The 144,179-nt window shown below is 35.0% G+C and overlaps 1 protein-coding gene across 4 annotated transcripts; it reads left to right on the forward strand.

Moving 5' to 3' along the window:
* Nucleotides 1–28,050: 28,050 nt before the first annotated feature.
* Triqk (triple QxxK/R motif containing) lies at nucleotides 28,051–95,044 on the forward strand. Of its 4 annotated transcripts, none has more exons than XM_042673009.1 (5): nucleotides 28,051–28,168; nucleotides 31,128–31,136; nucleotides 70,010–70,079; nucleotides 86,771–86,856; nucleotides 92,557–95,044. In XM_042673009.1, the coding sequence occupies exons 3-5, from the start codon at nucleotides 70,019–70,021 to the stop codon at nucleotides 92,668–92,670; spliced, it is 261 nt and encodes an 86-aa protein (XP_042528943.1). In that variant the 5' UTR covers nucleotides 28,051–28,168; nucleotides 31,128–31,136; nucleotides 70,010–70,018; the 3' UTR covers nucleotides 92,671–95,044. The 4 variants fall into 4 exon arrangements, with proteins under 4 accessions (XP_042528943.1, XP_042528940.1, XP_042528942.1 ...); XM_042673006.1 differs by lacking the exon at nucleotides 31,128–31,136 and adding an exon at nucleotides 35,281–35,399 and having other exon boundaries at nucleotides 69,998–70,079; XM_042673008.1 differs by lacking the exon at nucleotides 31,128–31,136 and having other exon boundaries at nucleotides 69,998–70,079.
* The last annotated feature ends 49,135 nt before the right edge of the window (nucleotides 95,045–144,179 follow it).

Raw genomic sequence — 144,179 nt, forward strand, 5'->3', positions numbered from 1 at the left:
TTCTCACTTTAACTACAAAATGTGTTTTGTTATTTCTTAGGAATTGACAAGGGTAACTGGAAACTCTAAAAGCTTACAAAACAACAATTAAAGCCCCTTTAGACTTAATTACCAAATTGGTCAATTAAATCAAGACCTCCTATAATCATTACCTGTAATGATTTTCTATTATTTAAAAGTATAAAGCTATGTAGCAAGGTCTAAAATAGGCCAGACGACCAATACATAATAAATGTCTGTCTCCCAAGCCTGGGTAGCATCTGATACTTTGCAAGCATCATGCAGAGTTGAAATATGCCTTCAACTTTTCAAAGCCTGTACTTAATTCCTCAGTGGTCTTTCAGGAAGGAAAAGGAAATGGAAAAAAAAGAACTATTACAGGGTGACTTATAAGATTTTGGGAAATCATGTGTGAATGTAGAGGTTGGTTTTAGTATTTCTGATTTTTTTTTCATTTTGATAAATGTTTTCTTAGTTTCTTAAATGTCTACTTTTGAAAGAAACAAGATGTCATGTTATTATCCAATGTCACTAAAGTTTCCAGCAAAGTAACTCTTATAAAATACCTTTGTATTATATGTATGTCATTGCTGGGAAAGAGGATACGATACCATCTGTTTCTCAAGTTATGGTTTTATTATTTTTTCTTGTAAATTTAATAGAATATGATCCCATTGGAAACAGAATTTAGAAAGCCATATAGTTAGCTGGAAAATGAAAGCTCATGTTTTCAAGTCAGGCCGAACTGCTCTGTGCTTCAAAAATGTTTAGTTTGAAGAGAAGAGAGAGAACATTCAGGCAAGAATTCAATGTGTATCACACAAAATCGAGAAAAGTGAGGGAAGGGGCAGTAAGGGAGGGACAGGTGAAAATGTTGAAAGGGGTGACATTAATGAATACCCATTATATTCATTAACTGAACATTTAATATTTGTTAAATGGCAACTACTTTGTACAACTATTTAGAGATAGATAAGGAAAAAATTTAAAGAAAGGGATAAGTTAGTTTTGGTTGTAAGGAAATCTCATTAAACTTATGTTTTATTTTCTGCAGTTTTTGTTACCCTAAAAGGTTAAGCACAACCCTAAAAGGTTAACACAACCACAGACAATAAAATGTAAAAATTTATTAAAAAGGAGCCAAGCATGTCTTCCCAAAGTAGACATGAAAATGTGCCATGATTTAATAACTGATCATACTATTTAATTAATAGTTTGCATATGCAATATTTGATATATTTATATATTTTATTATATATAATTAATATTATATATTTTATATATGCAATATATAAGAAACCTATATTATATATTTAATTAATATTTTATATCATCTTGAATATAGAGTCTAAGGTAGACATCTTTAAAAGGATATGAACCCTCTGAAAATATAACCACCTTCTCCAGGTGACTGTAAGCACCATTTTACAGAATGGTTAGCGACCAAATATCTTTTGAATATATTCTAGTCAAGAATATCACCCATCACCATCTAGGCTCTAGGTTCTGAAAATAACTTGTTAATTACGTATCCTCTACAGGATAATACATTCTTTTTTTTCTTTTTGTCAGTCCTGGGGCTTGAACTCAGGGCCTGCGTACTGTCCCTGAGCTACTTTTGCTCAAGGCAAGGAACCACAGAACCATTTCTGGCTTTTTCTGTGTATGTGGTAATGAGAAATCAAACTTAGGGCTTCATACATGCTAGGCAAGCACTTTGACACTAAGCCACATTTCCAGCCCAATAATACATTTTAATGGAAATTAGTTATACCTGTTTTGCCAAGAATTTTGTAGGTAGTTACTTGAGTCCTTTATGTTTAAATGAATAACTACCTCCATAAATGAGCAACTTTTCACATACTTACCAGAAGTGTTTAAGCTGAAAACTCTTTTTTTTGTACATTTTAATTGTAAAAATACTGTACAGAGGGGTTACAGTTACATGAGTAAGGTAATGAGTACATTTCCTATTGAGTGTTGTTACCTCCTCCTTTGTTTTTCCCCTACCATCCCTTCCTTTCTTTGAAAAGAAAGATAACAGTTAATAGTTTATCAGATTGATTAAAAGGCATAGAAAAAATTGTTGTCTGTCAAGTTAGAATTGATACTTTTTTAAAAAAGCAATTTTATTATTTGGGAAACATGCAGACCATGAAGGTACATGGCTTCGGTGTCCAGCTGTGGGGAGAGCATTGACTAACAGACCTGCTGCTGTTCCTCTCAACCCATAACTGTCTAGGTGTAATAAGAAACAAGATTCCTCTGAAGGGGAGTTTTGACTGTGAACTCTGCTGGCTTTATCAAACCTTTCTTAGCATTATACTGCAGACTACGGTTCTTGCTCATTCTCTTTCCTTTCTCCACCCTTTCAGACTCATCTGACTTGCACTGGAGTGTGTGAGCCTATCAGTCCCTGCTCCAACTTCTTCTCTTTTATTTTTGTTCTTAGTCAGATAATATCTTGGCTTCTGCTTCTTACAGGACCCAAACACAGAACGTTTCTTCCATTACCCTTGCAAGGTCTTTTAACACACCCGGTGGGAAATGGGCTCTTACTTTGTTAGAGAGAGCTTTCAAGGCCCTGGGCTATCAGCAAATTGTAATTGTTACTCTCTTTCCAAAGATGTAGAAACAACTATCTACCGTTTTGATCCCATTTTTATTGGCATGACATTTTCCCCCCACTCAAAGCAATTTGTAATTGTTAAAGACCAGCAATGACATCTATTAGACAGAATAAAAATACCATTTCCGTAGCACCATAAGCTTTGACTCAGTTTCTGGTTTCAAGGTACAGATGGAAGATGTGTACAAATATGTTGTAAAACCATGTACATACGCCCAGATAATGACCCAAGATTATGCCCTAGACTATCCTGTCTTGACAAATACTGTAAATAGAAGATACTTTACTACCACTAACCACTTGCTTTTTTACTGTGTTTTCTACTAATGCATTATGCCTTTTATTTGGCAACACCTTTCCCAATTATTCCTCCAGTTTGTGTAATCCAGCAATTTTCAAACTTTTTCACTTTCTAGGTATATATTTTCTTCCCAAAGCAAATACTTTCTAGAAAGCAAATAAAAGTGTTAGTATTTAAAGACCCACACAGTCAACCACTCTATCACACTTTCTCCCTAAAGAGGCCTAGAATTCTACCTTGAAGTTTGAAAACCACCATTTAGATTATTGCAATCTTTTGGATCACAAACTAAATTTATACCCCCACATGCTGGAAGAAGGTATTTACAGCCCTTGTTCCATATGGCTTCTTTATTCAATTGTGACAGAGCTTTTTATGAAGGACAGTAGAAATTACATGTCTGAAATGGGTGAAAAATTAATCTCAGCCAGCACCAAAGAGTTTTCTTGGGAGACAATTGTCTTTGTAAAGAAAAATACTTTTATACATTTTTTTAGACAGTGACATCTGAGACTCTTAAGTGATGGGATCTGAAGATAAATTTAAAAGTGAAAAGCAACCTGCTCTGCCAAAGATATGTAAGGGAATGTAAGTTGGAAAAGATGAATAATTAGGAGGACAGAAGAAGCAGACAAGAGTCAGGCAAGACAGTGAGGGACAGAAGCTTGAGTTACATTTGCAAAAGCCAAACTGTGACTCCCATTTTGTGATATCAACTACAAACTTTAATTTGTTTCCCTGCTAATGTCTTTCTAATGAACAAAATGATGCATGGTGTACCATTGATTCCTGCTTTTCTGATAAAATCAGACTGACACTCTCCATTTATGTACCCACACTGAGGAACAGTAACATATTTATGGACATTTTATTAATGAATACACACTGTACTCAGTGCTGGGAGTATAGGGAAGGCCCAGAAGTGAAGTTCACAATCTCAGGGACTTCAGTGTATCTGGTATATGCTGCTGGCGAAAGATTCAATTCTGAGTGCATTTTTATTTTTAATTTTTTATTTTTAAGACAATATGCTCTAATCAGTCAAACTCTATACACAAGGCCACTCTATGAGAAGTTAGACATCTTGGCTCTTCTACTTCTTCCCGTCTTATAATAGACTCCAAGTGGGTGTATAACCTAGGAGAACTGCACACCTTACCATGTGTTATTGATTACTTCAGGCACCTTTCATAGCTACTCGCAGGACTTGGAACAGTGCTTTGAATTTAAAATGTCTTCTTCTGTGCTTGATGTGCCTAATTATGTCAGCACCAGCTGGAAGGATATATTGACAAGACAGTACAACACGGCTATGTTCCCTACATAATTCAAATTCAGTGGCAGGCTTCCACCTCCGTCTCCCCCTTCCACCTCCGACAGCATGAAGTCGAGCGAGTGTAGAGCTCCATATTAAACACATAAAGGATAAAGGGCGCACAAAGACAGGTTTTGTTCTGCTTTCAATCCTCTATCAAAAGTCTCATATCAAAATTATCATCAGGAATTAAATTACTTCACAGCCACAGGAAGTACTATCAAGTTAGCTTTCAGAGGATGTATTGATGCTTTATTAATTTGTACTTCTGATGACCAATTTTGATCACTTTCTTCCCTCTTCCTAGGGGGTGAAACAGTGGAATATCCATTTGTTTTCATCATTTTGGTTACATAAGGACCTCCTAAGTGTAACAATGGCTTAAGAAGAAGTCATAGTCAGTGGAAGGATTCAGATACTGCTGCACACATGCAAAGTGAATGTGTCATTGACTTCCTTTAAAAAGATGCTTGTTCATGCTTCATTCATTCTTTTACTGGTGTGACATAACAAAAACATGTTGAATGCCTGCTATGTGCATGGTGCTGGGGATTCAAAATACCTCCAAGATAGTTTTCTCTCTCTAGATTTTCCAACCTAGTGAAGAACACTGACAAGCAGACAAGTGAATTACTCAAATAATTTGAGAAGAAATGAAAATATCTGGGGGAACACATAGATGAGCAACCTAGTCTTAGATCAAGTTTTTAGTTCTGTGCAAAATTTCATATGTAAAAATAAGGTTTACATGCACTCCACATAGCAAAACAGACATCAGCCATTGAAGTTAAATGATAGGTGGAGACAAAATTAAAGCATACACAGGAAAACAGCTGCACCAACTGCCTTATTCAATACAGTGGAGAAAGTAACCACCCCTCTCACCTATAAGTTAAAGCACAATGTTATTTTAGAAATTGTATATTCTTAAACTTCTATAATGGAGACAATGAAAATAAGAATGTAATTTTTAAATAGAGCTTTATGATAATTATACCATCACAAATATGAAATGAGGATGAAATGGTTAATGGATCATATCTATGAAAATGCTGAAAATGTGGATTATTTATAGAAATGTATTCAAGATTTCCCCCAGTAGATGAAGAAGTAGAGGAAGTAAAAAACACTGGAGAACATAACACACTGTGAAAATACTGTACAAATTTGCAAAGAATACAACAATTTTGATATTTCTCATGACAACACAAGTGCACAAATAACCTACATCAAAATGATCCCTCTATTAAGTCCAAAATTTAACCAGTGCTTGCACTATTTCTATTTTTATTTAGGTTGTTTTGTGTGCAAAGAAGAAGGATTCATTCACATCACCTAACACAGATACTATAGAAATATAAGAATCTTTGTCAAAATTCAAGGAACATCAGAAACGAAGCCTGCTTTAAGCAAGAATAAGAATCAATGGCTAGCCAGGCTTCATGTCCACTATAATCTTTGAAAGGTCAACTCAACTGGCAAGTTACCTCATTGTTTCCTCAGCTGCCCGAGGCCTATTTCTCCCCAGTTGCCATCTGATTTCCACCTGTCTGACTCCCTCTGACATGTTTCCACTTCGGATCCCACCACTACTTGCTGCCTCTCTACCTGCCTCTCTTCAGTCTCACTCAGATAGCAGTATCATTGGGAGATTAGACTCTCATATCATACCATCTAAAGAACCTCAGGCTGCTGACCGAACATTAAGTGCTAATGCCAATTAAATTTCTGTGGTCTCAAAATGGTTAAGGTCAGGTAGAGGAAAACATGAGAAGCCATGACTAAGTTGCTGCTTGGAAACATGAAAATTTCAGGAAATGCATTAAATCACTAACATTTCCTTCTAATGGTTCTTCTGGTTTATGACATGGCATCTTCATCATCTGCTAATTTATATATTTGTGCAAGAAATGGTGACTTGTTTTCAAATGCTTCAGTTCTCTTAGGAAACATGAGTAGCATGTATAAAAAATTGAGACTAAAATAAGCTCTTCTGAACTTATGTCAAATTAAAAAATATTACCTGGGCACTGGTAGCTCACATCTGTAATCCTAGCTACTCATGAGACTGAGATCTGAGGGTCACAGTTCAAAGCCAGCCCAGGCAGGAAAGTCTATGAGACTCTTATCTCCAATTAACCACAAGAAACCTGGAAGTGGAGCTGCAACTTAAAGTGGTAAAGTGAGCAAAAAAGCTTACAGACAGTGCCCAGGACCTAAGCTCAAGCCCAGTTATTTTGTTCATAAAATAAAATAATTTTTATTTTACTTTTATACTTGAAGTATAGAAAGTAGATTACAAAAACAAAAACAAGACTTGAGAGTCTAAAGATTTCATAGGTGAAAAAAAAGATTTCATAGATGACGCTTTATTAACACAGAATAAAATGATAATTATTTGCTTCAGAAGAGGTCAAGAACTAGGCACTCAAATCAATTACTTTATTGGTTATCCATGCTTTCATTGTTACCAACATGCTATTACATGTCTATTACTTAGAAGAGACATGCCATAAATATTCAGTCCTATAAATTATTATTAATAATTTAAAATGTCAATAATGCATTTGTTAACATTTGTTGACTGATCTCTATGTGTCATATACTCTGCTTAGTTATCTCGATACAGTAATGTATTTACATTTGCTTTAAGGTGCTGAAAAGTAAGCTTGGCATGCCAGGCAGATGCTCTACCACCAAACAACCCCACCAATTCCCATTGGATGTCCCAAACCAATAGGTTAGTGGCTATGAATTTGACCCTTTTGTAGACATAGTAAGGTAGACTATTTGCTGAAGGTCAGCTCACAGCTTGTGAGTGTCAAGGCCAAGATTTTGTCCCAGTTCTCTGGCACGGTGCCTACTCTCATCATCACTTTGCCATACTCGCTCCGAGAAAGGCATCTTTAAAGGTCCGTAATCACTCTTACTTTGGAGGAAATTTTTGCTTATCTGTTTGATACTGTTGAGAAAATATTTTTCCCTTTCAATTTTCCAATATTTACATGGATAAAAGTTCAAGAAGAAAGAAAAACTAATGAAAGAGAAAAAAACCCTTAGAGGAGGTAGATTTTTATCATGATTGGATTGTTCTGAGTCTTTTAATTCCTATTCCCTAGATAATATGCATACAGCTTACATTATCCAATGTATTTTCCTTCCATCTTCGTTACTGCCTATGTTTCCACTAAATTTGTTTGTAAAAACATTATCTTTTTTTTTCTTTATGCCAGTGCCTCTGATCCACTCTGGCCTTGATACTATGGAATTTTGTGTTCTACAGGTTACTCCCTGTAAAGCAGATTCTGGTTGAACTATTGGTAAGCCCATTTTAAGGTGTAGGGATGGGGTAAAACTGAAGAGAGCAGGCTGTGTGTGTGTGTGTGTGTGTGTGTGTGTGTGTGTGTGTGTGTGAGTGAGAGAGAGAGAGAGAGAGACAGAGACAGAGACAGAGACAGAGAGACAGAGACAGGGACAGAAACAGAGATAAAGAGACAGAGAGAGAGAGGAGAGAGGGAGAAAAAGAGGGAGAGGAGAGGGAAAGACTGTAGTGTTGTTACTCTCAGAAAACTGATTTCATGATTCCAGTGCCAATGAGGCTTGATTTAAGTGAATTTAAGAACTTTCTTGGAAGACAAAGAGAAGAAGAAAGCATCAAAGCTGTACATTCTATGCATTTTACTGTAAATCTTGCCTTTTTGTCTTTGGAGAAAGAACTCTTGACTATTGCATCTGCCAGTATTAGAATAACTCATATCCTAACTTATGGAATTGTAACCTTTTTGTACAACTACTTGATGATAATTTTAAAAATGTAAAAATGAAAAAGTCACCAGTAAAAATTAAATCACACACATATTGGACTCCCGGGTACTTTGATAGTATTTTTGTCCCCATACCTTTCTGAAATCAGATGCTCTGAGGGATGACATCTCTTCACTCATGGTTTCCATGACAAAGAGATTTTTTCCCACAAGCACATGCCAAGAGACAGAGTTGGAAGAAGATTGCAAAAATAGCACCAGAGTTGGTGCCAAAAGTTCTCCCTCAACAGATTTCTTTTCCTTTCTCCTCATTTCTTTCTCAAATGATCTTTAACCTAGGATATTGACCGTGGCCTTACACAACCAGCAATAGGTGTGGCTCCAATAAGTTTTTGTCAGCAGTTATTAAAATCTTCACATCCTTCATGAAATTGAACTGCCTTCAAAAATCTGTTCTGAGCCTACTTTTATTGATAAGATATGTACAGTCTTATTTTTGGTATGGAATATTTCAAACTTAGATTGTCATCAAAAATAATTGCAGCACAATGCCTATGTGCATCTGATTATATGAAATAATGTTTATTGAATTGAAATTCAGGAAAAAAAACAAGAGGTTGTTTTTTAAATTTTCTTTTTGCTGTTTTCATTTTCTTTTTGTTTTGCTTGTTCATTTATCTTATGTGTATTTGGGAAGGAAAGAAAAAGCACAGACATGGAAGGACAAAGGGTCAACTAATGCAGCAATAGTATTCACTGATACTATGTTGAAAATGAACTATACAACTTGTGGTTAGGGAAGGGAAGTAAAAACAGGGAGAGAGGGAGGAAAGGAGTGACATTGTCCAAAAGGAAATGTACTCTTTACCTGACTTATGTGACTGTAACCCCTTTGCACATCACCTTTGTAGTGAAAATTAAAATTTTAAAAACATAATTGAGAGTAAATTTTCAATGAATTTCTTTGCATCTTTGTATAGCACGATTATTTTTGAATAATAACATCTCTCATACACATATAAATATGTATGTATACACATTGTCTGAATTGAGATTTCAATAAATGCATACATTGCATAATGATTAAAACAACATAGTTAACATAGCCAGTCTCCTCACATACCTTACCTTTTTGTGAAAACATTAGAAATCTATCTTCAACAATTCTGAACTACAAATACACTATAGACATCATATCATGCAATGGGTCTCACAAACTTCTTATCCATCTAAACACGGCTTGTTGTCCAGCCTGGCAAGCATAGAACTCTGGTGCACCTCCGTGGGGAGTCTGCTGCCTCATTCCCCATGAACCCCACGTGCACCGTCTGGCTACATCCACACCGTGGATGCCACACTGTGGTTGCCACACACACTGTGGGTGCCACAGCATGGCCCTGCGCTTTGCCACACATGCCTCACACCAGCTGAGAGCTGTGACCAAGGACAGATGACCCTGGACCTACTCTGGAGCTCATGGTGTGCTGGCAGAAGCCCGCACGGCACAGACTGTGGGGACGATGGATGTACACGGGGGCTCAGCCCTAAGCCCCAGCCTTTACCCCTGCTCAAAACAGGGGTTGACTGACTTCCATTAATATAGCAATACTGGTTTGCTAGCCTCTGGCCTCTTTCCCCAAGGACAGTTGTTTCTATTGTGTTTAGCTCCTCCTGACCTTCAGATGGGTGTGGCTGTGGGAATCACAGCATTGCTTCCAGCACAGTTTCCGAGGGGAAAGCTCTGCCCCTGAGGACGCAGGTCCAGCTATGTCCAGGGCTGTATGTGACAGCGCACACAGCTATTTTCAATAGGAAGAAGCCGTTTGCTGCACTCGAGACACAGCCGTCAACTTGATCAGAATGATGGGGAGATTTTGACCTTTAGTCATTTTGTTTTCCAGTTACAATAAAGAGTCATAAATGGAGGCTTATCAAACACATGGACTCTGATTCCTATTCTCTTCACTCTAGAGCAATATCTTCCTGTTGTTCCTTTGCACGCTTGTCTGTACTTTTCACCATGTCTATGTTTAACCATTAAAAATCTGTAGGATTTTATGTGTTCTTTTAATTTTACATAAATGTTCTCCCCAATATATACTATTCTGTAGCCAAATGTTTTCCACTAAATATTATTAAATTTTGTCCCTATCAGTTGTGAATAGTCATTTTTTCTAAATGTTGTATACTATTACATCTTATGCATATGATACCAATGTTTTATTCTCTGTGTGGTGAAGCTTCTTTAGATAATCTTACAGCTTCATTGAATTTCATCTCCTGCCTGGATCTGGACCTTTGCACCTGCTACTTTTTCTGCCAGAGATATCTTTCACCACTATTCTCAACCTCCCACCCCATCACCAATGCCCACTGCCGGACTAACTACAGCATTTTGGATTCTGATCAGATTTTACTTCTTCTCAGAATCTCTTCTTGATCTTCATCATGCTTTGCCATTCCAAGATTGTTGTAATGATCCACATTTCAAAAATGAGACCTGAGTTTGAAATTTTTCATAAATCTTACAATTCTATAAAACTATTTGTGATATATACTTTATACACTCTTCCATTAGATCTTGTCACAGCTAAGAGTGTTTTTTTTCAGGGTTGGTAGATGTGTTTTTCTAAGACTAGATTAAAGAACCAGGAGATGATAAAGCCAAATGGATTCAGGTTGTTTCATGTTGTACTGGATGGTTTTTGATTAGACTAGACAGTGCCATTGATGTAATAACTCTTGCTGATCCCAATCGTGGAAGATTCCTGAATAGTTAGGAAATTTGTCTTTGAATTAGCAAGTAGACATTTTTTTTAATGGAGCACTGTTTTATACACGTGCTTTGTTCATGTATCATAATATCTGTATTCTAGCCTATTTATAATGAGACTTTATCTACTATATTATACAGTCTGAGTAATATGAAAGCTTATTGAATCCCTTGCTAGTAAATCTTTGCTCAGAAGTACTTAAGTTTATCAGTTTTTGGTGAGGATTTCCAGAAGAATTAGTAGTTTCTAAACATATATCCTATGTTCAAAACTATAGATCTCTCTGCATAGAACAGTTTTGCTTATTTTATTTTATTTTTTTATTGGGAAAAAGATTTTTTTTTTGTTTCTGATACAGAAGGTGTTTTGTGTGTAATGTTCATTAGGGTTAATGGGAGTAAGATGCAAAATCTCTCCTGCTTTGTGAAAAGTATAGTCTCATAATGTTTCCAGGAGGAATACTCTGAAACATTCATAAAACATTTATATCAGCTGGATAGAAAAAGAAAGGAAAATATAAACCTCCTTTAATAAAACATTTGCCCCTATTACAGTATGCTGCTTTCGGAGTTTATTTATTCAAGCATCATATGCAGTGATTTTGCATTATATGTATATTTTGCACAGAGTAAGAGCATGCAGGTTATACATGTTATAAAGAAACATCACTTGCTACACGATCAAGATGACAATTGGGTAGAAATTTGCTCGATTGTTTTCTGTCCTAGGTTTATGTATATGTAGCTCCTAATTTGGAATTACTATTGTTCTTAAATTGATCCAAAAAAGAAGCAGAAAAGGATTTTTTCTTATTTAATCTTCTGAGTAACAGGTTAATAAAACTGTAAAACTAAAAATGTATTATGGGAGAAAATTAAGTCAATTATAAAAATACTTGCAAAATAGCTACACACTAAAGTTATTGTATAGTATGGTATTTTGATTACATTAACCTGCGATTTAGTTGGACTTTTAAGGATATATTAATTTTTTTTACAAAAAATTGAAATAACATGTAGATCTTTTGAAAAATTTCTAAATCATAAAAGGAAAAGATATTACTGCACATATGCAATTTTGTACTTTCGAACAGAGTATTATATCTGGTCAGCTTTTAAAAAAGCTTGGTGATATTTTGAGTATCTTAAGGTAGAGCAGTATACAGTTAATGTTCAGACATCCTGAGTAAAATATAACAGTCTTCCTGAGGAAATGTTAAAATGTTGAACATCTATGTTCTCTACAAGTAAATAACACATTATATGGCTACATTATGACCAGATTATATCTATTAGTTACTGCTGTGCACCATGTAAATCTCTAGATTCCCCTGGGAAATGAGAAAATCATTTCAGACTTCAATAACTAACAATCAGTTATTGCTCTGGGCAATAATAAAGCTGAATGCAATTACCTAAAGTGAAGTTAGCAGTGTAACAAATGAAATACAGATTTCTTTCTCTCTGTTAAAATAAATGTAGCATCTCCTCATCCCCCACTACTGTGTACTATAATAGGGTCTTGCAAAGAGTGCATTGTCTGAATAGTCTATTTGAAATTTGAAATATATATGATTAAAACCCATAAAGTTGTTTTTTATGATATCATTTACTTAGTTGGTGCTCAAAAATATCAGCAATAACAAATATGACTACAAAACCCCAAAATATCCAACCATAAGACCTATAACACTGGAAACATATAAAACATTTACCTGAAAGACTGGCTACAGAGGCTTGTAGCTCTAAAAATACTAAATTTTCTTAACAAAATTGTTAAGGCTTTAAAAAAATTTGTATTCTTTGCTCATACAGCAAAATGGCCTGCATGAGAAATAATAAAATCATCCCCCTGAGTTAGCTGAAATGGGCTTACATATATATCATTGCTCTACATTGTTAAAGTGTTCATTGAAATGGCTAGTAAAGAAAAAGAAGTGGTTGATAATAAAGGGTAATTTACAAATTTTACTCTTAGAATTTCTTTTTTTTCCCTGTTATATTATTTATTTATCCAAAATTGATTTCTAATTCACTATTTGCATATATTTCCTATTTGTCACAACAGAATGCAATTATACCGAAACAGATTTCCCAGTAGAAAGTTAATCCTGCTGTTTCACATTTTGTTTAACCATTTTTTATGTATAATTGTAGTCTGTGTTTTGGCCTGGGCCTCTCCTGAAACAGTAGATTTTCTGGCAATTTGGCTGTTAGCATACATTTGATGGTGAATGTAGCCTTTCATTAGCTCTGTATTCAAATAGCACTGCCAAAGTATTTTTCGTGTTCTTTACTCATTCCTGTTTATAATAAATCCTTGGAAGCTTGAAGCTGACATCTGTTTTCTGAAGTAATCCTTTCTCTTTCCTCTGTATGGGTTGACTTATTATTGTAGAGTTGGTTTATTTTTTAGAATTGGACTGCTAGCAATTATTATTTTTTAAGAAAAACGGTTTGTTATGTAGGGATAGAAAACATAAGAAAAATGTATGAATAGTGTTACCAAAGGATATGTAAAATTCAGTACCTACACACATTGACAGCCTTTGTTTAACCACATATTTATCATATTCAGTAGTTTTGTTGTATGTCGAGTAACTTGAAGAATGCTTCTAATTCATAGACCACACTACTTGAAAATAAAATTCATATACCAGAGTAAAATCATTATTGAAATTTTCTAGCCAGGTGTCAGTGCTCACGCCTGTAATTCTAGCTACTCAAGAGACTGAGATTTGAGGATTGGGGTTTGAAGCCAGACCAGGCTGGAAAGTCTATGAGACTCATATTGCCAATAAACCAACAAAAAAGCCAGATGTAGAGCTCTGGTTCAAGTGGTAGGGAGCTAGCTTTGAGCAAAAGCAGCTCAGGGATTGTACCAAAGCCCTGAGTTCAAGGTCCAGGACAGATATAAACATGGAAAACAAAGCAGAAAGAAAACAATGGTTTAGAGCTGGAAGTGTGATTAAAGTGGTAGAAAGCTTGTCTAGCAAATACTAAACCAATTTAAACCCCAGTACAGCTAAGGGGAAATAAAGGCCCCATCATACTAAAAATCCCCTTAATTTAAGTTGCCTTCTCTAGCTTCTTTCCAACGTTCCTTTTTTCTTGCCCTCCCTCCTTTCCAATAATAATTCTTGACCATGTACTATGTCCTGAGTCGCTGTCATGATTCCTGTCAGAAGATAGACAGCAGAGAGACACATAAACAATAACAAGAGGTTTTTAAATTGGATAGGAGTCAAGACAAATAGTCAAAACATTACTTAATAGAGCCCTATTTAGTAAGCATATGTGTCCATTAATAAACAATTTTCTGAAGATGGAATTTCTAGAGGTGGATACTGTATATTCTCTTTCTCCATAAAAGAAAAAAAAAACCTGTGCAATGTTCACATCTTCAAAATCTTCTTTTAGTGTCCACCAGGGAATTCTGAGAAGATTTAGTAAAGCCAGTTTGGTTGATAGCTCTTGTGCAAAATGTCACATTTCTTTCTTAGACACTGCCTTTGAAACACACACACACACACACACACACACACACACACACACACACACACACACACACACACACACACACACACACACACACGGAGTACCACCCATGGCTTTCAAATTTAGTATGCATCAGAATCACTTCACTCAGCATGCTTTGGAAACACAGTCTGCTCAGTCCCAGTACACATTCTTTCTGATTCAATAGATCTAGGGTAGGTTCTGAAAATCTGCATTTCTAACAAATTCACCAGCAATGCTGCTGCTCCTGGACCGAGGCCTGTACTTTGAGAACTGCAGGAACTTTAGGAATGTGAACTCTCCTTTGGTTGTGCAAATTTAATAAAGAAATGGAGGACGGCTATTTCAGCTAAAGAAATGAGCAGGTGCATCACCTTTTCGAGACAGTAAATCATTGCTGCTTCACTGTCCTGATATAATAATGCAACTATTGGCAAGATATGAAAATGTATTTAAGATTTAGCTTAAAATCAAAGACTTAAAGAATAGAACAATGACAAGCAAGAAACTCTTTTGGAGGTAGTTTTCTAGTTCAGTTTGCTTTAATCATTTCTGAAGATGACCCATGAAGTCACAGGACTTATAGGATATTAACAGCCTTACTATTGAGTATAACTCCCACTGTATTCTTCTGCAACTGCAAGCACTATTTCCTCCAGCTTATATAGACTTAAGATTTTTGCACATGTACGACATTTTAGACATTGTATTTTACCTAATTAATTAACAAAGATGGTACCTGTGCCTACAGCTGGACTTAGGGTATTTTCTATTATAAAGAACGGGGCTGGGCAAGCGCGCCTGCGCGGCGGGAGGCCTTTTCTAGTCCCCTAGCCCAACTGCGGGTCTCTCCTTGCAGCCTCAGCCTGAGAACAGAGTCCGAGTAGCGACCGCGAAGAGTCATGGCAGTCAAGCATTTAGGAAGGTCATTCCTCTGTTTGACCGAGTGTTGGTCTAAAGGAGTGCAGCTGAAACTGTAACCAAAGGAGGCATTATGCTTCCAGAAAAGTCTCAAGGAAGAGTATTGCAAGCCACAGCAGTGGCTCTAAAGGAAAGGGTGGAGAGATTCAGCCAGTTAGTGTGAAAGTGGGTGATAGTGTTCTTCTGCCAGAATATGGGGGCACCAAAGTAGCTCTAGATGGCGAGGATTATTTCTTATTTAGGGATGGTGACATTCTTGGGAAGGAGTGAATCCATCACTAAAATGGCATCCTGTGAAGCTGCCCGTTCCATGGAAGTTCTGAGATCTTTCATCATGTAAATAATTTCCATATCTCCCTTTTATAATAAACTGATGGTAACTAAAAAAAGAATGGTAATTATAATAATTATTATATAATTAATAAGTATAGTAACTATAATGATAATAGTAGTTATTATTATTGCTATTGCCATTATTTGTATTGTTTTAGTAGTACTTAAACTCAGCCTCACACTTGCTAGGCAGGCACTATACTACTTGACCTATGCTGCTAGCACTTTTTGCTTTACTATTATTATTTCAGGTAAGATCACTTGATTTGGGGCAGGCCCTGGATCATTATCTTCCTATCTATGCCTTCCACATGGTTGGGATTATAGCTATGATAAACCATACTGACTTGTATTTGTGAAATGAAATCTTTGTACCATTTTTGCCAGGGCTGGCCTAGAACCTTGATTCTCCCAATTTCTCCCTCTTGAGTAGGGGATTACAGGCTTGAGCCACAGCAGTCAACCTTAAAATGGGGATTTTTTTTCTTTTGGGGGCTGGTCCTGGGGTTTGAACTCAGGGCCTAGGTCCCTGAGCTTCTTTGTTCAAGGCTAGCTAGTACTCTACCACTTTAGAAACAGCTAAAGTGGAGATAAGAGTCTCACAGACTTTCCTGTTCAGGCTGGCTTTGAACTGTCCTCAGACTCAGCTTCTTGAGTAGCTAGGATTACAGGCATGAGCCCTGGCTTCCAGCTTGTTAGTTATTTTTAGTTCAGAAAAAAAAATTCCAAACTGGAAAAGACTTTGCCTATTAAATAAAGTTTCTAGCTGAAAACCTACAGAGGTATGACTGATTCACCAACTTTGAGAGTTCAAAATTGAAATCACCATCTATTTAGATTCTCTTGGTTTTATATTTTCATTTTTTTTACTCTCTTATTTCTTGTCTTCATAGTCTAGTCCTAAATATCTCCTTTTCACACTCTCTAGATACCTTCCTATAGTTTAGGAATATTTTCCCCTTCTCCTTTTAGGTCTTTATCATCCATTTACTTTGCTTTTGAATATATATGCAGTAGAAGGCTAATGGGTAAGACAGTAGGCTTTAGACACAGACTAGGTGTGAATACCCTCCCTTCATGTGACTTGATCAGGTTTCCCAGTGTCTCTGATCCTCAGATGCCTCATCTGTAAAATAGGGTTAATTCTCATATCACAGTAGTGGTAATAATGTAAAGCCCAGTGTTTGGCTCACAGTAAATGCCTAAATGTCTGGTAAGTGTTTTTCTGGTTTTCTGGTGTACATTCATGCATAAAGCAAAGTTCAAAGAGCTAGAACTCCCTTCCTTGCTTAACATGAATTAGATTTCTTAAATTATGAAATCTCAGTTGGGTGCTGGTGGTTCCCACCTGTAATCCTAGCTACTGAGGAGGCTGGTATCTGAGGACTGCGGTTTGAAATCACCTCATACAGGAGAGTCTAATAGGGCCCTTCTAGAATACACTACTAAAAAAAAATGGATGTGGCACTGAGGCTCAAGTGGTAGAATGTTAGTCTTGAGCAAAAGAAGCTCAAGGACAGCTCCAGGCCCTCAGTACAAAAACCCCACCACCAAAAAATTAAGTAAGAATAAAAATAATGAAATCTTCTTTGTTTAAAATTAATGTGGATAAACTGCAGTTGTCTTTAACATGAAAATACATATGAACAAAGCTTATTTATATACACACATATACATTCAGAGACTTCTATGAAATTGGTGTAAAAATTTATACATATTGTTTATGCATTTAAAATCACTAGTCATAGTGATACAAAGAACTTTAACTTTTTTTTCCTCAGTTGTGAGGCTTGAACTCGGCCTGGGCATCATCCCTGAGCTTTTTCCCATAATGTTAGTGCTCTATCACACTGAGCCATAGCATCACTTCCGGTTTTCTGGCAGTTAATTGGAAATAAGAGTCTCATGGACTTTCCTGCCTGGGCTGGCTTCAAACCACAATCCTCAGGTCCTAGCCTCCTGAGTAGCTAGGATTGCAGGACTGGTGCCTGGCTGAATTTTAACATTTGTAAAGAAGTAAAACATTACAGAATACATCCCATGATAATAGTTGTATAATATAATAGCATTCAAATATTTCATTACCTAGAATCACTCTTATGTTGTGATATATTCATGAAGCAAAATCTACAATTACAACCTAGAAGACAATGAAAAAGACAGATTTTCACATGAAATGTTAAAACAGTGTTGAAATGCCTACCAAGAAGAAATATTATAAATTAAAATTCCTTCAATATTAGTAATAGAAAACAAATTAAGAAAAATAAAGGCAAAAATAAAACAAAATTCCTCTCAGTAACCTTAAGAAACAGTAGGAATACTGAATCAAAATATAGACTAAGTTTAAATTTTTCTAAATAGAAGATAAATTCTTTGGAAAGATCAGTACAATTCAAGTGCACCCAATCTGGGAAACATACATATAATTTGAAGACAAATGTGAAATAATCACAAATGACTTGTAAATAAAACAAATGTAATTTTGGTAAGAAATTTGAATAATTGGAGGAAGTAGATGCTTTCTTTCTTTTATGTGAATAAGGTCAATCTAAGTGGCAGAAAGCATGAATAGTTAAAATGGTCGTATGATGAATCTGAAGGTATACTAAATATTGAACACTTGAGATGGGACCCAAGGTCACATAAATTGAGATATACTGTCTAACTTCTGTGTACTTCAGTATTTTCATATGTAAGCATTTCATATTCAAATTGACATGACAGAGTTGCTCTGACAGTTGTCATGTTTACTTACATAAACTGTTTAAAACAGTTGGTGATATTAGTTAGACAATATATAAATAGTAACTACTCTTGTTCTTGAAGAAGATACAATCCTAATACTATCTAAATGGACAATACTACTAACATCTGATTAAGAGAATATAGAAAATCAGACAAATTAAGTGGAATGACAACATTCTAAATGTAGTATTAGCAATTAATTTCAGCGTATTGAAATAATCAGTAGTTTTCACAAAAATATAGTGTATCTAGAAAGGTAAGGATGGCCTCATATTGATAATGATAAGTAAACTCAATTAATTAAAGGACTGCATCCTTTAAGTATAGAAGTAAATGCTTAAAAAGTATTGGATGAAATCTAGATTCTATTCTTTATTTTTAAATCTGAAATAAATCAATAAAATACAAGTCAAATTGATTTCCAGGAACATCAATCATGATGAAGTGATATTTTTTAAAATTAGAAGGTTACTCCTATTTTCAGCTCACCTGCAACAATGTCCATGCCCGTTCATTTTATTTCTACTGTACTAATAAATAAGCACTTAACATCCTGTATATTTCATATTCTTTCTGGTGTGTTGTCCATTATATCCTCCAGAGTGTTCATCCTATGAGGATAAACGTAATTTTTTGTCATTGCTTTTCTCTTTACTATGTTGTTCCGTGCCTCTCAGAGGAATTAAGTAGGCAGAAGAATTTGATAAATTAAGTAATTTATTCCATATTACTTTTGAGATAGTAAGTAATGTAATAAGAAAATGGAGTTGAAGAGACGAAATTAATTATTGTTCTGATGAATTGTGTATCAAGAAAACTTAAGGAGTTGGTCTAAAAATAAATACAGCTACTATAAGTGAGGAATTTGGTAAGTGATTCTTTCTCCCTGGATTTTGGAATGAGAGGAAATTTTAACTTCTGCAGTGGCAGAGAGCTGAGTCTCTCTGTGAACAATCAGAAAAGGTTGTTTACAAGCCCCGCCCAGAAATCTTTGGAGCTCCTCTTCTTCATGTCTTTCCATTCTACTTCAGAAATGAATGTCTTTTATCTGGCCTCATTGCATCAAAGTAAGGCTTTCTCACTTGATATCAACAAATTCTACTTAGTATTATAAGTGAAGGTTCTTTTTGTATATTAACTTAAGCAGTAATAATAGAGATTCGTCTTGGGCAAGTAGAGAGAAAGCACAAAAATAAACCAGGAAATGAAAAAAAAAGAGCATGACTGAAAAATGACATCCATATTTATCATAATTGACTGGAATTCTTAGAGCAACAGATGTTACGGTTAATTTAATTTTCTTATAAATTGACAAAATGAAGCTCTCAACACTTGAGAAAAATCTTTATGGAATATATTTCTTCATTTCAGTGTTTCAATAGGCAGTGCAAAGAGCATATTATATTGGTTCTTCAATGACACCTGCTTTGTTTCAGTCTTACCACCTTCTGACCATTGCTGATGTTGTAGCACTGGTATATTTTGAATCTATGCTCTTATAAATAGCGTTTATGATCTTAGTTATTTGTGTCATGAAAGGTAGCATGAAGTTTAAGCAAACATGAATATATTTACATATATGAACACTAACACTCTTCTTCAACCTAAATATGAATTCACTTTATTTGAGATACAATAACTTTAGAAAATATGAGCACTTATAAAATAAAAGAAAATCACAACTAAGATACCCCCAAAGTAATTCTTATAATCACATACCATATTTACACCTGTATCTATATCTCTTGTATCTCTATCTAAGGCACTATTTAGAACAAAGTAAATACTACTTATTAACTTTCTGTTCTACTAGAGAAACCATCTTACTATTTTAAAATATTCTTCAAAATTAAGATTTTTAATACATACCTAGGATCCTAAACCCAAATGTATTGTGAAAGCTTAGTCTTTGCATTCACATTAGCATAATCCTTCTAATCATGGCTTTTAAAAATTATTCATTTTGATGATTCATTCATTCACCTGTTATATTTTGGGTTATTAATAACTACATTAAGCAATTGTTCCTGGTGATAACTCAACAATCCACTAAGCTGCTTCTTAAGACTGCTGGCATTCAAAGATAATAATAGTACTCATGCATTTTGTTTGTGGTAATTATGCAGGAAAGCTCAAATACTTATTATGTAAAACCAAATTACATAAGCACATACAAGTCTATGCATTGAATAGCTCTCTATAGAGCTTTCATTTTCCCTTTTAGCTAGTTTTCTCAGAAGCTGATTAAATTCTTTGGAGACTCTAGAAAGTTCCTAACATCTGTTTATAATGTTAGATGTATGGAGCCAGCCCTTCAAATTATTTGTCCTGGTGCTACAAGGAAGTGGAAGGAGTGGAGTTGTGGGAGAAAGTGACCAAAGTCCCAAGACAGTTGGTCATGCTTCCAAAGGCTTATGCAACTACATTACTTACTTGAATGTCTCATTTCTCTCATCATGCCTCTCAAAACACATAATGATATTGTTAGTGCTCTGGATGTAACTGGTTTAGGGAGGTAGATATATATGTGTGTGTGTGTGTGTGTGTGTGTGTGTGTGTGTGTGTGTGTGTGTGTGTTCATTAATTTCAATGACTACTTGGAGTATTTGTGAGAGTTATTTAAAAAATCAAAAGGAAAAGCATGAGCCAAGCACAGTGCCTCATTTCTATGGCCTAGCTATGAAGGAGATAGAGATAGGAAAAACAAGGTTCAAAGCTAATCTGCATTTTAAAATAATCTCAAGAAGACCCTATACTAAAGAACATGTTTGGCATGGTGGTTCACATCTGTAATCCCAGCTACAACAAAGGTAGAGGTAGAAAGATCATCTTGAAGTGGCCCAGGTATGGAATATGTCCCTAAAAGGTATCATGAAAGGAGGTCATGCAGATCCAGATTTCATGGTCACTAGCTAAATTTGTAATGAATAATTATATATAGACATTGTCTCATTTTCTTTGATTCTGTCTTCTTTCTCTCACCTTCCCCACCACATATACACCCACAAAATCCCAGTAAATTTCACATTTAAGTTGGAAATCCACATGTACAAGGAATAGTTTCAAAACACTGAAGACCACAGGAGGACAAAATAGTCATTCAGAAACAATCACAGACGCAACTTGACTTTTGAAAAGAAAATGAAAATAAAGCAAATGTATAGTGGCATTCCATTTGAATCTAAAAAAATAACAGTACAATGAATTTATTATCTTTCATGAACAAAGCAGTCAGGAAGAAATATGTCATAATAATTGGCAGAAGAATAAATGTAGTCTCAGCTAGAATTTAGCTCTGTTAAACTCAATAAGTGCTGCATTATACATAATGGTTGAATATTCTTTCTTGTAGCTTCTAGAGTATAGGGAATATTAAAATTTATAATCAGGGAAACATTTTTCATTTTAGTGCTATGGAACAAGGTTTTGAATACAAAATAAAAGATGACTTGTGCAAAGGTAGACAAACATAGGTAGTACAATGAAAAGCAAACTTTCCTCATTTCAATTCTTATCCTTTCTCTTTCATTTGTGATACTGGAATCTGAACTCAGAACCTTATACTTGAGCCATGTCCTGAATGCTTTTATGCTTCAATTAATTTTTCACGGTAGGCTCAAATTTTTCACCTGGGTCTGGCCTAGAATTAAAGATATGAGTCACCATGTCCAGCTTGTTTGTTGAGATAAGGTCTTGCTGACATTTTGAACAGGCTAACCTTGAACTTTGATCCTCAGATCTCTGTCTCCTAAGTAGCTATGTTGGTACATACCTAGCTTCTTTTCAGTCCTTAAAATAATTAGTTTCAGTAAGACACTGTACTTAAGTTTATTTTTATTCTTATATCTCAATAATGTTTATATCCAATAACTTTCAGACCCTTCTCGATCTTTTCCTCTAAATCTCCTTTCCTGTTTCTCATCATCTGAATCTTTGTCTTCTAAATCTTTAGTTCATATGCCCAGAATGAAGGTTGCCCACTGTGATGATTGATCTCTTAGTATAATAAAGAAATCAAATCGTAATGAAAACTGGGCTTTAGATATGTAGCACAGGTAAGATTAAAATTTCCACCTAACTCTTACTGAGCATTTCCTGTGCAGAGTTAATGAACTTACTGAAGAAAGACAGAGTGGCTGTGGAATACTGAGTCATTTTAAGCCATCTTTGTAATTACTAAAATGAATTAGTAGTGCTTTGTGCTTCCAATTTTATAAACATTTATGCAAGTTATGTCATTTGAAATATTCCATTTCTGTGATGTAGGTCCCAGGTTTTCAGGTAACTGAAGCTTGGACAGATTAACAGCCAACTGCATAAGGCAAGACATAAGAAAACCAGCATCAAAATCAGATCTATTGAACTGAACTGATGAGAAAAACATGCACTATTCTCGGGCTTCCTCTTTGGTAAAGCATAAATTGGCTGCTTGACAAAACTTTGGTAAGAAAATTAAATTTAAAAAAGAACTGCCTGGTGTAGTAAACTCATGCATATAATCCTAGCTACATAAGAGGCTGACATTCGAGGATCCAGGTTCAGAGTCAGCCCAGGTAGACAAACAACAACGAACACCTCTTCAATTAATTAACAGTAATTTGGAGGTGGAGGTGTAACTACAGTGGTAGAGCACCAAGTAGTTCAAGCCACCATAGTAGCACCATGAATACATACATATATACACATACAAACATACATAATATATGCATACCTTCCTACCTACATACATACATACCTAGAGTTCACTGGACCTCTAGCCTTTATTCAGGCATCTGATTAAACCTTATCTGTGTCAGAAATTGTGTTTTACAAACTCTTTATGTTCTTTCCACTTTGAACACAATTCAATTGCATGGCCAAGACTCCTCCTCTATAGCAGATGAGATAATGTATCTAAATTCCAGTTGAACTCAGTGTGAAATTTTGAAATGATAAACTCAGCTTTGTGCATGGTCCTTAAAAAACAAACTGTTTAAATAGGGTTACATGTGGACCCATTACAACGATGAGATGTACAAGAGGTTATGTCGAAAAACGAACTTTACAACTTTGGCGGGGTGGAGAGTGGGGGGGTGGGGTGATAGTGGTCGGGGTGTGTGGGGGGCTGGGGATAGAGGGGGAAGGGATAGGAAGGGGAAACAAAGGAGGAGGCAACAATGCTTGATAAGAAATGTACTCACTATCTTGCCCATGTAATTGTAATCCCCTCTGTATGGTATTTTCACAATAATAATAATAAAAAATACCAATGTGATCCTCTATTCTTCCTCTTGTTTATAACTCTTGTTTGTCAAGTGAAATCGAATGCTGTTTCTAAGTAGCAGTTTCATTTTGGAACAAATTTCATGAACATTTATAGGAAAACAAAAATATCTAACAAAATCCCAGTAAATTAAAATACAAAATGTCTGAAAGCCAATAGAAATTATGAAAAAATATTGGGTTAATCATAAAAGACACAGAGTTCTGAAGATGACACCTTCATTCATCTCTAAGTGTCTAAAACAAAACATCAGATATATGGATGCAGAGAGAAATAGGCAATGTGGAGAAGCAGGGAAGTAAAATTGTAATTATTGACACAAGCCAGGGGAATTCATGAAATATTGAATTAGATCTGTAAAAGAGATATTGACTCCAAATCCTAGGAGCTAGTCAACAGAATAGGCAATGCAGAGTCTCCTTTTAACCATTATGCTTTAAGCAAAAGAGAAAAAGAAGGCCTTGGCAAACTCCATAGGTTCACCACCTGCAAAAGTCTAGTTTAAGATTTGTCCTCAATGGACAAATGCTTTGAGAAAATGTGGTATATATACACAATGGAATTTCACTCATTCATCAGAAAGAATGATATTGTAGCATTAGTAAGGAAGTGGAAAGACTTGGAAAAAATTGAATTAAGTGAAGTAAGTCAGATCCAGAGAAACAAAGCTTGCATGGATTCCTCACTTTTGGTAGCTAGAATGTGCCTATAAACCTTAATTTTGTAGAAAATGTCATACTCAGTCCAACAAAATAAGCACCAGGAAATGGGTAGTTGCAAGATGGGTGGGTGGGAGAAGGAGAAATGAATGAAGAAGGGGAAGGGCAGAGAACGCAGTCAAGAACTCATGGTATGTACCACAAAATTAAGACAAGTAGGGAAAGGACCAAGGCAGGTGAGAATGGTGAAGGGGAGACACTGATCAAGAGGCATTATATTCATAAGCTGCTTTGTTAAATAGCACTTCTGTACAACTACTTAAAGATAATACAAAGTTGGGGCTGGGAAGGTGGCTCAGTGGTAGAGTGCTTGCCTTGCATGCATGAGGCCCTGGGTTCAATTCCTCAGCACCACATAAGCGGAAAAAAGCTGGAAGTAGGGCTGTGGGGCTCAAGTGGTAGAGTGCTAGCCTTGAGCTGAAGAGTTGAGGGACAGCATCCAGGCCCGGAGTTCAGGCTCCACGGCCAGAAAAAAAAAGAATGTTATGAACAACTTTGTCAATGAATCTGACAGCTTATCCATATATACATTCTTTTAAATATACAAACAACTAAAGATCACTCAAGAAGTAGGTAACCTGAATAACTCTAGTCCATTTTTGAAATTGGATTTATGTGAAGACTTTCCCATTAAAAACTTGGCTTTAATGACTTCATGAATTATTTCTATCCAAGAATTAAGAAAAATCTCTTGGTATATGGTTAGCATATCTCTGCCATTAAAATAAATCTTGGTCTTACCAGCTATCAGAAGCTGAGGAAGTGTCTAAGTGTAGCCCATCTTGAGGTCCAATCAGTTGGTCTTGGTTGTGGCTGTTTCTTTTTACAATGGGTACTAATTAGGGTGAATAAATGAATGGTGTGTGGACATCCTCCACAGAAATAAGAGCCAGGCCCGCCAGAAAAGCCAGAGCAACAGTCCAGAAGCTAGAACCCAAAAGCTATGGGCTGGACAATGTGCTAGCTCCAGCTTCATTTTCATGTGGCAAGTAGGGTCAGAGCTCTCAGTCTGAATCAGTTTCAGGAAGGATTAGGAGCCAGACAGCAACCATGATAATGAAAAGGGAAAGGAAAAATTGTCATGATTTATAGCGGACATAAATGTGGAGAAGATAAAATAGTATTTGAAGAAAAGCTTAGTAAGATTATTAAAAAAATGAAATAGAAACTCAAATGTCAATATGAACTTTTTCCATCATGCCCATTCACTGCTGGGGTCAGATTAGCTCTTCCACCTAAACTACTGGATAATGTACATAGGGAAAGATATTTTAGCTATCTGATAAGATTCTGCACACGACTGAACTGATTCCTGAGAAAAGAGAAATATTTGATATAAATCCCATGTTTATGGCAACTCTCTTTCTTGGACCAATTTTGTGATGGAGAGAAAGGAAGAGAGAAGGAGAGAAAGGGATCCAGTTAAGCACATCAACACTGCTAGATCTTGAAGACACAATAAGTGGGTTTTCACCAGTCTTTGTGCATTTTTTAATTTTATGAAAGATTTTGGAAGGCTTATTAATATAAATTATTAGAAGAGTTAAAAGATGACTAAAAAACATGAGTGCTTTCCCAGGGCTGAAAGATCAAATTCCAGACCAGAGAGAGCAAAGAAAACACAGAAACATATCTTACATTGAACTGAGGCATTGTAACCATCAGGATTTAGGTGCAAGGATTACATTCTAGAATAAGCTGACTCGGAATTAATATTAACAAACACTCAACCTGATCTTTGATCAGACAGAGAAACAGAGTTTGCAATTCCAGTGCAGTCTAGGTCTAAGTAGAGTCTTGGGAAATACCTTAGTATGGCCATAAATTTTTTTCTAACAGATCATAATATCAAAAAAATGCAAGGTCATGGGACATAACTGACTTGCTGCTAGAAACTGTTTCAGAAGAATGTAATTGAGTCCCCATAGCACATACTTCACAATGTCCAGTTGTGTAGTTTGGATATAGTTTGTCCCCCAAGGCCTGATTTGTTAGAGGCTTGGTTTTCACATTGGTAATATAGACTACTAGTTAGGACAAACTTATTTCAAAAGGGTATGTTCATAATAAGAAATTCAGTGGAAGACCCACATCATGTGCTGGTCTCACCTTTTTCCTTCACAGCAGATTCCTCCATATATAAAGTATTTTTGCCTAGAAGTGCAACCAGATACCAACGTGTAGAATTCTAGAAATACAAATATATGCCTAAAACATCTGGGGCTATGGAGGAACCTACAGCTATGTTTATTTCAGTAATTACCCATTTATATGAATACATTTACTTAAGCATATAATATTTTATATACATGTGAGAATATTTAAACAAATGCATTTGCTTCACTTCCTCAAATATGTATTTGAAAAAGGATTCAACTAAAGACATCACTTTCCTTTAAGTCTACAGTACTTATTTATATACTATAGGTATTAATGTACAATCATAACTTTCTTGTTAGGCTAAAACAAAATACTCTAAAAATGATTAAGGAAAGTGGGGATCGTGACTCATTCAAATGAAGAAAAAATTTTTTTTATGGAGCATAGTTAGCAAACTTTCAGAAGCTTTTTAAAATTCAGTAGGATAAGAAAACAAAACCATTTGCAATTGGAATGTTTCTTCAATTGCAACAATTTTACCAAAATATGGCAGGATTTAAATTGAATTCCAAAGCATGTGTACAGAGATCTTTTTGTTGTTTCTTAGTACTACTGAATCTAATAAGAGAAATTAATTCTTGATTTTGGCTGAATAAGTAAATAAAAGTTTCATTCTTTTACAGCCATGCCCATGAAAACCTGGTTGAGTATTAGTATAATGTTATTTAATTCTAACTTTATTTCTGAAAGACAAATTGCAGACCATAAAACGATTTAGGAAGACAGAAAATAAAACTATATTTTGGCTTCAATTTCTGACCATGATATCCTGAGGGATTCCAGGGAACTTTCTTTGTCTATTTATACTTGTCTTGGGGTTTTTTTTGTATATTGTTTTCTTTCTTATAAGCTTTTAAATAAGGATAAATAAGTGAAGCCAAAGAAAGGTGACTTATACTTCATGAAGAGGAAAATTAACTGAAAGTGAAATAATTTCAGAAAGAAATTTAAAACTCACTTTACCATAGTATACAATTAACAGCTGGAGACACTGATTTGTTGAACAATTTAAATAAATGTCACCTCTTCTAATCTGTTTCATTGTTAACAGGCTGTGGAAAATATTACTCAAGTTTTTTTTTCTTTTTTAAGGTTTAAGAAAGGATTGTGTAGAAAGCATTTAGCTAGCAGATTCATTCCAAATAATAGCTTCTTAATATTTCATTCTCATTGATTAGATGTGAAAACTAAGTACTAGAAATATACCCAAACAGTTTATTTTTCACCAATCACCTTTCTTTAATTGGTGAATCTCTTCTTAAAAGTTATATAAAGCTTTTTTCTGGTTTCCTTTACTTTTTACTCATATTTTGCTCCTTAAATCAAAGACACACATTTTATGTAGGGCTATTTATCTGAGCTGTGCTTTTATGTGTGTGTGTATACGGTGTGTGTGTTAGGTGGGACGATAACTTTTTGTTTATCTTTGGGAAACACATCGCCGTCCTTGCACACAATTTCTTCAGCTTCCTGATGAGTTTACCTCAGGCCTCCCAGACCACGAACCCGTTCAGAGGCGGGAGAGAGATCGGCCAATCACAGCGCGGACTGAGGCCTCCTCCACGCCCCCTATCCTAGCCACGCCCCCTTCCGTACGGGCCTTCGGGAGTCAGGGTGTCCGTGGCCGACTCGTCCCGCCCCTGCCTCTGAGTGACAGGACCGTGGACAGCAACATTTCCCGCGGGACACGAAGTTTGTCGGCCTCCGCCTTGGCTCAGCTGAGGTGTGTGTTTCCGGCGAGGGCGAGGAGGCTGGGGTTCTCTTTCCCAGAAAGCTCGGGGTCCGGGACTGAAAATGGGCGCACCTCCTTAAGCGAACCTCCCAAGCGTCCCGGAGCGGAGCGTTCCGCCCCTGAGAGCGGTGCTCGGGCGGGCTGGGGGCGAGGGTCACCCCTCAGAGGAAGCTGGCGCTTAGGGAAAGAACAGGGAAGATAATCAGTCGCTGAGGACCCTCTCTCCGGGCGACCCCGCTGCTTGGAGCGGGCGTGAAGGTTCGCCGAGGGTGGGCGTGGTACTCGTGGTTGCTAAGGAACGCGCAGGTCCCGCCCTGCCAGCGTGTCAGGGGTCCTGGACGCGTTAGCCCCGCCCACTTCCCCTAAGCCTTCCCGGGGGCCTGGGATTCGCTCCCTGCGCTGTCACTTAAGTTATGGCCCTTGGTCCTGTAGTTCCCTTGCAGGCCTCCCTTTAGAGTAATTTTTGTTGTTGTTGTTCTTCCTTCTTAATTTTTGTTCCTATATTAGTGATCTTGCAGAGAAGTGTGGTAGTGATGGTGGAGCTGGATACTTTTCTTTGTGATTTGGTACATCCTTGAACCCTCAAGATTTGGCTGTCCATGTAGATGACTAAGAAAAAGGATCTCAGAGAAATTCTCTTCTTGGAGTTCTTTATCTCACTGATGTCAGCCACAATGACCTCAATGAACTTTCTCAGAAAGTTGAGGGATTTCATTATACTGTAAAAGGCCCAATACATAGAGCAAAATGTTCTAAATGTGTAAACCATTGTTCCTCCTTTTCCCCTTTTCTTCATTGGATCCATATTTAATGGTCAGCTGTGAGGTGCCCACACAGATAACCATTTCAGATGCCTTCTCTCTTTGGACCCTGTAGGGCTCAACAGAACAAACATTCCAGATTAAAACGACAAAAGGACTGAACATCTGTTTTTACTTCCTGATGCCAGGTTCAGTGTAAATCATCAGGAAGGAAGCTTGTGCAGCTTGTTAATAGTGAGAATTGCCTTGGTCTACGAGTCGGGAAGCTGGCAGGGTTAGTTGTACTTGGGGAAGAGCCCTTCTGTTTTTTTTCTGTAATGTGGCAATACTCTGCCCTTCCTTCCTAAAAAGGAGGAAGAGGAAATTAATCGATTTGAAAATATAGTTACAATTGTGATCTGCACAGATGCAACATATTATTGATTATGCTTTTAACCTTAACTTTCTGTGTATAGGATCTGAATTTGTTTTTACATGTCATTCAACTGTTAAATTTTTCCATTTTTTTCTTATTTTATCTTTAGGTTGTTTAGAAATCAGGAAGAAGCTTTATCCACCTATTTATTACTCATCCAGAATTGATAATGCTTAGATAATGCCAAAAATGTCTTCCAGGGCACTACTTTTTGTCCCTTAATATTGTTACAGGTGGGCTAAGATCTGTTTCAAATTCTTGTCTGGAGTCCTGATCAAGGAACTGATGAGAGAGACAAGGAATGCATTTGCAAAATTTATTCAGAAGCAAGAACATGTTAAGTGACAGTAGCTCTAGTTGGGAACTTAAGATCACTCTGGTTTAGGCTAGTTCTTTTTTTCTCTAGGAATACTTTTAGGACATTCCCTATTGGCAGTGATTAAGCTAATTAGGGATTTTTTTAAAGTAGTTGTACAAAAAGGTTTTACTTCAACATGTCAGTTAGAGTACAGTGCATCTTGATCATTGTCTATCTGTCTTTTCCATCTCTCCCAACCTCACCTTCCAGTTGCCTCTTTCCATTTTCACATGTATACATTTACTATTATGACTGCATTTTCCCATCTTTCCTCTGTGTGTCTCCCCTCCCCCTCTCCCCCAACAACATATCTTCCAGTTTTCTGATATTCATTATGATAAACTGTTATTCAAAGGAGTTACATCATTGGAATTCTCCCCTGTGTAGACCATAGTTTAGTTATTATCTTTGTGTATATATACATATGACCCTGTATATGTTTTCACATATATATTTTTATAATTTAAATCTAGCTTCCACATATGAAGAAAAACATGTCTTCTTTGTCTGCCTGAGTCTTAGCACAATATTTTCCAGGCCCATCCATTACCCTACAGATGATATAATATTATTTTTTCTGATAAATAACTAAAATTTGCACACATATACACATACATACTTTGTCTCTATCTCTGTCTCTGTTTCTGTGTGTGTCTCTATTACACACACACATACACATATACACACACACTACATTTTCAATCCATTTGTCCATTATAGAACAGCTGGGCTGTTTCTTGGCTATGGTGAATAGTACAGCAATGAACATGATTATGGAAGTATCTTTACTGTACCCGGAGTTGTGATCTTTTGGATAAGTACCTAAGAGCAGCATTGCAGGATCAGAGGGTAGTTCTGTGTTTAGTTTTCTGAGAATTCTGAAAACTGCCTTCTGTAGTGGTTGCACTGGTTTCCATTCCCACCAACCCATGTATAGGGTTCCCTTATCCCCATGTTCCAAACAGCACTGGAGATAGAAATCCTGAAAATAAATGGTCAGACTGAGGGCCAAGAGATGAGTTAACAATGTAGAGAGCTTCACAAGCAGAATAATATTAATATGGAATGCAGGCAGAGTTTCTGGATTTGAAGACAGAGTAAATATAATAGAAGAAGTGAACATACAAAAAAAATCCAAGGCTTATGAAAAGAGTTTGAAAGAACTTTAGGACTCCAGTTAGGGTTTAATTCAAATCATGCTATGATTGCTCATTTCCAGGTTTTTAATAAGCTGCATGAGATATAAGTAATATTCATGATCTGTTAAATAAGAAAATGCCTAAAAGTGTGGTTAAGGTCATGGTTTAATACTCTACATGCTTTGGAAACCAGTTAGAAATGGTCATCTCCTTTTATCCTCTACAACTGCAGACAGTCATAAGAAATGGGCAGACAACCACAAAAGGGACATTGTAGGCATTTTTGGTCACTCCAGGGATAACTCACTTTATACCTGTCCTATGTTCCCAGCTTTTTTCTGTCTTGTATTCCCCAGTTCCTTATACCGATATCAACTAGTATTTTTCTCAAGTATGTGTGTGTGTGTATAGTCTGAAAGGATTGGAAACAGTAATTACAAATCCAGTGATGACTAAACTTTTTCATGTAATATACTGCTTTCAGAGGTATATGGCTATCCCTTAGAAAAAGGAAACATTTGGATTATAAATGATGCTGAATTAAGACTCCTTGTTTTCCTTTTATTTCTTTAAAAGTAAGAGTCTTTCCCTATGTTTTACTCTTCATGGGTAAAAAAATAGGTATTTTCTTTCTGTCTTGAGTTTGTAAACAGAGTTTGCATCATCAGCTTTGTTACTAACAAGTTGGATGTATTTTTAGATAGGAAGCCAAAATGAATACTAGTACTTAGTACTCTGTTCCCAAGTCCTTTTTCCAGAGCCTAGATTTTAATCCAGCAGAAATACTGCTTGGTCTCTGGACCAAGGAATTTCATCCACTTGTTTCTTCTTTTGGGAAGTTGGATATCAAGGTGGGATCTGAGGCCATGAATGTTATCTCAGTGCTCCAGCTTATGATTGAGTGGTAATTCTGAGTTACTTGGAATCTGTGAGAATGTTTTAAAATTAAAATAATGTCTTTATAAGAACTGTTCTTGGATTTGAGAACTCTGAAGCCCAAGGATTCTAAATAACGGGTGATAAAGGTGATGAAGATTTTTTTCTCTCACTTCAGGGCCACAAAGCTCCTATTGAGAAGCATTGCTGCAGTCGAGAAATTGCTTCATGAAGAAGCATGAAATTAAGCCAGATTTCCTTTAGTATTTGTTCACATTTTTTTGTATCAGTAGATTTTCTCTAACTGTGAAGGTCTTAAAATATAGAACATAGAGTGAGAAAATAATTCTCTTAAGCAGGCATCACCTAGCTACTTGGGTAAGATAATTAGAAAGACCATGTTTGAGCCAACATAGAAAAAAATTAGTGAGACCCTATTTAAATAATTAAATCAGGCTTAGTAGTATATATCAATAATCTCAACTATTCAGGAGGTATAGGTAGGAGGATTGAAGCCTGAGGCCAACTCCAGGTAAAACTGTGAGACCACATCCAAAGAACAATTAGAAAACAAAGAAAGGGATGTGTCTTTAGTGGTAGAACATTTACTTAGCAAGCTCAGGTACCTGAGTTCAAACCCAGTACCATCAACAAGAAAAAGGAAAGAATATAATTTAAAATATCCTTTCACCATGACTGAAATGACAGTGATAGATATTTTTAAATAATACTTGAGGCTTTCAAGAAAATATTTCTTTTTGGTTAGTCATGGAGCTTGAACTCATGGCCTGGGTGTTGTCCTAGCTGGCATTCTACCACTTTGAGCCACAGCCCCACATCCAGGTTTTCTGGTGGCTAATTTGAATTAAGAGTATCTTCAGCTTTCCTGCCTGTGCTGACTTTGAACCATGATCCTCAAGTCTCAGCCCCCTGAGTAGCTAGGATTACAGGCATAAGCCACCAGCACCTGGCTTTCAAGAAACTTTTTAGCCATAATGAAGCTCTGAGTTTAAACCTCAGTACCGTTCAGACTATACAATACACTATTTAAAGTTCTAAAGATGGGCCAGAATAGAACAGAAAATCTGAAAGAAAAGTAATAAGCAAATATATAATAGGAAATAAAATTCTTCTTAAGCTGAAAAGACTCATGAATGAAAAGAAAATCTTTTTATGTAACATATGATGTTTAAAGAAGCAAAAAAATCAGAAAATTTTAAATTATAATGATAAAGACACAATCATATTGAATGAAAAGAAAAGGGAGATAATATCAAGAAGTAAAAAATGGACTGGTTTCAGACTTTTCTTTATTACCAGATGCAGAAAGACAACAAAGCAATGTTTGGGAGTCTTAAAAATCATTACCATGGGTTTTTTTTGTTTCTAGTAGGGAGCAGCAGAAAACCACTCATGTATAAAAGGAAGTCTACCTCATGTCTACTCAACTCTAAGACTGTGTGATATGAATACAAAAGCCATGGTGTATGTGTGTGTGTGTGTGTGTGTGTGTGTGTGTGTGTGTGTGTGTGTGTGTGTGTGTGATAACTGATATTATACTATAGAATTCTAGAATATGAAATTGACTCTAAATAATTTATTAAAACTAATAAAAAATTAAATGCAAATGTACAAAAATCATTTGTATGAGAAGGCACTAGTTATGAACATTGATTCAATCATGACAACTGAGATTAAAATAAATTGACAAATTCTGGTTATTTAGGACAGGGATGAAACCTAATAATGGAAGAGTATAAATAAAGTATATCAAAGCCATTGACAATAGTTGACTTTGCTGTTTCTGATGCCATGAGTGCTTTGAGTGATTCTTACAGTATTAAATGGCTTAAAAATATCGAAAGGATAATTTTGTGAAATTATCAAGTCTATGAAATTTCACTTTTATTGTTTATAACTAATGTTTTTGTAGAACAGAGCCAAATTCTCTTGTTTTTGTATTGCTCATGGCTGCATTGCAAAGAAGTGGACATGTGAGCAGTGCTTTTCACTGCTCATCAGGGTATTACATGTCATAGTGACCATTACTATCTGACTTTGCTTCTGACCTCTGCTTCTTTGTTTTACTCACTTCTGCATCTCTGTCATCTCTTATGAATTGGAGTTAGCATAAAAATATTATTATTTACATCTAACATTCTAAAGGTTCTCTTTTCTTTCTTTTTTTTTTTTTGTTGATCGTGGGGCTTGAACTCCGGGCTCTTCAGCTCAAGGCTTGCACTCTACCACTTGAGCCACAGTGCCACTTCCGATTTTCTGATTGTTTATTGGCAATAAGTGTCTCACAGACTTTCCTGCTGGGGCTGGCTTTGAACTGTGCTCTTCAGATCACAGCCCTCCTGAGTAACCAGGATTACAGGCGTGAGCCACCAGCGCCAGGCCTCTCTTTTCTAGCCATACATATGAAACAAGATTGCTGCAAAGATTTTAGAACCAAACTAAGGACAAAAATCAGACAGTACTTCCATATTTTAACAATGAATATTTTACTATAAAAATGATTATTCTTCTAGGCATCTACAGTCTTCAGTAAGGAAGTGATATGTCAATCAGATACAGATTGTCTGACAACTGTAGGTAAATTGTACAAGTAAAGTATAAAGTAGATAATTGACACAGGGTCTTAAAGAATGCCTATGAAGTCAAGGTAGATTAGGCGGCAGTTATGATAACATTGAAGTAGGTGAACAAGCCTTGTAATGCTATTAAGTTGTCAATAGGATTATGCCATTAGAAAATAGAAAGAGTTCAGAGACTAGCACATAAAATAGGTAAAGATGGTCAGAGTTGAGGCACTATAAGGCCTACTGGCCAATGGACCTTTATTATACCTGTGATTTGAAAATATTTTCTCTTATTATGGTCTTTAAGAAATGGAAGATTTGTTCAGATGTTTATTTTTTCTTTTTCTAGCTTTTGTTTTGGCTGTTACATGTAAGACACTCCTAATTAAAATGAAATTTTGCTCTTAACTTTTTTTCTAAGTATTTTATTTTTGATTAAATGCATTCTTTTGGTAAATCAACCCTGTACAAATTGAAGTAATAAAAAACAAATTGAAATTAGCCTCTCTACATTCCATCTTGATCCAGAATGGGGAAATAACTCTACTCCTTAACAGGAACATGGGCAATACAGTACAGTTCCTGTAGAGAACTTCTCAGAGCCCTTATCTTGGAATAGGACCTTGTGAAAAGGAGACATAAAATGAATTACTTTTCAAATATACTTATATATTTCTTCCATGTATATTCGGATGTATTTTTGAATCAAAAAGATAATAGAGTTACCAAACTAATAGCCTTTGAACTGAGTCCATTTTGCAAACAGTTTTGGAACTGGAGTTCATTTAATATTTTCCTATATTCTTATTTCCCATTCCAGTAGGAAAAGTAATTAAAAAAAAAAATATATATATATAATTTTATCTTATTGTAAAGATGCTGTACAGTGGGGTTACAGTTACATGAGTAAGGTAATGAATACATTTCTTGTCGAGCAAGCAATTAAAATATATTATTTTTGATATTTAGAATTGTATTTGCCAGGAGTGAAGGCAGATCTGACTCATTAGAGAATTGGTTTGGACACATCTTATGTGTGGGTGGTCCTCCAGATTTCAGACTTGGCAGCATCAAGAACACAACACAAGGTGCGTTTACTTGATTTAACATTTGCTAAAAGGTGCTTTGATTTGTGGCTTTTTTCCTTTCAATTTGGTTTTCTTGTTTTGAGTCCTTTGCTTTGGGAAATGAACCAGGGTTATGAACATGATTCCTTCTTCTGCAAATGTTTTTGTATGTATTTATTTTGTGATATTAGACAAATGAAAGCAATTGAAGCAAGATTCATAGAGCTGTGAATATTTTTGTCTGATTTATTAAATCATTTTTATTATTGTCTTCTGATTGGCTGCTACGTTTACTTCTTAGTCTCTTGATATTTGGTCTATTATTATACTTTAATGATGTTTTCATAATTACATGTTGGTTTTAATCAGTGTTGCTGCATACTAATTAATAAACATACCATCATTTTAAACAATATTTTAAATATTTCTTAATTGGTACATCCATGCTCCACATTTTGGAGTAAATATGGCACAGAATGAAAATCATGGACCATCATAATTTTTCTCTCATCTACTGTCTCTCCCACTACTGATGTTACTCAATGCCCTTTTATGGCTCTCCATTTCACTTAAAATAAAAGCTATACTTGTATTTCTTTGCAGGACCTGACCTTTTGTTTTTACTCTCATTCTCCTTCACTTGTTGCAGGTGTACTAATTGCTTTATTTTTATTTGAACACTCCAGGAATTTCTCATCTTAAAGTTTTTGCATTTGTTTTACACTCTGGGATTATTTCTTTACTTTCCTATGCATCTGTCTCTTTAAAAGGGATCTTCCTCATTTAAATGGCCCTGTAACATTAGTAAATAGTTAATACTGCTTTTAGTGCTCATCACTATTCACCAAGTGATATACAGTAGTTCTCTTTGCTTATTGTCACTATTTGTCATATCAATATAAGCACATGAAGGTAAGGTGTTTTGGCTGATCTTGATTAATGTGATAATAAAATCTCAATTATTTTATAATAGGGAGATGAATCTAAACTAGTTAAGTATTATCTATTATGTTCATAGCATCTTATTGAGTTTTCTTAAAGATCAATTTTAGGTTCATAGCAAAATGGATAGGTAAGTGTAAAACTCTTCCATATACTTACCTCTTACTTAACACATGATTTCTACGAAGTGAGATACAATTCTTATTTTGTTATGGTAGGAGTCTTACAGCTATAGTGCTTTGACTTCTTCCAAAACTATTTCTTTATCTTTTAACATTTTATAGTTTGAAAATAATAGCCTAGGTATATTTTTTAATTTATGAATTTATCGTCTGGGCTTTCTTGATCTTGGTTTGCTGTTTAATATTGACTTAGGTGATTCTCATTCATTATTTTTTCTTTCTTTTGCACTATGCATAACCTACACTTTTTATAATTGTTCTCCAATCTTCATTTTTTGTTGTGATTTCTTTCACTCTTTGCTCTCTTTTTCAGTTATATAAGTTCCTATTTTCTGTGTGCAAGTGGACAGATTCTTTAGCTCACTAGTGGCATTCTTCATCTCTATTACGGTGTTTTTGATATATAGCATTTCTTTTAGCTTTTCTCTTAGGGTTTCCATCTCTTGTTTAACTTGTCCATCTGTTTTTTCAAATTGTCTACTTTATCTATTAGAGGCCTTACTACATTAATATATTATTCATTGTTTTAAGTCCTTACATTGATAATTCCAACATTCCTGCTGAATCTGGTTTTGATGCTTTCTTAATTGTGCCTTTTTATTTTCTTAAATTTTGATGTACCTTGAATTTGTTTTTCTTGAAAATTAGACATGATATACTGAATGAAAAGAAAAGCTGAACATAGTCCTTTAGTACTATAGTTTCTCTGCCCCAAAACTTACCTACATGAGACACATTATAAACCCTAGTTGATGTTTGAAACGATAGTATTGTTGTGGAGACCACCAGGAGAGACCACATGGACATATAGAGTACAGCCAACAGAAAGTCTTTATTACCTGCTAGGACTATACTGAGCAGTCAGGTGCCCAAAAGTGTAGTCTCAAGCCTAGTTTCATCGCCCCTTCTAAAGCAGAAAACCCACCTCCTTGTTTGCTCAGGGATGGAAAGTCCATAACAGTTCTTATCTGTAGGTGCAAGTCAAGCAAAAAGTTACAGAAGTGTTATAAGACAATGCTGTAAGCAGGCATTGAGGAGGGCAGCATGACCAGCTTCTATAATTATCTCTGTGTCATTTCCTAGGAACACAAACAGAACAGTGGCTACATACATCTTTAAATGCCAAACATTAAGGAACTAGCACAGTCCTATCTTTAAGATGGAGTCAAAAAGCAAAATGGAGCTGCAGAAGCTAGGAGTAAACTCTAAGACAGTAAGGGTTGACCAGCCCTATCACAGTATTGAATATTATTTCCATTTTTCCTCTACATATGTATCTCCAATAAACCTAAATGTTTAAATTAAGCACAGTAAGAGATTAATAACAATAACCAACAATAAGATGGAAGTTCAATAAAAGTTACATAAATATGGTATCTCTCCTTCTGTTTTTAAAATATTCTGTTGTATTTCCACCTTGTTATTTAGAGGAAGCACTTTGTGGGATATCTTCCATATTTGAACTGTCAGCATAACTGCTTTTGTCCTTTGAGGCCATTATTAACTATAATGAAGATTATATGTATACAATTGCTGTGATCCTGTGATAAATGATATGCTAAAGAAGGTAGCTACTAAGGGTTGAGCTTATACAATGGGGATACATTGGACAAAGTGTAATCACACTGCATGGAACAGTGAGCAATTTGAAATTTATGAATTGCTGCTGGAGGTATTGCTCAAGTGGTAGAGCTCTTGCCAGGCAAGTTCAAGGCTTCAGGTTCACACATATAAATTCATAAATACATGCATGCATGCATACAGTTTAAAATTGCTTACTTTTAAAATTTTTCACTCAATATTTTTAGAAAATAGTTAGTTTTGAATTATTGAAACTTGTTAGGCGAAATGAACCCCAAGATAAGGACTCAAATGGTTTTTCTCTCTTGCCATTGTTTCTAACATATTTATAAGATGATTTCTTTGTTGCTTTTTATGTCTCTCCCCCACGATATAACCCCTGTTTTCACTGTATTTGATGTTGTTACATTTTGTGGAGCAGAAGGGAACAAACAAATTGTTTAAATAGGGATACAGGTGGACACATTGCAACAATGAGATGTACAAGACGTTATGTTGAAAAATGAACTTTACAACTTTGGGAGGAGGCTCATTACCTTGCTTATGTAATTGTAACCCCTCTATACGGTATTTTCAAAATAAAAAACACTTATTAATAAAAAAACAGAAAGTACAGTGATATGGCAAGATGTAGGGTGAGTCTGGTGATTAGGTCTTTTCATCTTTTTAACTGTAAACTTTACAAGTGTTTCTCAGTTTTTCCTTCTTCCTGGACAAGATGGCTATAGAGGGCTAAAACAGGTATTTCCCTGCCTCTAGGTTGTTAGGCATGGTAAATTAGTTTCTCCTAATTTAATTTTTTTTTCCTGGCTTCTGGCAGTTTTATTGAGATTTCATTATATAGACATGATCACTGATAGAACAGGGAAATTCTAAAAGACCTGTATATTACGATTATTCTTTTCTTTATTTTTTTATAAACGTATTTTCTTATTGTGAAAATACTGTACAGAGGGGTTACAATTACATGGGCAAGATAATGAGTACATTTCTTATCAAGCATTGTAGCCTCCTCCTTTGTTTACCCTTCCCATCCCTTCACCTCCGCCCCCTGTCCCCCCCACCAAAGTTGTAAAGTTCTTTTTTTGACATAACGACTTATACATCTCATTGTTGCAATGGGACCTCCTGTATCTCTGTTTTAAGGATTTGTTTTTCCCCTCCACATATACCAACATCATATAGTGAAAGCAGGGGTTATACCATGGGGGAGGGACATAGAAAGCAACAAAGACATAATCTTATAAATACGTTAGAAACAATCACATGAAAGATATCTCTCTCTCTCTTTTTTTTGTTTTGTCAGTCGTGGGGCTTGAGCTCTAGGCCTGGGAGCTGTCCCTGAGCAATTCAGCTCAAGGCTCATGCTCTACCACTTGAGCCATAGCGCCACTTCTAGTTTTCTGATTTTTTTTAATTGTGATTAAGTGATTACATAATTTTCCAAATTTCACAGTATTGTGGGAAAGTATGCTCATTTAAAGTCACAAACTCATTCTGACTTTCCTGGAGCAAATTGTCTATCACGGTCTATAACATATAACGGTGTACACATATACACCATACATGTGATCAGCAGCATGGGGTTATTTAGTAGTGGTTCAACCAGATGAGTGGAAGTTCTTTGTTTCTTAAGTCCGGTTAATTTTGTCGTATCACCTAACATTTTGGATTTAACATCCACTTATCAGGAAGACCATGTTGTACAATTTGTCTCTTTGTTCTTGGCTTACCTTGCTCAACATGATTTCTTCTAGCTCCATCCATTTCCCTGCAAATGCCATTATTTTGTCATTTCTAATGGCTGCATAATATTCCATAATATATAATTGTGGTATAATAATATACCACAATTTTTGAATCCATTCATCTGTGGTGGGGCATCTGGGTTGTTTCCATATCCTAGCTATTGTGAACAGTGCTGCAATAAAAATGGAGGTGCATGTGTTCTTGTATACCTGTTCCTGTTGTTCAGGATAGATGCCTAGAAGTGGTATGACTGGGTCATAAGGAAGGTCAATATTTAGCTTTCTGAGGACCCTCCAGACTGCTTTCCAAAGTGGTTGTATAAGTGTACATTCCCACCAGCAGTGTAATAGAGTTCCTCTTTCTCCGCATCCCCTCCAGCATTTATCATTGGCTGACTTGAGGATGTGGGCTATTCTGACTGGGGTAAGGTGGTATCTCAGGGTTGTCTTTATTTGCATTTCCTTCACAACCAGGGATGGTGAACATTTCTTCATGTGTTTCTTTGCCATTTTTATTTCTTTATCTGAGAAGTCTCTCTTTAGTTCCCTTGCCCATTTAGTAATTGGTTTGTTAGGTTTGGGAGGGATTAGTTTCCTGAGTTCCCTGTGTGTACTGGATATTAACCCCTTGTCTGATATATTGCTGGTAAATATTTTTTCCAAATTAGTTGGTTGTCTTTCTAGCTTGGTTGCGATAGCTTTAGCTGTGCAGAAGCTTTTTATTTTAAGATAGTCCCATTTGTCGAGTCTCTTTCCAATTTGTTGTGACCCTGGGACTCTGTTCAGGAAGTTCCTTCCTGTTCCTATAAGTTCAAATGTCTCTCCTATTCTGTCTTGCAGTAGGTTCAGAGATTCAGGTTTAATTTAAGGTCTTTAATCCATTTTGAGTTGATGTTGGTGCATGGTGATAGGCTGGGGTCTACTTTTAGTTTTCTGCATGTGGCCGCCCAGTTTTCCCAGCACCAGTGGTTGAAGAGGCTGTGTTTCTTCCATTGTATGTCTTTGGCTCCTTTGTCAAATATCAGCTGACTGTAGGCCTGTGGATTTATTTCTGGATCTTCTATTCTATTCCATTGGTCTTCAGGTCTGTTTTTGTGCCAGTACCATGATGTCTTTGTTATTATAGCTCTGTAGTAGAGTTTGAAGTTCGCATGGATATCCCTCCCATGTTGTCTTTATTCCCTAGAATTGTTTTGGCTGTTCTAGGTCTTTTGTTGTTCCATATGAATTTTTGGACTGTTTTCTGTATTTCAGAGATGTACGTCATTGGGATTTTTAATAGGAATTGCATTGAATTTGTATATTAATTTTGACAGTATTGCCATTTTCACTATATTAAGGCTGCCTATCCAAGAGCATGGGAGGTCTTTCCATTTCCTAGTGTCTTCTGCAATTTCTTTATTTAACTTTTTATAGTTTTCACTAAATAGTTCTTTTACATCTTTTGTTAGGTTAATTCCTAAATATTTTATTTTTGGGGAGGTTATTGTGAATGGGATTGCTCCCTTTATTTCCCTTTCTGCTTGTACATTGTCAGTGTACAGAAAAGCAATTGATTTTTGCGGGTTGATTTTGTATCCTGCTACTTTGCCGAAGTGATTTATGATTTCTAAGAGTTTGGGGATGGAGGTTTTGGGATCATGAAGGTATAGTATCATGTCATCTGCAAAAAGGTATAGTTTAGCTTCTCCTTTCCCTACGCGGATCTCTTTAATGTCTTTTCCTTGCCTTATTGCCCTGGATAAGGGTTCCAGGGCTATATTGAAGAGGAGTGGAGACAATGGGCATCCTTGCCTTGTTCCTGATTTTAAGAGAATTGGTTGTAGCTTTTCCCCATTAAGTATAATATTGGCTATTGGTCTGTTGTAGATTGCTTTTATTGTTTTAAGAAATGTTCCTTCTATTCCTGTTTTCTCCAGAGCTTTTAGCATGAATGAATGTTGAATTTTATCAAAGGCCTTTTCTGCATCTGTGGAGATAATCATGTGATTCTTGACCTTGGCTCTGTTTATGTGTTGGATTACATTTATTGACTTACGTATGTTAAACCATCCCTGCAACTCTGGGATGAAGCCTATCTGGTCATAGTGTATGTTTTTTTTTTTTTAATGTGTTAGCTAGAATCTTGTTAAGGATTTTTGCATCGGTGTTCATCAAGGAAATTGGCCTGTAATTCTCTTTTTTGGTTGGGTCTTTGCCTGGTTTGGGGATGAGTGTGATATTGGCTTTGTAGAATGAGTTTGGGATAGCTCCCTCCTTCTCTGTTTCACTGAAGAGCTTGAGGAGTATGAGCATTAGTTCTTCTTTAAAGGTCTTATAGAATTCTGCCTTGAATCCATCTGGTCTTGGGCTTTTTTTTGTTGGAAGACTTCTGACTGCTTCCTGTATCTTGTTGTAGGATATTGGCTTATTTAATTGATTTACTCCTTCTTTGCTCAGTTTGGGCAACTTTTATTTCTCTAAAAATGCATCCATTTCTGTCAGGTTTTCTTCCTTTAGAGAGTATAACTTTAGAAAGTAGTCCATTAAGATTGTTTGGATATCTTGGGTACATGTTGTGATTTTTCCCGTGGCATCCCTAATCCTGTTAATATGGGTTTCCTTTCTTCTTTTTAAAATTAATCTTGCCAATGGTCCATCAATTTTATTTATTTTTTCAAAGAACCAGCTTTTTGTTTGGTTAATTTTGGCTATGGTTCTCCGATTCTCTAATTCATTAATTTCTGCTCTTAGTTTGGTTATCTGGCTCCATCTAGTAACTTTAGGTTCCATTTTTTCATGTTTTACTAGCTGTTTTAATTGCAACATGAGCTTATTTACTTGGTCTGTCTCTATTTTCTTGATGTGGGCACTGAGGGCAATAAATTTGCCCCTCAGGACTGCTTTTGCTGTGTCCCACAAGTTTCTTTGTGAGGTGTTTTCATTTTCATTGAGTTGTAGGAAATTTTTTATCTCTCCTTTGATCTCTTCCATTACTCAGGCATTGCTAAGAAGTGTGCTGTTCAATTTCCATGTATTAGAGTAATTTCTGTGCTATGCTTTGTTATTGAGAACTAGCTTGATTCCATTGTGGTCAGATAGGATACAGGGGATTATGTCGATCCCGTTGTATTTGCTTAAGTTCCTTGCATGACCTATGATATGGTCTATTTTGGAGAAAGTTCCATAAGCTGCTGAGAAGAATGTGTACTGTGTTGTTTTAGGGTAAAATACTTGGTAGATGTCAGTTAATTCTGCTTGAAGTATGTCCTCACTTAATTCAGTAACTTCTTTGCCAATCCTCTGGTTGGTAGACTTGTACTTTGGTGAGAATGGGGTGTTAAAATCTCTTAGTATTATCGTATTGGGATCTATTTTATTCTGTAAGTTTGAGAGTATTTGCTTAACATATCTGGGTGCACCAATGTTTAGGGAATATAAGTTGATGAGGGTAATATCCTCTTCTTGGATGATCCCTGTATTAATATGTAGTGTCTGTCCTTGTCTTTTTTTATTGATTTTAATGAAAAGTTTATTTTGTCAGATATCAGGATTGCTACACCTGCTTTCTTACTGGGGGCATTTTGATTGGTAGATCCTTTCCCAACCCTTCACTCTGAGTTCATTTGTATGTTTGGCTGAGAGGTGGGGCTCTTGAAGGCAGCAGATGGATGGGTCATGTTTTCTGATCCAATCTGCAGTTCTTTTTCTTTTGATTGGAGAATTAAGCCCGTTAATATTAAGAGATAATATAGAGAGATGCATTGTGGTCCCGGTTATTCCCTGTTTTCCTCAGTTTTTCTTCTTTCCTTTCTTCCTGTGCTTGCTCAGTTAAACTTTTATTAATGCCTGTCTGGGTGCAGGTCCCAGTTCCTGGTTGCTTTCTTCAGGTTGTGTTCCCCCTGTTAGTATGTATTCATTTAGTTTTTCTTTGCTATTAAAAATTTTCAACTCTCCATCGAATGTGAATGCTAGCTTTGCCGGGTATATCAGTCTGGGTTGGCAGTTATTGGCTCTCAGGGCTCGTATGGTACTTTCCCTGGCCTTTCTTGCATTCAGTGTTTGTGTGGAGAGATCTGCAGTGATTCTAATTTTTTTCCTATTGTAGTATAGCTCCTTCATTTTTGCTGTATGCAAGATTGTTTCCTTATTATTCAGATCTATCATTTTTGCTATAATGTGTCTAGAAGTGTTTCTCCTGGGATCTTGCTTGTTAGGTGTTCTATATGCTTCTATTATGTAGGTAAGATGTTCTTTTTTGAGATGGGGAAGATTTTTCACTGATTATCTTGTTGAATAGGTGTTGCATTCCCTTGCTTTGATATTCCTCGTCCACTCCAATTATATGAAGATTAAATTTCTTGGCATTATCTGCTTGCTCTTGAATTTCCCTTTGGCGTAATTTAAGTGATTTTTCCATATCTGTCATTTTTTGGTCCAGTTGGTGTATTCTGTCTTCTGTATCTGATACCCTACATTCCATTTCGTTCACTCTGTTAACTGTGGCTTCCATTGTGGTTTGCATGGAGGAAATGGACTCATTTATGGATTCAATGTTGGTTCTCAAAGTACTGATCTCACCTCTTAATGAGGTATGTGCTGCCTCTATTTTGACATTTATCTCACTTCTTAGTGAGTGTACTGTCTCTATTTTTGCTTGTACCTCCTGTTTGAGATCTTGCATCTCTTTCGATAGTTCGTCCCTGTGTTCTTTCCATTTCTGGTCTATTTCTCACTTTATTTCTTGAGTCATTGCCTCCAGCATCCCTTGGATGTGGCTTTTGTCTTTCATCCCTGCTTTGCTCCCACTGGGGCTCTCCCCTGGGTCGCTGCTGGCTATTGGGGATAGCTTGCTATCCTGGGGGTCGATAAATCTTGTAATTTTTCTCTGTGATTTTCACATGGGGGTTCAGGGATTATTGGAGACTAATCTGAAATTTGGTTTTGGTCAATAGGTGTCTGTCTTTGCTTGTTGCTCTTTCTGTATTGGTAGAGTCTGTACCTGATCTCGGTTCTGTTGGGGGCCGACCTACAGCTGCTGGTCTGACCCACATAGGGTTCTCGGCTCTCTGCTGTAGATCACTGGCAGCTCCCACCTTTGGAAGGGTTGAGCACCCTAGACTGCTCTTGTTTGCTCTTCCAGGTGCTTTTGGCAAGATCAGAGGTGCTGGATGCACTCTCCCAGATACTAGAGTCTGTTATGGGCTCCTGATGGGTTTTTTTTGGCTGGTTGTGGGCTTGAACTCTGGGCTTGGGTACTGTTCCTCAGCTCTTCAGCTCAAGGCTGGCACCCTACCATTTGAGCCACAGCACCACTTCTGGCCCTTTCTGCTTATGTGGTGCTGAGGAATCAGATCCAGGGCCTCATGTGTGATGTAGGTCATTGGTTGCCATTGCAATCAGAGTTCAGTTGAGGTGGTTGCAGGCTGGGCTGGGTGGTGGTGGCTCTGTGTGATTCTCTTTTGTTTCTGCCTTGGTCGATGCTGTAGGGTCCACGAGGGGAGATGGGGACACTGTCTGGTTGCTGCGGGATGGGCCTCCGGCCACTGCCTGAGGGGTGGGGGCGGGGCCTCCATACAGGTTCTGAGCGCTGGGGTTTGTCTCTGTTTGCGCTCTCCGGATCAGTACCAGTTCCTTGCAGGTCTTCTGCTCTGGTGTTCTGTGGGCATCCTGTGCAGCTCTGGGGCTCCCATCATGGGGCTGAGTTCCGGCCTTGGAGGTTTCTCCATGCATCGTGATCAGCGGGTCTGTGCGGGTGATCTGCAGACAGTCCTCTGTGTCTCTGGAACTCTAGCAACCTCCCTGCAGGTTCTGAGCGCTGGGATTTGTCTCTCTTTGCACTCTCTGGATCTGCGCCAGTTCCTTGCAGGTCTTCTACTCTTGTGTTCTGTGGGCATCCCATGTAGCTCTGGGGTTCCCGCGGTGGGGTCGAGTGGCTTTGCCGGGATGGAGCCTCTCTGCTCGGATGGAGAGTGAGGGAAGGGGGTGGGATCGTTGTGCAGACTCCCAGCTCGGAGGTTTCTCCGTTCATCTCGATCAGCGGGTCTGCAGACCGGTACCTCAGGCGGCTTCTGCACGGGTGATCTGCAGGCAGCCCCCGTGTCTCTGGGACTCCGGCAGCCTGGCCCGGCCCAGTCTTTTTTTGTTGTCGGTCTCTTGGGGAGATTAAGCGTTGGAACTCGAACTCTCTTTTTGGTTGGGGAGAGCTGTGGCGTTTCCCTACTGCCTTACTGTCGCCATCTTGGTCCCCCTTTCCCGTCGCCATCTTGGTCCCCCTTTCCCTAACTGAATTTTTAAACAACAGAATAGTATATTTTTATTTTTATTTAATTTTTGTCCGTCGTGGGCTTGAACTCTGGGCCTGGGCGCTGTCTCTCAACTCTTCAGCTCAAGTCTAGCACTTTACCACTTGAGCCACAGTACCACTTCTGGTTTTCTGGCAGGTTATTGGAGATAAGAGTCTTATTGACTTTCCTGCCTGGGCTGGCTTTGAACCGCCATCCTTAGATCTCAGCCTCCTGAGTAGCTAGGACTACAGGCATGAGACTCTGGCACCCAGCAATGTTATATTTTTAAAGTGCCTGCTTTTCATGCACCCCCACCCCCCAGCCCCGTAGCGTGGAAGCACACAGAGATGTTCCTTTAATATTTACTGAAAGAGCCTGTTTTGATCTTCCTGAAATAAAACCCACAGAAATTCGGAGTCTTCACCTTCCTGTCAGCCCTGAAGAGTTTTTGACTTTCAGGCTTATGTGCACTACCCTCCAGTCACCATTCCACTGCAGTTCAAGTTTTCATGTGTCAGCACTGATTCCTGTAGCTGTTTCCACTCTTGAGTGCCTGCCCTGGTGAACTGTGATTGCTCTTGTTAATGCTTTAAGGAGTTAAATAATGGATATGATAGATATGTTTTATGGATTTCATTATTAAAATAGTAACGTTGTGGTGCAGTGGAAAATCAAAATGTTTGGTCACAAAGTCATTCATAAGCAATGAAAAACAAGCGCAAAAAAGGAAAGAAGGAGCCGGGCGCTGGTGGCTCACGCCTGTAATCCTAGCTACTCAGGAGGCTGAGATCTGAGGATCATGGTTCAAAGCCAGCCCGGGCAGGAGAGACCGTGAGACTCCTATCTCCAATAAACCACCAGAAAACTGGAAGTGGCGCTGTAGCTCAAGTGGTAGAGCGCTCGCCTTGAGCTGAAGAGCTGAAGGACAGCGCCCAGGCCCAGAGTTCAAGCCCCACGACCAACAAAAAAAAAAAAAAAAAAAAAAAAAAAAAAGGAAAGAAGGTTTTAACACAACATCAAACTGATCTCAAGTATAGAACAGACAGTGTTCAGAGAAGCATAGGTACCTTTTTGCAAAGTACAGAAACTGCATTAAAAGGAAAGTACAATTTCATTGGTAACTAGATTGTTGGTAATATACGAAATAACATGACAGTATTTGGAATGGACTTCAAGGAATTTTGGGAAAAGTAGAGGTAACAACAGTAACAAGTGGAAATAGAAAAGTTAGAAGATGAAATATAAAGGAAGTAGATGGTTTAGCAGAGATAATGATTATGGCCAATTATGCAAAAAAGTTGGAAAACAAAATTTTCTTACTAATTCCTTAGGTTAGTTTTTTTTCATGCAATAAGAGTTGTTTACTATCACAGAATCCTCTCTCTTTTTTAAAACCTGAGCTAACAAGTGTAAAGGCTAGGACTCATAATAATTCAAATTCTTCTTACTATTTTCATTTTTAAATGTCTTATTTGAAAGGGATGTCCTGGTTTATGATTTTCATGTTTTTTTTCTTTTAGAAAGAGGCAGATGGTATGAAAACTGGACTCCCTTATTTAAAGGGAGTGTTGATATTTATAACCAAGCTTATCTCCAGCAAGATTTGTTTTTTTTTTTTTTGCAGCTGTTCCAGGTTGTAAAAAATTATATTAAAGCCCTGGCTTGCTTTTCTTTCCATATTTAGGGGGGAAATATTCAAAATGTGAAAAAGTGATGTTTGATTTTAAATATGAATGCAATGTAAACTGTGATTTTTTTCTGCCTATATGTGAAATTTGTGTTTGTATGCTGTGATGATATTACATTTTTTGTTTCACTGATCTATTTCCTCGATATATAACACTTGAGAAATAATTTACTCATCTTTTTCTATATATCATCATAGTAATCTAGGAAATGTTTCCTCTTACGAGTTAGCTTAGGTTGTTAAACAAAGCACTTTGTAATTTTCTGTTTTGATATCTTAGGCATTTTTCTTTCTCTCAGAGTATTTTCTTCTGGGTAAATAACATTTTGTTTGTCCTTATATTACTTTAAGACACATTTCTGTTTCTTTCCTCAGTCTTTGCTCCTATTTGTAATGTAAATAAATACTGCTGTTTGTTTCAGAAGGTATTTTTGATCTCTTCTTTTATAATTTAAGAATTAGCTTCATTTTAAAACATAAACAACACAACCTTATCTACTTGGGTACACTGAAGAATGAATATCCATGCTTACATATGAATTAATCTTTGTAATATATTTTTCTCTTGGTATATGCCTTCATGCATATAGAATATTCCATAAAGAAGAGTATTTTGCTATTAATATATTATGAATAAAATGCATTTATTATGTGGATAATCTCTTTTGTAGATATTATCCTCTTGAATATGGTATATTATGCAAATTGTTATGTCAACATTTATGTACTTTTTCCAAATTGTGAAGGTTAAACAAAAATATGTATCTTTAAGTCATTGTACAAAAGTGTTTCAGTATGTCAGTTTATGAGTACAGTACATCTTGATCATGTCATTCATCCCTTCCATCTTTCTCACCCTCTATCTCAATTCCACCATCTTTTCACATTACCTGGTTCCATTTTCACACATGTACGTTGAATATTATGACCATATTCACCTACCATTACTTTCTCCATTTTATACTAAATGTTCTATTGACTCTGTCAGCACTCACAGTTTCACCAATTACTATGGCATCCTGAATCACATTGCTTATACCTATAAAACAAATGATTACTAATAGCAAATAATTTATCTCCAAAGAATTTTTTACAGTTCTGAGTACATCTTTTAAACATCTCTCTTCAATTCACAAAATAATCATTATTTATCCCCTTAGTTTCAGAGTGATGAGATTTTTAATAAAATTTATCACTTCAGTATACTCCTCATCTTTGTCTTTAGTCACAGTTAGAGAAGCAGAGTGAAGAATATGGTTCTTCTTTGGTATATCACCTCTCATCTCTTTATATTAGCGATGCCTGCACTCTAGCATAATACTTCATTGCACAAATGTCATTTTTTTCTTTGAATGAGTTATACTTACAAGGTTTTAAAAATTTAAATGGAATTTGCAAGAGAAGCAAGCAACTGAAAAGAAACAGTTAAATATTTCTCAAATTCTTTGAAAATAAAAATGATGAAAGGACTTTCTTTTAGTCAGTATATAGTATCTAAATGCCAACTAAATTCAGATAGGAAGAGCTAGGGGAGAAAATCATTTTATTATATGGTATAACTAAAACAAGGAGATGTTCTATTTTAGTCATATACATATAAAAGAACCAGGGTCAAAAGGAAGTGTAACAAAATATGTTTGTAAATTATATCAATACAATTAGATTCGTTTAGAAAGCACTGAGTTTCTTGTGCCTGAAAATTTTTATTATGACCATTACTGACTTTTTAAATGAATTTATTGAGCCAAATAGCACCCTGTTGGTAAACTTTCTCTTTTGGAGGTATCTTTGTATAGGGCTCTATTCAGAGGTAAAATACCAGTTCCCTGAGGAAGATTTGATTGACAGTGACCTCATCTAGCTCTGGAGAATTTCTCATTGACCAAATCCTTTAACATAGAAATTTTTTGACTTTTTTGACTTTGACCTCTACGTCAAGATTTCATGTGTTAATACGTTGTATCAATCCCACTTAAACATATCCCACATTTTTATATTTTCCTTTGACACTCCACTCTCTACATCTCTGTTATAACTACCACAACTTCCTCTTTATCTGGATTTAGAACAGGATAGACTTTGGGATCCCCCATATTGACTTTTCTATTCTTACTAAGTTGCTAAAGATTTCTTAGGGAGTTATTCTTTGGGCACATTGAACATTCACAACTGTTTTGAGAAAGGATAGAGTATCTCAGTTACCTGCAATAAGCTGGAATATGAGTAGGGTTAGTTTGGTTAGTAGCTTACTAATCTGGCCATAACTTCATGAAAAATCTGATTCTTGCTTTTGCATATGGAACATCTCCAGCAGGATGTCAAGAACCAATTGGTTAAACCAAGGGAAAGAAAATAATTTACCTACCTACCTTGGTATATCTCATTTGTCAAACTTAAAATTACGGTTCCTCCTCTTTACCTGACTCAGTCCTCTGACCCTAGTGGGCAGTTTTTTTCTTTTTTAATCAGATCACATACTGTGTGCTATGGTGTTTCATAGTAATCCTGAAGTGGGGAAGCAATGTCAGCCACTGGTATTTCAAACAAATTGAACTAAGTACCTAGCAGGTGGAGGATCTGAGGAATTACATAATGAGGCTGCAACATAGGATGATAGTAATGATTGTATCTTGTCAAATTATCCCATGTAATATATAAGACAAATACTAGCTTTTGCTAGCATTTGGGCCACAATGAGCATCATCTGTTTTTACAGTTTAGGAAATATAATTTCCTTAATCCTAAGAATTACAACATTTGGATAGTTTTATGCTGGGAAAATGACTCAAGTACAATTAATTTCAGAATCATAATAGATCTCATAATAGCATATTGTCAGCGTAATAGACATTGCTGCTTTGAATATCTTTTGTTGTGTCCCAGAATTACATTGAAAGACACAGGTTTTGACTGGCCATGTTGGTATGTTTAAGGCCAGACTGGGCAAAAAGTTAATGAGACCCTATGTCAACCATCAAGCCAAGAGTTACCTTAGCTAGGCAGGAGATAAATGGTAGAAGGATTGTGAACTGAGCCCCCTATTCTGCCCCAGCAAAAACACAAGATCCTATTTAAAAAATAATAAAAGTAAAATAGGTCCAGGGGAAATGCTTCAAGTGATAGGATGCTTGCTTAGCTTTTGATTTTTCTCTAGTAAGGATAATGTTTGTATGTTTACCTACCTTTCGATAGAGTAAAAAAAAGTTATTTTTTCCTTCTCTTCATTCCATTTTGCTTGCTTCTCTCCCTTCCTCCTTCCTTCCTTCCTTCTCTATATAATTCCAATGGGTATCCATTGAAGTCTTCATTTTTCTCCTGTTAGTTAATATGGAGAATGACATCTATCTATCTGTCTATCTATCTATCTATCTATCTATCTATCTATCTATCTATCTATCTATCTATCTATCTATCTATCTATCATATCATATATATGTGCATGCTTTTTGTGTGTATGCCAGTCCTGGAATCTTAATTCAGGGCCTATGTGCTATCCCTGAGCTTTTTGTTATTGTTGTTCTTCAAGGATAGTACCATTTGAACTACAGCTCCACTTGTGTATCTTTTGTGGTTTATTGGAGATAAAGGTCTCACAAACTTTCTTGCCTGGGTTGGCTTTGAGCTGTGATACTAAGATCTTAGGCTGGTGTAGGCCACCAATGCCCAGCTGAGAATGGTGTTATTTAATGTAAAATTATCCTTGTATTTTTGTAATCAGATCAACTTATCAGACCAAATGATTATATATACTGGATTTGGTCTTCTAATATTTATCATCAATATAAGTCTTCCTGTTAAATGTTAATCACTTCCTAATATTCATGTTTTTTTACTCCTAATACTGTTTGTAATTTTTTTCTGTTCTATCCTGATCAGCTTTTCTATGCTATCTCTTTGGAATCTGTTTTATATTTTATTATTTACTCTTTTTAGTTTACTGTATCACTTTTTGTCATGTGAGAGACAATTTTTTATAGTGTTTACAAAATTTACTACTTTTTAAATCTTTTGTCTTCTATAATTTGTCTTCTATAATTTGTTTTGTCTTTTATAATTTGCTTTTCACATTGCCTTGATATATAATACAGATATCAACATTAATGGAACACCACAATATGGAACACAGAATTTGATGAAACTAAACAATATTAACCAAACACTTACATAACCGAGGTTCTGTGTATTTTATTTTAGCCATAATATATAAACGTTTTACATTTTAATATTTTAAGCTCTGTAGTTGATTCCATTGAGGAAAGTTGGACTGTTACTACTTTTGAACAATCATGTGGAATCTGCATTTTCCAAACTTTTGATTGTAAGGTTTTTTTTATTTAGTTTCATTTTTTTTGTGGAACTAAATGCTTTTAGTTAAGTTAACCATCATGATCAAGCAGCACTTTGATATCTTCTTAAGTGAGTATCTATATAAGGCATTGCACATTTATAGAATAGTAAATTGAGAATCAGAGATCAGAGGCCAAAATTCTAGTACAAAGTAGAATATCTATTTTTTTCCCATTCTTATTATGGCTCATCTCTGAAAAATTGTATGCTTATCAATCCCTTCTAATAGAAGTATTTAATTATGCTTTTTAATATTACATTATCTGTTTTCCTCTATTTTCTGTAGTAGAATTGTATTAGTTTTACCCAGTGCTACTCTTCATTAACCTTTTCCACATTCTTTTCTCAATTTTATAAACCCAATACTCTTTATTGCATTTTTCTCATAATATAATTAGGTAGTTTTATAAGTATGTAATTTTCATCATAGTTTGTAAATACAAGTTTTAATATTCAAACTGTTTAAAAACTACCAGTTTGAGAAATTCTTATATTAGTGAGTGGTAATGATATAATCACTTGGGACTAAAATATAATGAATGTTTTTAATGTAAGTTCTCTATACAATTTTATTTTATACTTTTGGCATGTACTTACTAATAAAGCCATTTTAAAATATGCATTGCAGAATTATGAATCTACTCAAAATAAAATAACCGTAAAGGGTATTTTGATGGCTTCTTTGAGTTATTTGTTTTTCTCTGTATATTTAAGCTTACTTCAGTGAACATGTCTTTCATTGGTTTAAAAGATGTATGCTTAAAAATATGTAGTGTTTTGTATAAAGGTTATTTTAATATTCAAAGATGTATTTCTAGCCATGAAAATAGTTAATCTTAGTTTAGTACATATGTTCATGTATACTTTTTTACTTTATTTTAATCCTTATTTTTGTGTAGGTACTGGGTCTTGAGCTGAGGGTCACAAGGCTGGTGTTCTACCACGTAAACCATACCTCTATTTCTAGCTTTTTCTCAGGTTAGTTGGAGTCTTTATCTGTCTAGGATTGCTCCCCACTGCTATTCTCAAGTCTTAGCCTTCTGAGTAGCTAGGATTATAGATGTGAGAATTTAGATAATTTCTGAGATGACAAGCTCCATGATTTTTTTGGTTACCCAGTAATTTATTGCAATTATGTTGCTAAATTATATTTTCATATATTCTGGTTTACTATGTTTCACGTTATTCTTTATTTTGCCAAGGGGAAAATATTTCATGTGTTTTAAAAGCTATTTGTGTTCTCTTTTGGTACATTCCTAGTGTAGTCAAACTAATGAAACCAAGATACATATATACTCTTCTTTTTTGCTTTCTCTGTGTGAACTAAGTGACTTTTACTTGGACCTTTAAAAATTAACTTATGAAACCTGTTTACTTGAAACATATGATACACAATGAAATGCCTAAACGTGAGCATAAATCATGCCAACTACTAATGCACATCCAAGAAATTCAGTAATTATTCTGTGTATTTTACAGTCAAAAGCATGAAAATCATTGTTTTAAATCTCGGATTAAAAACATACGTATAAGTTCATGATAACATCTTTAGCAATTTGGTACATGCTGTTTATTTTTTAATGAATGAATATATAGTATTTGCTTACATATTGAAAATACTTCTAGTTTCATGTCTAGGTACTTACCATCTACTTTCTAAGAATCTCAAGCTAGCTAGCTATATGCTTAGGGAAGTAGAACCCATGACTAGCATCAGGAGATACTGACTTAAGAGCTGTCTCATTTTCCTGGCTACAAAGTAGAAGGTATATAAGTAAGGTATATGATAAATGTAATGTGTAAATGCATATATTAATAATGTGATAGATCTGTGTGGGGTGCTGTTTTATCTGAAACAGGTTTGTTATATAGGTAGATTTAGTTCAAATGGATTTTATTCATTGTTTAAAATTTTCAAATGCAAAAGTTTTAAATATTTTACAAAAAATTAACTATGTAAAGTTTACATAAATGACAGTGTCTGAAAATTTTCTCAATGTCAGAGAAGAAAAGTACAGATCAAATGCAGAAAAATTAGAACTGAATGAACTCTGGATATTGAATTGGAAGTACCAAATTCCCACTTGTGTACTTCCTAGTTGTGGTCACAATGAGCAATTACTACACTGAAAAGGAGCCTATCTTGACTTTATCTTAATTTGTAAATAGCATTTTGAAGTATAAGCGAACTTTGCCTCCTAGGAAAATGTAATATTTCAGGTCAGGAGTAGGGTAGGCATAGGATGCAATGAATATTTTTAAGTGCCAAAAAAAACCCCCATAAAAGTACTGAACAAATGAAGAATGCAAACTACCTGGAAGGACTCTTTGCACTAGCCAAGTTTAGGACAATTTGGTCCTCAAAATAAAGTAACTATACAAATGAATTGTAACTCGTGGAATAAAACAGGAATCTTTGAACAAGTACTGCTATACATATATAAATAATTAATGAATGCCGTATTTTAGAATACTAATATATGTCATAGGCATGATGAAATTAGAAAATCATCATTAGGCCACAGTCAGAGTTTAATTAGTCTAACCAAGAAATCTTACTAGATCCTAAACCAGTAGTTGCAAATTTGATGTAGAATAAGATATAAAATGTATGTAGTTTTAAAGCTCCCTGTAAATATTTACCAGTTATAAAAGGGATAAGACTAAATACACAGTGCAGAACTTAGGCAGATCTGGCCTTAGTTAGATGATCCTGTTGAGGACCGCATGCCAGGGAGTCCAACACTTTCAGTATGATGAGTGTAAAAAATAAGGGAGAAAACAGAATAAACAAAGTAGTCAAAGGAGAAATGAGAGATTTAGGCTGCTCATGTTTGGTAAAATGATTGCTGGATACATGATAGAAGAAATTAGGGATAGAAGAGGATATTGGTATACATTTGAAAGAATGAGCCACTCAATGAGGTAGAGTGGATCAATGAAAGGAATTACCAAACACCAGAATTTTACAGAGGAAGAGTGCTTATGAAGGAGGTTAAGAAAAAAAAATTGAGACATAGGAATAGAAAAAGTGTTCCCATGGCAACTAGTAGCCTAAAGTTTTAGGACAGAGTACTAAGAGATTGTATGAATTAGTATTATGTATCTCATGTCTTCTTTTGTGTTCTCATACCTGATGTGGATATTATCCAAACTATGCCATTTCCTGAAACCTAAGTATCCCTTACAATGACTTTCTAAGTCTTTCCTTATCTTGCAATGCTAATGAACAATCAGATTAGGTGAATTATGATGTATTGTGTATTGTCCTTGTCTAGCTCATAGTTGAGGCAAGGGGATCTTTTAGTTGTCCTGAGATGATCCTACATTTTGCACTTGTCTTGGTGTAATGCGGGCCCGTTTCAAAGTGTTTCAATTCGGAAGCTAAATAGTAACCTTATTATATGTCTCTGTTAACAGGAGTGTCACCTAGCCAGTTCTTGATCCTGACTGTTCATTAACCAAATCCTTATTATATTTTCTTCTAATATTTCTGAACCAGTTCTCCCATATCCTATACCTGTATTTCCTAAATTTGACATGATGAGAGGCTTCATGGAATAATTGTTCAGAATTTAAAATGTTGGACAGGTCACATTGGGAAATGTGGTCTATTCAGCCCAGTTTTGGATACTGACAAGGACTGAGAGAAGCTTCTCAATAGACTTTATAAAGTTAATAATATATTTTCTTAAAACTTCCACTATTTGGAATTCATGTGTGTTTCAATGTAAATGAATGTATACTGTGAAAAATAAACACTTTAACTTAGAATTAGCCAAAATTGGGTATATACTTTCAATATGTGACAGAATTCTTCATTTATAATGAACACTTATTAATTACAAATTTATAGTTAAATGAATTTAATATCTTGTAAAAAAGAAAAAAAGTGTAGCCAGACATTGGTAGCTTATGTCTGTAAGCCTAGCTACAAAAGAGCTCAAGGAAAGTGCCCAGGCTCTGAGTTCAAGACCCATGATTGACCGCCCCCCCCCAAATATATATATATATATATATATATATATATATATATATATATTTTTTTTTTTTTTTCTGTCTTCATTTCAGAGGAATTTGAGAACTTTTTGATAATTGAACAATCTTTGGCTTCATGTATCTCTTAAAGTAACTAACTTAAAGTCTATTGAAAGGGATTATGCATAGTAGTCCTGTTCCCTCTCCCCCTGGCACTCTTCCTTCCTTCCTTCTTTCCTTCCTTCCTTCCCCTTCCTTCCTTCCTTCCTTCCTTCCTTCCTTCCTTCCTTCCTTCCTTCCTTCCTTCCTTCCTTCCTTCCTTCCTTCCTTCCTTCCTTCTTTCCTTCTTTCCTCCCTGGTGCATGCTGGTCCAGCCCTCTTCCAATGAGCTATATCACAGCTCTATAACCCAGTTTTTACTTACTGTCTCATAAAGAAAAAAAAATACAGTCTAAAAATGTTACATAGTAGCTGGGCACCGGTGGCTCATGCCTGTAATCCTAGCTACTCAGGATGCTGAGATCTGAGGATCACGGTTCAAAGCCAGCCAGGGCAAGAAAAGCGATGCAACTTTCATCTCCAATAAACCACCAGAAAACTGGAAGTGGTGCTGTGTCTCAAGTGGTAGAGCACTAGCCTTGAGCTGAATTGCTGAGGGACAGTGCCCAGGCCCAGAGTTCAAGCCCCTCAACTGACCAAAAAAAGTTACATAGTTGTCAAAGTCTGTAAGGATGGGACCTTTCTTAATCTGAGAAAGCCAAGCATACTTTCTTCTCCCCATTCTTCTTCACTCATTAAGGGCTTGTATGTTGCCCACCTTACTGATTTTATGCCAGAATTATAGAAATCTGTTTTGTCTATTTTTAGATACCCATCTCTTCTTCGTATTAGTAAAACCAGGGTCTGTAGTTTAATTTGTTTGTTATCATATTATTATAGTCTTTAATAACTTTTTTGAAAGAAGAATTTATATGAGAAAATAACCTTTACTGAAATTTGTGTGAGTAATAGCTTTTTAAAATTAATGACTACAAGTTCATAGTAGTTATCATAGACCAATCCTAGCCTAACCAATCTATCTCCTTTTGCAAATAGAATATAGGAAATTAACTCAAGTGCATTTCCTGTTTACTGAAGTGAAACCTAACTGAATTGTGATGATTATCTTCCTATTTGGAAAAATGGACACTTATTAGTCATTATCCCTTACCCGCTCAGATTTGAAGTGTCTATTGCTTTTATATTTGTGCAGAGTTCAGAATTTATAAAGTAATTTCATGGGACCCAGCAAATGCAGCACCCTCCTTCCCCTGTGCCGAGTGTTGTTGATTGGTACATACAAGGCAGCTTTTTGTCTATTCTGGGCAGTATAAATTTAATGTGTTGTTTTCAAGTATGTCATGTGTCCAGATGCCACAACAATCTGTGCATTAAAAAGGCATGGGAATGAAAGTAAATAAAATATTTGTGGGTATTTTTTTGGTGGGGCTGTAAGATTTGCAATACAATTATGTTTGTATCAACTAATTCTATTAGGATTAAGGAAAAACAAGAGTGTTGTTTCTTATGGCACTTAGAAACATTTTATTATGTAGATTTTTAACACTCCACCCTCTCCACCTACTCCATACCTCCTTCTTCTTTCTGTGCTACCTATTTCTGTTATGACAGTGCTATCTGTCTAGCCCAATATTTGGCTAAGTATGGCCTGTGACTACTTGAGTTTGAAAACTCACTCAGGGAGTTGCTGCCTGTTGAAAATGCTACCATCTTGACCCCTTTCCAGTTTTACCACTGACAATTTCTAAAGGGTGATGCCATAGACTTCATATTTCACTGTCATTCAAGTAAAAAGCACTGATACATTGATTTTCTGCTGGTCTTGTTTTTCCATCTAAGCTATCTCAAAATTTAGTTAAATACTAAATATTTTTTTTTATGTTGCTCCTTTAGGGACTTTCTTTTGGAACGTAACTAAGTTTTTTTTCTTATTCTTTATTTTCCTTGTCTATTAATTATTTCAACCTTCCCATACTTTCCAATTTTATCTAAAAAGATCTAATTTAGTTATCATATTGCATTGAAAAACAAACAACAACAACAAGAAAATATGTTTGATGGCTTACTGTTGTATTCTAGAATAGCCTACCAGCATTTAAATAAAAAGTCAGCAGATCATTAAAATCTCCCACAGTGTACTCCTGTTGCCTAAACCAAGCTTTGCTATCCACCACAGGGGAAGAAAGATCTCTTGGACCCTCCTGAAGCTTCATGACTACTTCCAACAGTGTTTCTCAAAAGCTAGTTTTCAGAAGGATTACAGGTGAACATGTTAAAAAGAAAATCAGCAGTTCTCAAATTTGAGGGTCATAACATTCATCTGGGAAGTCTACAAACAAAACAAGACTGGAGATCTGTCACTTAAATCCCTGAGACATGATTTGTTAGGGCATTAATAGGGCTCAGCCATTTTCATTTTAATGAGCATTCCAGTCTGATGATGTAACATATGGCCACCTTTTCACAAATGCTAGACTAGACCTTCTACTTGCCCCTTGTGAATAGGTATACTTAACTACACTCTTGAGATAGGAGGCTTTCTTCTGAGGTGTTGAGTTCCAGCCAGCTGACCTTTCACAAAGTGACCGGATACTTCTCTATTTATCCAAGCCACAGCTATCTCCTAAGAGGACCTAGCATTCAATGGAATTTTGAGATAAAGCTTGATACCATACATTTCTGTTTCTTTACTCACTTTCTAATATAACTTATTTGGACACATGTCCCCCTGTTAACACTTAATGCCCCGTATTGTGCTGTGATGTGCATTTTTCATGAAATAATCTGCTGATATTCCTTCTCTTCAGTATGTTTTTATACAGTCTATCTATCGACAGTTATTTCACTTTTACCATTTAAGTTTAACCTGATTCTTGTAATAGACTCCAGTTCCCTGAAGTTTTCTTAAATGGTGACTATTCTTTCTTTAGCCTTATGTATACTTATTGTTATATAGGAACTGGATCAGTGAGATACAGAGAAGCTACATTTTGAGATGTAGAATTGGGATTCTTATGGAAAGCTGGTGAGTGCAGGTGGACTAGAGTTCCAAAGAACCTGCAGCCAGCCCCTAGTGCAATTATTACAAGTCTTATAAAGGCAAAAGCCACATCAAGGCAGATGTCACATAGTGTGGGCATGAGCAAAGCTTGTTCTACTGAAGCAGGCTTCTATGTGGAACAAGCAAGGACAACCAAGGGCAAATATTCTCTGGAACAAAACTTTCCTGGAGCTAACCAACTCATTGCACACCTGCAGTTCAAAGAATACCACCTCTACAGTGCTTAACAACCCAGGACACAGCTGCAGATCAAATAAAGTCCTTTATCACCTCTAGAATTCTTGGAACTGGGTGAAAATTCACTGTCATCTATTAAGATGTCAAAATGGTGATGAGTCCAAGATGGCATTGCTTAGATCTAGTATCTATATTTCACTATGAATCAAGAGACTGGTTATTTTCATATGCGACTTCTAGTTCATTTAGTTTTCCATATGTTGCTTCTAGAACACTTACTTTTCTTGTATTTACAAGTGAAAGCCTCTGCCAGGGACTCATAGCTGTTATCCTAGGTACATAGAGTCTGAGAATGTGAGGATTGTGATTATAGGCCAACTTTGGTGGAAAAAAATTATGAGACCACATCTCAACCCAGTGGTGGGCCAGTAGTGCTTACTAGCCATCCAGAATTACATAGGAGGCTGAGAACAGGAGAATCACATTTCCAGATCAGACAGGCAGAAAAAAAGTCTACATGATTCCATTTCAACAAAGTGAAGATGGACATTGGCGTGCCCCTATTATCCAAATAATGATTGGAAGTTTAAAATAGACAGATTGGGGTCCACATGCACGCCTGGACAGAAAATGAGAACCTATCACCAAAACAGCTATAGAAAAATGGGTTAGAAAAATATCAGTGGTACCAAGTGTGAAATCCTGAGTTCAGACTTGAGTACTGTAAAACAAACAAAAAACCCAAACAAAGTATGATATTCCTTTGAACTATAGTTTACTCTCTTACTGTTTCCTGTGTACATTTGTCCTCAATATTCCTAATTTAGCCTTTCTTTCTGCCCAAGCCTAAATCATGCCTCTGTGTGTGTTGTATATGCGTGTTTTGTGTGTGTATATGTGTATTAAAACCACTGCTGCTTCCTTATTCTATGATATGATTTTTTTTCTATAACTGTGCTCCTTATTCTATCCCTTCTTATTTACTTAGGAGTTCTGATAAATTTATTTTTTGAACCTTTTTTCTATTATTGTCCTCTTCCTTTAAACAAAATCAGTTCCTTTTAGCTATTATTTGGATTGAATCAAATTTTTGCCTTTATTCAGAAATAAGCCAAGCGTCAAGTCTAAAAATGGTGTGACAAACAAAAAACACCTCAGAGTTTGCAGTTCCTTTCTATTTCTTAACATCATGCTTCTTTTTTTTACTTACTTTGTAATATACATTTCCTAATTCTGTGCTCTCACCTTTTTTCCTCATTCTTTAGCTTGTAGGAAGTAGGTTTTCCAGGTAATGCCAGGGAAAGAGCAGATATCACCTTTGTCAAATGGTGATGACATGAGGGCAGATGAAATTGATGAGTACCTATTTAATTTGGGTCCAAAGAAACCATCCTTTCTTTCACTCAGAATGTTTTTGATATTTATCTTTGCTTTTATACATTCTGGGGTAGTGCCCCGTTAGGGAAAAGCAATGCACTGTGGATAAACCACAGTCTTACCAGTTCTTCTGTTGATCAACTTTGAGGCTGTTTTCAAGCTTTGCTACTGTGAATAAAGCAACTGTGATCATTCTTGTATAATACCTTTTTTGGGGGACCATACGCATTGATACCTCTAGATCAGCAGTGGAATTACCAATATTTGGCTTGGTGAGGAACAGTCAAACAGTTTTCTTAAGTGGCTGTGTGATTTTACACTCCAACACTTTTAGCTCCTCACACCATCTGTAATACCTTGTGCATGAAATCTTTGTTATCTGAAACATTCTAGTTGGTATGTAGTGCTATCTCTGTTCTATTCTAATTTGAATGTTGCTGAAAATTCTTACCAGTGGTGGTAAGAATTCTTTGAATGTACATATTCTCTTTGTGTATTATCTTTGCTTTTCTATTCAAACCTGTTCTACCCTTTTTGGAAAAAAAATGTGTATTATTGAGTAGTTCTTTATATATTTTAGGTGCAATTTTTGTCACATACATTATAAATAGTTCCTGACTACAATACATATTTTCCTATATTTGATGAATAAAAATTAATTTGGATTTAGCATAAGTCATCCTTTTTTATGTTTCATGTTATTTATATTCTAATCAGTATTTTTGTCTGCTAAGCTATACCTTCCCTGGTAGTTTTATTGTTTTAGCTCTTATGTTGAGATCTGATTGTTTCACGACTTAGCTGTCTAGTTCATCCTAATTCCTCATGAGCAAGGTCTGAGTAAACTCATTGGAGGTCACCCTAAGATGTATTATTAAAAGACAAGTTCCACAGTGAATGGATTGAAAGGACATTTAAAGCAAATTGAAGTGCGTGAGTGAATTCATGAAAATTTGATGGTACTTGTTGGTATCATTGAACTAACTGCTGAATTTGATAGTACATTAGAATGCGAGTAGGCAACAAATGAAAATCTGAGATCATTAGTAAGTTTTTTCCCCATTTCATCTAGAAAATGTGTTATATCTGAATGATTGAAGTTCATTAGTTACATAACAATTTTGAAATTGATAGTCTGAAGAGTGAAGGTGTCAACAAGATCAAGAACAAATATTTCTTTGTTCAACATTCTATCCTGAGTATCTATCATGAGGTTATTATGTTCATGATTGGTTCTCATTTTGATTCAGCTATCCCAATCATCTGCCTAATAATAACTTCATACTGAACTAAGGACTTTCTTAGGTGAGGGTCTTTCTTTAGCCTTAAAAACTGTGATAATTATTTTTATTTTCCTATGGTCATGGGTTGAATCTTTTAATAACCTCTGTTTTGATATGTATTGAAATGTCACAATCTGGGTTTAATGCTTTTTCTGGAAGCAGAGACATATGTGAAGGCTTTGGTTTGAGTTTCTTATTTCTTTACTTGTTCTTTCTGGATTTCATAAAAAAAAGGTATAAATGAGCAATAAAATAACTTGCTTGGAATGTGACTGAGTATAAGACTACCTTTATTTTTAAAGATCATGTATGATGCTTAAAAAATGCATTTGGTTGAAAACATGATATTGGGAAAGATAGCTATGGAAATATTACTGTTGCAATTCAGGCTAGAAAGCATACTAAAAGCAAATGATGTTTTTCCAAAGTTCTAGAGTGTAAATTTTTAATTAAAAATTTAGCTATGAATTATTTCAATATGCAATTTAAATATTAAATGAAATTAGCATCTTTTCTTCTTTAAATATGTGTTATTAAGTTTCAAGATTGTTAAAAACTTCTCTGATGATTTAATCTAAAATCATTCCTACAGCAAAGTTCATAAATAATAAATACTATCTCATTAATCCATATTTTAGGTTAGCTGTGTCTCAGATCAAGTTAGTTCCTCAGAGAATGCAGTGTTTTTTATGAAAGAAGGTGATGAGATATAATCTCTAAGGAATTAAATTGTGAAAACAATCTAGGTATTGTACATGCTAATATAAATCTGTTATTCCCTTTCCGCATCTATCACAGCACATTTTAAATTGCGGCTGATCTTGTATGCAAATAGCTGTCTTATTAGAAATCGTGGCTGTATGTGCTAATGTCTCCCTGGATTTCTTGGGAGTTTGCTATCTAACCATCAAAGCAATAGAAATGAAAGATGATTACTGTAAGGCTTTGATGAACAAAGAAAAGTCAGAACATTTTAGAAGCTCTAGATGACTGCAGCACTGACAGTTTACACCTCTGTAGATAAGCTACAATAGTATCAATGTGTTTATTAGTAAAGTAAAATATTTTTTTACCTTCTTGAATTTGCTTACAGAAGTAATTTTCATGGTATGTTTTCCTTAGGCTCATTTTTGTTTCATTTAGTTAAATGCTTTTTTGAGGGTTATTTTGCTTAAATAATAGAATGTAGTTACTTGAAACACAAGATTACAGTCATATTTTAAAATTTGAATTAAGTATTAGCAGGTACTAAAATGATTAAGAACAAAATTTGAAGACCATTTCCTCTTTCATCTGTCCCCTTTTTTGAGAAATTCTATAATTATCATTTATAAAGAAACATAAAATTCATGTTCTTCCGCATCTTAAAGTTTTTTATGTAAAGCACATTTTCAGGTAAGTAGCATTCAATGTCTTTCCCCTACAGTTTTATTTACTACAGGTAAATAAAATATTAAATATTGTTTAAATATTTAACTTGAAAGATTTAATATTTAAATAAATTATTCACCCCCAAAGTGCTATCAGTATTGATATGTTAGTTTAAGGAACCAGGAAGGAATTTTATTTTTTTTCTTACAAATTTAAGCATATCTCATAAAGGCAAAGAATAAAACTAAATTAAAGAGTGAATATTGTTTTGTACTTTTATTCATTTGAACTAACTTCTCTCCTAAAATGGAAGCATATCTTTTCCAGTCTTATACAATTAAGATTAATGATTCCGCTTCATAATTAATAAGTGCAAACACTGCAAATCACTTGCTTAAGAATGAAATATATCTATTGACATTATTCATGATACTTACCTTGACAGAATTGTGTCTGAATTTTTTGGAATTTTTTAACAGGTAAGAGTATAGGATTAATTTTTATTTTAGTTGATTTATTAAATTTTGAGAGTGAGTTATCTTTTTTAAATATTTTTTTAATTTTTATTTTTTTATTGTGAAAATACTGTACAGAGGGGTTATAATTACATGGGCAAGATAATGAGTACATTTCTTATCAAGCATTGTAGCCTCCTCCTTTGTTTACCCTTCCTATCCCTTCCCATCCTTCCCCCCCCCACCCCCCCCAAAATCCTCCCCACCCCCCCCCTCACCAAAATTGTAAAGTTCTTTTTCGACATAACGACTTGTACTTCTCATTGTTGCAATGGGTCCACCTGTATCCCTATTTAAACGACTTGTTTTTCCCCTTCCCCTCCACAAATTATACCGACATCAAATACACTGAAAGCAGGGGTTATACTGTGGGGGAGGGACATACAAAGCAACAAAGAAATAATCTTATAAATGCGTTGGAAACAATCGCATGAAAGAAAAAAAAACATTTGAATACATATCTTAGGGTTCATTTCCCTAACATCACCTTATCTGACCTTTTCTGCTTGACTCAGACATATACTAGATATTGCAAATAAGGGAAACCATGGGACCTATGTTTCTTTGGGTTTGGCTTACTTCACTTAATATAATTTTTTCCAAGCGAGAATGAGTTATCTTAGATGTAGTAACAACGTAGTTTAAGAGATGAAGACTTTGACTTTGTGTCATTTGTAGATATTTTACATTCCTATATGTTCACAGCACTGTAAATCTGAAGGTTATTATGAAAAGAAAATAACTTTTAATTAAACTTATAATATTCTTACACATGAGTAGAAATGATTAATTTGAGGATACCTTTCACTTGTTAGATATGATCCTTTCCAGTTATTTCTATGTGAATATATAGAAGTAAACAATATATTTTGACCTGAATAATTGCAAATGCATTTGGCACTTATTATCACTAAGGAAACTGTGACGTAACTACATCAGTTTATATGTATGGAAAATACACACTGGCTCAAGTATTAGAAAATTATTTCTTTTCTCAAAATACAGTAGTATGAAAGAGAGTTAGTTGGAAAGCCTCCTCTTGGATCCAGGTCATATTAGTGTCCATCATCTTCATCACAAGGTAACCCAGAGGTCATGCTACTGCAGCCAGATGAAGGAGTTTACATGGAAATTTGCTGTAAATTCAGTTCTAAATAGCAAACAATAACTTATTCATATTGGTTGAAAATCAATAGATAGCAATGAAAGAGGGCGATATATGTTCAAGACAAAAAGAGAAAACAGATATTCTAATTAGCAACCTGTAGTACTTATTATTGACTCTTCTTGGTTCTGAATATCTATGTAAACCCTTTTTATTTTCAGCCTTACTGGTAATGAGAACCTTATAGAGTTCCCCATTTAACATATTCAGTTTAAATGGGAGGAAACACAGCTATGTCTTTCAAGATGGGTTTTGTTGGTTATTAATGTTCATAGATTATGGAATTCACTCACCTTTCCCATGCCATAACCAATAAATGTTTCTTTCCTTCTTTCCTTCCTTCCTTTCTTCCTTCCTTCCTTCCTTCCTTCCTTCCTTCCTTCCTTCTTTCCTTCCTTCCTTCCTTCCTTCCTTCCTTCCTTCCTTCCTTCCTTCCTTCCTTCCTTCCTTCCTTCCTTCCTTCCTTCCTTCTCTCTTTCTCTCTTTCTTTCTTTTTTGTTAGGTCTGGGGCTTGAACTCAGGGCCTGGGCTTCTTTTGCTCAAGGCTAGCACTCTACCACTTGAGCCACAGAGCCACTTCTGACTTTTTCTGTTTATGTGCTACTGAGGCATCAAACCCAGGACTTCAATGCATGCTAAAGCACTCTACCACTAAGCCACATTCCCAGTCCCGATAGGCATTTCTTGCAAGAACTCTATCGATAACGTTTTAGAGGAATATTTCTGTTTATTCTCCATGGTTCTGCCCTCTGGATGATACTTTCTTTCTATTCATATAAAAAGGTAGGTATCAAACTGTACTTTTTGCCTTCCTTGGGAGTTGTTATCTATGTGGTTTAAATGTAAAGGCCCTAGACTTGATTTTCATTCATAGGTCATTTTATTTTTTGACTAGTCCTGGGGCTTGAACTCAGGGCCTCAGCTCTGATACATGAAGAGGGACTGGCTTTCAACTTCTCTTTATTATGTCAGTCACTTGTTTCCTCCACCAATTGAGATGAGTGTCATTTTTTTTTTGGCCCTGATTCTGTTTATGTGTTGTATTATTCTTATTGTTTTGCATATGTTGAACTATTTTAGCATCCAAGAAATGAAACCCATAGTTTTTGGTCTTTTAGCTTGTTTGGCTAAAGATTTGATAATTCAGCCCAGTGCTGGTAGCTCATGCCTGTAATCTGAGCTACTTAAGAGACTAAGATCTGAGGATTGTGGTTCAAAGGCAGCTGAGCAGGAGTCCCCATGAGACTCTTATCTCCAATTAACCATTCAAAACCCTGAACTGGTGCTGGGGCTCATGTGGTAAAGTACCTTTAATACAAACAGGCTCAGAGACAGCAGCCAGGCCCTGAGTTTGATAATTGTGTTTTATCTTTCCAACTAAATAATTCTTTGTTTAGCCACCACTCTTTGTCATGATTTTTATCATTACATTATATTTTCAATGCTGTATTGACTTGATCTTTTTTTTTTAACTAGGTTGCTTACTTAAGTTTCTGTAATTTTTTTTATAATATATGCACTCATAGCTATTAACTTTCCTCTTAGAACTTACTGCCTTTATTATATCTAAAGTTCAGGAGTTCAGGTGAGCTATGTATACATTTAATTCGAACATAGAACATTTTAAATTTACCTTCTGATTTCTTCAATGAGGCAATGGTCAATTAGAAATGACTTTTTAAATTTGATTATTACTGATATTTTCTGATACCTATAATTTTGTTTAGTTTCTTGCTTGATTTTAGTGCTCTTTGCTTTTTTCTTTCTCCTTGGTTTATCTTAGGAATTGAATTAGTTGATGGTTTTCTAAATCTCAGGTACTCATATAATTCTCATATAATTTATTCTGTCTTTTGTTTGTAACTATTTTCTTTTCCTCTATGTGGTATTGTTTAAGAATCTTCTGTGGTATTGATGTAGGGGTCATGAATTTCTTTGTTTTTGAAGGTCTTTATTTTCCCATTGATTTTAAAGGCTAACTTTGCTGGATATAGTAATTATATTGTAAAGTATTTACACTTAGGGTTTGACAAAACATTTCATGCTGTTCTGGCTATGGTGAATTTTTCTGAGTGGTTTGGTGTAATTCTGATGATCTTGCCTTTGTAAGCAAATATGTTTTGCTTGTAGCCCTCCATATTCTTTCTGTGCTCTGTAGTCTTGGACTTTTAACTCTAATGTAACATGGAGTATATTAATTATTTGGGGTTCTGAACATGTCCTGTATTTCAATATTCATATCTTCACACCAAATTCATAAATTTTCTGCCATAATTTCATTGAGTAGATTTTCTATGCCTTTACTAGAGAGGTTGCTAGGGCCTTAGACTTATTTTTGTTGTGTCCCACAGTCCACGAAAGTGATTAATCTTGCCATTTTTCCTTATTGCTTAATGTAATATTTTCTTTAACTTGCTTTTAATAGTGGTATGTTTTCTTCTGATGGACCCAGTCTATTTTTGATGCTTTCTACTGTTTTTTAAACTGTTTTTTTGTCTTTTCTCTCCTTTCTTCCTTCCTTCCTCTTTCCTTCCTTCTTTCCTTCATTGGAAGTGCTCTGGCACTTAACTACATCCCAGCCCTTTATTTGATTTATTAATAGTCTTCTTAATTGAGGTTTTGATTTCTACATTGATTCTAAGGTCACTGCTCACTTACAGTAGAGGGAAACCTTTGGATTTGAAGATATAAGTATGCAGGGTCTTATGCTGACTCTGAATGATATGCTTGATTGTAAGACCTCTCCTAAGATGAGTTCCATACATGATCCTAGTAAGCATGCTAGGAAATGCAATAGATTCTTTCAATGGGACTACTATATGTATGAGATGCAAATCTCCTATCTTAAATTGTAGTTTTGCAGAGTGCTAGCTTCTGTAGAGCCTTTGGGGCTTCCCAAGACTTTTCTTTTCCATTTTGTTTTCAGTCCTGCTTTTGTGTGTGTGTGTGTGTGTGTGTGAATTTGTTTATAGTTGCCTTCCTTGGCTTTTCCCACATTCACTTTCCTGATGTTTTGATTCATGCAGGCACAAGAAACTGATACCTTGTCTTTAATATACTGTTGTCTCAGGACCAGTTCATTTTCTCTATCTTCTCACATACACACTCTTTACATCTAGTTCCTTATAAGTTACTCTGATTAAATTTCTCTATAGCAACTATTCCAAGGATATCACTTGTGTTTCCAAAATGCAAAATCTGGTGGACATCCTGTAGTTTTCATTAAAACTGAATTCTCACCAGGTACCAGTAGCTCACACTCTCAGGAGGCTGAATGCTGAGGATTGTGGCTCAAAGCCAGCCCACACAGGAAAGTTTGTAAGACTCTTATCTCAAGTTAACCACCAAAAAAAAAGGCCAGAAATAGAGCTATGCTTCAAGTGGCAGAGCTCTAACCTTGAGGAAAACAGCATAGCAATAGCACCCGGGACCTGAGTTCAAGCCCTAGGCCCAACACAGCAAACAAAAAATAAACACTTGTGCAGCCCTTCACATAACTCATTACTTATCTGAACTGTGCCTTTTATGACATTGCTCTTCCTGCTTTGCTACTCTGGCCATTACGTTCACACAACTATATGGGTGACTTCTTAATATTTCATTCCTTGTGACATTATTTTCTAGACCCCGTGTCCATATTTTCCAGAGTTCTAGCCATGTGATAGAACTCATCCATGTAGATGTGAACATCAAATAATGGACTTGAAAACACCTGCAAAATTTCTCACTTCATTAATGGCTGGCACTACCAATACTTCTGGATTTCACCTGATCTCTAACTGTCCATGCTTTGCCATTATCCTCCTTTGCCTTTCCCATGACACCCACCTCTTCTGGCAGCCATATACTCCTGTGTTATTTTAGTTTATGGAGACATAGGAAATTGCTAGGTATCTGTAGCTTGCCATTTTCCCAGTAGGCCTTTGCTTGGGAACTTTTATGCTTAGGTTTGAAAATGATTCATCTCACTTCCATTCAGATCCCTTTGACAGGAACTCAATTATATATATGAACTAGAGTTATGAAATATAGTCTGTGTAAGAAAATGAGAATGTAGATTTCATGAACAGATTATAGCCTGTGCTGAAATATTTAAGTTCAAACTAATTGAATTTGAAGTTTTTCTGAATATTCAAGAGATCAGTTAATATGATAATATTAATAAACAGTATATTTTATGGTTTATATTAAGAGGGAGAGAACTAAAACCCAAATATACTCACTTGCCTACACCTATAATGTTTATAAAAACAAAACTGGGCTTACTGGTATAGAGTGCTTGCCTCACATGCATGAAGCCCTAGGTTCGGTTCCTCAGTACCACATAAATAAACAAATAAATGGGAAGTGGTGGTGTGGCTCAAGTGGTTGAGTGCTAGCCTTGAGTGAAAAGAAGTTCAAGGACAGTGCCTAGGCCCAGAATTCAAGCCCCAGGACTTGGGAAACAAACAAAACAAAAACCTCAAATTACCTGATAATCAAACTTCCTTTTTTGTGCAATATAGTAGTAATTGGAAAGAAACATGGCAGAATATGTCTAAACCCCAACTGTCTGAATAAATTGTATGTGCTTTTCACTTCTACAGATGTTTTCTCTAATAGTATGGTTTAATTGAACATTGATAAATTAAGTTCTTCAATCATTTGTTCTTGATAACATTACCAAGAACATTGATAGTAATTAATTGCCATTAACTGTAACCTTGATAATGTATTTGAAAAGTTTCTGTTTTCTTTATGGATATCTATTCAGAGTAAGTCAAGGCATTTTTACCCATTGTTTTAAAAAAGAATTTTAAAGAATAAGTGATTCCTGAAGTTTGCAGATAGTCTTTTTTTTTTTTTAACCAGGCTTCATTATAATTTTCTTTCTTTTCAGCAGACATTTCAGAGATCAAAGATGGGTCGGAAAGATGCTTCCACGATGAAACTTCCTGTTGATCAGTACAGAAAGCAAATTGGTAAGCAATGAATTCCCTTTGATAGACTCCTGTGAATGAAGATAAAGGCAAAAGCAATTATGTATGACAATAAAATAATTTTTTCTAATTCACATGAAATACAGAAATGAAGGACTATAGTTTCCTTACCAATAAATGTCTACCAGTTCATGCACTTCATGTACATATAAGCTTTCAATTTTTTAAATTTTATTGTGAAAATACCGTACAGAGGGGTTACAATTACATGGGCAAGATAATGAGTACATTTCTTATCAAGCATTGTTGCCTCCTCCTTTATTTCCCCTTCCTATCCCTTCCCATCTTCCTCCTCCCCCACAAAGTTGTAAAGTTCGTTTTTTGACATAACGACTTTTACATCTCATTGTTGCAATAATCTTTCAATTTTTATAATTTTATTAATCCAGGAAAACCAAAGTAAAATTTGTAATTCTTTTTTTTTTTTTTTTCTTTTTTGGTCCAGTCGTGGGGCCTGAACTCTGGGCCTGGGCGCTGTCCCTCAGCTTTTCAGCTCAAGGCTAGCGCTCTACCACTTGAGCCACAGTGCCACTTCCAGCTTTTTTTCTTTTTGCTTATGTGGTGCTGAGGATCAAACCCAGGGCCTCAGGCATGCAAGGCACGCGCTCTACCATTGAGCAACCTTCCCAGCCCAAAAATTTGTAATTCTTGAGGCTAGGTTCTCTAGACAACATTGTAAAATGTCATGTATTAAAGCATTGCTTTTATCCATGTTAATAACTTTTGATTTTGTTACTAGTTTAATGACAGTAGTGTCATTACATCACATTTCCCAATAAAATATGACAAATAAAGCAAATGTCATTTTCTCTGTAGAACTGAGCTTAGAAAGGACTTGCGTTTGTAAGTGACTGCTTAGGAAAGACCAGACAAAAAAAATCCGAGAATGGGATTGGTATTCTCATGTATTCTTGCAGAAGGATTCATAGGAAAACACTGTATCTGTCAGCACAGAAAACTATCAGGAAGTTTATCTGTTTTACACTGAACTCTAGGTGCTATTTTCCTTTTTTAAGATACACTGAATATTTGTAAGAGGTTAATAGTAGATTACAAAGATCTTCATGTTTTAGAGCACCAGTTTCCACCAAATATATTCTTTGATGAAAATAAAGCCAATTAGCAAGTTAGTAAGAAGCAAAAAGGCAAATTTCCTTCTACAACTAATCCCTTTCTCTGTTTGTGCTCCTTTTCATCCCTACCTACTTTCATTTTAAGTACTCTGAAAATATCTTTCTCATTGTTTACATCTACTGTAATTTCTTTCATGATTATTTTATAGCTATTCGTGTACAAGTTCTTTCCCTGTTAGATTAAATTTAGCTCTACTTTATTCTGTTTGATGATGTTGTAAATGGGATTTTTTTTAGTTTATTTTTGAGAAAATTTATTGTCAATGTAAACTAATGCAATTGGGAATTTTTTTGTGAGTTGATGTGTATCCCTGCCACTTTAAATTTAATAGTTCTTTTAATGAAGTTTTCAGGAGTATCTACATAATATTTCAGGTTATTTGTACAAATTTTTTGCCTCCTGATTTAAATAGCTTTTATTATTCTTGTCTACTTGCTATATGTATATCCACTTCATGGAAGTGGTGAGAGTGGTCATGCTTGCCTTGTTCATGATGACACAGGAAAACCTTTCAGTGTTTTCAACATTGAGTACAGTATTAACTGTTGGTTTGTCATGTTTATGCTTTTTTGGACTGAGATATGTTCCCTCTGAAACTCTTTTGTTCAGTGCTTCTAATCATATAAGTGTCTTGAATTTTGTCAAATATTTCTACATCTCTTGAGATGAGTATGTGCCTTTTATTTCTTACTCTATTTATTCTATCATATCAACTGTGTGTATATGTTGAAGTATTCTTAGTTCCAGGGGTGAATACTATTGGTTCCCTATGATTTACCTTTTCAATGTGACTTTTCATTGTTTGCTATTTTGGTGAGGATCTTGGTAATAATTTTCATCAGAAATATTGGCCAGTTGATTTCTTTTATTCTGGTACCTTTACCTGGTTTTGGAATCATGAAATGAAATTGACAGTGCTTCATCTTTAATTTGGTTTTTCAAAGGTTTGAAAGTATTAGTACTATTTGTACTTTCAAAAATGTTGGTAAAATTCATCTGTAAAGGCATCTGGTATGGGGAAAATTTTGGTAGGGAGTTTTATGATTATTGATCCAGTTTCCTTATTTGGTGCTTCTCTAGGTATTCTACTTATTCTTATTCTAGGTAGGCTATATTTTTCTAGAAATATACCAATTCCTCTAGGTCACCAGCTAGTTGTTGTATAATGGTTAATAATAATCTATTATGATCCTTTTAATTTCTGCATCATCAGTTGTTATCCCCTTTTTCATTTACTTAGTCTAGAAGTGGTTTGGCAATTTTATTTATTTCTCAAAGGACTCAGTTTTGTTATTTTTTCCTATTTTCTATTTCTTCTATTTCTTACCCTAATCTATATTATATTCACCCATCTATAACTTTGACCTTAGTTCTTTTTCTGCTTCTCTGTGTTTTAAAGTTAAGCTTTGATCACAATGAATGCTTATTTAATGTAGATATTATTACTATTAATTTGTTTCATAATAGTATTGAATCAGTCTATTTTTGTATTATTGTAAGAAAAATACTCAAGACATCTTACTATGTAAAGAGAAGGTTTGTTTATTTTGTTTTTGTAACTCAAGTCTCTGGAATCTGAGGGCATAACACTGGCGTCTTAGAGAATGTCAGAGGAAATCACATGGAAAGACAGAAAAAAACATGTAGCAGTTCAAACTATATTTCTTCTGTTTTTGGCAGTACTAGAAAATGAACTGAAGGAAGGCCTTTTTATTGTGAAGCAAGCATTGTATCACTTGAGACATGCCACAGTCCTTTTGCTTTTAATTTGTTTTTCAGATAGTCTTTCACCTTAGTCATGATTAGCCCCAGACTGCTATCTTCCTACCTTTGCTTTGAGTAGCTGAGATTACAGTGGGTACTACCACACCTAATCTCTATATGTATTAGCTGGTCAAGCAACCAGTTCCATCTTGGGCTCTATGCTGATGATGTTATGTAATCCCCATTTTCTCTCTAGGTTACAACTTCCAGTGTCAGCTTATGAATTCAGGGATTAGTTTGATAAGAATAATGGGGAGGGGGACAAAATCGTTATTTATATTTAGTTTAATTCTTTTGAAGTAACAAAGATATTATGAGTGATTACATTCATTAAATTTGTAAAAAAAAAAACAAACTTATATTTTGTTACCTAGCATATTATCCATTCTGAAGAGTGTTAGTGTGCATTGGAAAACAATGCCTACTTGTTGCTGCAGAGTGAAACATTCTGCCTAATTCTTTTAAATCATATTGGGGACAATACAATATGTATTATAATTTTGAGTGCCTATTAGGCTTTCTGTTATCCATAGATTCATCCCAGGACAAATTGATGAAAATACTTGAAATGAATTGTGTTCGAAATGAGCATGACTAGACTGCTTGCATATTTTGTAAACAACATAGTATGAACAGGAGTTTCATAATGTTTACATTGTATAGGTACTATTAGTAATCTAGAGATGATTTAAAGTACGAAATAGGCTATGTATAGATTATATATAAAAATTATAGCATTTTACAGGAAAGACTTGACCATCTGTGGATTTTAGCATCTAAGAAGTCATTCTTCTCCCTTTTTTATTACCATTTGTATGGAATATCATTTTCCATGCCTTCTCTTTCCACCTGTGTGTGTCATTAAATCTAACATGAGTCTCTTATTGAAAGCATATAGATGAATCTTTTCCAAAGTCATTCAGCCATGCTATCTTTTGGGTGAATTTTATCCACTTAAAGTTAACATAATTATCAATAGGAAAGGAATTGCTATTGACATTTTAATTGTTTTCTGTTTTGTAGTTATTTTATTCCTTTTCAGTGTGATGGTTTTTGTAGTGATATACTTATATTCCCTATCTTTTTGTATATACTATTGGTCTTTTCTTTGGGTTGCATAAAGCATAATAATCTAACTTAAGCTGATAACAATTTAGTTTCAGTTCAAACAAAACTATTCATTTGGTTTTTTCCCCACAAGTTGATTTTTATATTAGTTTTTATTCAGGGAATATTTTCTATGTATCAGTTTCTAATACTAAACACTCTTTTATGGCTTAGTTTGTAGTTGATTTTGATAACATTTCTTCTGTGCTTGACAAGAATAGATTCTTAAAAAGCATTCAAATACAATACAACTTATATTAATTATAGTTCTCTAGTCCATTTTGTATCTGATATATTTTAGCTATCCTTTGGCATGAAAAGAATGAAAATGTCATGATTCCAAATTTTGTAATTCTGTTGTGCAATTTTTGTTTCTAGCCTTTATAAATTAATATTTATAAATGATATTTCTACCTTTTTGTCTCTAATATCCTGTTTGTAAAGCCCTTATGAAGCATTTTCTCAGTGTCCATTTTGAATACTGATAACTTACTTTTGTTTAATATTCTGATTGGTTTTTCTATCCTTTTATTCTTATCTATATTTTAATGTATTTTCATTTTTTGATGTAGCCTAAAAATCGTTATTTTTAAGTAAGCACATTTAATCCTGTAATATTTATTATGAATGATTTCAATTTCCTAATTTCATATTTTATTTTTTATTTACAAAGTATTCACTCTAAATCATTTCTCTAATTATTTTGACCATTCCTTTTAATTTTCTAATTTTTGAATTGTCCATTTAAGTTTTAGATTAATTTTTAGAAGACATTTTTATTCCATCAAAATTTTTCTGCCATATTTGGCTTAATAAAATGTAAGAAGTAACAAAATTTTGACTCATACTAATTATTTTTCTCCTGTTTTTCATATGTAAATTTTTATATCTGTGAAATTTAAATATTCCCATAAGCATAAGCTTTTAGTTTTTATATACTTTTGTATCTCTGGTGAAGAATATTTAATAAATACTTGCTTAAATATTCCTAAAATAACTTGGATTCTCAGGTAACTAAAATTCTGTGTACCATTTTTAACTTGTGTGTCAATATTAATCTTAATTGCCTGCTATTTCTATTGTATGAAAAGTGTCTTAATCTTTAAATTTATCAAAATATGTTTCTATGCAAATTTCCTGAATTTGCATGTCTGAAGAAAATTTTTGTTGTTTATCTTTGATTTTATTTCCTTACTTTCAAAGTACCACAAAGGTACTTTGCTTGATGGAGCTTCTTAAATATTTAGTAGTGATTTTTCTTTTTTTTGCTGGTGTTGGTGTTGTCTTCTTTCGTTTTATATGTTAGTTTATACAAACTAAAGTTTGTAATACTTTATAATATCTGCTATTTACATCTTGTATAACTTGTTGCATATGACTTTTTTGGAAATTAATTAATAACATAAGAGCAACCTGTGGTTTAGTTTCTTAATAACAGAAAGCTTAGCACTTGGATATTCAATAATAATAGATCTTTTGTAGTGTATGCTTTATGAGAACTTGTTCAGCCTTAGTGTTGAAAAATTATCATTTGTTTGAATTTCCTTTATAACATCATTAAAACAAAATACTTGGATAAGATTTTCATTTTTATGATTAGTTTACCAGCTTCTCTCTACAGGACATGATTTTAATAAAATTTCCTTCTTTTGCTAATTTTCCTTTTATAGAAAATCCCTTTTTTTGTTGAGGGAACATATGCTCTCATTTTGTATGATTTGCTAAATATAAAGGTGTTCTATATTTGTAATCCATTGGATCTATTTTTATTGTGTTTCTGTTTTTGTAAAGATTGTTGCTTTATCAAATTGATGAATATTTTAATAATTTTCTTATATACATTTAAAATTTGGCTCAATGAAACAAACAGCTTATGTCTCCTGTACTTTTTTATAGGATGCTCCAACTAAGATTTTGGTTTTGTAATGAATGTCCTATAATTACATGTTCAGCAGTTGGTAATATAATACCTAAAAATTGTGTTCCTAAGGCAGTTAGGAAATTGTTTCATATAAAAAAATTTCATGGTTCTTTATATGAAATTCTGATAACATGAGAAAAGTAAGATTCCATTGAATGCTTTGCCTTTTGAGTAAGGGAGGAGGGATTTGAAGCAGATATTGAGAAATTATTCCAAAAACATTGAAGGTAATATAAAAGTCTTCACTGTTGATTGGCAAATATTATTTGTCAGTATTTTTGGCATGCTGTAAATAACTCATCTTCCAATAATTCTTTGAGTAATTAAATTTAGATTGCAAATTTTTCTATTCAAATATTTTGACTCTTATCTCTTTGCTTTTCTATTGTATCTTAATTGATGTGGTATGTATAAATGGACATTAAATTATATATCTTTGTTATAGAGATCAGACGGTGAATAGAACTTGGTATTCATCCCAGACAGAATTATGATTGAATGTATTTGCAAGATTAAAGCACCAAATTTACTTTTTTCTAATTAAAGGCAATTAAAGATTTCCAGACACAAATAAAAGACAATGAATTGAGGAATAAGTGTAGGAGCAAGTCCATTTGCAGGTGAAAAGATGTGCCTTTGAAGCAGAACCAGCTGTATTTTCATTGAAAGAATAACAGTTTAGGAAGCTTTTCTGCATGTGCTTGCTTGATAGCATAATGTACTCATAAGCAGCTTATGCAGTATTCAGAAAATAACAGTGCATTAATTTTTAAAGCAGCGAAGGCAGAGGAAGAGCAGTACTGCCACATGATGATAATGATTGTGGCTAGTGTAAAGTCAACTGTGGAGAAAAACAGTGAGCCTCTGAAAAATGAACATTTATAAAACAATAAGCAGATATTCACATGATAATGAGCTTGGGAAGCAGTCTCAACAAAGGCTAAAGATGCTGTCTTGTTTCTGGCCAAAGGTAAAGAACTGAAAAGGAAAGATCCAAAGGCAGTTAAATAATCTTTCTTAAAATTTAGAAAACCTTCCCTGTCCCAAGCATGTAGTAATTACAATTGACTACGGCATGAAATGTGAAATAAGAAATACAAATTTCATAGTGAATATTATTTAGTATATAAACTACAGTATTCTTTCTTAAAATAATACAATGTGACATAAGAGATAATGATCATAAAATTTTTGATAGCTATTAAATGTTTTCATATCTATAAACACTAATGTGTTTTATTAGTATTTACTTAAATATATGGTTTTCAACTTTTTTTGTGTATTTTGTCCATCCTGGAGCTTGAACTCAGGACATTGATGCTATTTGTGAATTGTTTTGCTCAGAATTAGCACTCTATCACTTGAGCTACAGATCTACTTCCAGTCTTTCAATGTTTAATTGGAGATAAAAAGTCTCATGGACTTTCCTGCCTGGGCTGGCTTTGAACTACTATCTTCTGATTTCAGTCTCCTGTGTAGCTAGGATTACAAGTATGAACTACCAATGCCCAGCTTTAAACATGTTTTAAAATAAATATGTATGTTCTAATCACACTGGATATATAAGAAAATGAACTTTTAACATTAATGCCTTCTGATTAAAAATTGTAACAAGATGGCTTTTAAATTCCTTTATTTAGTAAAACAGATATTACAGATATTTTTTGCAAAATAGATACAAATAAACTATGAAAATATATAGACACAGATTTTTTTTATAAATATGTTGTGTGTGTTTGTGTGTGTGTGTGTGTGTGTATGCTGATCCTGGTGCTTGAACTCAGGTTCTGGGCACTGTCACTAAGCTTTTTTGTTCAAGGCTAGTGCTCTATCACTTGAACCACATCCTCTTCTGAATTTTTGGTGGTGAGAAGAGTCTCATGGACTTTCTTTCCACAGGCTGGCTTTGAACTGTGATCCTCAGACCCCAGCCTCCTAGTAGCTACAATTAACAGGTGTAAATCATGGGTCCCCAGCAAATATATACTTTTAATTATGATTGATTTTAGTTGATATTCAGCTGTTTTTCAGTTGAGATATCAACTTTTCAGATATGAGACAGGAAGTCTATCAACTGAATACCATGGATTATTTATATTTATAATATATATTTGATAGGCAAAATCAGAGACAGATTGCTAAATGTGCTTTTATTGAGAGCTATATACATATTAAGTGGATATTAGTTTTCTGACACTGGAACAAAACTGATAGGTAATCTCTTAGCAAATGATAAAAATGATTTTAATAATCCCACAGAAAAATTTCCTTGTCTGTTCTACTTTGGTCATTAATTATGATTCTAGAGGAAAAGCAAGATAAAACTGGTGTCAGAAAGAGAAAGTAATTTTGTTCATATCAAATCTTCTTCCAAAAGAATTATCTACTGTAATTAGCCAATCTCAACCTTTTTTCTGCTTTTGTCTCTTATTTCTGTCTGTTCGTATGTCTCTGTCCCATAGATACATATCCTAGTCAAACCTGAGCTGCTGTGCTCTAGGTCCAAAATCTTGAGATATTTGTATATGTATGTTTAAATGATCCAGTTTAAAGTAAGAGAAAAGAATACTTTTAAATCATGAGATTTATAGGGCAATTGAATGTATAGGAAGAATAGGCAAAATTATATTCTTGGAGCAAGAAAAGAAATAGAGGTTCAAGTTCCCATTCTCAATTTAAAATAGTTGTAATTCCAATAATCATTTTAGATTTTCTTGTCTCTAACCATTGTTTGAGTTTGTTGAGGGTTTTGTCCTTTAGAAGGCATATAAATCTTCATTCGAATACTCTATGGTCTTAGTGAATCTCCTAATTATCTTTAAACTTCATGAGTAGTCTTAGTAATTACTGCAAGTATTCCCTCATAGCTTCCCCTGTCTCTTCTGACATCACTGTGTTTTGAAAAAGCTTCAGTTTTGATTACTGTCCTAACTTACCCTAATCAATGCTATGAGTTTTCCTGTTAGCATCTAAGAATTAAAAAGTCTAATCTTGGCTTTCAGTTGAAGAGAATGAGTAATATTGTGCCTTTCCTAGGTTAATGCCTCCCTTTCTGGCAAACTTGAACAACATGAATCACTCTAACTTTGACCCAGTAGAACATTTTTTTCCCCTTTCTTTTAGAGTCAGCTCTAAGGATAGCTAGAATATAGCAGCTGAGGCCAAGATATTTTAAAGAGCTATCCATAAGCATTTTAAATGTTTAAATGGCACAGTTTTGTAATTGTTGAACTAGATAAACCCCAAGTCATGACCATCTTAGCCCTAAGAGTCCCTTAGTCTCATGACCAGTTGGTCAGTCTCGGTAGCCATTCAGGCATTGTTTCTTAATAGCTCTTACTTGTTGAAAAATATACACTATTCCAAAACCCTGGAGACTGCCACTTCTTTTTTATTGGTACCTGCCAAAGGCTTGATTATTTATTTATTTATTTACTTACTTATTTATTTATTTTATTTTATTTTTTGTGAGAATACCGTACAGAGGAGTTACAATTACATGGGCAAGATAATGAGTACATTTCTTATCAAGCATTGTAGCCTCCCCTTTGTTTCCCCTTCCCATCCCTTCCCATACTCCTGCCACCTACCCTCACTATATCCTCCCCGCCCCAATCAAACTTGTGAAGTTCGTTTTTCGAAATAACGACTTGTACATCTCATTGTTTCAGTGGGTCTACCTATATCCCTAGTTAAACGATTTGTTTTTGCCCTTCCCCTCCACAAATTATACCAACATCAAATACAGTAAAAGCAGGGGTTATACCTTGGGAGAGGGACATACAAAGCAACATAGAAATCATCTTATAAATATGTTAGAAATAATTGCATGAAAGAAAAAAAACCACTTGAATCCTTATCTTGGGGTTCATTTCCCCTAACATCAACTTATCTGACCTTTTCTGCTTGACTCAGACATATACTAGTTATTGCAAATAAGGGAAACCATGGGACCAATGTTTCTTTGGACCTGGCTTACTTCACTTAATATAAGCTTTTCCAAGTCTTTCCATTTCCTAACGAATAGGTAAAAGACTTGATTATTTCTATTTCACAGGCAGCCTGAAACACTTCCACTCTGCTATGTCATTAGTGCAAGAGGTAGCGTTGGTTATGTAGCAGTCTGTTACATAATCTTTTATTGGTGTTGAGCCCTACTCAGCACCAGTAACTTCGTAGGCAACTATACATCATCTAGGTAGAAAAAAATGAAATGAATAAGCCAGTTTTCTGGCAGATCAACTCTGGAAGATCCCATCAACTCAGAATATAGAAATCAGCTCAAGGCCACCTTAGGGGAGAAGTTAGTGAGACATCATCTCAATAAAAGACGCTAGGTGTGATGATGATCATTTTTAGTGTAAATGATGGCTATACAATTGTTTTGATGGTATTTAGTATCATATTTGCCTTTCAACCAGTCCCTTCGTGCTTGACTCTTCCATTCAAATAATCTACCTTTTATAATCACTTCATATCATTATCATTATTATTATTTAGGCCTAGATTCTACATTTGAATAACAACATACTACATATGTCTGTCAAGATTTCTGGTTCTATTTGTCTTTCATGTCTGACTAATACTCCATTGTATATATGTACCACTTTTTCTTTATCCCTTTATCAGTTAATAGGGACCTAGGTTGATCATTGGATACATACTTGAAAGTAGTATAGGAAAATCACTTTTAGTGTTTTGATGAACCTCTATACTGATTGTCTTAGTGGTGTGACTAATTTACATGCCCTTACTACCAACAGTATATCAGTGTTCCACCCCTACATCTCATAAGTCATTTTTAAAAAATGATACTCAATATTGGACTTAGAGCTTCTACTTGTTATGTAAGCACTTTACTGCTGATCCATGCCTTCTACTCCAAGAGTTGAAAATATGGTATTGAGAATTTTTATATCTATACTTATCAAAGAAGTTTAGCTCTATTTTCTTTCCTTTCTTTCTTTTTTTTTGTTATCTCATTATCTGGCCCCATATAATGAGTTCAGTAGTTTTCCTTCCTTTTCTTTCCTGCTCTCCCCCACCCCCTTTCTTTTGGTGCTGGTCCTAGGGCTTGAACTCAAGGCCTGCACTATTCCTGAGCTTCGTTTGCTCAAGGCTAGCAGCTCCACTTTCAGCTTTTTTTGTGATTAACTAGAGATGAGAGTCTCATGGGCTTTTCTGACTGGGCTGGTTTCAAACCATGATCATCAGATCTCAGATTCTTGAGTAGCTAGAATTACAAGCATGAGCCCCTGGCATCCAATTTACGTCCCTTTCTATTACATGGAATAAACTTATGATCATGAGTATTATCATTATTATTCATTAAAAGTCTATTAGAATTAACCATTTATCCATCTTGTAGGCTGTGCTTGATTAGGAGACTCTAGCATAATCAATAAAAAGTTAATATTTTCTCGAGTTAGTTTAGGTGGAATATATGCCCCTGGAAGTTTGCCTATTTTTCTATATTTTCTTGTTTAGCTAAATATAAGTTTCTGAAGTAGTTCCCAATTGCTCTCTGAATTTCATTAGTGTTCATTGTGAGACCACTTTTTCATCTCAAATTTTATTAATTTGGATTTTCTGTCTGTTTCTTATGGTTAGTTTTGCTAAGATTTGTCAATGTTATTTACTTTTTCAAAGTAAATAACTGATTATTTCACTGATTCTTTCTATTTTTTTAATCTCTACCTAATATTTATTATTTCTTGCCATTTATTTTTGGTTTTGCTAGTTTTCTGTTTGTTTATTTTGCTTTTTTTTTTCAGTCATGTGGCTTGAACTCAGGGCCTGGGAGCTGTTCCTGAGCTCCTTTACTCTACATTAGTGCCCTACCATGTTGAGCCACAGCCCACTTCCAGTTTTCTGGTATTTAATTGAAGATTAGAATCTCACACCTTTTCCTGCCTGGGCTGGCTTTGAACTTTGATCATCATATCTTAGCCACCTGAATAGCTTGAATTGCAGGCATGAGCCACAGACGCCTTTCACTCTAAAATGACTTGAATTTCCTTTTTCTTCTTTTTTTTCTAGTCCTGGAGCTTGAACTCTGGGCCTTGGTGCTAGGATTACAGGCATGAGCTACTGGTGCCTGATGAGTTGCATTTCTTGCAGACAGAAGATGATCTGGTCTTGTTTTTGATCCAATTTTGTACTTTGTGTCTTTTGTGTAGAGGATCAATACTGTTAACATTCAGAATTATTATTCAAAGGTATGCAACAATTTGTTATTTTTTGCTTTAAAAATATTTGATCTTTTCTGATTTACATTTTCATATCTACCAGTGTAGTGAGATTGATTCTTTGATACTTTCCCATGTATTCATGGTTGTGTTGATCATCTTTTGTACTTTTACGTTCTTGTATTATCTTTAGGGTTGACTTTAGTGTACCTAAGTTTTTTTAGTTTTTGTGTTTAACTTTCAAGGTTATTTTTCTTCTTCAATTAAAAAGATAAAGTTACTGGAAACAGGTATCAAGGTTAGTAATTTCCTTTCAGGGCTTGAAATGTATAATTCCATCCCCTCCTTGCTTTTAGAGGGAGGTTTTGTTGAAAAAAACATACTGTTTTTCTGATGAGTTAACCTATGTAGATGACTTGACACTTCTCTCTTTCAACTTTCAATATTCCTTCCTTGTTTTGTATACTGTATTTAATGTTTATAATAAAACTTGGAATTATTCTATTCTGGTCCCGTCTATACCTTAGTCTATACCGAATTTTCTCAAGATTTATATTTTTTCTGGTATTATTTCATTGAATATTGTCCATATTCCTTTAATTTATATGTTTTCTACATTCAGAATTCCTATTTAGTCTTTTAATGGTGTAATGGGTTTTGCAAGTTTCTTTTGTACTTTTACATTTTTCTTTCTCTTTATCTCATTATTCTAATATTTTTAACCCTATCTTCAAGTTCTGATATTCTATCTTCCATTGGTTTATTCAGGCTTGGTTTTCAACTGCAATTTTATTTGAACTATTGAATTTGTTTCTTCAAGAAATCTTAATTGATTGTTTCCAGGAGTTTTTATATTTTTGAAACCCTATTTCATATCTTTCAATGTCTTTGTTATTTTATTCAGCTGCTTATTTGTAAAATTCAAGTCCTCAAATACTTTGCAGAATGAAAAATAAGGAAAGATCTACTAACAAAACAGTATCCAAAAGAACCAGTGTGACTATATGAATATAAACTATCAAATAAACTATGATAAGTTAATTGAGATGCAAGACATGTTATAATGATAGATCAATTCTTCTGAAAGCCAAAACAAGAGTATCCATTAGGATGGTCTATGTATTTATCTGTAAAGCAAGCCTTAATAAATTTAGGAGAATTGAAAACATAGTTTTTATTCTTTAAAATGATAGACTGAAATTAGAAAGTGCTAACTAAACAAATTTATATACAAACCAAATTTAAAATATGTTCATTAATTAATGTTGTTGTAAATAACTGAGATTAAAATATAAGGTACCTACTTGTATCAAGTGAAAATAATTGATACTATGTCATAGAAGATACAGTGAGAAGATAGTCATATAACCCAGAAATTCATACCTGGTAAAGACAGTATTAAAAAGAATAAAAATTTTAAGTCAGTAATGTAACTTTCTGCGAAGATCTGCTAGAAAATGGAGCTCAAACTTAAAGACAAGCTAAACAGAAAGAAGGAAATAATTTCAGAGCAGAAAGAAATAGAAAAATAAATCTACAACCAGGAGCTTTTTATAAGAAAGATCAAAACTGTTGTAAAACCTTTAATTAACTTAATAAGATGAGAAACTCAGAATTACACTAGGAATGACCTTACAGAAATGAAATGGACTAAAAGATATTATAATGAATAACAAATATCCCAAGACATTTAAATAATTTAGATAAAACAGTATCAAGCGGCAGTAGTGTTAATATTGCCAATGAGAATGAAAAATGGTGAAAATATACATTGGAAATAATGTTTGCAAGCAGTTTTTTAAAGAATTGAACATATATTTATTTACCTGACTCACTAGTTCCACCCCTAGATAAAGTAAAACTTACACTCACACAAAAATTTGTACAGAAAATAACCAAAATACACTTAGGAAAATGAATCAATAGAAAAACTGATTCAGTTTTATAATTCAATATTACTCAGCACTAAAGAAGAATAAATTATTGAAACATACAACTTCAGTAAATTGAAAATACTTGATGGTAAAACAAAGAAGATACTATCACTTCAGTGCCTCATTGTTGAAAAGTCAAACCTATATAAATGGACAGTTAATTGGTTGTTGCTGGAGTTATTAACGCAGGAAGTGGTGACTATCTGGTTATTTTGAAAGGTAATGACATTTTTCTATATCTTATATATATATAATATGGTGGCAGTTACATAAATTGATGAATGCATTGAATTTCATAGAACTGTATAGAAGAAGAACAAAGTAAATTCCTGTACATGAGAAAAATTTAAAGAATATTACAGAACTCTTCTGGAGGAAGAAAGCATAAATCAGTTGACCAGGAATATGTACATGAAGAGGAAAGGATTTGTTACCTAAACTACATAGGGATTTCTATAGTTGAAAGTTTTACAATCATATAAGCATAGGTATCTGTCTTGAGGTAATAAAAATTCAAATGTTGAAAACTTCTCTGGGCACAATGAAAGGTCTAGTTTCAGTTGTACTGAATTTAATAGATGCCCCTGTAAATGTTTTCACTTAGTAGACTTAAAAGCAGAGCTTGTAATATGTACTGTTGGATATCATAGTCAGCAAGGAGAACATTAAATTAATTACAGATTCACTGTTTTGGGAAAGTACTAAGTATATAATAATTTTAATTTTAATACCAATTTTTCATTTTAATGTAAATCTATAAATATTATTCTTTAAGAGGATAAAGGAGCTGAACTGAAATAGAATATATTATTTAATTAACCAAGGGTTATATGGTTCTTATGTAGAATGATAAGCTTTCAACTTACCATGAAAATATAGTCACTGAAATATATTGCAGTATGCTTTGTGGAAAAATGTTGAATAATTGTATGAAGGACATCATGTTTAAAATAATTCTTTATTTGTTTACTTTTTCTCCTTTGTACCCAGATATTATAATCATATAAACATATGCAGCAAACAAGGACTTTTTTTGCAGTTCCTATTATAAACTTTAAATTTCTTTTTAGATTTTCATTGGAAAATTGCTTTGTAACCCTGAGTAAAAGCATTTGATATGTCATCAATTTTCACTATTCTGAACTGTTTATAAATCAGTGGGAATAGTGACATGAATAATTTTGACTGTTGAGATAGGAAATTGGAATGAATGCTTGTCAAGGCTTTTTCTGAAAAATTAAATGTTGCTAATTTAAAATGAATCTGAGTCATATTTTATATATATTACTTATTCTATAATTTAAATTTAGGTTATTTGATATGCATTTATAAAAGGTTCATTTCAGGGTCATTCAACCCCACCAAAAGTAATATTTATTGAACTGTCCTTAGATTCAGATAGACTGCTATATAAAAACACTTCTGAACAGATATTTCTTCCTGTAAAAATTAATAATTTTAACTTTCTAGCCAGTTTTATGTGTTTAATGAATACAACTATATCATTCCTACATTAATCCAGTACATTTGATTTACTTTTCTGCCATTTCTAATTTTGAAAATTTAGGTAAAAGTTTAATGATACTTTTGAGTCTTTAGCAGATGCTAAAGAACTAAATTTAGCCAGGCACTGGTGGCTCATACCTATAATGCTAGTTACTCAGGAGGTTGAGATCTGAGGATCACAGTTCTAAGCCAGCACAGGCAAGGAAGACTGTGAGACTCTAGTCTTCAATTAACACAAGAAAACCAGAAGTGGGGCTGTGGCTTAAAGTGGTAGGGCACTAGCCTTGAGCAAAAGAGCTCAGAGACAATGCTCAGGGCCTGAGTTCAAGTCCCACAATTGAATAAAAAAGAAATAAATTTAATTTCACATTAAATTTTTATGTTCAGTTCACATAAACGGTTTTGTTATGTATTTCAGTGTGGGGAAGATGTGGAAATTAAATTTATGAACCATATTATTTAGAGAAGGGCAATGTAAAGGTAAGTTAAATTTTGGAGAGGAACTGATCTTTGAAAGGAAGGGGAGTAAAGTGGAAGCAAGAAGACTAACAATCTGAAATCTTCAGAAATTATCTTGTCATCTTTTATTTAGTAAGTTTTTTAGATCCTCTGTTAAGTAGAAATAGAAGTTTAATTTGTATTTTTCTAATGAATTTCTTCACAAGTGTCTTAGGGAGTGTTTCTCAAATTTGAATATACACTGTATTTACAATAAAATAAATTCACAATTATTGATATATTACCATTTAATGGTTATGGTACAATTAGCATTACCTATTAATGAATTTGCACATGTATTCATTTATTTATGCTTTTATTTCTAATTGCTTCCAAAAGATTTAACTCTCCTTAAATTTCCTAGTCTTTAAAAAAGTTATTATCTTGTTTTGACATTCATTGCACATCAAATCAAAGACGTTTGTCAAGTCTTCTTGCTGAAACAGTAAGTGAGGAGTCAACTTTTAGATGACAGGTTTATGGTAATCACAACTGGGAACTACTTTGCAACTTTCTGTCCCTGTTTTACTCTGTTTAAACATTCTTTGACATTTCATAGATGACTGTTCAACTTGAATTATATTTAAGCATTACTCATTGTTTGAAACTATTTCTTTCTAGGTAAACAGGATTATAAAAAAACCAAACCTATTTTACGAGCAACCAAATTAAAAGCAGAAGCAAAGAAAACAGCAATAGGCATAAAGGTAGATTTCGATTTAATAACTTTGTAATACGATAATGTATATGCTATTTCATTATATTAAACGGGGTTGCATGAATGTTCTAAATGCTTTATAATGTTTCAGAATTCAAAATTGTTTAAAATAATTTACTCAATGGAAAAGTTCCTTCTAACAGATTTTTCAAGGTCTAAAAATAACACAGTGTTACCTAAGAAAACCAGTTGTTCTTAAAGTTTTAATTCTTTTCCAGCTAATGAATATATCCAAGCATTTCAATGATGTATGTGATGTGGCCTTAGTAAAAAAAAATTCTTTAATGTTCAATAAACGTTGTTTTCATAGTTGCTTAAATTATACTTGTAGAAATGTATACTTATTCATGCTTGTAATTTTACTCCTTGTCTCATTATCACTAGTATTCTCTGTGATGAAATTCTTGTGACATTCCCAAACTTGTCCATTTAGAAATCTGGTGTTGAGCTGCTTAAAGGATAAATGCAACTGAGAATGCTCTTAGCAGACAGTAATTCAGTGTGCTAGCACAATAAAGTTTAGTAAAATGACATTTACATTATTACTCAGGTTATTTCTTTTGCCAAGTTTTTAGAACTGAAATGAACTAAGTAGAAAAATTAGTTTGACAGCCCTGTTGTCAAATATATAACATAAAATGACTACTACATATATTTTATTTAAATTTTAAACTGTTAATAGGAGATTTTGGGTTTTATTTGGCAGACGAAAAATCAATTTTTCTAAGTTACAGCTTACAGCAAATGCCAAGGTATTACTACCAAGCTGTAACAGCTGTTGAACTGCCAGATGATATATTTGGTTTTCTTCCAGAATTTGCTATTATGATCACAAAACATTGCCTTCTTTTAGCTGCTGATTGCCCATTTTGATCAAGCATTGCTGTGTGATGTGATGTGTTTCCACAACACAACCTCTTCAGATAGTATTCTGTGTCAGTTTTTAATGAGAAAAGTAATCTTTTTGTTTCAGGCCAGATTAATCTTTATTTTTTTCTATTTTCATACCAAATTTAATTCAGCTTTAAAAGATATATCAATGACCTAAATTTTATAAAAGCAATGCTTACTTTTTATAGTGCATTTAGTGGCTTGAGAATGGCCTCTTGATTTGAACATTTTGATTCTTGCCCTCTTAACACAATGTATAACTTAATTTCATCTATTATAATGTGGTGGATTTTGTGGTTTGGTTTTTAGAGGAATGTTGGTATAAATTTCTCTTTGGCGTACTTAAATGAGCAGTTCCATATTAAGATTTGAGGAACAGAGCCAGACCCCGGTGGCTCACTCCTGTAATCCTAGTTACTCAGGAGGCTGAGATCTGAGGATTATAATTTAATTACAGCCTGGACAGGATGAAAAGTCCCTGATACTACTATCTCCAATTAACCATCAAAAGAAACTAGAAAGCCGGGTGCCGGTGGCTCACACCTGTAATTCTAGCTACTCAGGAGGCTGAGATCTGAGGATCGTGGTTCAAAGCCAGCCCAGGCAGGAAAGACCATAAGACTCTTATCTCCAATAAACCACTCGCAAACCGGAAGTGGCGCTGTAGCTCAAGCGGTATAGTGCTCGCCTTGAGCTGAAGAGCTGAGGGACAGCGCCCAAGCCCGGAGTTCAAGCCCCACTACCGGCCAAAAAAAAAAGTTAGAAGTGGAGCTGTGGCTCAAGTGGTACAAAATAAGCTTTGGGCAGAAAATGCTCAGTGGCAGTGCCCACGCCCTGAGTCCAAAGCCCAAAAAATTTAAAAATAAAGATTTCAAAAACAATGGAGCCATTGATATACATTTATACCATTTTTATATGTACATCCCTTATTTCATAACTGTGTCCTCTTGAAATACAATTAGCTAACGTGTTTTAATGAAATTTTTATGAGAAATTTTGTCTGAGAGTCTATTAAGTATGTACAGAAGTGTTTTTAACTTGTGATGGGAACGTTGCTCTCTCTTAGTGTATTTGGATATCGTTTGACTTAGCAAGCCTGTGGAAAACAAAGGCCTTTTCACATTTTTCATTAGTATGACTTAGTTGTGCTGGGGGTTTCTTTTGTCATGTCTGTATATGCATACAATGAACCTTGATCAGATCCACTCCGTGCCACTGTCCCTCATGGCTCCCTCACTCTTCCCAAAGCAATCTGAACGAGACTTTAAGTAATGTTTACTTAGCCTGAAAATTCATGTGACGAGCACATTAAGATGATAGGAAACTTTTTAGAGCCAGAACCATGAAGGTATTTTACATTTTAAATCTGGCATACTAATTAGTTTGCCCTGTCAAACTTTGATTGCCTTGTCATTTTGGCATAGTATTTTAAATAACGAAGTTTCTTTCAGCAATTGCCATTTAATGCTTTTTAATTTCCCTAGTGAGTGATTTTATCCATACTGATAATGTCACAGAAGCAACTAAGGTGTAATGAACATCAAACATGTTTGAGTCTTATCTAGTTGATACAGAATGACCATAATAGTGTGTTATTTTACCATTTTATTACTTATTCCTTTAAATGAGTTGTAGTACTGCTCTTCAAGTAGTTTAAATCTATGGAAAATCTGGAAAGATGTATGAAAGGGCAAATTGACACCAATGGCAACAATGTGAGCATGTGACAAAAGCCCTAGGACCACCTCCCTTTTGACCCTCACTGTGACCATGCTTAGTTATGTCTAATCTGCCACCTTTCTAGAATGGACATAAGATAGACAATGCAGTAAAAATATTAAACAGTGAATTTAACACATTGAAGTCACTTATCAATTGTTATAATCAAGAAAGTATGTGTAGGCATTCAATAGTTCTAGTTCATGGAAGTTTTCCCTTGAATGTTTGTCAGTGGCCTTCCTATACTTCAAGTTCTTCTGTTTTGTGCAGCTGTATTATATATTATAGAATGTTCTCACATTTTCTGTGATCATGATGAATGTTAATATTGAAAATCTTTGCCTCGTTTTAGCATAATTTCTATAAAGACCATAAGATATTACTTGAGCCGTTACTCATTTAGGAATCACTGCATTACAATATTATGGAACCTATGGGAAGAAAGATGAGTAAGATGTGATTGTCCTGGAAAAATGTACAAGAGATCACTTCCAGAATTAATTTCCTTATTCAATCAACATTATGCGGACTGAGAAGAGAAACTGTAGGCTAGAAATGTGAAGAACTATACAATAGAGCCTTTGCCCCTAAAGTCTTCTAGTGCTTTTTTTGTAAATCTATGTTCAGAAATGGAACACGGTTTGAGAGAACAGTTCATGATTTGGGCATAAGATCTAAATAATGTTAAAATCTAGAATTGATTTATAAGTAAGAAGCTACTTTTATTTTTTGTCTTGCAAAAATAAAATGTCACAATTTGTCACACAGTGATGCAATGAGTACCACCTAAAATATATTTCCACATCAAGTTTGCTGGCTATTTAATTGACATTCAATTAGAAGAATTACAGTATCACTAATTTTTTTACAATGCAATACCTGTGTTGGTATCATTTAGAAGGAAATGAATCTACATTTATTATTTTCTTTTTTAAAACTGTACCCTAAAGGTATAACTTTAACAAGAGAAAAAAAGATTTTAAAAATATTCAGTTTTAGTATGTAAACAAAATGCCAACCAGATCCTGCCCACGATCTCTTCAGATGATGAGCTTGAAATGTTATATTTGTTCTGTGCTGTTATTTTAGGTTTAAAACTGAAAATAGACACGGGATAGAGAAAATGTTTATGTTTGTGACTCTGTTTTTTCAAGTTGTACCCTTGCTTGAAACTTTCAAACATTCTGCCTTTGTAATGTTCATTTCCTCAATGAATGGAGATAAGTTGAAGAAAATTATGTGATGTTATACCTTTCCAGTAAATGTCATCCTTGTTTCATATATTAATCAGACATCATTTAATTAAATCATTAATAAGTTGAATTTTGTAAATACTCTCCATTTCCTACCTTTAGAGTTCTATTTCATATCTTTGGATATTATGAAAGTATACACATTGTCTTAAGGACAATAAAAACAAGTAAACCAGTGAATTAAGTTGATATGAAACAAGGCTTTAAATCCAGAATAACAACTTTATTTTTACAGTAAGCTAGGTGAATAGCAAGGAGTTGATCAGTTTTGTTGTCCACTCTACAGAACAGATGGAGTTTACAGTTGTGTGTCACTTGTTTATTACATCCTCTTAAAATTAGTAGCTGTGTAACCAGATGGGTCTGGGAGCACAGCTGTGGATCTAAGAAAATAAATGAAACCTGTCTGGTAGTGCCATGCCCTTTTGAGACGCCAAAGTGTTCCAACTGTAACGAAGAAAAATTCACTTTTACTTGACATTATGTTGATATATTACATTTTAAATATCAAGTCATTCAAAAATTGTTGATACTGAGTTTTTCAGCTGCACATATTTAATATTTATTTTCATAGTTTTGATATCTGGGTATATTTAATTTTGAAGCTAAACATCTGAATACAATATTTGTAGTAGTAGCATTCAGGTAAAATTGCATATTGATTATGAATCAAGTTTATTTTTAATGTTTTTCAAGTTTAGCAGGTAGCAAATGTTGTTTTTATTGTATGTTGGTATAAAATTTATTTTACATATTTGTGAATGTAAATGATTTACTACCCCCATAAACCAATACCAGGTAAGGGGTGTGATACACAGTGAACATCAGAAGAGAATACAAGGCCCTATAGGATGCCAGACTGGCACTCTCCATTCTTCATTTCTCTCTGGCCAAATGGAATGTTAGTATCTAGACTATTTATGGTCCTCACACACTTTTTTATGTTTTTTTAATTGTAAAAATAGTGTACAGAGAGGTTACAGTTACATGAGTAAGGTAATGAGTCTATTTCCTTCCGAGCATTGTTACCTCCTCCTTTCCTTTTCCCCTACTATCCCTACCCTTCCACCTCCTCACCTCCCCCGCCTCCTGTAAGTTGTAAAGTTCGCTTTCTACATAGCATCTTGTACATCTCATTGTTACAATAGGTCAAGGGCAAGGGAAATAACAATATGCTCACACGCTTTTCGCTTTTTGAAGATAATATGATTTTTGAAGATAATATGATGTGTGATGCTTCATGAAACCAGTCCTTAGTTTTGTTCGTCAGTATATAAAATACAGAACTTAGGCTTTAAAATTTAGAGTTAGAACAAAATAATATTTAATAAGTGTGTAAACAGAGACATAATCTGTGAAGCCAGTGATTATAGTCATTTGTTACTAATCGAAATGGAATTATAGCTGTTAAAGAAAATCTATATGCAAATTCCATTGCTAATTACAAATGTATTTTTGAAGCAGCAAATAAAGTTAGACATAACTCAAGTAGAGAACACATACACTTTGTAAGTACAATCTATGTTGCTTATATCTAACCTTTTGATATCCAAATCATGAAAATAATATTAAATCAATAAATTTGAATTTTAGTTCTGGGAAAATTTAACTTAAAAGTAATAATAAGAAGGACTATGTACTTGTCATTACAATGGGTTTTATCATGTGCAAAATAAGTTACTTATTGGCAAAAATGTATAAATAAGATGAATATGACTATTTGTTTCAAATTATTCATTGTACATTGGGCAGTAACATGGTCATTTTATCTGGTGAAACAGATAAAAAAAGTCTTTTCTCAAGTCTACTTTTTTTCCCTCCTCTAGGAAGTTGGACTTGTACTTGCAGCTATCCTGGCCCTCCTACTGGCTTTCTATGCTTTCTTTTATCTCAGACTGTCCACAGATGTTGACCCAGAAGTGCACAGAGATGAAGATTAGCTGGGCATCAATACATTAAAGGAAAATAATTTTATGAAAGAATCTTTTGGACCAGTATCTCTGAAGAATTGGCTCTTGACTATAATGACTGCTTTCTTCTGAGACTTTCGGTTTGCAGAAATATCTTTTTAAACAGTCATGTAAGACATTAAGAAATGAACTTACCTATCAACACAATATACTGCTGGATACTTTTAGAAATATTTCTACTTGGACAGACATATTATACATGGCACATTTAGATGAAATTGATAATAGATCCTAAACTTTTCAAACATGCTACCCAGCTTACATTTATAACTCCACCAGTCAGAAATGAGTAAATTTACTCTTCTATGATTCTTGCAGGTAAACAGTATTCGAATCACATTCCAAGGCTAAGAAGGAGTAAGTCCTGAAAATGTTTATTTTACCAAGAAGCCCCAGTTTCTTTCCAGACATATTTTATATCATTAGAGAGACTATCTGTACATACAACTTCAGTAATTTTTATCCTTCCTTGCCAACTGTTCTGTGCACATGTGCTCTGTCAGAAATGGCAAAGAGTAGTGTAGTAGAGTTCCGTGCCTCTTGGGCTATCCAAACTGATGTAAATAGAAAGTTCAGTTGATCTTGGTTTTAATTAACTTATTACTCTATTAATATAAGCTTGGAATTCTATTTTAATTATGTTGTTCTGGCTGTCTGCAATATCAGTTTGCCCCTCTTGTTAAGGAGAGATGTAGCAATCTGTCATTTAATTGTGCAGTCTTTTTCACACCCTACAATTAGCAGAAGTCTTACCTCCTCAGAATCATTTTCTTGGCTGTCTTCTGAATGTGAACAATGTGAAGTTGTTTCGTGTGATTATATTTTGTCTCTTGAGAGTTAATTAGAACACTTTAGTGAAAAATAAACAGTAGAAGAAAGTATAAAACTCATATAACTCTCACATGTACTTTTCTGTTTATATATTTTGATATATTTTGCATTTGTTGGAGCATAATGACTAGTCTATGCAATATTTTATTGGCAACCAACATTTTAATACATTTTCAAAAACATGAACACATAAAGCTCAGAAAATTGGAAAAGATCTACCTACAACAGAGTTACTAGCTACTACATCATATAAGGATGCATAGAAAAATAGATTCTTTGAAATCTATGCACAAAATGTTTAATATTGTGAATATATGGTACAAAATAATAAATTCAGTATTAGAATTGTTTCTGTACTTTCCAAGATTCAAAAGCTTTGATAAATACCCAAGAAGCATATCATAGCTTTGTAAGTGCAGCTTCTAAAAGGCAAGATATTCTTTGGTACTTATGCAAAGAAGTTGAATGTGTCACAGTGTAGTGTACATTCTGTAGAATTTTTTTAAAGCAGCATCATTTATTTCCTCAGTGCAGAAACAGCCAAGGATTCCAATATCCTCACAGATTATTTACGCCAAACATCTGCGGGCAAAATTTAGCCAGTGTTATTTGCTAGATTCTTCCTCATGAACTCACAAACTGGAGACACAGAACAAGACTTCGTACACACTCGCCACAGTGGACCAATCCAAGTGGCATTTTTAGGAAAGGTTGCAGCATTTTATGCCATGTGGTATGTCTGTTCGTGAAGTGGGAGGCAAGGGAATATCCAAGCTGGCATTTTGGATATGATGGGCCTTTTACTTTCCTGAGTGACATGCCACATGTCAAGAAATACTGCTTTCCTCTACTCTTATCACATGTACGTGAACAACTTTCATTTACTTATTTCCATCCCATATGGTGTTAAAGAGTCACATTAAATAAAGGTTATTTCTGGTTTTCAGTAATAATTTAAATGAAAGGATGTAATAGTTACTTATTAGTTACATATCCAAATTAGCAGAATTCATGGTATTTAAAATAGATCATTATACTCTTATAAATGTTTGAAAATTCATCATTGTGAGAAAAACTAAACGATTCTGCCATACTCATGGGGTGTTCTTTTGGGGAAAATATTGCTTCCTATAGCAATAAATATTAGTCTAAATGTAACATAATTATAGGCAAGTTTCATTGCCTAATTTATTGGCATCTAGATTCCATTCATATAGCTGATTGATTTATGATTACCCAGAGAATCACAAGTCCCAAAGGCTTAAAAGATTCGATTTCTGTAAATAGCAGGTAAAGTGGAATAACATATATTTACACAATACTGTTTTCATGAAATGCAAATTTCACCAACTCACGTTATCTGGGAAGCAGCCAATCCCTTGAAGAGCAATCCAGATTGAAAGACTGATTTATATGGTTTGAAGAGAAAGGTGATATCTTCTTGCTATTTCAGGGGACTATACTTTTAAATAATGAGTGGTGTTTGGAATAAATATCAGACTGGCATCAGACACAAAATTTAGAACTGGCTAGTTCCTATGTAATAATTTACTGCTTAGAGTAATTCAGAAGAATAAATAAAACATATATTTAATGACTTTTCAGAATGTTCAAATATATTAATGTACTCTGCAGAATATTTCAACTAATGTAGGAGACCTAAAAAATAACCTTTGGAATATGTGAGGTATGAAAGGTTGCTGGTTTTTAGTTTGCATGTAGGTCTCAACTAGGGAAAATAATGCATAAATTTATTTTCATTTAAGAAGAGATATTGCAAAAAATAATCTCCTGTCCTTTTTCTTCTTAAAAGATCTGCTTTATTAGAAACATAGGGTTAGTTGTTGTAAAATACATCTACAGTTTCTCTTTTCGACTTTTCATAAAGACAACAGAAATGCTTTTAGCCTTACTAACAATTGTAAAATCCTATGTAATATGTAAAATCCTCAGTCATTTTTGTCATTCCAGTAGTGTAGTAATTTGTACATAAATTTAAATGTATGTTAAAATTAAAGTCTTCTAATCTTTTTACAATCTGGGTACAAAATTTTGTATATAGTACATGATCAAATATGTTTTAATTTAATAAAATCTGAACAATCTATATTGATCAAATCTTAGCATGTGGCATTTATGATAATTGAATATTTGGGGAATAAAGTTCCATCCTAATTATGAAGATTAAGACAACATCATGGTTAGAATTAAATTGAAACTTTGGTCTTTTCTAAAAAATCAGATATTCATGTTTATTAAAAAGTCATACTCAGTGATTGAATTAAATTCAGCACGTGTTTTCACCCAAATAAAAACAAAGCTAAATTTTACTGTAGTATTTATATGATACTCAATTTTCCATGTTTTAAAAGTATATAGTCAAGGATAGTTCAACAGATTGAATTGTACTGTAGATCAGCTTCATGAAAAAAATCTTGTAGGAATTAAATTTATTTCATTTGATAAATTTCCTCCATAATGTTGTTGCACAAGAGACTGCCTAAGATAATTCTGCATTCTGTCCTTAACAGCAATTAAACTCTACACTTACCTGAGGCTTCTCTGGGGAGAGTCCTACTTCCCCCTTAGCAGCCCGGCCTTCTTTTATTAGAATTACGCCAATGCAGCCTGGATAGAATAATGTTTGCTACCTTTGATTGCGCTGATGCCATATCTAGCATCAGTACAACGCACAGTAAAAAGGAAAAAGAAAAAAAAACTGCAGCAGATGAATTGAGTGCCTACAAAAACATTCTTACCATTTTGTTCAGGTTTTAACTGGTAGGGTAAGTAGAGGGGGACCTGAAGAGTCATGTAAAGAACTACGCCAGTGTGGAAATATCCATAGTGGATCAGTAATTTGTTTAAAACAATTATATTGCAGCCACATTCAGCACAGTGCCTCCTTGTTACACATTTAAAAAAAAATCCCTAGCAACAGATACAAGATCTTTATTTGAAGAAAAAAAAAATAAGATAGTTTGCATGCCAGAAGAATCTTTGATGACAGAACCCCCTCCTATTCTTCATTTTTAAAACAACAACCAAATTGGTGGGGAGGCAGCCAAAATTTGAGGTACCAATGCTTCGCGAACAGATGTCGCACCATTATTTTTTAGCTCGTTTAGATGAATAAACATGTTAAACTGTGAAGTATTACATTTTAGATTTTTTCATTAAAAAAAGAGACAATCTGTTTACTGTCCTAATTGAGACAACAATCCTTGTGGTTGCCAGTTTTGGCAGTCATAACAATGAACTATAAATATTTGGACCAATCAAGTAAATGGTGACTATAAAGGCTATAGCATGTGTAAAGTTCTGTTTGCACGGGCATGCATCTTAGTATGGCATTTTTTTTTTTCTGACTTCTTCAAATACAATTGTTTGTGTGAAACTGAAGTTTCATGGTAAGCTCAAAAGAAATTGATTTCAGTATCTAATTTCTTTCTAGTTTATCGTCCTTTTAAGTGTTCAACTAGCCATCTACTTGTAACAAATTGCTTCTGTGGTGGCTCTGTTGGGTGACACACAGACCTTCATTGGATCAGCCCCTCTCTGTGTCCTAGGATAGCACAAAATACAAAGGTTTGCTTTGTAGTGATTGTTGGATTTGTAAAAATTCAACATATTTTAAATGTGTCAAATTGTAGCAATTAGGTTTTAATATAAAATTTTATAGAAAGATAGTGTTAAATAGAATGTGTTTTGTAACGGTCATGAGGACGTCCTAACCTTAGTGCCTATTGGCATGCGTTACCTGAAACATCAGTGTGGGAGAATTGGTTGACTGAAAATAAGTATTATTTATAATGGTAGTCCCAAATATTTGTGATTCATCTAGGCATTTTCATCCTCTTTTCCAGTCTTCATTCTACTCATCTGTCACTTCTTCGATCCAGTGGTGTCCAACATCCCTTCTGGAGTTTTGGAACCTCACTTCTACTTGGATGGGATAGCATAGTCTTGTACTTCATGATGTATTTACTGAGTTGAACTGTCTCTGTCCTTATTCTGAATCACCATTGATCTTCATTTGTTTTCCGATCTCTTACTGTTTAGCTACCTTTAATTTTTAACACTAATCACGTGCATTGTAAAACAGTAGGGGAGAATCATATAATAAACATACCCATCACTTAGATTTCAGCATATATATATATAATATAATTTATATATACAGTTATATATACTTATATATCATGTCTATATTCTAGATACTTATATATTAAAATAAATATATAAAGTATATGTTTGTATAAATATATATTAATATAAATATATATAAAGTATATGTTTGTAGGAGTATTGTTCCAAAGAGTTCCCCATTCTGAAAGACCTGCAAATACACATATAGTTCAATATTGTATTGTAGGTGCTTGATTGACTTTTACCCAAAGTATCACAAATGGCATGATAACTTGCAGCCATCTCAGATTTTCACTTTATCACTTAAACTAGAACATTATCTGCTCTTTTTGGCTTTAGAGTATTACCATAAATTTTCCCTCACTTTTGGGGCATCGTTTACTTTTGGGGGGAGCCCTACTTTGTGGAATCAAAGGCAGGAAAATACTCAGCAAATTACATTATGTTGTAAGTGAAGATAACATCCACTGATTTATGTAAAACCTTTGTTTTGTGGAAATTTATTTATATAGGTATGGTTGTACTTGGTCAAAATCTCATGTAATAAACCTATGAGTAAGGAAAGCCTACTATATGAAAGTTCTACTTTTATTCAATTTCCATAATGTCTTAAGTACACTCTAGATATGAAAGTATATTACATATAAATAATCAATATATTTCTGATAAGAATGTTGGCTTTTTTGCTAGACTGTTGATCTAATGTATATTACAATGAAGCTATTTTGTAACTAATGGAATTGAATATTATTGCTTAATATCATCTGAAAACAAGTCAATATTCAGGTGTTCCTATTCAAAATGTCTGTAACAGATTTTGAATATGACTGATGGTTTCTTTTATTCTATGGCAATCTTTGTTCCTTTCATGCTAGTAATTTACAGATTGTTTTAAACATTTTGTTTTTTTCATTTTCCATTTTATTCATCTATTTCTCATATTTTCTATAGACTAGAAGATAGGTGTTCGATTATATGAGATCAGGAAAGTTTATTATTTTTGGTTATTTTTAAGCTGAGAATATTCCATAGTCCTTAAGAGATTTTCTTATTTGTGTTACTGTGATTTAACAGTGTGTTCTTATGCTAGTAAATGATTTCCTCCAAAATAAGGATTTTCTGTTCAGTGTTCTAAAATACATTCACAATTCCTTCTTAGATATTCTACATCAGATATTGAAAAAATACCCATTTATACACATTCCTTCAGCATTTTTAAAGTATAATCTGTTTATGCATAATTATGGAGTACTATGTAATTCTGTACCTCATGCAAATTCTGATGGTGAAATCAGGGTAAAAAACACTTTCATCTTCTCAAATATCATTTTGTGTTTTTCTTTTTCTTTATATCATACTTCATAACTCATAACCATTGTCCTGTGTCATAGAAAGCCAGAATGTTTTCCTTTCTCTTTCGGTGACCCTTATCTAACTTCTTTCTATCCACCCACTTCCCTATTCTTCCCAGTCTTTTGTGGCTACTATTTTATTCCATATATGTGGAACTGTTTTTAAAAGAAAGATCTTTATTAAGTATTTTCTTACTCTAAAAAGTAGTTCATACAGGTAAGGAAGGAAAAAAATTGAGTCTTTTTCTCTATTGAACTTCAAAGTTATGAGTAATTACAAAGGAAGCAAATGAAGGTCTTATTGATGTTGCTATTGTTGCTTTTATGTTATTGTAAGTTAGGTATTTTGATTATTTTATTACTGACATGAGAATTCTATTTTTCATGGTTGGCATTACAAGTATTCTCACTAAAGTCCTGAAATATATGCTTTGACATTATTTTACATTTCCCTGAATGTGATGATTCATTCAGATACTTAAATCTAACAAAATTTTAAATACTATTTATGTAACAAACTGTTTTAGAAAATTAACTATGATGACCAGTATCTTGGTCTACCTAATTATAAAAGTGTAACTATTATAAAGTTAGTTAAATATATTTGAAAGGCATCTTTTACAATTTCAATTGCTATTGTGATATATGTACAAAAATTTTAAAAATATGATATCTACTCCACAAGGTAACATGTTGAGGTTTTAATGAAAAAGAACCCAATCCTGGATGGGAAGATTCGATTTAAAAAACATAACTTATCTTAAGTTTAATAATAGAAAAAAGAAATATTTAATCTGTGAATTAATATCTGGAAAGAAGTATAAAGTTAAAAAATAATACCATAGAGAAAATGCAGACAGACCAGCAGGAAAAATAGTGTCTAGAAATTGCTTATATGTAAGTAATGTATAATATGTAATAAAGGCAAAAGATACATTACTTAATAAATAAGTGTGACAATTGAACATCATTTTTGAAATTAGAATATTCCCATAACATGAATTACAAGTTTAATTTCAGATGAATTTTTGACTTCTAATTAAGCAAACAAAATTGCAAAAGTGATTACAATAGTAAGTAAGCTATTTTTAGAATCCTTTAGCAAGAAATGCCCAGACATTGATCCATGAGTAAAAACTTGTAAGGAAAGCACTATGAGATTATAACATTCAACCTTGTACTTAATTAAGAGTAAGGAAGCATCTTTTTCATAAATTACTTGAGAGAAAAGTAATCTCACACACTTTTTGGAAGTGACTTTTGCAGTACACTTCCAAAGCTTTAAATTTCATACATACTTTAGAAATTCATCTCAAGATGGCAATGCAAAAATGAGCAAAGTATGTTAACCACAGCATTGTTTATAATGTCAAAGAAACTGAAAGTAACGTAAATGTCTAGCATAGGACTCATTTAAACAAACCATGTTGCCTCTCTAAAATAAACATGATGGATTCATTAAAATGATACATATTTATTTTTAATGACATGAAGAAAAGTGAAATCACAGTTATAAAAATTACATGTGATAATATAATTTTGTTTGAATACATATTTGAGAGTGTGGATTTAAATATGCTGGAAGGATATTTGAAAAACGTAGTACTTATCTCTGAGTATGAATTATGAGTGATTTTATTTCTTTTTATCAAATGAATCCTTAAGAGGGCTAGGTAGGAATACTTTGCTGAACTACATTCACCCATTAGATTATCTTCTATTTTTCATTTGTTCCAGAATTATGCAGCATCCCCTAGGTGTTAAATATACACACAATTCCTGAATATAAATGCTATGGAAAAAGATAGTTCTACTTTTCCTCAGTGAGAGTTGAACAGTGTTTCATTCAAAAGGAACTAATATTTGAGATCATTCATTATTTATTTTAAAAAATATTGATCAAAACTTTGCTAATTGCCAGTCACTGTTCTTTGTGTTTGCCACAAACTGGTGAACATTCAAAACAAAGAATCAGGAGAATTCTTCATGGATATAGTTATATCAAACAGGAAAAAGATAAAGGATAGGAAAGTCTTCTGTCGAAGAGAATGCAATAAAAAGTACAGAGACGTGTTAGTGCCCAGCCTATCCTAGCTGGTGTCTGGAATAAAGAACCTGGTACTGAGGGGTGAGAAGGTTATTAGTAGTGCTTCATCCTCAGTGCCATCTTCTTTTCTCTGTTGTGAAACAGGTCATGGTCCAGGTCAAGCTATAGACAAAAACACAAAAGTGTATCTGAAAATTAACTAGAATGTAAAAAGAGAATGAGAGTGCAGCTCAAACGGGTGAGCCACCTGCATACCAAATCCAAGGCCCTCAGTTCAAACCCTAGAAATGCCACAAAATAAAAATAAATAACATTCCTGAAAAATTAGATATTCAAACTTTTCAATTAAGTATGATCAACCTTTTAATATACCTATGAAACATCAACAATAGCTAATATCAAGAATTATCATATTAGCAAATTGCATATATATAACTTATACAATGATACAAAACATAATTCTGTATATTAGTGATACATAATTGATTATATGCAATTGCATGTATGTGTAATTTTATGTATTTATATGTAATTGTACAATGTATAAAATATGTGATTGATTATGCAAGATTGATGCATGCATAAGAATGAATACCCATGAACTCCTGGATCATCATGTTAATGAAGTCTCCACCCATTCCTATTCTCTCAAGATTTATGTGAATGGTTCTTATCATGTATATCATCATTTAGAGAGAAAATCAATATTTTCTCTGGGAACAAAACTAGTTTTTAGAGAAAAAAATAATTTCTTAATATTAAACCTTACCTAAGCAAACTGTTGTATGTTTTGGGATTAGGCATCATTGTTACCCTTATGCTATGTTGGGAGGTTTTGTTTGTTTGTTTGCTTTTAACTGCTCTACATCAATTTATGATGCCTTAACTCTCCTTCTCCTAGAGTTGATACAGTCTAGTATGAGCCCATATTGTTTCTTTCTAAAGTGCTTTGATATTTTTTGTCTTCTTCAGTTTATAGAAATCTGCCTATTTAAATTTCTGTATGTAGTGAAGTTAAATTTGTACGCTGTGTTTGTCTAAATTTCCTTTCGATTTTTAAAGTTGCATGCATAAGAATGTAGTCGCTTATCAGCATGAAGTCTTATTATTTTAAGATCTTTGTTACTTTCCTTTGTTAGTCCTTTTTGTGTCTCTGATTCTCCTCACTCTCCTCTCTCTCTTGTCTCCTTTCTAGTGGTGCTGTGGATTGAACTAGGACCTCTTTCTAGGCTGGTGTTGTAATACTGAGCAATACCTGTAAGCCCTTATTGCACTTTGAAGTCAGGGTCTTGCTTCCTGCCCAGGCCTGATCCTTAAATGTAATCTTCCTATATTTCACTTCTGACATAGTGGGTAAGAGACATATGACACCTTCAGTACTTCTATTGAGAATGGAGTCTCATGAACTTTTGGCCCAAGCTGGTATGACTGGTGATTGACACCATACCCATCTATTGGTTAAGAAAAAGTTATGCAAGCATTTTGTCCAGGCTGACATTAAACTTCAATTTTCCCATTCTCGGCCTCTGTGGTGAGTGAGATTACATGAGTCACCCACTGGTACACCTGACAATTTATGTTATTTGAATTTTTCTCCTCTTTTCTTGATTGATTTACCTAGGCATTTACTTAAGTTTCAAAAAGATTTTTCAAAAGATTTGATTCACTGTCTTTTGTGTTCTCTACTTAAGGCTTGAGCTCTGTTTGGGTTTCGTGTTGTTGGTAATCGTTCATTTTTTGTTGTTGTTGCTTAGCAAGATAATTTTTTTTTTGTTTTGTTTTTGCCAGTCATGAGGCCTGAGCTCTGGGCCTGGGCGCTGTCCCTCAGCTCTTCAGCTCAAGGCTAGCGCTCTACCACTTGAACCACAGCGCCACTTCTGGCTTTTTCTGCTTATATGGTGCTGAGGAATCGAACCTAGGGCCTCATGCATGCAAGGCAAGCACTCTACCACTGAGCCACCTTCCCAACCCAGCAAGATAATTTTTTATTAATAAGTTTTTTTTATTTGAAAATATCATACAGAGGAGTTACACTTACATAAGCAAGGTAATGAGTACATTTCTTATCAAGCATTGTTGCCTCCTCCTTTGTTTCCCCTTCCTATCCCTGCCTCCCATCCCCCGGCCAAAGTTGTAAAGTTCGTTTTCTTTTTTTTCTTTCTTTCTTTATGTTTAAATAAGTATTTTATTGTGAAAATATAGAGGGGTTACAATTACATGGACAAGGTAATGAGTGCATTTCTTATCAAGCATTGTAGCCTCCTCCTTTGTTTCCCCTTCCCAATCCTTCCCATCTCCCCCACCCACCATAGCCCCCTCTCACTACCACCCCCCCCACCGCGCCAAAGATATATAGTTCATTTTCCACATAATGACTTGTACATCTCATTGTTGCAATGGGTCCACCTGTATCCCCATTTAAACGATTTGTTTTTTTCCCTTCCACAAATTATACCTACACCAAATACAGTGAAAAGAGGAGTTATAGGTGGAGGGGGTCAACATGCAAAGCAACAAAGAAATATCTTATAAATATGTTAGGCAGAATAGCAAGAAAGAAAAGCAGAGCTCACACCAATACTCCAACTCTTCAATGAAATTGAAAGTTCACTACCGAACTCATTCTATGAAGCCATCAGAACCCTCATCCCAAAACCAGGCAGGGACTCATCAAAGAAAGACTATAAACCCATTTCTTTGATGAACATTGATGCAAAACTTCTCAACAAAATTTTGGCCAATCAACTTCAACAATTCATCCAAAAAAATCATACACCACGATGTTCATTTCTTTAGTTGAAAATTTAATTTGCTTATTTCATTCTTTTATTGATAAAGTTATTTGATATTGCTCTGACACTTCTGTTTTCAGTTTATTCTACATATATTGTTCCAAAATTCTGTAATTACTGTTTGAAATTTTCCTTGGGATCCAAGTGTTATTTAATGGATTTAATCTTCTCTTAAAGGTAGAAGGACCTTTAATTTAAAATTTAGTTTGATGCCAGGCACCGGTGGCTCACGCCTGTAATCCTATCTACTCAAAAAGAGGCTGAGATCTGAGGATGGCAATTAAAAGCCAGCCCGGGGAAGGAAAGTCCCCGAGACTCTATCTCCAGTTAACCACCAGAAAACCAAAAGTGGCACTGTGGCTCAAGTGGCAGAGCGCTTACGTTGAGCTGAAGAGCTGAAGGACGGCGCCCAGGCCTAGAGTTTAAGCCCCACCGTGGACAAAAGGAGGAGGCTACAATGCTTGATAAGAAATGTACTCATTATCTTGCCCATGTAATTGTAACCCTTCTGTACAGTATTTTCACAATAAAAAAAAATTTGACTTGAGTTCAGATGTTCCTGTATTGTAGTCAGGGCTATTTGTAATATTTCCATCTTATAGAACTTTAAGGTATTTTCTATTTGATCTAATATATGACCAGTTTTTGTTTTGTTTTGTTTTTTTACAAAAAAATTGCTGTACTCAGAGAGTATATACCATTACATGTGGTAATATACCGGATTAATACACAAAACAATAATATCAATAAATTATATTGATCTTTACAAGTTGCTACCTTTAGCATATCCAAATATTCTTAATACCTTTTGATGTTATTTTTTTCCTTATTTCAATATGGTAATTCCTGCAAACTTATTGCTTTGTTTTCCTGAGTTAGCCTTTGCCTTACCTATAATTTCAGCCCTTTTGAATATGTATTTGTGTAACACTGTGTTTTACATAGAGTTGGGATTTGCTCTATAAAAACAATTTGATTTTTTCCTATGGTAGATGACTTAAACCCAATTATATTTTTTGATATGGCTGATACATTGTCTGAATTCTGCATATAAGTTTGTTACAGTTACTGTAATGTGTATTTTGTTGCATGTGCTGTGTTTCTTCATTTGGTATTTCTTTGCTGGGGGGGTGAGAGGGTGAGGGGGCGGCATACAGGTGGAGGGGTTGGGGGTGAGATGGGGAGGGATGGAAAGGGGAAACAAAGGTATATTTATATGTATATAAATATAGTTATATGTATATTTATATCATATATTTATATATTTTATATATTTAATTGTGTATTTTAAATGTGTGTGTGTTTTTTTCATTTTAGCATTTGCTCCTACATGTAGACCTTTTAGTGCCCTTAATATGGCTTCACATCAATAACCCTTTACTAATGAACTCCACTAGATTCTTACCAATTACCTATAAGATAGTCAAGGATCTTATTCTGTAGCTTAATTTTTTCATTTTTGTTTTTATTTAATTTTATTACCTGTATATCTTGTATGTTTTCCTCTGTCTTTATATTAGTGTGGGTTTTTTTTTTTTTAGCATTTTAAAGCACTATGGTGCAAATATATTAAGTGAAAATTTTAGAATCAATTAAAATGTCTTAAATTGCTTTCCATTCTTAGTAGCAACATGAAATGCTTCTATGCCATCCTTCTCTTTCCCAAAGAGGCTACAATCATCCCCTTGTCCAGCATATGTAGTTTATGTCCCCAGATCATTAATTACTATATATATCATATATATATATATATATATATATATATACACACACTATATATATCCTATATATCTCAGTTATCAGATCAATTGTTATGGCATTCCAATGCTTATGTTAAACAACTCTTATCTTACTACCCCAAAGTGAGAGAGCGTTTTTGCTAGAAATGTTTGATTTGCTAAACGGAAGTCATAAAGAGTTTTCTTTAAATAAAAAGATGAAAATTCTTAATAAGGAAAGCAAAAAATAAAAAAGAAGCAAAAATTGCTAAGAGTCATAGTAAGGTAATGTTCTTACTGCATCTAGTTATAAATTATTTAACTTAAGCATAGATATGAATGTAGAGAAAACAATCACTTGATAATCAAGGGTTGGTAGTAATTGTAGTTTAAACTACATGAACTGGGCATTTTGGAATTTATTCTGTGTGGATAGAAATGTCTATTGTATTTATCTCCATTTTATTCTATTGGTTGTTTTCCTGTTTTTCTCCCAAGTGTCTTATCAAATTTTCACTAAAATCCATTAAAACCTTAAGTATCTTTTATGTTTTTCTGTTTTTTAAAAATTGGATTTGGCCTTTTCTTTAGTTTCTTCATTACAATCAATCAACTGTATTTATCACTTTTCCAAGAAATCTACCTTATTTTACAATATCAGGTTCCAGCTCACATCTTTATCATCTATATATCTATGTACCTATCTATCAATTGATCGATTGAATTGTTTTCTTTTTTTAATAAGGTTTTTATTGTGAAAATACCATACAGAAGGGTAACAATTACATGGGCAAGGTAATGAGTGCATTTCTTATTAAGCATTGTTGCCTCCTCCTTTGTTTCCCCTTACCATCCCTGCCCTCCCAGCTCCATGACTACAATTCCCCCCATAAACACACACATAGCATCTTGTACATCTCATTGTTGCAATGGGTCCACTTGTGTCCCTATTTAAACAATTCGTTTTCCTCTTCCCCTCCCCAAATTATACCAACATCAAATACGATGAAAACAGGGGTTATACCATGGGGGAGGAACATACAAAGCAACAAAAGAAACTTCTTATAAATATGTTAGAAACGATAGCAAGAAAGAAAAAACCACTTGTGTCCTTATCTTGGGGTTCATTTCACCTAACATCATCTTATCTGACCTTTTCTGCTTGACTCAGACATATACTAGTTATTGCAAATAAGGGAAACCATAGGACCTGTTTCTTGGGGCCTGGCTTACTTCACTTAGCATCATTTTTTCCAAGTCTTTCCATTTCCTAACAAATGGGACGATGTTATTTTTTCTGATGGAGGCATAGAATTCCATTGTGCATATATACCACATTTTCTTGATCCATTCATCTACTGAGGGGTATCTGGGTTGGTTCCATATCTTAGCTATGGTAAATAATGCTACAATAAATATAATTGTGCTGGTAGCTTTAGTATGGTCTTGTTTGTGATCATTTGGATAAATGCCCAAAAGTGGGATTGCTGGGTCATAGGGGAGCTCTATGTGGAGTCTTTTGAGGAACCTCCACACTGCTTTCCAAAGTCGTTGAACAAGTTTACACTCCCACCAACAAAGCAGTAGGGTTCCCTTCTGTCCACATCCTCTCCAGCATCTGTTGTTATTAGAGTTCTTGATTATAGCCATTTTAACTGGGGTGAGGTGGTATCTCAGTGTTGTTTTGATTTGTATTTCTTTCATGGCTAGAGCGGTTGAGCATTTTGTCATGTGTCTATTGGCCATCCTTCTTTCCTCTTCAGAGAAGTTTCTCTTTAAGTCTTTGGCCCATTTATTTATTGGGCAGTTGTTTCTTTGAGGATTTGTTATTGAAGATTTAATTTTTTGAGTTCCAAGTATATTTTAGATATGAGATCCTTATTTACTGTATAGCTCGTGAAGATCTTCTCCCAATCTGTGGGCTTTCTATTGATCTTGCTAGCTATGTCATTTGCCATGCAGAAGCTCTGCAATTTTATGCAATCCCATTTTTCCAACCTTTCTTTGATTTGTTGTGTTTCTATGTCTCTATTAAGAAAATTTTGGTCTGTGCCAAAGAGACCTAGGGTTTCTCCTATTCCATCCTGTAATATTTTCAAGGTGTCTGCTTTGATTCTGAGGTCTTTGATCCATTTGGAGTTGATTCTGGTGCAGGGTGATATATAAGGATCTAGCTTTAGTTTTCTACAAATGATTATATTCTTCTATTTGGTAGGCCATTTTTTATTTGTCCTTTTTTGTTGTTGTTTTGGAAAAAAAATCACTAGAATTATTTTGAATTTTCTGCTTTCTTTTCTGATTATGTTTGTAAGGAGTTGGTTGGTTATTTTTCTGTCTAGACATCTTGGCAAGTTGAGTCCTACTCCAGTTATGGATGGATATATATGAAGAACCTGAGTCCAGGTTCTTTATAAGGTTGTTGATGATGGAGGAGGGTATGATGGAATGGCCTGTCTTGTTTCATTCTTGTTACTGAAAGACACATCATTATCTTGCCTTAACTTCTTGTTTCTCATTTCTACCCCATCATCAAGGTTATATCAAATTCCTACTTTCATTATTCTTTCCAAGAGTCAATGCTTTCCAAAGCTGCTTGATCCAATGCTATTCACTATCAGACCTTCTCTACATAGCTTGTCTTATGACACCAAATCAGACTTAGAATTTTGCCAATTAAGCAAGTGCTTTCTTTCTCTGGTTTCTATGCATTGTCTTTATGCTTCATTTCTTTATTGTATCTCTTCTGCTTCTCTGCTTATCTACTTTCTCTACTTCTCAACTTAGAATGGAATCAGGAAGTCTGTTGCAAGGCAGTATTCATATAATATAATTCATATATTATATTTAACATATATTCATATGTTAAAGGGTTTTTCTATTTCACAGTAAGGTTTTTTAATTTTACTTGCACTGTTTTTGGACCTTATTCATTTGGAGGTGGAATGAAGATGAAATTTAGAACAAAATAGTATTATCCATGATTTCAGAGTTTTCTGGGACATAGAAACTTTAATTGATCATTTTCCAGGCTGAAAATATACAATAAAATTACCTTGGAATTCATTTTCTTATGTCAAATAGATTTGACAAATAGATTTTTTTATCTCTTGGATTTAAAAATAGTTTTGTGGATTTCAGGTTGTATATTCCTAACTGGAATTATGAGGTATTATGAGGAATTGGAATTATTAGTATTATGAGGGCAGAGCCTTGTGGGTTTTCTTTTCACTGTGGTACTTCACAAAATAACTTTCAAGAATACTGTTTATTAAGATTATTATCAATTGATACATGAACAACATTTCGTATAATAATTGAAAACAAAATATAACTGAATTATTTCTATGTCTTTAAGAACTTTCTTACATAAGTAAATATTGAAAGCTGCTCTTCCAAAAGAAATGTCTTAAAGAGAAGCTATATTTTGAAAAAAATGCATCTACAAACACATTCTCCTCACAAGACTGGAAATAATGGAGACTAATTTCTCCAATTTGTATTTTTTAATACATTATCTATTTAAAAAAACTAGTAAATTTTATTTTTTCTTTTTGCATGTGTGAAAATTAAAGCAGCAAACAATAAGAAAATACAGCACATTATTTTAATCTCTGCTATTTATTAATTCATTTAATTTAAATGCAAATTATATGTTTTAATAATCATAAATTGCTTGGCATCAGGTTGTTCCTTAGTAATGAGCAGTTTGAGATATGATACTTTTTTGAAATTCTAATAAAGCAGTCTATGGAACCTTCATCCTTTGTGACTGTAGCTCTCACTTGAAACATCCTCAAATACAGAGCTGAAATGATTGGAAACCTTAGAAGATTTTTAAGGTTGGACGCAGGAACCACTCAGTTTCATGGCTAGATCTAAACATCGAAGTTAAGAAGCAATTTCAAATCAATATGTGGAAAGAATTTACTTCTGATCATGAGCAAGCAGAGCCACTCTCTCCAGTGGTGTCAGAAGTCATGTGATGGACACTAATGATGTCTGCTGCCTTTGATGATCTGTCAGGGAGAAGTCACATTCATTTCCACACAGACAGTAAGAACATTTAATGAAACAAAACAGCATTATTGAGCTGCAGGTTCCCTGTCTTCCTTAGTCCTAGAAATGAGGCTTCAGGTTCATTAAATTGTGGCTTGTAGAGGTATACTGCAATTATGGTCCACTGAACAAAAATTATAATAAGATCCCAAAGCAAGGCTGTAATACACAGTATCCCTCCTGTCTGTACTTCAGACGTTCAAATCAATTCAGTAAATCTCACGATTTAATTTATCTATCTCTATCTACACACACACACACACACACACACACACACACACACACACACACACACAATTATATAAACATTTACACACACGGATTTTCATTGTGTTTCACATACAATTGTATTTTTATTGTTGAAAAAATACAAAAGCTAACAAAAATTTTAAAGCCAAATTTTATCACCCAGATATATCCTCTGATAGTTTATGATACTTTTTAATTCGCTATTTAGCCTTTCAGACTTTATGAAAACATTCACATTCATACAAAAATTGCAACTTACTTGTTCCCAGTCTTTGCCTATTACTACAGTCATGCCTGTATGATACCATGCCTGGTATCATAAACTAAAACTAGGCAGACATTGGCTTATTATGCTTCCATGTTCTTATCAATCAGCTAACAAATACCTAAGCTTTTATTACATGAAAGGCACATTTTGGCATTTGGAAATACAGCAGTGATCTAAAACTAATATACCTTTCTTCACAGAGTTCATATTTTGAGGAGTGGGTATACAGGTGTAAAAGAAAAATACAAAACATATAAATACAGTGTATCTGATGGTGAGCGCTGGTATGGAGAAAAGGAAGTTAAGGAGGAGAAAGAATCAGAGTCCCTATTTCCTCCATTTAGCTCTATCAAGACAGAACTCAGACCATTTTTAATTTTACTAGATGTGCTTGAAATTCTTCCATCTCTTTCTAACACCTGCTCAAACAGCTCCTTCTCAATGAGGCCCACCCTAAACACTATTTAGAATTTTAACTTGATATTCTATTCCATTCTGCCTCAGAACTCTCAATCCATTTGTTCCTTCACCATTAATGTATATCAGTTGTGAAAACTTTATATTTAGTTAGTTAAACACAATATCCATTTAACTTGTTGTCTGTTTTAAAACTCCTCTATGTGTATTCTAAGTTCCACAGTAGCAGAGTGTGTGCCGAGTCACTCATGTATTTGATGGGCTAAAGCTGGTGCCTGACACATAGTAAGATATTTGTTGGCCATTTAATGTGGGGCTATCTAATAGCCCAGATACAGGTTTTGAGAACTCAAGGATGGAAATAAGAAATTGGAAGTCATGACAAGGCAAAATTTTAAGTAATACAACTGGAAGTGATCCCCTTGGAGAGGAGGAAAGATAGATAAGAGGAGAGGCCCTAGGATAAAATCTTGTCAGTGTTAAAAAACAAATCATTGAAATGAGGAAGCTTAGAGAAAAAGGCCACCACCAGTGAGTAATAGGAAGGAGGAAAATAAACCTACTAAGAAATCTGGTGATACAGGCAAAGGAAAGCTTTCAATAAAGGCAAGTTTGGCAAATGTGGGGTATTTGGTTTTTGGTAAAGAGTAAATATGAAGCCTCTCAAGGTAATCTCTTTATCTTCAGAGGTAAAAAGTTTTGTTGTCCTAACTTCCATTTCATTATATAAGCATTCTAAGTTTTTAAAAGCAGCCACACACAATACTGCTGCATGTAAACTGCAGGACAAATCAATAAATGAAAATTAAGACAAGCGAAGAAAGGAGTGGATAGGGGAGGGATGGGTGAGAATGTTGAAAGGGGACACATTAAAAAAATTAGGTTAAATGACTTTAGATGCCTGTACAACAATGGAGAAGCAACTGATACAGAAGATTACCAGGGGCTCCAGAATGAATTTACCCCCAAAAGACTCCCATTTCTTTTTTTCCCTCTCAATTTTCATCTCATACTTTCTGCCTCTGTCAATGGCATATATTTCTGGTAAACAGAGCTGTCCTAAGTGATTCCTTTTTACTTCCTTCGCACCAGGTGCCTGCCATGCTGTGCTGGACTCCTATACTGCCCGTGTTAGGTCTCTGTTCTTTCTCCTGCATTCTGCTGTCCTTTGGCCATTTGTGAGTATCATTATTTAGACCTTCAATGGTGCTGCTTCTCTTTATAATCAAATGTTATGAATACATCTTGTCAGGTTCAGCATGTGCACTATCTCTCTGCCCTGCTCCCCCCCCCCATTGTTCTAGCTTCACATCACCTCTACATCGGCTCTAGCTAATATTACTGATGATCTCCAAATTCTCCAGTTCAACCAATGCTTATTAGTGCTTATTTTGTATGCTGGTAGCATTTTATGTGTAGAAATATTAGTTTCTATTTGAGACCCTTTCTTCCTGTGCTCTCTCTCATATCATGTTTCCTTATATTTTCACTCACCTATGGTTCTTTGCAGCCTACTTGTGTTCTCCCTTTCCTAATTTTGACTATATATTTCAGTGGTCCACAGAGTTAAAAGTCTGCCATGCTCTTTACCATTCCCCAAAGTTTTATATCTACAGAAAATCCTTGTTCCAAGCCAGTGTAATCCCTTCATTCCCCCATAGCTCACTTACGTATTTCCTCATTCTGTATATTTGTTCTATCTTTTCTGGGTTCTTTCTATTTTCCCTAACAACCCAGCCCAGGACTGATGCTGTAAAATTCAACTGAATTGACATTTTCTCTTTCTCTCTAGATCACTTCACATGTACCACTTTCACAGTCCATTAAATATAGTATTATTTGTTACTTATTATTTCCCATGTGGGTTGATCCTTTCTTATTCACTCATACTGGATAAAGCCAGAATTCATTAAACAAAATAAATAAGAATGCCAAATGCTCTAATGGCTCATTAACAGTCACTCAAGAAGTTAGCAACATCCACAACTGTCTACCACATCCCCAAATTAAGGACTGAGTAAATGAAATTCCGTTCAGTTGAATATCCAAGGCTTCATAAGGCATCCTGGTGATTTGTGGATATGGTACATATTCTTTGAAAAATGATATCTTCATCACAATTCATAGTAACTTGACACTGAAATATAAAAACATCTATAAATATCCACATAGTAATATCTATCTTGTCATTGGTTTAAATGAACCATTTGTGTGTACATCAATACCATTTTTCACATATTTTTACTATGATTTAGACATTTAATATGTATGATTTCACAGTTCTCTGACTACCTTGGCAGAGCTCACTCTGAAATAAAATTAACATTAATGATTATTAATAACATTTTAATGGAGCATTATCTTAACATGTGAGAAGATTAGGACTTATTACTAATAGCCTGCATGTGATAATTCCTTTAAACAGTTTTAAAATTTATTATGCCATTATATTAGCCCCCTTTTTGATAACTGCTCAGGATTACAAGTACCCAAACCTCTAATGTTAATCAGCTAGGATTAATAACAATAATAAAGGTATGCTGAGTGCTATTCCAGCCTAGGCCCATTGGTAAGGACTTTAAATCTATTGTGTCATTTTATCCTAACAGGAAATTGGAAGGGAAATAGGTAATATTGTTGCCCTGTTTTAAAAGGAGGAACTTATACTGATATGTGGAATAATCTTTTCAGTGTCATAATCTAGAGGTAATGACTATAGGTTTCCAGAGCCAGTCATATCTATATTTATTTAGCTTCTCTGTGTCTCTGCTTTCAGTAAGAGATAATTTGAGAAAGTCATACCAGGCACATCTACTTTGCCAGTTTTTATATTTATCATTTAAAATCATAATATATTCTATATTCTAAAAAATATATTCAAAGCCAGGCGCTGGTGGCTCATGCCTGTAATCCTAGCTACTCAGGAGACTGAGATCTGAGGATCATGGTTCAAAGCCAGACCGGGCAGGAAAGTCCGGAGACTCTTATCTCCAATAAACCACTAGAAAACCAGAAGTGGAGCTGTGGCTCAAGCGGTTAGAGCGCTCATCTTTAGCTGACGAGCACAGGGACAGCACCCAAGCCCAGAGTTCAAGCTCCACAACCAACCAAAAAAACCCCAACATATATATGTATGTGTGTGTGTCTGTGAGTGTGTGTGTGTGTGTGTGTGTCTGTGTATTCAGATAGGGGACTTATTAAACACAGTGTGTACAGTATATTTTCTGTATTTTCATAATTTTATTTTAGAAACATTAAATGAAAATATGTTCAAGATAAGTTTTTCATATTGAATGTGGGCTTCATCTTACATCTTCACAAAATATTTTTCGTATTTCATCTTAGACTTATCCTTGGGATCAGGTTCTCTGACATGCTTTTGAACATCAAGCTAAGTTTACCCACCTGTAGTCTTCCAACACTTTGAAGGGAAACTTAAGTTTCTCCTCAAGGACATGAAACTAGTTCGATAAGTAACATTAAATTTCCTTACATTTCAAATAAATATTTTTTGAAAAACTGGAGACATAAATGTGAGATACAACAATGAGATTCTTTCTATAGATTTGTGGCTTCAATTTTCTTTTGTGTTCCCTTGTCGCTTTCCTATCCAAAGATCATTCTTGACACTGATGGCAGAAAACCAGGGACTTGATCATATCCACACTGTATGTTGTGTGTCTATATTATTATATAATTAGACCTGATCAGCTGACCAGCCTGGATTTGCTTTTCCTTCCTTATATTTGGACTCTATGTAAGTATGATCATGTGTGTGTGAGAGAGAGAGAAGGGGGGAGGATGGAGAGAGAGACAGGGAGACAGGGAGACAGAGAGACAGAGTAACAGAGTATCTGTACCAGGACTTGAATTAGGGCCCAGAGCTTTTATTCAGCTTTCTTGCTTATGGCTGATACTTTACTACTTGAGTCATGGCTGAAGAGCCTGATATTTTTTTTTTTAGTTAATTGGAGAGAGAATCTTGCAGACTTTTCTGATAAGTTGATTTTGAATCATGATCTTCAGATCTCAGCCTTCCAAGTCACTAAATTGCAGGCATGAGCCACCAACTCTGGCAAGCAAGACATATTTAGCCATAGCAATTTTCATTCACTTCTGTTCATTTAGGGGCTAAAACTCCTTGATATTCTTTTTTAAAGTACCCGATATTTTGGGTAGGGAGACTGTGTGTTCTTTAAAACAGACGTACACTTGTACTCTGAAATCTATTAGAAAGCTCCCTCCAGACATACATGTGAATTCTAAATTGATGGTTCTGGATCATTTTGAATTAACAAACTCCTTTGGAAATCTGTTCAAAGCTATGGACATTCCTTCCCAGATTGATACATATTCCCTTCATGCAAGTTCAGAGAGTTTATAAACTAAGGGCTTCCATACATGGGCCCTTCTGGACCAAATCCTGATTAAAGCAGCCATTATTACTGTTTCCTATTTTAATCTGCACTAGGATTATGAAAATTTTATTAAAGCAACTTAATTGCTAATATAAATAATTTATTTTTAATAATTTTTTGTTTTAGGGTCTCATAACATAAGTTCTTGCCTGTCCTCACTGAGCATTCTGGAGACTGCCTAAATAATACTTATATACCATATATATTTTGTCCCAAAGGTCTTTCATATAATTAGTTTATTTAAAGCAATATCTATAATTTAAAATTAGAGGGCCTTCAAATATAATATCCACCAAGATTCTTAGTATCTCTTAAGTTTCTGTGTTCTCATCTGTTAAACCTGATTAGGGTCTATCACTTTATTTACTAGCTTGTTTGTTTTGTTTTTTGAGAATTAGATGGAATTTTCACCTTCCCATTAGCAGGAATGTGTGTGGTCTTGCTAATTCTGTTTCTTAGTTTTCCGCTATAACAGTACCTGGCACTCAGTAGGTGTTTACTGAATGATTGCTGAATGGATAAATAATGTACATAAAATTTATACATGCAATATAGATGGTATGTTCTTGGTAATGGTTTTTACTTTCAGATATTATAATATTGTTTTGGAATTTAAATTATTACAAAGTGAGTAAAAGCATACTCCGAAACATGCCTTTTAGACGAGACTCAGTAGCTATAGGTGTTTAGCTCACTATAAGTTCTTGCTTCTTAATTTTTTAATGAATCCTTCATATAATGCCTTCGCTGACAAATCTAGCTAATGATACTTCTATCTTGAGCTGAAACTTACCACTACATTATATCCTGAGTTTCTTCACAATCTGAAATCACTGTATGTGTTTAATTCACTCTTTACTTCTTTCCTCCAACTAGAGAGTAAGTTTTCTGAAAGTAAGGAGGGTATCTTATCTATTTTCTAGCTGCAATGCCAGGCATAGAGTAGGCACCCAACAAATGCTTGCTAAAGAATATCCAGTGACTTCTGTACATCACTTTTTAATAATAATAATGATAATAATAAAGACTGGCCAGTGATATGTGAATCCTTTACCTCTAGGATTTCAGCTTTCTTCCTGCCTGCTAGCTGTGGTCTTGGCCTCATAGAACAGCTTTCCTTCCTCTCTTTCTCCCTTTCTCCCATCCTCCCTTCCTCCCATCCTCCCTCCCTCCCTCCCTCACTCCTTTCCTTCCTTCCTTCCTTCCTTCCTTCCTTCCTTCCTTCCTTCCTTCCTTCCTTCCTTCCTTCCTTCCTTCCTTCCTTCCTATCTAGAGGGCTTCTGTCCTTTTATTTTCTAGGGATAATCCTGACATTTATTCTTTAAATTATATTTTTATTATCTTTAAGTAGTTGTGCAAAGGATTTACCATTCAGAGTATCAGTTCATGAGAATACTGCTTCCTGATCAATGTTATTATTCATTATTCTCCCTCATCCCTCCCAACCTCACCCATTCCCTCAATTCTAATTTCATTAGAATTAGGATATACATTGAATATTATGATTGTATTCTCCCCCTCCCTTCCTCTCTTCATTCAACTACCCTTCCCCTTGACCTTACCCACCTATCTCAAGAATCAGCTTCCTAGTATTCATTTTGTTAGCTGGTATTAGTTGTTTTAAAGAGTTACACTATTTGGATTTTTTCCTACATATACAATCTATTTTTCGTAGCTTGTTGCTCTCGTTTGTCATGCTCTAAATACTTCTTTGATCCTTGAAGCAGAGACCGCTATTTGCTGAGCTACCAGCAGTTTCCTATTTATTTTCCAAACAGAACTTAGGTTTTATTTTGTCATCCACACTCTTTCATGTAATCATTGCTCAGGGAAGGCTAGGTTCCTGGGAATGGTTATTAATTACTATAAGTAAAACATATAGTCTTCGTTTCCATCATGTTAGGTGATTTGATTATGGGCACGACAGTGAGTTAGAAGAGGTATTTCCTGTGTTTCTAAGAAGTGATAGCAATCGAGATATACCATATGTTATAAGCATCAGAGAGCTCCAGCTAGCACAGGGATGGAAGATTACAAGAGAAGAGCGAGAAAGAGACAAGTAACTACAGAGAGTGCTGGAATATAAGAGTGGATGGAAGGATGAGGAAGACATAAATCTAAGAGATTATGAGAAGAAGAATATGAGTTAAGAGAGAGAGAGAGGAGAGCATTTAAGTGTAAAGAGCATTTAATGAGAAGGTCTAGTTGTACTATATTCCAAAATGAACAAACAATAAAAATTACTCTCCTGTCATGACCAGACATTGTGGTGCGTGGTTGTAATTCTAGCTATTTAAGAGGCAGATATAGCTGGATCAGGGTTCAAAACCAATCTAGGAATAAAAATTAGTTAAATTATTCTCAAAGAACAGATGTGCTGGTAAACACCTCTAATCTCGGCTATGTAGGGGTTGTAAGTAGGTGGACTGCAGTCCAAGGCCAGTTCTACACAAAATACACAAGGTTCTATCTGAAAAAGGGCTAAAGAAAAAGAAGGTGATGGGCTGGGATGTAGCTCAGTGGCAAAGCGCTTGCCTAGCAAGTGGAACATCCTTGGTTCAAATCCCCAGTATCAAAAAAGAAGACAACAAAGAAAAACAACCCAAAGAGAAAAAAGGACCGAGGGCATGGTTCAAGCAGTACAGTGCTTGTCTACAAAGTCCCATAATAGCAAAAAATTTTCTCTTATTGAACTGGCAAGAATAAGTTTTCTGTAGAAGCAATACTTTCAAAGTATATTTGTCTGCCTTGTGCTTACCAGTAAGTGAGTCCACTTTTAGTTAGCTTATTTTAGATGTTCTTACTATGTCTCCCAATTATTGATAGAATTTCACAAGCAAGCTGTGTCCTAAGTACCTGGAATCCTGCGATTCCTTAATAATGGCTTAACAAATCTGGTGATATTTAACATCCATTTGCCTGCCATGTTTATACATTTCCTATGAAGAATGCCAAGGAATGGCCACAGGTGTCTGGCACATTCTGACTATGGCCAGGAGACCCATATCATTAAGATAATGACCACGAGTCATCCTACTTGGCTATGTGTTTGAAATCAAAACAAGAGGCAAAACCAACATAAGTGCTGTTAATTTAAGGCACTTTCCCTCTATTTATTATAGCTAATTGCAAGTCTGGCTTACAATTAACAATCGCCTAAAGAATTAAAGTGCCCCTGGCACTTGACAGAACAGAGTGTCCATGGCACGCAATGCCCCTAGATTTAATATTTCCAGCAATGGATTTCATTGTTTACAATGTTATGCCTAGGAACAGTCCTGCTTTATCCCAAGTATCAACTTTGTCTTGGCAATGCCAAAGCAATTTATGATTTCATGACAGTCTACACTGGTGTCTAGTACTGAAGCAATGCAGCTGGAGGCTAATTAATGGATGCAGGTAGGATGTTCCATCCTGTAAGAGGGAGGTTGCCTGTTCCCTCACCGGCTGCTGGCTAAAGCTCCCATACTGATGGCATGTTGTTGCCAGTGTTGCCACCTCATTAGAAAATTAGCTTTTAATTAACTTTGGAAGCTGTTGCATGGGTTTTGATGGGAGGCACACATTTGTACACATCTTGTTGCAGAATTAAACCACCCCTTCATGTTCCTAATGGGCTTCTCCTGCCCTGCAGAAAAGCAGCAGTCTAGCCACTTGCAGGCAGCCACTCCATGGGTAGCAGTGGCCACACAGCACCAGCCTGCTCCCAATTACACAGAGATGTCCTTTAGTGCCCTCGTGAGCATCCCCTTACTCCAAGGCCACTTGAGACATAAAGCAGCAACAGAGAGGACAGTCCCAGATGCTCCCCTTTCATTCTCCTGACCCCCAACCTGGCTTTAATGGCTCTGAGTCTGGGAAGAATGTGCCTTACCTCATTTTTGTATTTAAACATCTCTGCCCGAGCAGTGGTGATGAACCTCCAGACAAGATAAATAGCTAGATTATCACTCCTCTCCCCAGGGAAAGTCATGCTGTCAATTAGGCTAATGGGGGTTCTGGGTTCAGCATTGGCATGCCCTAACACCAGGGAAGGCTTTTTGCCCTGGATGGATGCAGAGCCCAAAGATGGATTTGAAAAGTGGCTGCGACCCTAGGGTGGCAAGCCAGCCAAGAGGAAAGCCAAGGAGCCCGATGATTAATCACCTGTGACAACAATGGGAGGGCACAGAAGATGAGGCCCAGGAGACTAGATCTTTTGAGCTTTCTTATAATTATACATCACCTCTTTCAATTCTGTTTGGTAGCTTAAAAGAAGATCTGGTTGCTCTGTGTTTAAGAAGTGAGGCTCCATCTTTTACTGAGAGTGAGTGTTCTTTTGTCAGACTTTTTCAAAGCCCTCACTCTGACATCTCATTTGATCTTATTACCCGTCTCTGAGGCTTGCAGGGTAGGTTGACCTTTTCTACTTTGCATATGACAGAGCTGTGCCACACAGGAGAGGTTAGTAATCTTCCTGTGATCATATAACCAGCTGGTGAGGGCACCAGAATCGAGTTCCAAATAATCAAACTATTCCAAGTCCTTGTTCTGCAGTACACGGCGCCCTGCCTTTTCACCACAGAAATTAAGTTATGATCTGCTCATACGCTGCTTTTATAATGGTGTCCATTCTATTGTTACATGTAGGAGAAAATGTAAACAAATAATTCCTGGACAAGATAGACTGCTAAAAAATGGAATGATTGATTTAATCCAAAATTGGCAAGCATAGTTTGAAACTTTACTTTCTTTTATTATTGAGAGAGCACAGCATGATGTATATTTAGATACCAGCGCAAAGTGACCAGTTCTGCAATGTTAATATTTTCTATTCCAAGACAGAGTTCTTTGCAGTGTGAAGGTTGAATTTTAAAGTAAGTGACCACATAGTCTGTTTTATCTGGGAAAATCATATATTTCTACTATCATTCCAACATTCCACTGAATTTAGCACTTGTCCTGTTACAAGACCAGGTTTAATGGTACATGCTTGTAATTTCAACTACTGAGGAGATAAAAATCATGAGGATCATGGTTCAAGACCTGGAAAAATTTTAGCAAGACTCAATCTCAACTATTAAGCTGGGGTTGGTGTCATGCACCTGAAATCCCAGATCCTACAGAAGGCGTGGGTAGGAGGATTGTGGTCCATGGCTGACCTTTAAACAAAACCATGAGTCCTTGTAGGAAAAATAACTAAACAGCAAAGGAACTGGGCATCAAGTGTGAGGCCCTGAGGTCAAACTTAAGTATAACAACAACAACAGAAATGTACAGAATCCTGTTAGAAGTGTGTGTGTATGTGCATGTTTGTGTGTGTGTATGTATATGTGTGTCTATGTATGTGTGTAGTGCATTTTTCCATGAAGAAAATTGGGAGTAGGAGAATTAAAATGTCTTTTACTAAGTTACAAAATATGGTTGTATAAGCCAGGTGCTCGGAGCTCATGTTTGTAATCCTTACTACTCAGGAGGATAAGATCTGAGGATCATGGTTCAAAGCCAGCCTGGGCAAGAAAGTCTTACCTTTAATTAACCACCAGAAAACTAGAAGTGGAGCTGTGGCTCAAAATGAGAGAGTGTTAACTTTGGGGACAAAGCACAGGCCCAGAGTTCAGTCCCCATGACTGCCACCAAAAAAATGTTATATGGTATACAAATTGGGTGTAAAGATACACAGAATTGGTACTTGCTTTTTAATGTAACTTGTCTCTAGTTTTGTTTTTCTGATATTGGACTTGAAATCATGGCCTTGCATTCTTGCTTATCTTTCTTACTTATCGCTTACATCCTACTGCTTTAACCACAGCATCTATCTGGCTTTCTGCTAGCTATTTGGAGATGGAGTCTCATGAACATTTCTATCCAGACTAGTTTTGAACTGCAATCCTCCACATTGCAGCCTCCAGCCTCCTCAGTAGCTATGATTATGTATGTGAGTCAGAGACATCCAACCATGCTGTCTTTTGATGGGAGAGTTAAGACCATTTACTTTCAATGTATTGTATTTCCTGTCATTTTTGTTGCTCTTAGATATGCTTCTTTTCTACCTTTCCTTCTCTAGTATACTCATCTAGAAAGATTATTTCCTGTTTTCTTTAAAATTATTTTTTCTGCAGTTAGGAGAATACCTTTGAATATCTTTTGCAATTCTTGTTTACTAGTCATGATTTATTTTAGCTTTTGTTTGTCATGAAGGTTTTTATTTATTCTTCAATTATGAAGGATAGCTTTTATGGGTAAACCTTTCTAAGTTGACATTTGTTATCTTCAGGGCTTGAATTATATCCTTCTATTATCTCTTTGCATTTACTGTTCACACTAAGAAATCTGCTGACTTTCAAACTGGTTTGCCATTGAATGTCAAATCCTTCAAGTTGCAAGTGATAGAAATTTGTGAAACCTATTTTATATCCATCTGAACTTGGGCTAAAAGGTGAACGTAGGAGAAGTAATTAGGCATTCATTCATTCTTGTTTTGATTAAATATATTGTTGTCAAGATATATCTACATTCTGTTATTTGATTAATCAAAGCTTCCTTACTTGTGCCTTTCTCTGAAATATTTCCTTCTTTATTATCCATGTTATTTTTATGGTTATTAATCATATTACTGATTATTTATTAAGAGAAAGAAACCCCAGACATTTATTTCTTTCTTGTACAGCATGATTATAATTCAGGCAGCTTTGAAAGGAGAATGATGTGCTTAGTTTGGGTTGCATAGATGATGTTAGGATTATACTATGAAGTTTAACCAGTAAAAAGGTTGTTTTATAAAACATGAATAAGTCATTTATTTTCTTTGTAAGAACAAATTTTAATTAAAATACCACCATAAATCATTGACCTGATTTCCATATGATGTTGCTAAAAAATACCTATTTTACTGTGCTCTTAAAAAGCACAAACATCTGCTTTGTTGTTAAATTTAAATATGCTGTAGTGGCCATGTTATGTTCATGCTCCAAAAATAGCCTATGTATGATATGGATTTATTTGTCACTCTCATCTTCCTGGCAAGACTTTATGAAGGAAAAATAAATATAAATCTGGGTAAACTACATCTATTTCATAAAGATATGTTTAAAATGTGAGTAAAACAAAGCAAATGGGCTATAACGTTAATTGCAAATAAAATGCTGCCTTAAATGGGATTAAGGTTTACAGAGTCAGAGGAATTCATTTTCATTAAAGCAAACACATTATAAATCAATCTTTGAAAAACTTTTGAGGTTCTTATTGTTATTTCACAAACAGAGCAGATATTTTCTACCATATCTGACAACTGTGACAATATTAAATGAGGAACTGTAAGTGGAAAAACTCTGCAACAATAATCACTTGGGACTGTCCAAGTGCTTTAAACTTGTGAATATAGGGATGTGGGCCAATGGCTCCATGTATCCTTCCATGGTATTGGGCTTTCATACTCATAGATCATCATAGAGATGATGAGAACATTCAAAATAAAATTGTAGAGCAGTTTGACCGAGACTATGAAAAAGATGAATATTAAAACATTAGATACAGGTTAAGAATGTGCAGATTTCTAACCATTTATACCTTCAACTTAAAAGTTTTCCTCAAGATGGGCACGTTATATATACTGTAATGTATCCACTTAGACGACACTGGCTCATGAGTTCAACGTTACTCTTTGAAACATAGCGAGAAGCCCATCTCCAATGTTTTTTAATTTGTTTAAAATATTAAGGACAACAATTAACATGATTCAGAGCATATGAGGCAATTAGTAGAGTGTAAAGGAATAGAATATAAAGAGATAATAGAGTATAAGGGAATACTACCTTAACCAATTAATTTTGGAAAAAGCAGTGAAAGAGAAAATAATCATAGTAAAACTTGGTGAATATAAAAAAATAACTAACTACAATAAACATAAATGTACTTAATTTGCCTGTGAAGGACAGACCTTATGCTGGATTTTTAAAATCCCCTTTAACTATTCCTTATAAAAGAAACATGGATAAATACCTTCAAAATTTGGAAGATGAGAGAAAATTTGGTATTGGGCATTTTTCAAAGCAAAACAGGATTAATGCAAATAATGAATATTTCTATTCTAGATATACTCAAAAAATTGAAGAGGACAAATGTATACTAAATAGGGAAAAATCATTGTTCATCTAAAATTCACATTTAACTAGAGTCTTGTTACTAAGTCTAGCAACTCTAAACAAAGGAATGTTAGTATAAATATATTGATATCATACAAAATAAGTACAGGCCATAATGTGACATATATCATATTAAACTACAATTTTTAAGCCACAGATCAAATCAGACAGTACAAAAAATTGCAAGTACAATACACAGACTGGAAGAAGATATTTCAAATGTAAATAAGGGATATAAGTTTAAAGTCAAGAGTTTATTGTTTTCAAGGTAGGAAGCAAAGAGGAAAGAAAAAGGGAGGGAAGAAAACATGGGTGGAAGAAAGGAAGGAAGAAAAGAAAGAAAGAAAGAAGGGGACAAAGGGATCAACGGTTAATATAGTATGATAAACTGCACTAATGGAAAAAAGCAATGCTAAAGTAATAAAAAGATATCATTATTGTTCATCTATTAAAATGTTAGATGTTAACATTCCAAGTGTTTAAAAACAGTGAACTATAAAAACTAATCATCATCATCAGGCATATAGATCAGTAAAACCAACCCAAAAATCTATTTGACAGTATCTGGAATATCTTTATTAGCTGGGTGCCAGTAGCTCACACCTGTAATCCTAGCTACTCAGGAGGCTGAGATCTGAGGACTGAGATTCAAAACCAGCTTGGGCAGGAAAGTCTGTGAGGCTCTTATCTCCATTAAACCACTAGAGAACCAGAAGTGGCACTGTGGCTCAAGTGGTAGAGCTCTAGCCTTGAGCTGAAGAGCTGAGAGACAGTGCCCAGACCCAGAGTTCAAGCCCTATGACCAACAAAAAATAAATAAGCAAATGAATATCATTTATACCAAGCTGTTTTGTTATGAGATATGCATCTAGAGATGAGCTGTCCACTAGAGTAGCTACTAACTACACAGGATATTTAAATTTAAAAGAAATAAAACTTAATGTAGCCACATTTCAAGTACTCAATAGCCACATTTGACAAGTGACTATACTTTTGGAAAGAAAAGATATGATACATTTCACAGTGACCTTCAGACTATCATTAACACAAATTTTCTGAGAAAATATATTTCCAGACCCTCACCCTCTTTCCAGTCCCAAATCTGGCTAAACTGCTTCATTGTTAATTAGTGTCTGTGATCTGAGACAATTCATTACAGACTTTCCCAAATCATCACATTAACATAACTAGAGAAATAGCTGTGTCCAAATGTATTAAATAAATGAATGTAAAGGGAGCCTATGTAATTCATTTGCCTAAAATTCACCAAAATGCATATATATAAGCCTGTAATTGCATTATGTCTGGCCAGTAGTTTGTTTTTGTTGTTACAATTAAATCTGTGTCCAAATTTAAAATAGATTTTCTTTTTAAGATGGTTGTCATCGTTTTAGAAATTAAAAAAAAGAAAGCCTAGAAAATTGATCCTACAACTTTTAATGGAAAATCCCTGGTTATCATTTAATAGTGGGGCCGTTATCATGGTGGGGCCTAGGTACCCCTTAGAGCCTAGTTTCTTACCTCTTTGCCTTTCTATTACCTGCCCTTTAGACTTTGAGCTTGTGACGCTGTTTTCCATTTCCCCCAATCCCTCCCCTAACAAAACGATTACATTTCTTTGAGCATACCCAGACATCCACAGGCTCCCAGCTGTTGTGTAGTTGTGTTTGGTTGACTACTCCATCAGCACAAGGATAAATCTTGGACTATCACACAAACTTGAAAAGTCTAAAACATCAATTGATTTCGTTAAGATATTTTAGTACTGAGCATATGAGTCTCTGCATATGTTTATTTCTGAGGTTTTATTTACATAGACATGTCTGTATTTATACATCTGACAACTGTTATTTTGTGGAAATAAAGCAGAGGTGAAGGTCCAGCATATTCAGCTGTTAGAGTTACTGTTGTATTCACAGACACACAACAAAAGGCTAACACTGTCTCTGAGTTTACACCTGAATGAGGTGTAGGAAGCTCTGTGTAAATAAACACAATTTCAAGGAGCATAAATGTTAGAATCAAAGGACTACTGTATTGCTTTTTAAGAAATATTATCTGCCTGCTCTTTATTTATGACAGGACTTCTTTCTCTTAATTTATTAAGCAGCATTAACATAACAATTCTGGCCAAGGTTCTGACCATTCTTCAGGGATACTGTAAAAAAGACTTGCCACAGGCGGAAATTTTCTCGAGACCCAGAATCACAACAAATCAAAGAAAGGTTGGACAAATGGGATTGCATGAAGGTTCAGAGCTTCTACATAGCAAAGGACATAGCTAGCAAGATCAATAGAAAGCCCACAGATTGGGAGACGATCTTCACTAGCCGTACAACGGACAAGGGTCTCATATCTAAAATATACTTAGGACTCAAAAAATTAAATCCCCCAACAACAAATCCTCAAACAAATCCCCCTCAAACAAATCCTCAAAGAAACAGCTGCCCAATAAATAAGTGGGCCAAAGATTTAAAGAGAAACTTCTCTAAGAGGAAATAAGAATGGCCAATAGACACATGAAGAAATGCTCAACCACTCTAGCCATAAAAGAAATGCAAATTAAAACAACACTGAGATACTACCTCACCCCAGTTAGAATGGCTATAATCAAGAACTCTAATAACAACAGATATTGGAGGGGATGTGGCCAGAAGGGAACCCTACTGCATTGTTGGTGGGAGTGTAAACTTGATCAGAGGTTCCTCAAAAGACTCCACATAGAGCTCCCCTATGGGGGCTGAGAAGGTGGCTCAGTGGTAGAGTGCTTGCCTTGCATGCATGAGGCCTTGGGTTCAATTCCTCAGCACCACATAAACAGAAAAAGCTGGAAGTGGTGCTGTGGCTCAAGCGATAGAGCACTTGCCTTGAGCTGAAGAGCTGAGGGACACAGCGTAGGCCCAGAGTTCAGGTCCATGAGTGGCAAAAAAATAAATTAATTAAAAAAAAAAGGGCTCCCTTATGACCCATCAATCCCACTTTTGGGTATTTACCTGAATGATCAGAAAGAAGACCGTACTAAAGCTACCAGCACAACTATGTTTATTACAGCATTATTTACCATAGCTAAGATATGGAACCAACCCAGATGCCGCTCAGTAGATGAATAGATCAAGAAAATGTGGTATATATACACAATGGAATTCTATGCCTCCATCAGAAAGAATGACATTGCCCCATTTGTTAGGAAATGGAAAGGCTTGGAAAAAATTATATTAAGTAAGACAGGCCCAAAGAAACATAGGTCCCATGGTTTCCCTTATTTGCAATAACTAGTATATGTCTGGGACAAACAGAAAAGGTCAAAAGCTATGTACATATGACCAGATAAGATGATCCTAAGCGAAATGAAACCCAAGACAGGGACAAAAATACCTTTTTTCTTTCTTGCTTTTGTTCCTAACGTATTTATAATGTACCATGTGATTGTTTTTTGTTACTTTGTATGTTCCTCCCCCATGGTATAACCCCTGTTTTCACTCTATTTGATGTTGATGCCCTGCATCTTGTATATACACTTCTCTAGCTTGGGGAGGGGAAGGGAAAAAAACAGAATGCTTAAATAGGGATACAGGTTGACCCATTGTTACAATGAGATGTATAAGACACTATGTTGAAAAATGAACTTTACAATTTAGGCAGGGAAGTGGGGAGAGAGGGGAGGGGAGGAGTGTAATTGTGGAGGTGGGAGGGAAGGGAGGATAGGAGAAAAACAAAGGAGGAGGTAACAATGCTTGATAGGAAATATACTCATTACCTTGCTCATGTAACTGTAACCCCTCTGTATAGTATTGAAAAAAAAGACTTGCCACTTTGCTGAGTTTGAACTTAATTTGTTTTTTTTGGGGGGAGGGGGGTGTGGTGGGTCAGACAACAGTCAGTATCTAAATGGTTTGGGTGACAAGGGGCAGAGTTGTAAAGTGGGGTTGATTTTAGTGTTGAAACTTAAATCATTTTTGAAATTTCCTCTTGTTTAACAGTAACTTCACATCTATTGAGAACAATTCTCCACTTCCCTCTTCCTTTTTTTGGGGGGGGAGGGGGTATGGTCGTGGGGCCTGAACTCTGGGTCTGGGCACTGTCCCTCAGCTCTTCAGCTCAAGGCTAGCGCTCTACCACTTGAGCCACAGCGCCACTTCCAGCTTTTTTCTTTTTGCTTATGTGGTGCTGAGGAATCGAACCCAGGGCCTCAGGCATGCAAGGCAAGTGCTCTACCACTGAGCCACCTTCCCAGCCCTCCATTTCCCTCTTCCTATAACCTCTGTTCTCTCTTCTGAGTATGACTATTTAAGACATTTTATGTAAGTGGATTCATATGGCATTAGTTCTTCTGGCTTATTCCACTTAGCATCATGTCTTTCTGGTTCATCCGTGTGGTCACAATGGCATGATATTCTTTTTTCAGACTGAATAATATTTTATTGTACATATACTCTCCATTTCTTTATTCATTGCTCTGTTGATGAATATTTGAGTTTTTCATATTGTGGCAATTGTTCAAAAGGCTGCAGTGAAGCCTGGAGAGCAGAGATACCTTTAAGATTATGACTGTAATTGTACTTTTGGGTGTACATTTTAAAAGCTTGATTAGTAGATCATATGACAGATCTATTTTAATTTTGGGGATCAATTCAATACAGTCACCAAATAATGGCTTTACCACTCTATAATCCTATGGATACCATATAAAGGGGTTCTTCACTCATATTTTATTTTTTGTACTTGTTATAACAGAGGTGAATTGCTACTTCTTTGTGTTTTTGATCTGCATTTCTGTGAGGATTCATGAGGTTGCACATTGGTTTTATATGCCTGGGTAAATGTCCTCTTTGGAAATGTGTCCTTCAGTACATTTCTCATTAAAAATATTAGATTGGTGTTTTTGCTATTGACAGTAGGAGATTTTTAGCTATTTTGCATATTAACAGCTTAACAGTAAATGGTAAGCAAATATTTCCTCCTGTTCTCTGGATACCTTTGTGTCTGCTTTCTTTTTCTTTTGCTGTAGAGGAACCTTTCAATTTGAGATTCCATTTGTGTATTTTTGCTTTGTTGAACTTGAACTTTTATTGTGATATAAAAGAAATAATATCAGATCTATTGTCAAGAAGTTTTATCCCTGTATTTGCTTTTAGGAGTTTACCATTTAAAGCCTTATACCTAAGGCTTCAATCCATTTTGGGTTGATTTTTGTGTATGAGATAAACTTCCAATTTCATTTTTCTACATGTGAACATCCACTTTTTGTAACACTATTTTGCATAATACTTTTATGTTCTTGTTATTCTTTTCCAGGTTTAGTTTTCTATTCTGTACTGTGAGTCTATTTGTGTGACTTTATGGAAGTGGGATCCCATTTTGACTTTTATAGCTTTGCAGTAAATAATTAAAATTATAAATAATAAATAAATAAATATTTTGCAACCAACAAGTGTGATATCTCAAACTATATTCTTTCTGTATTCTTTTCTTCTCAAGATCATTTTGGCTATTATTATGGGTCCATAAGAATTTTTGTATTTAATTGTCTACTTCCTTAAAAATTTTATTTAAATAATAATAGGGATTATACTGAATATGTAGATAGTGGTAGGTAGTATTTTAAGAGTATTAATTCTCCCTATTCATGAACATGGATGTCTATTTACTCACATGAAGTTTATGTTATAAGATGAATAAGCTCTAGAGTTCTGGTCTGCAATATAGTATGATGCCCTTTAAATTTATATATATATATATATATATATATATATATATATATATATATATATTTAAATTTATGAGAATATATCTCCTGCTAAGTATGTCTACCCCCAAATAAGAAAACTACAAAAGTACCCAGGAAAATTTTTGATACTTTGGCTATGGTGGTGGTACCATGAGCAGACACATTAGGGTAAGCTCATTAAGGTGCATTCAGTAAATATTGACAATGTTTATATTAATTTTATCTCAAAAAGCTATAAAACACTTCTTCTGGGTTAAAATGGAGAAATGAAAATGTAGGAGCATGGGAAAGGATGCATCGTAGTAATCTCCATTGTAGTAACTCTGGTTAACTAACCAAAGATGGCAGAAGAGAACTTGAACTAGGAAAGAATTTATTACAAGTTTTAGATGGATTACAAAATTATCTGAAGGATTAAAGAAATGGACGGTTGAACTCTTAAGAAAGACTTGTAAAAGCCACACCACACCACACCACAGAATTGGATCATCAAAGGAACGTTATGCATGACCAAATATGGATAAGAGATTCAGTCTTTAGTTATCCCCTTGACTAGGTTAGAGATGACTATGGCTATGCTTAGAAGAACTGTTAGAACTGGCCAGGCACCGGTGGCCCATGACTATAATCCTAGCTACTCATGAAGCTGAGATCTGAGGATCGTGGTTCAAAGCCAGCCCAGGCCGGAGAGTCAGTGAGACACTTATCTCCAGTAAACCACCAGAAAACTGGAAGTGGCACTGTGGTTCAAATGATAGAGTACTAGCTTTGAGCTAAAGAGCTGAGGACAGCACCCAGACCCAGAGTTCAAGTCCCATTACTGATCAAAAAACAAAACAAAACAAAACAAATAAAGAACTGCTAGAACTGAATCTCAGGTTTGTTTCAGTTCTCCATCTAGGAATCTGCCACCTTGGACGGGTGACTGATAATCTTTATGTACTTTGATGACTGACTAATTCTCTGGGTGAGTGCTTCCATCCTTGTCTATAATATGGACCTAACACATGTTACATTTACATAAAGATCTTTTGCGATCCAAAAAGCAAATTCTTGGAGAAGAGATGGCACAAGAATTTCATCGTTTTGTTAAAAAGCTCATACTCACATGCAACATTTAAATCCATGTTTATTTTGAAGCAGTCAACTTGATAGATTAGAAAATTGAAGCAAGATTGCCTTTTTGAATAACAGAGGTATTTCAGTCATAAAGTCATGGTGTTGAGTAAGCATGCTTGAATTGAAATTAGCATTGTCTGTCCTTAGAGAAATATTGCTGGTGAACAGTAGTGAACCAGAATTTACAAGCATAGACGTTTTGGGGTGGTACAAATTAAATACAATCAGTTTGATGAGATTCTCTCTCTTAGTGAAAAGTTCATGAGTTTTGAGTTGGTTTCAGTCTTTGGTGTTTGACCCAAGACCTGCATGATCATTCTCAATGCTCTGTATCCCTTTGAGTTTCAGTTTCTTCAGATAGGTTTAGGTAGTCTTTATGTAGGTCTATGAAACCCTTGACAAATTTTACACAATTATTGCATAGATTCTATTTAAGCCATCTTCTTAACTGTATCTTGATTTTAATAATAGCAATATTTTGAAACTGGCATTACAAATAGTTAATTATTATAGGTAGCGAAAATGCTAGTACAGTCTGAAAAGGAAGAATGTGTCTCTTTATAATGTGTGTTCTTTTTTTCACAAAGTCTTGAGTCTTGTATACTCACCAATCTATTTCCTTTGAACAAACTGACTTTGGGACTATACATCACTGAATACTTCAGTTTAGATTCTCTTTATTTTCCCCAGTAATAAACATCACTTAGTCCTTCCAAGTAAAATCAAGGTACAGTGTTTGCCTTTGGCTATTTCTGAGAGAGAAACTGGTTCATTGCATAGCACTTGATAGTTAGAATGCTGCTGAATTGACATTTACTATTATTATTTCTAGACTTGAAACATCAGAAACCCCTAAGGAAAGAAATTCTTACATATTACACATGCAAAAATTTGAAATGATGAAGTCAGAATTCATTTGTTCTAAAATGATTGGAGGAGAACTGCTTTATTTGCTCTTGATTGCTTTGAAATTTAATAAGGGATAAGAAAGCAGGAATAAAAAGAAGACTTTGAATTGGCCATTCAGTTGAATAAAACAGAGTCTGGCAAGCCATTGTACCACATAAAATCATCTGTTACACCATTTCCTGATGATGGATCATTTAGGTACTTCACATACCAAATAATATCTTACAGTATATAACCATTACAAAATTAGACTTGACTTGCTTTTGAATGGCAAAAAAATCTCCTTTCAGAATGTAAGTATTGTGATAAAATCTGTGGGTGTAGTAAGCCCGTGGGTATCAGTGAGTTTGAACTATCAAGCAAATAAAAGACACACAGCCTATATTTTCTCATGGAGTGAACAGCTCCAAACATAAATATTGCAGCATTGAACGTAAAACACCCTATGCAAAAATATAGACCTTGTTTGTTTGATTCCCCTAATGCTTTAAAAAAGCTTACATCAAGGGTACTGTAAGTACTATATTTAAGAATCTAATTCAATTTAAGGGTTCTACACTACCTATAAATTTTTCTATTGAATTGCTGCCGATTTTCAATTCAAGGAAATGCTTTGTTCTATGCCAACAAACCTTGTTAGGTACTTAATGATAGCAATAATATATAAGGAGTGACTAAAGTGCTTGTTGAAAAATTAGCTATTATTAGTCATTGCTGGCAACTTCTTTCCCATCCATAGTTCAGACAAGTACTATAAAGACCATTATGATCTTCCAACTAATTTTATGGAACACCTACTATGTGTATGCTTGGGTTTAGTAGCTTTCCATAAACTTCATGTAGTCATGTTACACTCCTACCTTGTTTTAAAAGCTAGTCATTTCTAATGAAGAGCTTTTCTAATTCTGTCTCAAATTTGAAACTTTCAGAGGGGATATTTTTTACTTTTTCTCTTTACTATGTTATTTGTTCTTCCTAAGGGAGAAAGGATGGGCAAGATGACCTGTGGTCACTTTCCTCATATCCTACAATACTGAGTCTCTCAATAGTGGGACAGGCTCTTCCTTGGCACCCATGAGCTGCTTGTGTATTAGTTGAGTGGTGAGGAATAGAATGGAACCCTCAACTGTCCTCTGCTCTGATGATTACAGATCCAGGGCAATTCTAGAGCTGGCTCTTGCGTGGAACTCTTTGTACTCTCCTTCTTAGTCAGCAGTTATGAGATTCCCTTCCAAAAACCATGTAGAAATCCAAGCAGCTGATATTGACCAAATATTCTGATTTGAGGATCCTTTTCTCCTGCACGGTCAGCTTCTTAGGTCTATACAACCATGTGGATATTAGTTATCAGTTACAGCTTCACCCCAACTGTATCATGGATTATTATACTTTGGCAGAATCCACAGATAGGTTGATTCTCTAATTTTCACTAAACTCTTTACCATTGTGCTTCTAACTGTTAGTGTTGAAGGGCAGGAGATTACTGTGAAGCAGAGAGATAAGTCTATTGTCCTAGCTGACCACATACATCAGGCATTTCAGAATGATGGTCAAAGTTGATTGTACAATGTAATCCAGTGAGTTTTCCAAGAAAATGCTAGAAGTTATTGTTATTGTTTATATTAAAAGTAATAAAGACAACCAGGTGATGGGCTTATGCCTATAATCCTTAGCTATTTAGGAAGCTGAGATCAGAGGATCACATTTTGAAGCTGGCTCAGGCAAGAAAGTCCTTGAGACTCTTATCCTCAGTAAACCACCAAAAAGCTGGAATTGCAGCTGTGTCTTAAGTGCACAAGTGGTAGAGCACTAGTTTTGAGTATAAAAGCTCAGGAACCTGAGATCTTGGGCCCTGAGATCAGGTCCCACAGCAGGTGCATGAGCACACACACACACACACACACACACACACACACACACACACACACATATGCATGCACACACGCACACGCACACATAATATAGACAGATTAGTCCTAGTGGCTCATGCCTGCAATTTTAGTTTTTTGGAAAGCTGAGATCCAGAAGATCCAAATTCAAAGGCAGCCTGGACAGAAAAGTCTGCTAGATTCTGTCTCCAAACTAACCAGCAAAATCTAGGCTGGAGGCATAGTTCAAGTGGCAGAGTGCCAGTTGAGAAAGCAAGCTCAGGAAGCACTAAGTTCAAACCCTAGGATTTGCAAAATAGTCATGATAATAAAAAATGATGACATTAAACTTTACTAATATATGATATGAAACTATTATTATCAACTGTATTAGATTGTATATCAGGCATTTATGTCCTAAATATCAGCTCGCAAAGTGATGTACACTTGAGTAATCTCTCAATGGCAGAAACTGACAGAAGTTAAATGGCCAAGGAGTCTGAGTGAAGGACTCCTAGAGTATTGCCTGCCTTGTGTGGTAGGGAGAGGAATGAATGTTTAAGAAGAAAGTCAAGTGAAGAATAACTTTCCTATTGGCATTTTTATTCAGTGTATCCCACAGATTTATTTTGTTTTTGTACATCTCCTTGGATAAAGATATATGTGTCTTCTTAGATTCCTGGTGCCTTTGAACATAAGAGGTGGCACATTGTATAAATTGTAGGAAAGGAAAAAATGGAGAAATAAAAGAAGGAGTGACTTGAGTTACACATCAAATGTGTCTAGTGTGATGCAACAGTGGGATCTCAGGAGAAGCATTCTAGGAGACAATAGGAATTATGGCCAGGGCAAGGCCCACAGCTCTCAGGAAGGATTCAGGAATAAGATCATGCATCTTCTGTGATGCGTGCTCCCAAACTAGCAAGTGTTCTTTTGGCTTTGTAATGCACTGGATTTTATTTTTGTATTCTGCATTTAAACTTTATCTTATAATAATCCTTCACACAAGGTAGTTACATGATTGGTTTGAGGGCATTACAACACTGCTACCATATTCCAAAAATATATTAATTTGTTTGTTTATTTGCTTACTTGCTGATTTTGAAGTATAGTCTTGCTATGTTCAAGTTCAGACTGACTTCTTGGCCTCTAATGCATGATCCTCTTGCTGCAGCCTCCTTTGTCTTGGAATAACTGGTGTATACCATCATCTCTGGCAGATCAAAATTTTATTTTTGAAATATATTTTTAATGCAAGTCACTTGAAATTTTACCTCAGTATTCTGATTCAGATATGTCCAATAGCTGAATTAAGGTATTCACTCTATGTTCATTACTAAATGTCTTATATTCTTCTGGTAACAGATACTATTGTCAATGATATCAGATCTTTTTATACCACAAATTGAAAATGAAGGAAAGGTTGCTGGCAAAATTTTAACAATGGTGACAAAGGGTTGAATAGATTGGAAAGAATTTCAGTATTTATACTTATGGAGGGAAAAACATCAAATACTGTTTTATGCAGCTTGTGTGGACTTCCTTATTCAGGAATTGTCAATGACTGGCTCTTCTGATTTAAGTATAGATGTCCTCAATCACCTATCTCATCCTTATTCTGATCCCATCTTCTTGATCTAACTTTACATTCCACTCATACTAATTACATATCCTGTCTACTCTGACTGTTATTTCCTATCTCTATCTCTGAATGTTTGACATATGTTGTCCAATTTAGCAAATACTATTGCCTCTTTGAAGTAGGGAAGATGGGAAATGCCAATATAAATATAAACCCAAGTACTCTGTTGTGGAATGTATGACAATGTGACTGATGCAAAGAGATATGATAATATTGAATTATCGTACAGACTTGTGGCTGCTAGTATAGTGCTATTTACAAAATGCTGTAGGAGCAACTGAAAAGAAAAAGATTGACAAGAGTTGTCAATAAAACAATAAATAAACAATAAAACATTTAATCTGCTCTTGAAGAAATACGTGTTTGCTCAAAATTCTACCTTGGAATTCTACAAAGCACTAAAATAACTAACTATTGTAAGACATACTTTTCTACAATATTTTATTGAGTGTAAGTTTGACATGTATTGATGTCTAGTGAACAGTAATTTTCCAGAGAATCTTCCTATAATATAAAAGCATTATAGGGCAAAGCCAATGATTCCCTGTAGCAAACATCCATTGAGTTAAAAAGCTTAAGTATTAGTATTATTTAGATGATTTCTATGCTTCTGATTATGATCCTGTGATATTAACTAGATTTACTGTATTGACTCAAACTGTTACAACAAACAATATATGAAACACTGAATATCAGGTAACAAATTGGTAGCATTCCATGAAAGGTGAGAAAGAGGAAGTAATTCTTACCATTATCCCAGCTTATTGTATTGAGAAACTAAATCACAGAGAAATGAAACTCAGATGAATCCCCACACCCCTAAGTTGAGGAAACAGACGACACTTCAGAGAGACTAAGATAGCTAGTTTTCAGGAAATAGGACCAGATGAGAAGGCTACACAGAGAACTTCAAAATTTTTCAGAGACCCCTGGAATACTCATCTATGTGTGGATAGTCCATCTGTTGGAAATCTACCCATAGCTGGGGGTGGGAGATGAGGGAAAGGATGGTTGTGAACAGCACTAAGGAAGAAGGTTTATATTAATTAGCCATCTTAGAAAAAAATTTAATTCAACATTGCTCAAGTATAGAGCTAACAGTATCTCTTGAAGGTGGAATGATGAGGCAGAAGTATACTGCCAATGCTAATTAGAGGAAAAAATTAACAAAGCAAAGAGTTATAGTTAGTAAACTAACCCAGAAGATAAAATAAAATCATAGAATGCATTTGACTAAAATTAATCTACATTCTATATTCTAAGCAAGCATTCTACTGCCATGTTAGACCTTCAGTCTGAAAATTAATATATAGTAGAAAAACAAGAGTATTTTATTACCTAGGATAAAAGAAATTCTTTCACTAAGGAAAGCTCACATAATTCATGGCACAAAATATTTTTTCTTCAGCAAGGAAAGCTTTGCCACTTCTTGCCACAGTACTAGTGAAGGGTGACTTTAGCAAGAGGCATACATCTTCACTGAGGTAGAGAGGCTTGTGTAGGTGTAAAGCTGAAATACTCTGCTTTCCTTTGTCTTGTAGGAATGAGAAAGACAATGTTGCCCTTTAGTCTTCTTTAATTTACAATAAAATAAATGTTCTTACATACTCAATTATTCCCTGTTAATGAATTGCTTATGATATATCTCCCAACTTCACTAAAATCTAGCATGTCTGATGTGAAGAACTGATTTTCCATCCTATTTTCTTTTAAAGGTCATTAATAACCATGCTACTTAATAGTCATTTGTCTTCTTACATACCGAGTAACAAGGTTACTTTACTTCTCATTCCCTAAATTGCTGTATACCTAAAATACTTTTTTTTTGAAAATTTGTCAATCTATCGAGTAATTCAAGTGAGGAAAGCTTGCCTTGGCTATTGCTCTTTTAAATATGAATCATCCTAACTGTAATAATTTTAATGGGAACTTGATAGTGGCCAGTGAAAATGGAATTTACTAATGAGTCTCTACATAGAAGCATTAGTGTTCTTCACTGAAAAGAGTTGGCATTTCAGCAGATAAATTGTCTAATGCCAAAGGAGAACCCCTTTCAAAGCTACCCATGACAGACACTGAGCTCAGCACTGGGAAATTACTGTACTAGACCAATGACAATGGCTAGCAGAGGAAGACAGCAGTGAGTAAATATGGGAATGTTAGCTGTGCCACAGATAGCCCTGAAAGTGGTTGGGGAAAAATTAATATATTCACACGACCCCATGTGTTGCAATAATGTTTAAATATTAAGGCCATGAATTACTATTACTATAAAATGTGTATTTTTTAAATTGGCTACTGCTTTTTCTCCTTTACTTGTTGTACTGATTGCAATACTTCAGTATTTTGTATTTTTAACTTTATGCCTAATTTTAAATTAGAAATTTGAGATTTCTAATTTTGAGCAGTTCACAATTGAAAGAACTTTTCTGTGAAGCTAGGTGTTTTGTATATCCTCAAAAGAGGGAAGAATGTGGGTTTGGGTTTTGTGCATGTGTGTGCACGCATCTATGTTTATGTAAGGTGCTCATTTGTGTGTGTTTCTGTAAATAGTGTGCGTGTGTAAGGATGTGGGGCTCACGCGGTGCATCTTAGCCTTAAAAGAATTAACGTTAAACTTTAACTTGAATGTTGCTTATTGTTTTGGTATGTTTGTTTGTTTGTTTTAAAGATGTTCTCTACAATTGAATGCTCAGGCCAGATCACTGGCTTTCTACAGCTCGGCATTTCAGTGTTTAAAACTAGATCTCTCAACTCAGAAAGACTGGCTGGGAGCCCAGCTGACAGGTGATGCTCCCCATGCTACCACGGCAGCCATACCCCAAGCCTGGCCTGTCACCTGACAGGTGGGTCTGCTGATGAATTTAAGATCTTTTCAGGCACAGATGCTCACTTAATCAGCTGGACAGTCAGCCATGCATGGTTCAGTTGGTGACCCAAAAGTGTCACAGAAGGAACTATGTCTAAAGATGCCTATTGAAAGCAAATCAGTTCTGTGAAATACCTTATATGGTTTAGCACACAGCTACCCCATCATTTGTACTTTGTTACTCTAGATTTCATAATTTCAGACTCCCCTGAAAAAGATGTCACCTTTCCTGAAGTGGAACAATCTAGAAAAAGTATCTCTGACAGCTGACATGGGAGATGTGCACACTTGAAGTGCAAGCAAGCATTCTGATCTTGAGTTCATGGGTCTTGGGCTTACCTGTCAGCAATGGTGACAGCAGGGGCTCACTGGCAATATCAGGAGTCCTGTGACTTTGGCACAGCAGATTGGGGTCTGGTGTAATAGATGATATGTGAGATGTGCAACCCAGGGAACATTCTCAGACATTTTCTAGGGAAAGGCTTTATATGAAAGGCCTGTACCTATATCTAACTAGTCCAGTGGTTAGAGATTATCCTCAATAACAACCACACAAAGGCAGAGAGTGAAGTTTCACAAAGTAATCAGGATTTGGGTTCTATTATGTACCAGTTTTTTTTTTATCCTTAGACTAGTCCTCTAGGACCATGAACATTATTTTGTAGGTAAGGAAAACAAGAGGGTATGTATATCTTAGGGCTCCACAGGAGCTAGAGAAGTTGGGTAAGACATATCTGCTTAGTTCTAACAGTGAGGTTGGTTCCAAAATTCTAGTGTTTGCCTCTGAGTATTTTCTTGTTTCCATAGTTTAGTCATTTGGACTTCACATTTACCATGAAAGGGATGAAGTCGTAATGATAGGGAAAATATTTGAATTTCAAAATAGAAGAATCAATTAGAATGAGTATGTTATGTTACAATACTGTATACAATAATGTGCTTGTTTACAATTTTAAACAGTTCATTACACTTTTAATCTATCCTAGGCAACTGGCCAGACCTAAACAAAAATAGTTATAAGTTTAAGAGTCCCTTTAGAAGTGTGGGATACAACTCGCATATAGTAAGAATGTAATGTAACAAAATAAAAATTAGGGATGGCATTTTCACAATGCTGCAGTACTTTCCCTACTAGGGACTGGTAGTATTTACCTTAGGAATGAAACTGCTCTTTTGTTTGGGGAGAGAGTTTACTGGAACTTTGAACATATGGAGGAGATAGAACCAAGGGTCTGTGCAGAATAGAGAAGTCAGAACAAAATAGAGATAATTTTTATGACAAAAATTGTGTTGAAGATATTCACAGGGAGCTGGGATTTTAATTCAAATGGTAGAGTCTGTGTTTAGCAAGCATGAGTCTCTGAGTTCAAACCTTAATACTGCCTGAAAAAAAAATTTAAAAAGCATTGGATATGATGTACATTGGGTATGGATAGCAGACTTGAAATCCCAGATGCCTGGGATGTAGGGATTAGAGGATCACAATTTGAGCCAGACTGGTAAAACAGAAACAAACTTCACAAAACTTCCTCTCAACCAATGGCTGGACACATAACATTCCAATGAGGTGAGAAAGTACACATAGGAGGACTATAGTCCAGGCTGACTTAGGCAAGAGGCAAGACCCTATCTCTAAAATAACCAACACAAAGACTTGTGGCCAACAGTAGAGTGCCTACTTAGCAAGCATAAAGGGGCTAAATTCAACACTGAGAACTGCCAAAAAAAACATAACCTCAAAACAAAAAACTAGGTGTAATGACACATGCCTGTAATCCCAGCTACACTGGTGAGACATAGATGATCTCAGACTGGCCCAGAGGGAAAGGGTGAGAGTTAATTTGCAAAATAACTAAAGCAAAATTGCCTGGGATTGTGGCTTAATTTGTAGAGTACCTGCCCAGCAAGTTTGAGGCTCTGAGTTCAAACTCTAGTTTTGCTCAATAAAAAGAAATGAATAGAAAGGAAGGAATGAGTCTTTCTGTGTCTAAGAGAGGAACAAGATGAGAGCTGGGAACAGGAAAAATTCAAAGAAGGAGCCTAGGGCTGAGAAAAGCCAGCAGAGAATAATGTCAGCTACTTTAGTCCAGGAGGAAAGATCAACACACACCTAGTGGAGTTGGAGCAATTATCTCAAATACTGATTTTTAAATTACCTTTCTCAGGGATACTATTTTTTTTAATAATTGGGACACCTGTTTCTGTCCATGTTCAACTACTCTGTGTGACTCATGACTTAGGCTAAGAATGAAGTATCCTCCCAAAGAGCTAACAGCCGGGTTCTGGTGGCTCGTGCCTGTCATCCTAGTTATTCAGGAGTCTTGAGGTCTGAGAATGGAGGTTGGAAGCCACACTAAGCAGGAAAGCCCAGAAAACTCTTATCTCCAAATAAACACCAAAAGAGCCAGAGGTGGCACTGGGTTCAAGTGGTAAAACAATAGATTTGAGCTGACAAACCTGAGTTCAAGCCCTAGGACTGAAAAACATCAACCAAACCAGCCAACAAAGACATCCAACAAAACTTGCACCCTGAGGTTATCAGCATGTACATAAGGAAGAACTGGCTTCCTTTGTGAGTTCCAGAAGAACCAATGTGTTTGGGAAGTTCAGGGTGGTACTTTTACTGTGTGAATGTTAAAGCCAATTTACCATGGTGGATGAGATATCTTGAAAATTCCTCTAATCTTCTCTAGAAATTACTCCCTTGATAATGAACCCATGGGTTTGCCTACCATCTATGTGCTGACACTTAAAGCTAATATCCAGCATCAACTTGTCTACAGAGCACCCTCTCCATGATATCTAGCAGGTGTCTCAAACTTAAAATAGCTTCCATATTAACCTATTAGTTTCTTACTCTCTCACCAATGTGACCCTTTTCCAAAGCTCCTCATCTTAGTAAAAGGCATAACCAAATCATGAGATAGAACAAAGACTGCCTTTTACCATCTTCAATCCTTCCCCATCCTGATGGCGCTTTAATTCTATCTCAAATCTGTTTCTCAGAATGGTCACGCATCACACTCTCACCTAAAGGACTAGCCTACCTCTGGATTGTCACAATAGCCCACAGATAGTCTTTTCTGGTGTTCCTTTTGTCCCCCTGTTTGTCCCGCCTACTTGTGTCTCCCAGTGCATTGTGTATTCACCAATGCAATGGAGCAATTTGCCTTTGGTCATTGTCCCTCAGCACCCTTCCAAGACTTGCTGGAATTTCATCTCAAGCATATGTGTATTGCTGCATTAAGCACAGTGCTTGGCACAGAATAAGTGTTTAATAATATGGTTCGCTGACTAGATAAGTATAATATTTTCCTATTTGTAAAGGAAGGCAGTGGAATCGGGGAGGTGTATACTACGGAAGGAGGTGCTATGTAGTCTTCGGCAGCTTTCTTTTCAAGGCTAATTTCACAGCAAACACAGGATTATGTTTTAACAGTTTCTGAGAAATGATAGCAAATGGCAGGAAATCTGTACATTAGCAACATAGACAACTTCATGGCGCAGGAAATGAGAAAATGCAAAATTGTGATAGCATAAATAAGGGGTTTTATGTATATATAGCTTCCTCTTAGCCCAATCTTGTGTTTATTGAATATTCATTGGGGTATGTTAGAACAGTGAACAATATTTTATGAGTTTGGCAATGGGATAAGGAGCTGAATAGTTTATGTTTTTGCTACCAAGTAAGCACCATAAAATGGGCCCAAAGTGGGTCTTGCAGAATGTACAAAAGATGCTTGAAAAGAATATTTACTTGCCTGCTTCTATTTGTTCAGGCTTCTTTATATTGGTGGACACTCTTGTTTTGTTGAATGACTATCAACAAAAGTTTTATGAAGGTTTGTCACTTTATATGTATCTTCCTTTGCACAGATTTTTCAAAACAACTATTACCTTTCCCTCTTCACATTGTGAACATTGTGTGTAGATGTGTGTGTGTGTGTGTGTGTGTGTGTGTGTGTGTGTGTGTGCACATGCGCACTGGACCTTTGAACTCGGAGCCTCAAAGATTTGCTTTCCTTTGTTCACACAAGTTTGGTGCTCTACCACTTGAGCCACAGCTCCATTGCCAGCTTTGTGCTGCTAATTGGGCATGGACTCTTCTTCCCAGGGCAGCTTTAAACTGTGATCTTCAGATGTCAGCCTCCTGAGTAGCTAGGATTATAAGTGTGAACCATCATCACTGACAAGTTTTAGAACAAATTTTTCCTGTGGAGATTTTCACTGACAGTGATAGTTATTTCAGAATAATATGCGAAATTAGAAAACTTCATTATTGTTGAACAGATTGTTAATAAGTACATCCTCCCATCTTAGTCTGTTTTCTGTTGCTTTTCTAGAATTCTGCATACTGAGTACTTTATTAGTGATCAAAGTATGTTTGGTTCATAGTTTTAAGACTGAGCAGTGCAAGATCACGGGCTATTTTACCACATCAAAACACTGCAGAGAACAAATGAAGGACAGGAGAAACAGAGAGAAAAATGGGTGGCCCTTGAAGCCCAGGTTTCAAGAACTAACCCATTTTCATGATTAACAGCATCAGCCCATTCAGAAGGGTAAAAACCTCGTAACTTCATCACCTCTTAAAGTTCTATATTCTGACACCTTACCATGCCAATTAAATTTCAACAAAACATTCGGGGGAGACATTAAAACTGTAACAACTTCCTTCTGCATTTACTCAAAGTATTTTTCTTGATATTGTTAATTTAGTGGAATTTATCTGCTGTGCTTAAGAGTCATAAAAATAGTAATTATATGTGTCCTTCAACTATACATGGAGGCATTTTTAAAGGTAGTTTGCATAAGATAACAGCACCCTCATGAGTAAAGTATCTGATGCATAGTAGGAATATCATTAACTTCCTTTGAATGAGCAAATGAACAATTGTGAGAGTGAATGATCACTTATGACAAAATGGAATATGGACTTGACATGCTAGTTAATAGATGGATATGAAATTTGAATGCAATTTGAATATCATATTCTAAGTTACCAATCAATCATTTCATTATTATAATACTTTTCAGAATGGTTTATGATGAGGACCATAATCCTGTCATAAAGCATATGATCATCACCTAGTATTGTGTTTGAAATCTTGCCAGCCAAAATGATCAATAAGTAACTTTATCCTAATTAGAAGCTTTTTTCATAACCATATTATATTTGTTAACTTTAAAGAGTTATTAACTGATTTAACCATTTGTCTAAAAACAGTACCCCATGTTTCCTAGATGCATAAAATTAAGGAGAGTAATTTCTCAAATTTACCAAAAATTTATAAACATCCAGTTAACTAGGTGACAGAATGCTATAGCTAAATTATAGTCACCTTAGTTTATGTGGAATTTTATTTTATTTACTTTTTCCTCTCTCAGTCCATTGTTCTAGTCTCCTTCTAAGGGTCCCCACTTTTGTTTCCTTGCTCTTTTCTCTACTTATTTTTCATTTCCTCTAATATTCTGCCTTCTGTCAGTCAGCAGCTCACTCTTATTTTTCCTACTGTTTCCTTTTACTAAGATCATGAAGAAAGCAGTGCCTTCATAGACATATTGTAGAGTGTGTGTGTCTGGCAATGGTATATTTCAGCATTGATCCCCATTCTTCTATCTGTATCTAGCCCCCGCCCAACAATGTTATTTGCCCAACTCAGTAGAAATTGTGAACATTCAATCTCTTGTTAAAGAAGAATTAAGAGTTTCAAGGCCAAAAAAACAGAGCAGATCAGACAACCCATTTTACTAAGGGGTCGTTTGTGACTGAAGAAGTTGCACACCCATAAAATATCCACAGCCTTCCTGTGCTCTTCCTCTGGAATATACGTACAGTGTGTATTGCCATCCTACTGATCTGAAACTTAACCATGGGATTGGCTTTGGCAATGGGGCATTCCAGTGGTGTCTAGGCCTTCAAAAGTATCTGGTGCTTCTGCTTGCCCTTCAGTTTTTCTGCCATACCCATTTGAAGGTCTTAGTTTATCTATGGGGCCATGGGAGACTCAACCTGTAATATCCATTAGTCTTACCTGAGTCCATTCCATATTTGCCAGCACTAGCCAGAAGTCAATAACATGGCAAAACCAAATAATTGACATTTTGAGCTCTTAAGTTTTGGAGTGGCTTATTATATACCAAAGCCAAATATACTAAATGAAAGAGTTTACGCCCCTTACATTCTAGCAGGCAGCATTAGTCTTGTTTGTTGATCCTTTCTCTCATCTCTGTGACCAGCTCAGGTCATATTAAGGAGCCATATCAAGACTCTGTATCACCACTACCAACTGAGCCCCTCAACCACTTTCTAAACTCTACACTTCCCTGCTTCTCTAGCTCCTTCTTCAACTTGCAACTCCATATCACTAAACTGGAAAAGCACCAGTAACCATGATATATTTTTTTGTTTTTGTTACTGTTTCGTCTATTTGGTCTCCATCTTTACCTTGGATGTTCAATGTATCAACTTCCATCAAGTAGTCACAGTAATCTTTCAAAAGCATTAGCTAGTTGTCATCATTACAATTTTGATACCCTCTTTGACAACATAACACAATTGAAGTGCTTTGGTTTGAGTAAGTGGTCCCAAAGACCCCTGGTTAAAAGCTTTGTCTTTATGAGACTTAAAGAGGTGATGGATTTTCTTAGGTCACTGGAAACATGCTCTTTGAAGGGATGGACTGTGGGACCCCTGGCAGCTTCTCTGTCTACTTTATTTCCTGGTCCTATGGTGATCAGGTTGCTTTTGATATTTACCAAAAGGCCAAATCAATGATCCCACCCAATATTGGAAGAGAACTAGCTTTTCTTGTTTCCTCTAACCTAGCCACACAAGACTAATTAAAAATGTCATGCCAATTAACATCATTGTTTAGAACATTAACTGTAAGTATGATACTGTACTCCTCTTTTATCAATAGA

This window comes from Dipodomys spectabilis, unplaced genomic scaffold (genome assembly GCF_019054845.1).
Source record: "Dipodomys spectabilis isolate Male_0828 unplaced genomic scaffold, ASM1905484v1 ptg000783l, whole genome shotgun sequence".
NCBI classification, from domain to species: domain Eukaryota; kingdom Metazoa; phylum Chordata; class Mammalia; order Rodentia; family Heteromyidae; genus Dipodomys; species Dipodomys spectabilis.

What these genes read in the sequence shown, in the direction of transcription:
- Triqk (XM_042673009.1), top strand. Translation starts at nt 70,019, where the DNA reads ATGGGTCGGAAAGATGCTTCCACGATGAAACTTCCTGTTGATCAGTAC. An exon ending in TCAGTACAGAAAGCAAATTG is followed by an intron (nt 70,080 to 86,770) that starts GTAAGCAATGAA and finishes ATTTCTTTCTAG; the next exon opens with GTAAACAGGATTATAAAAAA. An exon ending in AAACAGCAATAGGCATAAAG is followed by an intron (nt 86,857 to 92,556) that starts GTAGATTTCGAT and finishes TCCCTCCTCTAG; the next exon opens with GAAGTTGGACTTGTACTTGC.